Source organism: Drosophila hydei, unplaced genomic scaffold (genome assembly GCF_003285905.1).
Source record: "Drosophila hydei strain 15085-1641.00,03,60 unplaced genomic scaffold, DhydRS2 tig00000271-arrow-arrow-pilon, whole genome shotgun sequence".
NCBI lineage: Eukaryota > Metazoa > Arthropoda > Insecta > Diptera > Drosophilidae > Drosophila > Drosophila hydei.
The window spans coordinates 1430563-1574741 of record NW_022045701.1 but is presented as its reverse complement, the minus strand read 5'-3'; the positions used below and the strand labels follow the sequence as shown (position 1 = coordinate 1574741).

The following is a 144179-nucleotide window of genomic DNA, read 5'->3' as shown; positions in this document are numbered from 1 at the left end:
TGAGTCGATTTTGAGATATCCGTCTGTCTGCCGGTCCAGATGTATGAATGCAGCGATCTAAGATTTTATAAGACCTGGTGTCATTGCAATTTTTATTTCGAATAATCGATAACTTTTGTTATAATTTAATTGTATATTGTATGTTCTTAGTGGTAGAATTTCGCATTTGCCTTTAATTTCATGTATTTTTTATACGCTTTTTAATTTAATACTGGATATCGGTAAAATTTTTGAAAATTAATTAAGTTGAGATAGAAACATAAAACATAAAAACGTAAATGTGCACACGTACATTCAATGGTAATCGATTTGCTTCGAACTACCAGTTAGATTTGGAATAATGCGGAAAACATGTTCTTAGTCGAGAACTGTTAGGTTTTTGTTAGATACAGGCTAAGGCAGACCCCAAAAATAAAGGATTTTATCTCTCTCTATTTTTTTATATAAACTTTATAATCTTTGAATATTAAAATAACGCAAATAGGACTGTGATCAGGGTATCTCCTAGTCGTGCATCCCGACTAGACCTTTCTTGCTTGTGTTTTATTATATCAACCAAATTTTCAACTCCAAAGCTCATTTGGCTTGATATTTTATTATCTTTTATAATATATTATACTTCCATGCTTATTGTTTTTCTTGCCGTTCCATAAATTTTGGAATAAAACATAAACGCACTCAACCACTAGCAGGGAGTACAATAGGAATAAATCAGATTACATGCTTAGATTTTAAAATTAGACATACGAGCGCTGATACTTACACAGTCAGCCCTTGATAAGCTAGATTTAAGATATGAAATACGTATGAGTCAGGATATAATAACTTTAGGTCAGACCAATAAAGATCATTATGCACGAGATCATATCTTTTGTTACGTTATCGTCGTCTTGGCTCCGCCGTGTAATCCCATTGAAGCTCGTCAACTAAGTTTTAACGGTCGAAGGTAAAAAACCTTTTAATTACTTATCTAGTATGCTAAAATCAAGTAAGAAAGCTCTATTAGAGGTGCCCGACTAGGAGATACCCCGAACCCAGTCCTATGTGCATTTTTAAATATTTTCCATAGTTTGCATTGAGTATAAAAAAAAAAACAAACAAATAAAAATCGACATTACGACACCAAGATTCGAACCTCCATAATTAAAATTTAAAAAACATTCTTTCCCTGCCAGACTCGAACCCCGAGATTAGTGCTTACGAGCGTCGGATCTACCATCACTTCGATTCTTCAAATAGAGAAGAATACACACATTTGAATGTATGTGTGCCTATGTATTGAAAAGCGCTTGGCGCTGCTTGACATCTGCTTTTGCAAATTGCCCAACCTTTTCTTTAATATCTTTTGTTGTACTTAATGGATTTTAATGAAATTTTCAGCATACTATCTACATATTCTATTAGCATGGTAGAAATGCAATGTCTTTCACTTATTGGCCCTATTTCCAACTGAACTTAAATTTAAGAATTTGTAATACAACAAAAACCAAAACTGCTAAGAATATACATAAAATTGAATACGAAATTAGAAGGCTCTAGCTCTTAAGACGTACGAGATATAATTTAATAGCTGCATTATGAAAATGTTTTTATATGGGCTATACACGGGCCTACAAAGTCTCTAGCCATTATAGATGGTGAGATCGACGCGTTTATACATATGGACAAGCGGACCGACAGACGGACAGGCCCGGTCGACTCGGCTTATCGTCCTGGTCAGGAATATATACTTTGTGGGGTATGCCACACTTCCTTATGCCTGTTACATACATTTGCACAAAACCATTATATCCTGATTTCCCATTTTCAATGCGATCAGGGTATACAAGTTTAAGCCCACATTAGGATGCCAACGATTAAATCAACATCGTCGCCGTAACGTGCATCAACGCCATCCTATATTTAAATAATAAAATTTTAAGCTTAGTAAAAATATCAACTTTAACATGAACCAACTTCCAACCGAACGTAAAATAAAAGAATTCGAGGAAGTTTGGGAATTTTGAGAACCGTTATTGATTATTTAAAACAAACTTTATATAAGCGTGCTATAGACGTACCTAAAAAAATTTTAAATCTCTAGCTCTTATTGATGCAAGAGACTTGCAAATTCTAACATTAACTCGCGTGGATAGTTCGAGACCAAAAATATATGACGGATATATCTACGCCCATTATTTGCAAACCTCAAAAGGTTATCTAATAATTTTGTAGAGCTAAACACCTAAAAATTTGATTATTGAGTTACTCTTAATCCATTTCGATGCACCAAAAAACATTTAACGTCCATCGGAGGCGTGGTAAAAAGAAAATTTTCTATAATATTTTCATTTTCTCATTTGCGGCCTACGCCCTACAATTTGACAGTTCCTTTAAGATTATACATAAGTTATATGTGCACTCCTAATGGAGGCGCGTCAAATCGGGAAAAATACAATTAGATCCAAATTTTACAACTAAATTACTGTTGATCTCAATCTACATACAGTTTTATAAGTTTTGGAGCTAATAGCGCGTACACCTTAAGTGATTAAAATGCAGTCAGTAGGGCCCGACTGCAACATCCTTGTTAAAGCTATAAAAATATTAATCTTTATAAAATAAAATATGTTTACAAGACTGAACATTACCGCACCCTTCCTAAACGTAATTTCTTATTCCCAAAATGTAATCTTTATTTGTATTCTCAAAAGCCTATTTTTAAAGTTATATTGTAAAGAAGATAAGGTTAATCGAAAAAACGATCTTAAGTAAACGTGTGACAAACTGAAAGCAAAAAATGCTTAACTAAAATTTGCATTGGTTTTTCTATGTATTTTAGATTGGTCACAGGAAGCTGTTTCGAAATCTGAAATTTTACGTCTGATTTATCAAGGCCGCTTTCTACATTGCAACGTAACATTGGGTGCATTAGGACTACCCCTGGGGAAAACGACTGTCATGCACTTAGTTCCGCGTGATAATTTACCTGAGCCTAATTCGCAAGGTGAGAGATAAAACTAATAATAAATAACATAATGTACAATGATTGACAAATTAATTTGAACAGCGATATATGTGGCACGTAGATGAGTTAGCTGCAGCGATCCAAGGTGAAATACTGTCGGTCTGAAAAGTAACGCATTTTATTTAAAAATCTATTAACTTGTTTCTATTGCCATGGTTTCACAGGCTTAGGGTCGAAGTATTTTTCGTATGTACTCGATCGTCTGTGCATAAATATAATACTTTTAGTATTTGAAGATGATATCCAAAATATAACAAAAATTAAAATTACAGAATAGGAGAGATACATTTTAAATTCGATTATTGAGTTACTGTTACTGTTACTGTTACATTAAATATACTCTCCCATTAAAAATATTCCGAATTTTCCACAATTTTAAAGCGTTAGCCCAGATCACAGTTATATTATTATGACTCCTTGTAAAGGGTGTCCAAAAATTATTAAAATTATATTTCTACGCTTACTAACCTCCTCACTTGACTTATCACAATATATTATATATACATCTTATAATCATGGTAAATGGGAAAATCGATTTTTTTTTTTCAACTTTTAACTTTCAACTTTTGGCACTGGCATCGCTTAGACCGTCAATGACCGTTATTATGTTGTCGGTTGTGCGGTAGTTTTCACTAGCTAACCACGCTCAAATGTTCTCAATGAATTGAATTAAGGCGAGTAAATTGTCCTCTCAGCGACCTCAATATTACAGTTCTGAATTTCTTTAACTTTAACGTCACCGCATTCCTTGAGCTTTTCCTAAGATTTTAGGGATTTTTTGTCCAGCCTATCCAGAGTCAAAACTTCAAACCCTTATTTTTTTCCTCTAAGAGAACGCGTTCTTATTCCTGTAACAAATGCTTTCTTAGAGATCATTAGTACATGCAGGAACTTGTCTAATAAAGTATCTTTTCATGCGTTTTTCTTGCGATGTTACTGTTGTTTTATTCTTTTACAAACAAACGGGCAGTTAAAATTACGTATTATGTTAAATAATAGTAATCAATAAATGCCTGTTTTATATAAATAGTTAGGTTATACGATACTAAATTAAATTTGTGAGAAATAATCATACCATTTAAATGATATCTAAACATTCATACTTCTTGTTTTTATACCCTGATCCCATTGAAATGTATGTAACAGGCAGAAGGAGGCTCGGCAAACCCATAAAGTATATATATCAGGACGTCAAGCCAAGAATTGAACCCAATTCGTCCGTCTGACCGTCTGTCCGTATGTGTGAACGCGTCGATCTTAGCAGCTATAAGAGCTAGAGACTTGGAGAAGTTTGCATTTTTACTAATAAAACAGAATATGTATGCTGAAAAATTTTAATAAAATCCATTAAATAAAAAATAAATTATTAAACGAAATGTTTGCCCAAGCCTACGCATTTTGGAATGGAACATCAGGGTATAATAGTTTTGTGCAAATGTATGTAACAGGCAGAAGGAGGCGTGGCAGACACTATTAAGTATATATATTCTTGATCAGAACAAGTCGAGTCGATTGAGCCCTGTCCGTCCGTCTGTCCGTATTTGTGAACACGTCGATCTCAGCATCTGTAAGAGCTAGAAACCTACAATTTCTGTAGGTCCGTTTATAGCACGCGCATATCAAGTTTCAGATATTTTATAACTATTCCCATTTAATTGTTATCGAAATAAAACATGATCGAAATGCAGTTAATAAATGAATATTTATTATTATTTAGTTATTATTTAGTTATGAAGTGGCGGTGTTGGGAGAGTTTATGTGCGTTGCGTAGATTGTGGTGATCGTGATGTCGTACTGCCGATTTTTATTTTTATTTTTTTTTTTTTTTTTAATACTCGATACAAACTACGAAAAATATTAAAACATGCAGATGTGACTGGGATCAGCGTATCTCCTAGTTGGCTTTGTTACTTGTTTTGGCTGGTAATTTTTACAACTTGCTATTACTTATCTTAACAAGTTGTTGAACTCTAAAGGCCTTAAAACTGTTCTATTAAATTCCATTTGCTATTTGACTAAGTACTCCTAAAATCATTTCAACTATTGTTTCGCTTTGGTCACCTTAAATATTTAAATATTTAAAATTATTTTTTTTTGGATCCATGTCTTGTTCATTAAATCCCTTCCGTGTCTAGCTCCGATGAGCAACGTTATTTCTTTGGAGATATTATACAGCAACAAATGGCTTTGATAAGGAAGAACAGTTAGTTTTGCTCCTGAACGGTAGCTCGGTAGATACGAGAGACATCAGTATTTAATACAGCTTGATGTTGCTGATATCATAGATGTCGTTATTTTAGTTCCCTACGTTGTCGTCATTGATGATTGTCATGGGTCGACGAAGCTCCCACCCTAATAGCGTCTATGTTGAATACGGGATTCGGGACTACGTTAGGTTCTTGTTGAACCTTTCTCCATAGCATAAGGCCCATTTTCTTTTGTTGCTATGCTGTCTGTTCGATGAAGTGCGATAACTATTGGCAGATGACGATTTCTTGTCCTGGGCAGGGGTTTTGAAGGGTTGGGTTGTCATTTCTTCGGATGCGTCCCGTCTTACTGATAACTGAGTCTAATCTGTATGAATCTGTATGCTCCCAATCATTTTGTTTCGGTTTGCAGTCGATTCTTGATTCAAATCATAGGCGCGGACTATTATAGTTATCATAATCTGCAACACAGCTTATTGGGATTTATTCTCTGCTCTCGGCTAGCCGGGACGGTTGTGTTAATTTATACAATTATACAAAGCCGCAGTGATATTGAAATGGCACCATTGATTTTATTGTATTAAATAATATGACAAAAATAAATGTCCCAAAGAGACCATCAAAACATTTATAATTATTAAATTACAATTAAAGCTAGAAAACAAATATACAGTTGGGAGCAAAAGTGTTTCCATAGTTGACACTTTGAACTTCGTGAGTCAAATCAAAAAAACCTTTTCCAATAATATGTATTTAATTCTTAACAAATTGCTGTATATAACAAAAACAAAAGTTATTAATATTCAAACGAAGAAAGCTGAAACAAAACGCATGTTTACAATTTTGCACCTTCCGATATTCTTACTTTGGTTTGATTTCTTAATTCTCTTATGCATGCAGTTTTACCCTTATATGTTTTATTTTTGCATTCTACACTTTTATGATCCAGAAATTCACGAATTTCTTATTATTCGAAGTAGATTTGTTTATTTTAGCAAATTAAAACTAAAAAGTACCGCGAAAAAATGAAGAAGCTTTCGTCAGATGTCGAAAATAGTGTTATTAGCCTAACTGAAAGTGGATTTCGACTGGTAGTATTGCAGATCAGTTTAATATTTCTAATTCAGCGGTGTCCAAGGTCCAGAAAAGACGCAGTGGTGCATCCAAAAACACTATTAAGGACCGCAAACGCCTCTTAAAGGAGTCTGACGCCAGACTAATGTCGAAAATGAGAACTGATAAGTTTCTAACACCGAAGAAGCCATTTATGGACATAGGAAAAGACGTGAGTCGGCGGGTGGCTAGAAAAGCACTAGCTAAGGTTGGATATTTGGCAAGTGTGAAAAAAAATAAACCAGCTATATCCGGGAAGAATGTCAAGGGTCGATTGAAATTCGCGCGGGAACACAAGAACTGGACTGTAGATGATTGGAAATGTGCCATCTCGTCGGATGAATCCAAGTTCAACCGTTTTCACTCGGATGGCAAGCAATACTATTGGAACAGGCTCGGGGACAAGCTTCAAAAACACCATGTGATGCAAACCGTTAAGCATGGAGGAGGCAATGTGAAAGTTTGGAGATGCTTTACTTGGTGGCACATTGGACCATTGCAGAAAATTGATGGTATAATGTTAAAAGAAGACTATCTCAATATTTTGAAAACCTATCTACCCATTTTTTTGGACAAGTGTGCGGTATGCAAATCATTTTTTAACAAGATGGGGACCCGAAGCATACTGCCAAAATTGTCCGCGAATGGTTACAAAACCAAGATTTTATGCTGATGGCGTGGCCAGCTAAAAGTCCCGAACTCAATCCGATTGAGAACCTGTGGTCAATCGTGAAGCGACGGCTCTAGCAATATCAATCAATGCCATCCAACCTAGACGATCTTTGGAAGCGTGTAGAACTGGAGTGGAACCTAGTTCCAAAGGAAACCATAGAGAAGTTGGTCGAGAGTATGCCAAACTGAATAAAAAGTGTAATAGCTAATAAGTGTCTGTGGACAAAAAATTGATTTTGAATCCAATTTAATTTTTTCACTGAAGGTGCAAAATTGTACACATGCGTTTTGTTTCAGTTTTCTTTGTTTGAATATTTTACTGATTAACTTTTGTTTTTGTTATATACGGAAATTTGTTAAGAATTAAATACATATTATTGGAAAAAAAGTTTTTTTGATTTGCTTCATTCGTTTGGAAATTATTGACTCACAAAGTTCAAAGTGTCAACTATGGAAACACTTTTGCTCCGTACTGTATGTATTAAAATATAATATTAATGAACGAACTAGTTAAACCTACGTTAACTGATTACATTTTGGCATCAAATCATTGCATATGCAACATAAGACTTAAAAAAAAAAACATGCCACTATAAATGAAAACTTAATTATTAAATATATTTGATTGCACTATGAATCGAAATTATGCATGGTAAATAATTATGAAAGATATAAGAATAAAAAAAATCAATTAATATACAACTTGTACAAAATGTTGCTACTGGTGTTTAATTTTATTAGGTATAACTAATCATCTAAGCTAAGATAAAACAAGTAATAATAATAATAATAATAATAATAAATATATCTTGCAATCGGTGCCAGTAAATATAAGGCTGGAAGATTGGATACTAAAAGACTAAGTTACTCAAAACATACTGCAATCGATATGGCGTTACAAAATAAAGAGTGGGTTGAACGTGTAATTGTGTTCTTGCAGTGATAAATTTAACATTGAAGATATCACATTTAATTTCGATGTGTTGTTGGACCAAAAAATGTAAGAATGTTAAATGTTGTATTGAGTGGAATTTACATTTTGAATACAATGGGTATTCCCAGGTGTAGACAGTTAAGCTTTGCTTGAACCATTTTTCGTAAATAATCCGATGCTCTACATTTTAATATCAATCGTAATAACTAAGTAAATAATTAAAGTTAATAGAGCAAATGTGAAAATCTATATTAATATGTATCCCTTTAAATTATTGCAGATCAAAGGCTGAAGAGTAAAAGTGGATCTGGACGTTGCTGTTCTACTACATGCTGTATTTTGTAACTATATTATCTTTGAACCTAATGTACATAAACAATTTTCAACATTTTCGCAGCAGTCAGCAACAATGACTTGTACTTATTTTTTGAATATTCTGTACCTAATGTGTGAACATATATAAAAAGTTGCTGCAAAAAATGATGTAAAAAAATATAATTGTAATAAAACTAGCTTTAAGGGCCTTTTTATGTATTCATATCAGAATATACGCAAATATACTAAATTATTACTCAGTTCCTCATTACAGTTATTTACAAATTGAAACAATTTTCGAATATATATTTTTTTTAGATGCTTATATATTTATATACATGTATATACAGTAGGGAGAAAAGTGTTTCCATAGTTGATACTTTCAACTTTGTGAGTCGATAATTTCCAAACGAATGAAGCAAATCAAAAAAACTTTTTTTCCAATAATATATATTTAATTCTTAACAAATTGCCGTATATAACAAAAGCAAAAAATAATCAGTAAAATATTCAAACAAAGAAAACTGAAACAAAACGCATGTGTACAATTTTGCACCTTCAGTGAAAAAAATTAAATATGATTCTAAATCAATATTTTATCCACAGACCCTTATTAGCTATTACATTTTTTATTCAGTTTGGCATACTCTCGACCAACTTCTCTATGGTTTGCTTTGGAACTAGGTTCCACTCCAGTTCAACACGCTTCCAAAGATCGTCTAGGTTGGATGGCATTGATTGATATTGCCCGAGCCGTCGCTTCACGATTGACCACAGGTTCTCAATCGGATTGAGTTCGGGACTTTTAGCTGTCCACTCCATCAGCATAAAATCTCGGTTTTTTTATCCATTCGCGGACAATTTTGGCAGTGTGCTTCGGATCCCCATCTTGTTGAAAAATGATTACCTTTACGGGGTATGCACACTTGTCCAAAAAAATGGGTAGATAGGTTTTCAAAATATTGAGATAGTCTTCTTTTAACATTATACCATCAATTTTCTGCAATGGTCCAATGTGCCACCAAGTAAAGCATCTCCAAACTTTCACATTGCCTCCTCCATGCTTAACGGTTTGCATCACATGGTGTTTTTGAAGCTTGTCCCCGAGCCTGTTCCAATAGTATTGCTTGCCATCCGAGTGAAAACGGTTGAACTTGGATTCATCCGACGAGATGGCACATTTCCAATCATCTACAGTCCAGTTCTTGTGTTCCCGCGCGAATTTCAATCGACCCTTGACATTCTTCCCGGATATAGCTGGTTTATTTTTTTTCACACTTGCCAAATATCCAACCTTAGCTAGTGCTTTTCTAGCCACCCGCCGACTCACGTCTTTTCCTATGTCCATAAATGGCTTCTTCGGTGTTAGGAACTTATCAGTTCTCATTTTCGACATTAGTCTGGCGTCAGACTCCTTTAAGAGGCGTTTGCGGTCTTTAATAGTGTTTTTGGATGCACCACTGCGTCTTTTCTGGACCTTGGACACCGCTGAATTAGAAATATTAAACTGATCTGCAATACTACCAGTCGAAATCCACTTTCAGTTAGGCTAATAATACTATTTTCGACATCTGAGGAAAGCTTCTTCATTTTTTCGCGGTACTTTTTAGTTTTAGTTTGCTAAAATTAATAAATTTACTTCGAATAATAAGAAACACGTGAATTTCTGGATCATAAAAGTGTAGAATGCAAAAATAAAACATATAAGGGTAAACTTGCATGTCTATTGCCGATTATGAAGAATATCGGAAGGTGCAAAATTGTACACATGCGTTTTGTTTCAGTTTTCTTTGTTTGAATATTTTACTGATTTACTTTTGTTTTTGTTATATACTGCAATTTGTTAAGAATTAAATACATATTATTGGAAAAAAAGTTTTTTGATTTGCTTCATTCGTTTGGAAATTATCGACTCACAAAGTTGGAAGTGTCAACTATGGAAACACTTTTGCTCCCTACTGTATACATGTATGTATGTATGTAGTCAGCAACTAGATGTTAGGCATTTATGTAGGTCTTGATGCCCTAGTCTTCAAAAACACTTCAACCTGAACTTTAATTTTTACGTCACATATTAGGTAGGATACTTGACAAATTACTATCAAACTGATCTCTGGATAACAAATATCCCGCAAAACGAATGCAACACTGTTAATGGTTGTTGAAACTAGTATATCAGCTTAATATTGATCGTTTGGACAATCGATACTTCATACTGGGTAATGAATTATTTACACTAGACAAAAGTGTTTATGCCTGCTATTACACATTTTTGTATCCCTGCAAATCGTATTTACTGGTATCTGTTGGCATATGCAGCAATCAAGCCAAGCCTATTTAAAAGAGCTACCTAGCATATACATATATATATGTATATTAAAATCTGACAGCATGGCCGAACCAACTTTATCAATAGAGACAATCAAGTACTTACCCATTTCAATAGGGATCAAAGACTGGCTCCGTTTTTCAGTCCAGTGGACCACATTCTCCTCAGCACCTGAATGTAATTACGGATTTTTATGATTGACAACTATAACGTGCTCACTGCCAATGCTGATCGACCAATTCAACAATGCCCAATATCCTGAATCTACAAAGAGGTTAGTGAAATATTTAAGCAAAATTTCTTATGAAATAAGTGATAAGCTGATGTTAGAATGTACAGAAGCTTATACTTCCAAAATAACACATTTAATAAAAACTGCAACTGCAGAAACAGTTTACCGTAACCCTCAAATTTATAAAAAAGAGTTAAGCCTACAATTCACTGACATGTTGAACTTAGGCATTTTTAGAAAATTCAATTCGCATTATTTGGTTATTCAAAAAAGGTCGACGACAGTGGTAAAACCCCATTTCGTATAATTAGTGACTATATTGATGGCTACTTATTGATGAAAAAAGGATTTGATCAAACAGCGATGAATAGAGTAGGCTTTAATTGTTTGGGGAGTTTGGGATTGTGTAAATTTCGTTCAGTTCGTGATTTAGACATGCTGATGTTTTTATTTTTAATACAGCTAAGATTTTTGGTACCTGCTCAAAATTCCCCCAAATTCTTAAAATTAGTGAAGCGAAGCAAAAGCACATGTCAAGCAACAACAAGCGCACGCATTTTTCCTATAAATGTGCACACATACATTAATATGCGTGTATTCTTTTCTATTCGTAGAATCGAAATTGCGATTGAATTGTGCTTGAATTAATAACTTAACTCCTTATGCAAGAAGTGAAGTGGTGGTGTTGGTAAAGGCGGCGTTCGTAAGCAATAATCATTTGTTGGTGGTAGAGGGACATTTTTAGTTTTTAATTTAATGAAGTGGCGGTGTTGGTAGAGTCGATGCGCGTTGCGTAGATAACATTGCTTCGAGTTTCGGTATTGTAATGTCGGTTTTAATTGAAAATATAAAAAAACGCTGATAGGACTGGGATCAGAATATCTCCTAGTCGGGCACCCCGACTAGAGCTTTCTTAATTGTTATCTGTAGTGTTGATTAATTAGTTGACGTATGTTAATTGTGTTATTCATCCGATTTTATTATTATACTCTGTGTTTCGCACCTAGGGTTACGAATTTGAATCATTTGAATTTTAGATTTCTGTATATCTGTATACACTTGCCAGAAAAACTATGCGTACAGGCCTAATGAGCGACTTTGATAGAGAATAAATGTGATAAATAATAGTATATTTATCAATATTATATTTTTTAATGGAAAACACTTTAATAACACACATTTATCAACAATTTTTTTTTATAATATTAAACAGTTTTTTTTTATATTTAAAATAAGAAAAAAACAACGAAAATTCACTTAGAAAAAGTATGCGTACAAACTAACAACCCATTGTTCTTAATTGTCGTGTGAAGCTTTTAGTACCGCTAAACAGCATATTACGGTAAAGAAAGTATGTCAGAAAGGATGTCAATCACGTGTTGGTTTGCAAATTTTGTCCTTAAGTTGATAGATTTCGTCATGGGCAGAAAAACAAAAGAGATTGATCCCGATCTGAGGAAACTCATCGTAAAATTACGCGATGAATGGAAATCTTTCAGAGAAATTGTTGTCTGCCAACATTCTTCTGTCCAAAGAGTAGTCAAAAACTTTAATTTGACTGGCTCAGTTAAGTCAAAGCCACGCTCGGGAAGGCCCTCAAAGCTGACCGAGAGAGAGAAGAGGGACGTGCTGAAGACTGTGCTGCTAAACCCTGGATTAACTGCAGCAAAGATTAATCAGGAAGTTAAACAGAAGTACGAGAAAGAGCTTCACGAAGACAGCATAAGAAAATTTTGAAATAAAAATGAAATAAATGCCCGTGTTGCTCGAAGAAAGCCGCTCATCTCTGAGCCAAATAAAATCAAGCGGCTGGATTTCGCCAGAAAATACTTGGAAGTCAGTCCAGACTATTGGAACCAAGTAATTTTTAGTAATGAGAGCAAATTCTGTATATTGGGAATCAAGGGGAGAAAGCTTGTGTGGCGAAAGAGGGGCACAGCGTTCGATGTCCAAAATCTAGCTCCAACCGTTAAGCACGGCGGAGGTGGCGTAATGGTGTGGGGGCAATGGTGTGGGCAGCAATTGGAGTGGGCAATTTGGTTTTTATTGAGTCCACAATGAACCATATGGATTACCTCCATATATTGAAAACCAATTTGCCCCAAAGCGCCAGACAATTGGGTCTTGGGGAGGACTTTGTCTTCCAACAGGATAATGACCCCAAACACACAGCCCACAATGTAAAGCTCTGGTTGCTCTACAATACTAGACACCAGCTTCATTCGCCTCCCCAGTATCGGGACCTTAATCCCATAGAGCATTTATGGGATTTTTTGGAGCGCAAGATCAGAGAGCGAATAATTATATCAAGAGACATGCTCAAATCTGTTCTGATGGAGGAATGGCTAAAAATTCCGGGTGATTTCACCCGGAAATTGGTGGCATCGATGTCAAAACGGTTGGAAGAGACCAAGAATCGAAAGGGTATACAACCTCATATAAATTTTGCAAATTCTCATTGAAAAAAAGTTATTTTTCTTTTGTTTTTTAGTTTGTACGCATATTTTTCTATGTGAATTTTCGTTGTTTTTTTTCTTATTTTAAATATAAAAAAAACTGTTTAATATTATAAAAAAAAAAATTGTTGATAAATGTGTGTTATTAAAGTGTTTTCCATTAAAAAATATAATATTGATAAATATACTATTATTTATCACATTTATTCTCTATCGAAGTCGCTCATTAGGCCTGTACGCATAGTTTTTCTGGCAAGTGTATATTATTTGTCGGTTATAATTGCCTGTTTTATTTCCTTACATTCATAACGTATAATGTATAATGTAAGATTCGATCCAAGTTCTATCTTTACTACCATTTATCTCACATCACACATTGATGTAATGTGAAATTATAACAAAATGAATATTATGTGTCTGGTCTTGGTTAAAATCAGGTATCAATGGGGCAATAAGCTTTATATAAGTTCTTTGTAATAGGGCGTTTTGTATTACAATGACTATGGCCTTTCCGCAAAAATATTCGTTGATAATATCTGTAACTAACTCCTCCGAAATTCAATGATAATTTATTTTTACGACAAGTCTACTGAATGTTGCTCTGATGTTACAACAAAACTATTTGATTTTTAAAGATGCTTAAAGGGATTTCTGTTATTAAAATACTCTTATTTTCGTTTTCTTTTCAGATTCGGCAAGTTGCTGTGGTGACTGAGTATTTATTTGCATCTTTTTATGAATTAAATTAATACAATGGTTTATTATCACTTTTGATCTTAAATGATCTTAGGTATGGTCTAAAATATGTAGTTGCCCACACTATAGTTAGAAATTCTTTCGTGATAGTTGATTAGTTAATGTCGTGTTCATTAGTCTGTGAAAATACGGTGCCTGCAGCATAATCGCTAGCATCGATCGGTAAGCCAAAGTCTTTATGAAGATCCGGTTTCGTCATAATAGGTTCTGATGTAATTAGTGCTTTGAGTTTAGCGAACGCCTCTTTATAAGCGGTGTTTTCTATATCCAAGACACTTGCTTTCTTTAATATTATCACTTTATTATCAATTACTTTAGTAAAATCCTGAATGAATTTACAGTATCAGCATAGTCTAAGAAAAGTTTTTGATAAAGACGACAAGCCGAGTCCATTGAGCACTGTTCGTCTGTCTGCCTGTCCGTATATGTGAACGCGTCGATCTCAGCATCTATCAGAACTAGAGATTTGATATTTTTTTGGATGTCTATTCATTGCGGATGAATATCAAGTTCGTTTGTAATCGGTAACTCTTCCCGTTTTATTGTTATCAATTAAGAGCTAGCTTCCAAATTTTGTATTTAGTTGTATGTATACTTTGTACAATTTTGATTTTTGTAATAGTTTTGTTATAGTAAAACAGAAAGAACGTGACGAGCAGCGTCAACCATTAGTAATTTCCTATATATGTGCACATTCAAATGTGCGCATTCTTTTCTATTCGAAGAATCAAAAATGCGATTGAATTATGTTTGAATTGTCAGTTGCCACATTAGAAGGGATTCGCAAGAGAGGCGGCGCTCGTTGCGTTGTTAGAAATTCGCATAATTTTAACTGAAGCATTAAATTTGCTTTTGTAAACTTTTCAGAAACCTTTTGAAAGCTCAAAAGATGTTCTTGAAAATAAGTCGAGAAAGTAATTATATCTATTAGATAAGCTAAACGGTGTTCTTAAGGAATGTCTTAAGGAATGTCTAGTGCAGTCGAGTCTTTGAAGTGTTGCTGATTGCTTGACTGCATTGGTAAGTGTGTACTTCTACTGACCGGGTTTACTCTTAAAAAAGCCCTTTTTCTAATGCTCGGGTTTGATGAAAATCTTTGGCCAAATCTGAAGTGACATCCTTCCTGTTATTGGAATTATCCAAATAATTCAAACTGGATTTTCTGGTAAAAATTTGAGGTTTTTTGTTAATTGGAAGCTCTCGAAAGCAGATTAGTATAATTAAATTTGGGTACTTCAAAATCTTTTTTAATTTGGTGTAGAATCCGCTTCTCTTCTTGATTGTGATGAGGGTCACTTGTAGTAGTTATTACGAAATTTTGGTCGATCTCGTAAACTTTTTCTTCAATGAGGATTTCTTCATACGTCATAAGTTGTAATGCTTCTACCGTTTTTGCATAACAATTATTGTCTTGAAAATCGCTTTTCATCATATTTCATCATATTGAACTGAAATGTCAAATACAAAAAATGGTATCGAATAAATTAATTATTTGTCAATTTATGGCCAGACGTTTTTGACCATTAATAGTTTTATGTTAGTCTGTTTGTTATATGTTTAATGGTCTAAGCTGGACATAGTTAAATACTTCCTGTATCGATTAAATTGTGCTCTTTTTCACTACTGTTCATCAGAGGCATTTCCCTGAAAATCCGAACTTTTATTTGAATAATTTTCGATTGTATCCTTCGGGACGTTACATTGTTAACATTTTCTGCTTAAATTGTCAAGTTAGACCAAAACTGATTGTTTTGATCATACTTCTGTTTCTTTAGAAATTGTTTTTTTTTCGGATCATTTTGTTGTGTACTTTGGTTAGTGTAATTAAGTGTTCTGTGGTTAGGTGTCAGAATTTGGAACTGGTTTTTGGGATTTTGAATTAGCAATACAAGGTTTTCGGAATATACCCAGTGTAGTATTATCATCTGTACCTTCTAACACGAGCTTGTCATTTATTTCATAAGAAATTTTGCTTGAATATTCTACAAGCGTATTTGTGGATCCAGGATATTGGCCTTTGTTGATGGTCGTTCAGAATTGGCAGTAGGATGCGCATGTTATAGTTGTCAATCATAAAAGTCCGTAATCCAGTTTGGCTGGTGACGTTTCACTAGCCTTTTTTGGTAAATTCTGTTTTTTTAAAGTAAGTCCGATGTTGGAGACACTTGACCCACTTGACTGAAAAACGGAGCCAGACTTTGATCATCATTGAATTGTGTAAGTCCTTGAATGTCTCTGTTGATAAAGTTGGTTCGGCCGTGCTGACAGATTTTATTGGCTTGATTGCTGTATATGTCAACAGATACCAGCAAATACGATTTGCAGGGATAAAAAAATGTGTGATAGCAAATGTAAAGTTTTGTGTAGTGTAAGTAATACATTACCTCGATTGCTTAAACGATCAATATTAAGCTGAGGTACTAGTTTAAACAACTCTTAACTGTGTTGGGCTTGTTTTGCACCATATTTGTTATCCAGAGATCACTTTGATAGTAATTTGTCAGGTATCCTACTGGATATGTGATGTTAAATGATGTTAAAACCTCGATGCTGGGCACATAAGTGAAATTTATAAGTAAAATACATTAGTGGATATTTGAAAAATTGATATATTCTTCTGCAGCTAAGTACAGTGTATTATATGTCACTGCATCAATACTTGCATTTTATTATTCTTGGTTAAAGGCGTAATTAATGGAAGGTCGTCACTATGTAAAGACGAACAGAAGGATATGGGTAATTCGACCACGCTCATCGTGCTAACCAAGAATATATATGTACAGTCTGCATATATTTAAATAAAACAACTAAAACGCTGTCAGCTCCAAGAATCTCTCATTTTAATTGAAAAATTATATATCAGCATTTTGATAATGGCTGGAAATGCTTATCGAAAGTCATTGCTGTATATATTGTCTCTCGCCGTCGACATGCCTTTTGCTGTAAACTCGATTTACGGCTCAAATAAAATAAAAAACAAATGCTTAATGAAAATTTTCGGGCAAGTGTCACTTTGCTTTTTGGTAGACATGCTCAGTTCATTTGATGCCATTGTAGAGCGGTAATAGATTTGCGTAAGAGCTCAATAATAAAATATTTATTATACAGCACCTAAAACGGAAAGGGTAAAACGGTTCCACGGCACGCTAATAGAAATCGGTAGAGCATTAGTGATGGATCAAAATTTCACGACACAACCGAATCAACCCCTATGGCCACAGCCGTGTACAACAGGTCGGTGCACTTACTCACACACACAAATTGTGAATTGAAATAATCCATTCCACATCGGACAAGTTTAATAAAACTATTAAATATAAGGTAACAAATGCACAACAAGCCAATCCGGAAATATGTAAACCAGATAGGCAGTACAGTGATCATACAAGCATACCTAGGATCGTCCGTGCTTATAAAGGGGAGGGTGGTCCATAAAGTACGTTCACATAGAGTGAAAAGAGGCTTAGACAATGAAAGAGCTAATATAAACGTAAAATCAAGTCAATTCAATTCGTTAACTTATATATATATATAAAGTGTTTATGTTTAGTTTATCTCGTTTGTCGTACAATGTTATCGATTGTCCAGTTAAGTGTGTAAATTGTAAAATTAAGTGTGTGTTACGTATGAATATTTATCAATTGTATAATGTTATAGAGACTGATCGTGCTTCTGCCTTTTTTTCCCGTAATGCTGAAGAAAAACAGACGTAACTAATGTCCAGCGAAAAATAATAAAATCCACAGCACCACCAATTATAATTATAGCACTAAGATCTCAGAAATGGTTACCCAGTATTAGAACGTTCTGCCGGCCATAAAAAAAAACACAAACACAACTTAGAGTCAGCAAAGAAGATATAGATGTTGAAAGCTCAGGAGGTGGAGGTGCCGCCATCAAGCCAAAGCTGTCGCAAATACACCGCTTAAGCGCGGAATTTCAGTCCGCGAAAGACGCCCAGTCAGTCATGCCGCTGCTTACTCGGCTTATCAAAATTCTATAGTTGATCAGGTTAACCATCTACAGTTGGTGAGTGTTCCAATCAAATCGAGCTAAAAGGAGTGAGTTATATATATAAATTAATTCTTTTTGCTGTAGCGTAATGTAATGTACGATGAGGTTACTGAAGAAAGAGGGTTTCTTCTTGTAATGATAGTACAAATGGGGCTTGTAACGATACTTACAGAACGTCATCGATAAAGCCGATAGTATTCATTTAATGGTTCTAGGAACCTCGCTGACACTTCATTCTGCCTTGAATATGTTGTGCTTTTATTATGGCTATGCGTTTGCATGTGCTCAGGTGAGCCTCGTGATTGTCGTCCCAGATGTCATTTACGGGTTCTCGCAGATGTGACACATGCTTGTAATTTGCAAACGGTTTCGCAGCAGTTTGTGGTGAGCTCTGTGTTAGCTTCAACTTTATCATCACATTTTCTCGCTTTCTTTGACATGCGTCTGGTGTTGTTGGGTGCCTTCTTACAAACTAGCTTCACTCTTAGGTGGGATCAAATTTTTAGTTTTAGGTACAAACATTTAAAAGTAATTATAGGCAATCTGTGAGCTGTTCTGTAAAAATAATCTAATAATAAGACAATGGCTTAAACATCGTGATTTTATTCACTCTGATTTGGTGAGCGTAGAAGTGAATGTAAATTTTACAGTTTTGTAAGTAGTATTTAAGTGTTGTTTGAATTGACTTGATTTTACGTTTATATTAGTTCTTTCATTGTCTAAGCCTCTTTTCACTCTCTGTGAACGTACTTTATGGACCACCCTCCCCTTTATAAGCACAGACGATCCTAGGTATGCTTGTATGATCACTGTACTGCCTATCTGGTTTACATATTTCCGGATTGGCTTGTTGTGCATTTGTTACCTTATATTTAATAGTTTTATTAAACTTGTCCGATGTGGAATGGATTATTTCAATTCACAATTTGTGTGTGTGAGTAAGTGCACCGACCTGTTGTACACGGCTGTGGCCATAGGGGTTGATTCGGTTGTGTCGTGAAATTTTGATCCATGACTGACTGGGCGTCTTTCGCGGACTGAAATTCCGCGCTTAAGCGGTGTATTTGCGACAGCTTTGGCTTGATGGCGGCACCTCCACCTCCTGAGCTTTCAACATCTATATCTTCTTTGCTGACTCTAAGTTGTGTTTGTGTTTTTTTTATGGCCGGCAGAACGTTCTAATACTGGGTAACCATTTCTGAGATCTTAGTGCTATAATTATAATTGGTGGTGCTGTGGATTTTATTATTTTTCGCTGGACATTAGTTACGTCTGTTTTTCTTCAGCATTACGGGAAAAAAAGGGCAGAAGCACGATCAGTCTCTATAACATTATACAATTGATAAATATTCATACGTAACACACACTTAATTTTACAATTTACACACTTAACTGGACAATCGATAACATTGTACGACAAACGAGATAAACTAAACATAAACACTTTATATATATATATAAGTTAACGAATAACACCATAAGTAGCATAGCAACTGAGTAGCTTCATGTAACAATGCTGATGCGTCAAATCGCGGGTTCGATGCTCAGCACTGACGACAGTAAGCAGCGGTAATCTGTCATTTCTTATGCCGAAGTGCTATACCGTTTAGGACGCTGATGCGCCAAATCGCGTGTCAATGCTCTGCGCTGACGACAATAAGCAGTATTAATTTGACATGTCTTATGCCGAAGAGCAGAGCCGTTTAGAATGCCGTATCGGCGTGCCGATTGCAGCTTGATGCATGATGCATTCGACTTTAGGGTAGAATAACGCTATGCCTTTGTCTTTAAGTTAGTTCGTTTTACAATAAGGTGAAGACAAGAAGTCTCTAAGTTGCACTCAATAAAGTGAAGACAAGAAGTCTCTAAATTGTACTCCAGCAACAGCCGCAACACTCATTAATTTATCTCAACATTGATGAGCCATAAGGCCAGTAATCAACAAAGCGGACGAAGTCAAGTCCTCCATTATAATCATCCTAAATGGATCAGGAATCCTTAACCAGGAGGGCCATCGCGGCATCACCGTCCTCACCATACCTCGACTGGATTGAGAACACATCATCAGGAGTCAACGCTGGACTAAATAAAAGGCAGTTAAAACAAAAACATGTAATTTGACAAGCAAACTCAAGTGCGAAAAGTAAAGAAAAAGTGAAAACAGTGAAAAAAAGTGAAAAGTGAAAGTGTGTGTACACACAGTTTTTTTTTTTTTTTTTTTTTTTTTAATATTAAGTGGAGAACCTGTACAATCAAATTTAGTACATTAACAACACATGTATATATATATATATATATGGAATTAGAGCCAAACCACAGTCACATTATGAGGAATTAAAAGTCGATAGTTTACTGCATTCCCATCGTTTTGGCAAAGCCTTGCCGTTTAAGTCGTCTTAGGGGTCTGGCAGGGAGCTTTGAGGTGCGGCCCAAAGATGAGACGCTTGTCCAGTGTGATTCCAAGATATTTCGCCTGTACTGGTTGCTGTAGAGTTTTTCCCGCCAGCTGGATTGGGGGGTATGCATTGTCGAGTCTTTTTAAGGTGAAGCAAGGGCTTAATGTTTTTAGCGGGTTGACTTTTAGATTCCACCGCTTGCACCAATCAGCGAGAGTAGCAAGATACCTCTGTAGTTCAGAACTTCCTTCAATAAGACTTTTAGAGATATAGATGATTGCAACATCATCAGCACGGTCTTCTAGATAAGACCTTTTAAGGCCATAGTTCGGGGCAGGTAGAAGGTTTTTTATTTTGCACAGCAATCCATCGTACCACACCTTGTCAAACGCTTGCTGCATGTCAATGAAGATAGCGTTGGAGTATTCTGAGTCATCAAAAGCCTGCAGGATGTGTTTCACCAATCTGTGAACGTGTTCCACTGTGCCGTGTCCCTCCCGAAATCCAAATTGGTGATCCGGTCAGATATTAGATTGTCATTATGACATTAATGCGATTGGCAATGGTCCGCTCCCATAGCTTGACAGAGAGGGGAGTAGGCTTTTAGGCCGATATGACTCTGGGTCCTCTTCCGGCTTGCCCGACTTATGAATCATCAAGATCGCATTTCCATTGCCTTGGGAACACTTGGAGCCTGATGGGCAAAGCTTTCAGCGTAGCATTGCAAATCTGGCCTATTCCAGGAGCTTTATTTTTCGGCAATAGTTGGATCGCTTCAGTTATTTCTTCGATCCTTATACGCTGAATAGGCAGGGACATCTGCAATGGGGTCTGCAAATTGAAATGTGTCTCCATGGTCTGCTCCATCGTTGCATAATTATACGGAGTAAAGCCTGTTCCAATTCGCATTTAGCAAGTTCGCCACTAGGGCATCGGACAGGTACCTGTCTAAATGGTTGTCGTTCTGATAAGCTCTTTGGCTTCTCTCGTTAATACAATGCCATAATTAGTGGGACGAGTTGCAGGATTAAGCAGCGTTGTAGCAGCAGCAGCTCTATATATGTTCTCCGAAAGAAGATCAACCGCTTCTCGATGTTTTCACCAGAGCTCAGACACGAATTTAATTGAATTGAGTCATCTAACGGTTGCCTGAAAGCCGTGATGTCAGTACGGTTGGTTATTAGCCTTGGGCTTGGCCTTATATGAGAACCATCGATGTGCAGCTCAGCGATAAGGGCTAAATGATCAGAATCTAAGTCCCAGTTTTCGTAGATATTTGTTAGATGATCCTGTATCCCATGGTATAATGCAAAATCAATGCCAGAGGGTATGTGACAGGATATATATGGGTCTCTAGTTTGAGCTCCTGTTGCAAGAATATTAGCGCCTCTGGCTGTGATAGCTTCTGCTAGTTCTCTTCCCCTGGGTGAATTATAAGTATCTCCCCACAGCCAACGTCGCGCATTCCAGTCACCACCAATAAGATACCTTTGGCCGCAAGAAGCGAGTATGTCGCTGAATTGCCTTTCTTCTATTTTGTTCCTTGGTGGACAGTATATGGCGCAAAATTCAATGTCTTCCAATCCTGTGGCAACTTTGGTTTGTGCGGGAAGTGGCGGAGAGAACTTCCGACGAATTTAGCCGTTTTTCAGTGTATTTCTTGTTTTGTTGTTGTTGTTCACGTTGTTGCGTCTGAAGCCAGAGAGAAATTGTTGCAGCTGCTGCACTTGCAGCTCTTGTTGTCATTTCAAAAATTGTGGTTGTTGTTGTTCCAATAGAGATTGGACGTTAACTAGGTGCTGCTGCTGTGAATTGTGTACATATGACAATTTCAGAACTATTTCGCATCCTTTCTACTCTCACCATTTGGCTGTAAAGGGTTTTTTTATATTGTATACTTCGTTAATTTTATTGCATGGTTTTATATTTATAAAGAATATATTTAGTTTTTATCCCTGTTTGTTCTTGATCTTGGGTTGTGTACTTGCGGAGCATCAAAACCATATTTTTTACAATTGGCAACTATTTATACCCTAATCCCATTGAAAATGGGAAATCAGGCTATAATGGTTTTGTGCAAATGTATGGCAGGCAGAAGGAGGCGTGGCAGACCCCATAAAGTATATATATTTTTGATCAGGACGACAAGACGAGTCGATTGAGCTCTGTCCGTCTGTCTGTCTGTTCTTCTGTCCGTCCGTCCGTCTATCCGTCTGTCCGTACGTGTGAGCGCGTGGATCTCAGCATCTATAAGAGCTAGAGAATTGAATTTTTTATTGTAGGTCCGTGTATAGCACGCGCATATCGAGTTTGTTTCAAATATTCGATAACTATTCGCATTTAATTGTTATCGAATAAAAACATGATTGAAATGCAGTTAATAAATTATATGTCGGACGTCTTAAGAGCTAGAGCCTCCAAATTTTGTATTTAGTCTTATGTATATTTTATGCAATTTTGATTTTTGTTGGATTTTGGATACTGGCTCCAAATTTCCCCAAATTCTTAAAATTTAAGTTTAGTTGGAACTAGGGCCATTATGTGAAATCGTTTGTATCTCAACCAAGCCAATAGGATATGTAGATCATATGCTGAAAATTTCATTAAAATCCATTAAGTAAAACAGAAGTTATTAAACAAAACGTTTGGCCAATTTGCAAAAGCACATGTCAGCAGCGCCACGCGCACGTATTTTTCCTATGAGTGTTCACACATACATTCAAATGCGTGTATTCCTTTCTATTCCAAGAATTGAAATTGCGATTGAATTGTGCTGAATTTTTAGCTGCTACTTATGTTCAAATTTGCAACTGCTCGCGTAAGCAGTGCAATGGCTGCGTTGGTAGAGGCAGCGACAGTATGCAGCTAGGTCCGGGGTTCGATACCGGTGGAGATGAAAGATTTTTTATTGTTTTATTTTTTTTTTAATTATGAAGTGGCTGTGTTGGTAGAGTTGGTGCACATTGCGCAAATAATCCGGGTTCGAAACCTGGTCTCGCAATGTCGATTTTTATTTGTTTTCTTTTTTTTTGAATACTCGATACAAACGACGGAAAATATTAAAAAACTTAAAGAGGACTGGGATCAGGGTATCTCCTAGTGGGGCACCCCGACTAGTGCTTTCTTACTTGTTTTTGTTCAAAGTGCTATGGTGAAGCCCCCTTACTACAATTCTGTAAGGTTTTTCTTCCTTCAGCTGATAAGTATGGAACTCAATTCCTATTGTATCAAAATGACTTACAATAGCTCTGTAAGTGTCGCTGTCTTTTGGAAATATTCTTGCCGTAACTCCTTGGTTGACTTTGACTGCCACGTTGTCAATACTAGTGACTTCACTAATGACCTCAAATAGATCATTAAGATCAGTGATACTCACAACAATTTGCGGTGGCTTTGGTGAGCGGATAGGCTGTTTGTTATTGCTAGGTTCCTCATGTTGATGGTTGTTGACTGCATCAGTTGCATCAGAAGTGTTGCTATGATCAGCAATAGAAACAGACGTTGGGCGTGCTCTTGTACTTTTGGAATTTACATCATCTTCGCTTTCGGAAGTTACCTCCATGTCCGTGTCTAGTAAAGCAAATCTGTTGGTGGATTTTGCCATGTTAGCTGAAGCGGAGTGTGAGACCATATCTCTGTTTGCTCTTTTACAACTATTATGGGGAGAAAGTGGTTTCTTCCTCTTAGTTTTCAGTATTTTTTGGGCCTCCGCTAGTTTTGTAGCAGCTCCAGTGAGCTTTGGAGCGTCAATTTTTGAGGAGGCAGTTGGGAAGCGGGCTGCATGACTAGCCATGCTTCCGCTAGGGATCGCGCTGCAGATTGCAGCAGTTGAAGTGGTTGTTGTTGTCGTGCTGAGGTTCTGAGCGTCAGCACGTGATAGGCGTTGGTTATTATTAAACTCAGTCCTTAGCTCCAAGGGAGTTTTACCAGCTATTTGGTACATAATCATAATCAATCGGCTTGTTTCTAAGCTGCGTGTTAGAAGAAAGATCTTTATCCATTTTGATTGATAATATAATGATAAGTACAGCCCATCTTGAACGGCAGCGCTCGGAGAGAGGGAAGATGTTTAGCCTAAACGGGCCACGAGTGCAGTCTTGTCTCAGTACACTTGGTTTTTTTTTGTCTGGCTGCCGACACTGCACAAGGCAGCGTCGGAAAAGTTTATGACTTGTGCTATTTTCAGCACATGAAGTAGCAATAGTAGTAGATCAAAGAGTTCTGTATAAAGCGCGACACAACCTATCTCGCAGAGCTTATCTTAGCGACACCACACACACACAGTGAAAATATTACTTCAGACATTTGTCAAGCTAAAAAATCGCATCTTGCTTACTTTTACCAAATAAAAATAGTATTGCATACCCCCACCAAATTAAAAGTGTTACATACTATTACCAAACTAAAAATATTATTGCCTTTACAAAATAAAAAATATTAAAAAATATTATTTCAGCAAAATAAAAATATTACGACACATTTTTACCAAAATAAAAATATAGTAATACACCATTTAAGTAAACAGATATTAACATTGCATTCCACCCTGTTCCCTACAATCAAGGTGCCGATCAGTCGTGCTTGCTTAAAAGTATCCTCGTATATGGGTTGACGTCAGCTGATCAGTTGGAACGCTTATAGAGGGAGTAAAATCGAAATCGAACTGAGGATAGTATAGAGGAAGAGCAGGTTGGCTGGAGTTTAGAACAAAAAGTAAGCAACACCATGTACCCCTCTGAAATACAAGCCATCATCGACAATGATGTCAGACAGGCATTGGCACAGCAGCAAGCCCAGATACAGTCCCAGATAAACTTGCTAACCGAGCGAGTAGTGAGTATACAGGTGCAAGTACCACCGACAGTCATGTACCAAAAAGTGTCTGTTACCTCAGGTGTCAGATGCGATGTACCACTTGACATAATGAAATCAGTGCCAGAGTTTTCTGGTGCACAAGATGTACGAACACGAAAGCGCCTATCTGCTCAATACTGAAGATAGGGCCGACGCCTTGCACACATTTATTTCGGCTGGTGGCACAGCCCAGAAACTTGCCTTTCGCAATAGCTTTGATTACAGAGGCGGAACTAGCATCCAAAGAACCATGTTTACAAAATCGTTTGCTAAAGTCGTTGAAAACCAGCTGAAAACAGCAAAAACCGACACTATAGTAACCCTATTGGGAACAATAGGGAAGACCACGGCTAGGAGAGGAACCCCCAATATTGTTCAGAAAGATACTGAAGAAAAAAGAGCAGCGTATTGATTCAGGAAGCTGAACGAAAATACTATACCTGACCGTTACCCAATGCCTAGTATTAACGTGATTCAAGCGAAACTGGGAAACGGTAAGTTTTTCGCTACCCTTGATCTAAAGTCTGGGTACCACCAAATATATCTTGCGGAATATGACCGCGAAAAGACGTGATTCTCCGTTTACGGCGGCAAATATAAATTCTGCTGTGTACCCTTTCGTCTTTAGAATGCTGGTAGCATCTTCCAAAGAGCAATCGATGATGTTCTTTGGGAACATATTGAGAAAATATGCTACGTCTACGTAGATGATAGTCTTCTCAAAAAATGAATCAGACCCTGTCAACCACATTGACACAGTACTTAAGTGCTTGATGGAAGCCAATATAAATACCCCAAAACTAAAAACACCTACAGTGTCAGATCCTTTCTGGGTCTGACAAGCTACTACATAGTCTTCATAAAGGACTTTGCAGGTAAAGCTCGACCAATAACAGATATTCTGCAAGGAGAGAACGACTCAGTGAGTAAGCATAGATCTAAAAAGACTGCGGTCGATATCAATGAAACCCAGTGCAATGCAAATGTACGCTTACGCTACCTCTTTGTGTCTAAAGACGTAATTCTCATGTATCCCGACATAAAGACCTGTTGACCTGACCACCGACCGGGTAAAGAAAACTTTGTTGCTGATGCCCTATCCAGACAAAATCTCAATGCCCTACAAAACAAGCCTCAATCAAATGCCGCTATTGTTCGTAGTGAACTTACACCCTTGAATTGCTGCAGAAATCAAATTATTCTGGAAGAAGCACATTTCCCATTAGAATGCAATATGTTTTTGTTCCGGGACAAAACCAGCCACCTGGTCAACTTCACTGATAAGAACAGCGTATTCAAGATTAAAGATGTCGTAAATCCGGAAGGCGTAAATGCTATCCATTGCGACCTCCCCACATTGGCAAGTTTCCAGCACGGGTTAGTTTCCCATTTTACTGCAACTCAGTTTCCGTTCGGCAAAAACTTTGTGCAGGACATAACCGATAAGAGTGAACAACTAGAAATCGTCCCTACTGCGCACAATAGGTCGCACAGATGAGCTCAAGAAAATGTCAAACAAGTTCTTTGCGGCTACTATTTTCCGAACATGAGCAACCTGGCCCACGAAAGCTTAGTAACTAAGTAGCTTCACCTAACAATGCTGATGCGCCAAATCGTGGGTTCGCACTGACGACAGTATGCAGCGGTAATCTGACATTTCTTATGCCGAAGTGCTACGCTCTGCGCTGACGACAATAAGCAGTATTAATCTGACAAGTCTTATGTCGAACAGCAGAACCGTTTAGAATGCCGAATCGGCGTGCCGATTGCAGCTTGATGCGTGATGCATTCAACTTTAGGGTAGAATAACGCTTTGCCTTTTTCTTTAAATTAGTTCGGTTTATAATAAGGTGAAGACAAGAAGTCTCTAAGTTGTACTCAATAAAGTGAAGTGAAATTGTACTCCGGCACCAGCCGCAACACTCATTAATTTATCTCAATATTGATGAGCCATAAGGCCAGTGATCAACAAAGCGGACGAAGTCAAGTCCTTCATCATAATCATCATAATTGGATCAGGAATCCGTAACCAGGACGGCCATCGCGGCACCACCGTTCTCACCATACCTCGACTGGATTGGGATCACATCATCAGGAGTCACCGCTGGACTATCACGGACAGTAGACCTAAATAATTTATATATGTCGAAGAATTAGTAGTTTAAATATGCTGGCGCCGTGTCGGCGCGTGCTAGTAATATGTGTGAGGGTCGCACTGCGTAAAATCATAATTGCAACATTATGCTGATATTGCATCATCCTGTTTGTGCGTTGTTATTCGTTGTCTGTGTCGTGTAGTTTGGTAAAGTCCCGTTTTAGATGGGCAACAGCTACAGAAGCTGTCGGCCAGTGTGGTTCGATACAAGGCACAAGGAATGAGAGACTGATAAAGTTCAGTTGTGTTTGGGGTCTGAGTGCAATCGAAACTCGCTGTGCTAAAGCAATGCCAAACGATAATAATATTAATGACGCTGCAACATCAGAAGTGGGATACGGCTCTCTACCTAATATGTCAAATGATCCATGGCGAGTGTTAATGGAAATGCGAAAGAAAAATTTAATTGAACTTGTAAAAGCATTGAAATCAGTGCCATCTGAAACAACAATATTAAGACAGTAGTGTTTCCGAAATTTAACGCAGATCTTGTCGACGCCGACGCGTCCATGTGGTGCGCTACTGTGCATATAATTTTGGCTGAATATAAAATACGAGGCAGTGCGTTGGTGATGGCTCTGTGTGCAGCGTTGGAAGGCAGTGCGTCGCAGTGGCTCTAGCAAATATGTTATCCCGAAATAAATTGGGCTGAGTTCAAGGAACTTTTCGTTTAGCGCTTTACCAGTGTAGAAACACCAGGAGCTATGTTTTTGACAATGTTATTAGCCCGTCCGACGGAGAGTGACTCTCCAATTCTGCTAGTCGCATGGATGTGATGGAAATTGCTGTTTCTGTGACACTTTCTCAGTTGGCTCATATTGATACCAGATTGCAACGTCTAACCTTTATTTCAAACGTGCGCACCAGGAGTGAGTTACAGACCGAGCTTAAAGCTTTCACACGCCAGCTTTCAATGACAACATTTGACTCTGGAGTGGAATATTCTTTAATTAAACAAAAGATAAGTGCAAAGTTAGTTGGTAAAACAATTATCAATGTAGTACTATTGAAGCGTATTGGCAATGACAACATTTGTAGTACATTGCAAATACTTAGCAATGTAAAAATTAACAATTCTTTGGTTGAAATGATATTCCATGTGTTGAGTGATGAATATATGAAGAACAAAATTAGGATTGGTAGAAAAATGTTATCGCAGGGTTTTCATGGCATTATGTCACCCGGAAAATTTGAAATTGTGAAATCAAAATTTGAAAACTATTGTTCAAATTGCGATACATTTTCTAAAGCGAATACTGATCTTGTCAGTGAAGAATGTGAAGGGAATTCCTTCTTCTACAGTAAGTACAAGTGAAATGAAAATTAAATTAGCAGACTCCAGAAAAACTGTTCAAAGAAGGCCATACAGACTCGGTCCAAATGAAAGGGAGTTGGTGCGCGATCTTAAAGAGCTGTTAGAGTGCAATGTCATAAAGGCAAGTTGCTCACCCTATGCAAGCCCTATGAGGGCAAGGTGGACCAAAAGGATGGTTCTCATCGTTTGTACGTCGATTACCGTGAATTGAGTTCTAATACAGTTTCAGTAAGATATCCTCTACGCCTTATAGTAGCTCAGACTTCTTTTTCAGAAATCTCCCATCTGCGGATGCGATTGATACCTGTAAAATGTCTGAGAAACGAGTCTGGACAGGGCTCAATCGACTCGGCTTGTCGTCTTAATCAAGTAGATCCTATGGGGTCTGCCACGGTTATAACAAGTAAGAAAGCTCTAGTCGGGCTGCCCGACTAGGAGATACCCTGATCCCAGTACTTTCTGCGTTTATTAATATTTTCCGTAGTTTGCATCGAATATTAAAAAAAAAAAAACAAAAAAGCGAAATTATGAGACCAGGATTTGAACCCTGTATTTTTACGGAACGCGCACGAACTCTACCAACAGCGCCACTTCATAATTAAAAAAATACATAAAACAATAAAAAATGTCTCATCGCCGCGAATTTCGAAAACACGCATTAACCGCTTACGTGAGCATTACACGCACTTGAATTCATGCGTGCACACGCATAGGAAAAATGCGGGTGCGTTGCGCTGCTGACGTGTGCTTTTGCGAATTGGCCAAACGTTTTCTTTAATAACTTCTGTTTTACTTAATTTATTTTAATGAAACTTTCAGCATATAATCTACATATTCTATTGGCTTGGTAGAGATGCGAATGCCGTCACATAATGGCCCTAGTTCCAACTAAACTTAAATTTTAAGAATTTGGGGAAATTTGAAGCCGGTATCCAAAATCCAACAAAATTAAAAATTGCATAAAATATACATAAGCCGAAATTTGGAGGCTCTAGTTCTAAGACGTCCGAGATATAATTAATTAACTGCATTTCAATCATGTTTTTATTCGATAACAATTAAATGCGAATAGGTATCCCCTAATCGAATAGGTATTCGAAACAAACTTGACATTCGCGTGCTATACACGGACCTACAAAACAAAATTTCAATTCTCTAGCTCTTACAGATGCTGAGATCGCTCCGTTCACACATACGGACAGACGGACGGACTGACAGGCACACAAAGGCTCAATCGACTCATCTTATCGTCCTGATCAAGAATATATATACTTTTTAGGGTCTGCCACGCCTGCTTCTGCCTGTTACATACATTTGCACAAAACCCTTATACTTTGATTTCCTATTTTCAATGGGATCAGCGTATAAAAAAGGTCAAGGGTTATCTTAAAATGGATATGTGTATATAAGTTATTTAAGTCTACTGTCCGTGATGGTCCAATCCAGTCGTGGTATGGTGGGGTCGTTGGTCCCGCGATGACCCTCCTGGTTAGGGATTCGGATGACATTAGGATAATTATGATGGAGGACTTGACTTCGTCCACTTTGTTAATCACTGGCCTTGTGGCTCATCAATGTTGAGATAAATTAATGAGTGTTGCGGCTGTTACCGGAGTACAATTTAGAGACTTCTTGTCTTCACTTTATTGAGTGCAACTTAGAGACTTCTTGTCTTCACCTTATTGTAAATCGAACTAATTTAAAGACAAAGGTAAAGCGCAATTCCACTCTAAAATCGAATGCATCACGCATTAAGCTGCAATCGGCACGGCGATTCGGCATTCTAAATGGTGCAGCACTTCGGCATAAGGCATGTCAGATTACCGCTGCTTATTGTCGTCAGCATTGACCCGCAATTTGGCGCATCAGCATCCTAAGCGGTATAGCACTTCGGCATACGAAATGTCAGATTACCGCATTTGGCGCATTAGCATTGTTTTTGTGAAGCTACTTAGTTACTATGCTACTTATGGTGTTATTCATGAATTGCTTTTCCACGTTCCTTCGTTCGTTGATGGTCGCAAACCGTTTGTATGTTTTTAAGTGGCTTCTATTTGTGAGTATCTCTGGACCGACGTCTGTGCGGATGATAACGCCGTCATCGATGGGTATTATTTCCTTCCGGTGACTAGGCTAAGTGTGGCATTGGGCCGCGTAGCGTAAACTCGCACAGGTCTCGCGTCGTGACCGTTCACCAGAGCTATTGTCCGTGGTCTGGATACATTCGGACTTAGATTGGTCTGATGGTGGGAGTGTCTCGTTTGACGAGAGAACTCAAGTCTGCATGATTGCGGATTGTGGGATTTACTATATTAGATTTTACCAAGGTTATCGTAAGGATCAAATTTTAGATTTTAATGCTAAGCATTCTGTTCCTTGCTAAAAGTGCTTCGTATATGTGTGGGATGCCAGCCATCCGTTAACATATTTTTCTGTTTCTGAGTTTCAGAGTTTATAGCTATTTGCCTGGAATTTGACTCAATTAGCTGGGCCTCTGTTACTTTAATTTTCAGGACTCCAGAGATATCTGGAATGCCAGCCACTACTTCCAATGCTATTCCTAGGAAAACTTCTGCTCGCCATTCTATGGTGTACCTTAATGATGATCTTAACTTTTAACTAGATAAAAATGTAAGCCTATTTTAGGTTGTCCTTATGGACCACCCTCCCCTTAATTAAGATAGACGTTCTGCTTGTGTTGTCTGCCTAGTACAAACAGGGGTTAACTTATTTCCTAAATTTTTTGTATTTTTGAGGAATACTTTTTCCCCTACTTCGAATATGCGGTTTTGTCTGGTTGCGTTACATCGTCACAAGGTGTCTTGTTGGGCTTTAGCTAGTCTAGCACTAATACCTGAACGGCGCTCGTCGGACCCTGTGTGGACAATTTCAATTGGTTTTTCGCGGACGACCGAATGGACGATTTTATTTTATTTTACCGTTGCTATCAGGACTAGCTCAACCGTGTCTTCGATTTTTTTGTCTATCTTTAGACACCTATCGATTTCGGCTAAAGGTACCGTGAAAACGTTTCACTTGGCCATTTGACGAACCGTCAATGTCATATTGGTTTTTTAACATGGATGTGATGGTCTCCGAGTTTTAATGTTAGGAAACAAATTTAAAATTTGCATCAAGGTGCCTTGTAATCGAAAATTGTTGTGGATATTACCGGTTGCACCAAGGCGAACTTGGACAACTTGTATACGCAAGTTAGGAACTGTTTCTTGTCGGTTGCGAAGATGTTTATGTCATCTCGGGTGCAAACTCTGCAGCTTGTGACCACTTCTCGGGCTAGGTTGCTAATGTTCGGAATATAGTAGTCGCGAAGGACTTGTTTGACATTTACCTGAGATGCTCTGTGCGCCCTATTGTGCTCAGTAGTGACGATTTCTAGTTGTTCACTCTTATCGGTTATGTCCCGCACAAAGTTCTTGCAGAACCGAAACTGGGTTGCAGGAAAGTGGGAAACTAATCCGTGCTGGAAACTTGGAAACAAAGTGGGGAGGTCGCAATGGATAGCATTTACGACTTCCGGATTTACGACGTTTCTAAGCACCTTGAATACGCTGTTCTTATCAGTGAAGTTGACCAGGTGGCTGGTTTTATCCCGGAACAAAAACAAATTGCATTTTAATGGGAAACGCGCTTCTTCCAGAACGATTTGTTTTCTTCAGCAATTCAAGGGTTTGTATTTAGCCTCGACCGTGTAAGTTCACTACGAACAGTAGCGGCATTTGATTGAGGATCGTTTTGTAGGGCATTGAAATTTTGTCTGGATAGGGCATCAGCAACAAAGTTCTCTTTACCCGGTCGGTGGCCAGGTCAAAAAGTTTCTTCAAATTGGGATACATGAGAATTACGTCTTTAGACACAAAGAGGTAGCGTAAGCGTACATTTGCATTGCACTGGGTTTCATTGATATCGACCGCAGTCTTTTTAGATCTATGCTTACTCACTGAGTCGTTCTCTCCTTGCAGAATATCTGTTATTGGTCGAGCTTTACCTGCAAAGTCCTTTATGAAGACTCTGTAGTAGCTTGCCAGACCCAGAAAGGATCTGACACTGTAGGTGTTTTTAGGTTTGGGGTATTCTTGAATGGCCCTGACTTTTTTGGTTTGGACTTGCTTACTTACAATGAAACCCAGATATTCTACGCTTTCCTTAAATAAGCTAGTTTTCTCCTAGCTTACTCTTATAATGGCTTCCATCAAGCACTTAAGTACTGTGTCAATGTGGTTGACATGGTCTGATTCATTTTTTGAGAAAACTATGACGCCATCTAGGTAGACGTAGCATATTTTCTCAATATGTTCCTTGAGAACATCATCGATTGCCCGTTGGAAGATGCTACCAGCATTCTAAAGACAAAAGGGTACACGGCAGAATTTATATTTGCCGCCGCAAACGGAGAATCGCGGTCATGTTCCGCAAGATATATTTGGTGGTACCCAGACTTTAGGTCAAGGGTAGTGAGAAACTTAGCGTTTCCTAGGTTCGCTGGAATTATGTTATTACTAGGCATTGGGTAACGGTCAGGTATAGTATTTTCGTTCAGTTTCCTGAAGTCAATGACCAATCTCTTTTTTGTGTTACCATAGGCATCTATGCCTTTTTTGTCGACAATCCACGTTGGGCTGTTGTAAGGTGACCTTGATGGTCTAAAGATGCCGTCTTTCAACAATTGCTTGACTTCGCTGCTTATCACGTCCGTAACGCCCATTAGATTAGAGTAAGATCTGGCATATACATGGTCGTTGTCTACCGTGCGAGTCGTAGCGGAGACAGAGGTTTGAAAAGGGGGGCTTATTCTGCTGTTGAGAAGGATTTTTTCCTTTTAAGGATGATGTTTCTGTATTCATTTTTAATGGAGTCAGGAACCACGATGTCGTTTACATCGGTAAAATTTACGTCGGGGCATCTCTGGTATTGAATTTTTTCAGATATGCCATGATATTCTCGATAGTTCTTTGCTAGGGTCCATCTTACTCCGGCTTGTGTTAACAAGTCGAATCCTATAATGGCATCAAACGAGCGGTGAGTGCAGAGGGAAGAATGGGGAAGGGAGCTTGAAAATGTTCATTAGGCATTTTTGGTTGATTTTAGTGGATCTGTGGATCGAATTGGCTTTTAGCTCCTTTACGGGCTTTACATAATTGCTTGCCGCGCCTGTGTAAATAAGCATTTGTAATGTACTCCCAGCCAACCGACGTTCGATGAACGTGTACCAGGAACACTCCCTAAAAAATGAACAGAGTCGTATTGGGCGTATTCGTCCTCGCTGTGGGTTTCTTCAACTGCGGGCTTTGCTACATTTTCGTACGCTGCATTCTATGCGGTACAGCAGTTCGGCATAAGACATATCAGCATTCTAAGCGGTATAGCACTTCGGCATAAGAAATGTCAGATTACTGCTGCTTACTGCCGTCAGTGCAGAGCATTGAACCCACGATTTGGCGCATCAGCATTGTTTTCGGGAAGCTACGTAGTTTTTATGCTTCTTATGGTGTTATTCGTTAACTTATATAAAAATAGCGACAATGACGGGACATCTGGTGACCATCTGGTCCAGCTGATAAGCCTTATGCTTACTATCTTATGTTATTTAAGGTGAGTTCTGTAGAGCGTTTTTTCTTCGAAGACATGAACTCGAACATACACCCGGCCGTTGAACAATTGTTCAACTATCAGATATATCAATCCGGAAAGCGTCTTGCCTAATTGCTGGGGCTGACATGTCGATTTGTGTCCTGGTTAGCTTGAATGGTTTTGCCTTTGGGTTGCTAGAATGATCGGCTTGTGGTGTATCATCTAATGCGTGCTTATATTGTGGCTCATCGATAGCTTATAGTGGTGCCAATTTATGCATAGGACGCTTGAATGTGCCCTGCGCTGTTTTGACATCGACTACTCGTATATTGTTGTAGGTACCGGTGTACTCTCAATTTTGAATTCTCCCGATTAGCCATTCTTCCTTATCCTTATCTTCCTTGATGAGTACCATCATTTGCAGTTGATCTCGTCCATTTTGTTTGTTGTTGGAGCTCGTGAAGATATTCCTGTGACCATCGAGTTTTAGATGTTGAAGTAGATCCACCTTTGTCCGAGAGACCTACCGTCTGTTTTTTCGGCAACATGAACATCTTCTGTTAGTGGTTCTCTAATCAGGAAGTGATTATTTTTATGTAATTCTCGTAAAAGAGATTTTACCAGTGTATCGTTGTATGGTAACAAAATTGTATGTTTTTCATCACAGGATAACACCCACTTCTCGATACTGCCACCCACTCGAATAATTCCATCATTGTCCAGCAGTTCCAAGTATTTCGAGATCCCTTAATTCCTCAGGAAAATCAACCACGTTCCAACTATCCATGTCTAAGTGTATTACACTTCTTATTTGGATGTCGTAGTCGAATCATATATGCTCTAATGCGCTGTAGTCATCGAAATGAATCGTTGATGTCAATGGAATATATAACTTCTAAAATTTCACCGACTGGAGCTGCTACCATCCTTGAGTTTCCTTTTCGTCTCATAGTGTCGTCATCGCTGGGCAACTTAATGAATGGTTCTGGCCACTTTGATGGTGCTCCATGGAGGAATAACGGTCCATATAGCCAAAGGCTAGTTGCATCCAGATTCCTTGCTAATGTTCCACGTGGTATTATATCTGCAACATTGTTTTGTGAAGAATGGCGTCATGCCATTGAGTTGCTGTAGTTAGTTCCTGGATTTTTATCCATAAATACGCTGGATTGCAACTGCTCTTCATGTGTAGATCCTTTCTGACTCGAGAAGTTAGTTCCGCTCCTAATACAGCTGTACAGAGTTCCAACCGTGGCAGTGATTGTCTTGCTAATTGTGCTTGCTTGGATTTTGCACATAATAAACGGACGGTTGCTGTGTTGTCCTTATATGTCGCTCGGATGTAGACTGCTGCTCCATACGACTTTTCCGAGGCGCCAACAAAGGTGTGTATTTCTTTGCGATTGGGATTTTTCCATCGAATATGTGTCGAGGAATTTTGATTTTATTAAGACTTTAAAGATCGTCACGATATATATTCCAATCCCTTTGTAGGCTTTGGGGATAGCTCCTCATCCCAGTCAAGGTTGGATTCCCACAGTTGTTGCATAAATATTTTTGCTCTTACCACCACTGGGGCCAAATATGTTAGGCAATTCTGAGCATCCTTCTCTTTTGGTGATTTTAGTTGATTCTGCCGCTTTAGCTCTTCCATGGAGGCTGTCAGTCTTAGGACCCCATGTTAGACCCAATCTCTTGATGCTGTTGTCTTCTGTGTCATCCAGTTTTACTAGCGGTACTTTGTCTTCCTTAGAGATTCCTTGGATCAGTTTATCATGGTTGCTGCTGGTAGAAGTATTTTATTGATTTTGTATCGGAGCTAATGGCTTCTGTTAATGAATCTGCTCTTGTTAGACAGTCATCGCAATAGAAATAATTTTTTACTGTCCTTGCTCATAACGGAAATTGCAACTTTTTTACATTTGCCAAGTGCTCCAAGCATTTGGTCGCTAAAAACGGGGCCGTATGAGACAGTTTTGAGTCTGTAGTATTTCAGTTCTTCCTGGGGTGAGTTTCTCCAAACTATCATTTTATGAAATTGGTCTGCCGGATTTATCCATATCTGACGATACATCTTTTTCATGTCAGCGGTAAAGACATATTTATGAGTTCTAAAATGCAGAAGGATTGACAATAATTCACTTTGTACCGTTGGACCATCATTTAGGGCCTTGCCGGTCCGGTGCTGCTGTCCGGTTTTAACACACAGTGATGTGGAATGAAATAGTGAGAACTCGGGATCTTATGCGGTGGTACTTCATGAACTCTACGTAATTAAATTGTTGATCTGAATTACGACAAAGTGTCCAATTTCCAAACGGGTTCCAATAAATCGCCTGTGTAATCAATTGTAGTTGCTACAGAGTACGTAGCAATTGTCGGAGCTGCAGTACGCAGTTTTCCACCTACTATCCGGCCCAATTTGGAATTTTGTATCATTAGGAATTTTGGGCTCCTTTCAATTTGCTCTGTTAGAATGTGCTCGAAATAATGTTCTGCTCCAAGTAGTAGGTCAACCTTTTCAGGTTTCTCAAATGTTGGGTCCGCCAGTGGTAGGTTGCTTGGTACCCACGATACGTAATTTAATTTGTGGGTTGGTTGATCCGCCACAAAATGTGCTAATACGAATGCCTTTACTCGTGTCGTTTAAGTTCCGTTCTTGGATTTGATGAGGACATTTACCCTGGATTTTGGTGAGTTCGGGTTTCTTCCCATACCTTCTAATCGCATGGTTGAATTATCACTGCTTGTGATGTCTTTATCCTAAATCCAGAGTGCTCTGAAATCTCGAAATCGGCCGTTGTTTCACTATTCTTCAACTCGAGCAGTAGCGAATAGCACATAATTTTTTTTTGTACAATTTGCCGTGGCGCTTATTTTCTCTTCTTGTGTCTTCTCGAAATGCAACAATTTGCTATATTGTTGCATTTCATTGCAGTTACCATATTTCACCATATGATTGGGCCGCAGTCAATAAGGACAAGTTTTGAATTTGTGCCCATTTTAAAGGTGCGTGTGCAGATTTAGACGCAAAGCTTTCACATCGACCAATTCAATGATCTGACGAATTACAGAATTGAAAATTCTTATCTTTTTCGGATGAGGCAGATGCACATATTTTTTGCCTTTCTTTATGTATACATTGTTTTCCTCCAATGGTTTCCAGTGCAAGGAATCTTTGTTCCAAGAAGGATAAAAAAAAGCCAATTTTCCGCATTCTTTTTGTCTCCTTGTTGGATTGTACATATAGTATATGAGTCATCCTATCTAATTTCCTCGCTGGTAGCACTAGCAAACGTGGAGCCCGATTGTTTGTATCTACTTCAATTCTTCTTAGTGCAGCAAACGTTTCTTGACCGTTGTCGTGGAAGTTCTTGATGCATCGTTTCTGACTGACGGCTGATCCAACAGCTTGTGTAATATCGTTGTCGTCAGTACTCGCTTATTGTCGAAACGCTCCTTCAGCATAATCTAGGCGGTTTCGTAGTTGGATTCTGTCAAATACAAATGTCTGACCAGTCTTTCCGCGTTTGTTTGTTTTTAAGTAACACATTTTTTGTACTGGTGGCAAAGTTGTTTCATGGATCATTTTCTTGAATAGATCATGAAACTGCTGCCATTTTAAATAGCATCCATCAAATTTTATGTATGGATACCTTTGGCAACTGCACTTGGGGTTGTTTAGTTGAAGCAGTAGTTGATGGGATTCCATCAATTGACGTTCGTTGGATTTGGAATCTGGTTGATTCTGCATTGAAATAGTTTTCCATGTTGTACCCAAGCGTGATTGGATCTTCGAACACTCGGAAGATCTTAAAATGAATTTGATTAATTTTTTCCCAATATTCCTTTGACAGAGGCCTAAAGCGTGCATGTGATTCCAGTGTAACCTTGTGTAGAATTCTTTTTAATAATGGAAGTATTTTGGATAAGACATCCATTCCTGAGTATTCATTTTGTAGCTTCTAATAAGAAGATGGATCTCCTCACCAATTGCGGCCTGATTATTAATTAATCCTTCCATGTTTATTTATTTCATTATTTATTCTCCTCCTTTATTCTGTTGAATCGTGCGTAGTATGATGATTACTGCATGTTCCAACTCTCCATGTCTAAGTGTATTACACTTCTTATTTGGATGTCGTAGTCGAATCATATATGCTATAATGCGCTGTAGTCTTCGAAATGAATCGTTGATGCTAATGGAGTATATAACATCAACAACTTCACCGACTGGTACTGCTACCATTCTTGAGTTTCCTTTTCGTCTCGCAGTGTCGTCATGGTTTGGTTCTGGCCACTTTGATGGTGCTCCATGGAGGAATAACGGCCCATATAGCCAAAGGCTAGTTGCATCCAGATTCCTTGCTAATGTTCCACGTGGTATTATATCTGCAATATTGTTTTGTGAAGAGACATGACGCCATTGAGTTGCTGTAGTTAGTTCCTGGATTTTTATCCATAAATACGCTGGATTGCAACTGCTCTTCATGTGTAGATCCTTTCTGACTCGAGAAGTTAGTTCCGCTCCTAATACAGCTGCACAGAGTTCCAACCGTGGCAGTGATTGTCTTGCTAATTGTGCTTGCTTGGATTTTGCACATAATAAACGGACGGTTGCTGTGTTGTCCTTATATGTCGCTCGGATGTAGACTGCTGCTCCATACGACTTTTCCGAGGCTCCAACAAAGGTGTGTATTTCTTTGCGATTGGCATTTTTCAATCGAATATGTGTCGAGGAGTTTTGATTTTATTAAGACTTTAAAGGTTGTCACGATATATTTTCCAATCCTTTTGTAGACTTGGGGATCATCCCAGTCAATGTTGGATTCCCACAGTTGTTGCATAAATATTTGTGCTCTTACCACCACTGGGGCAAATAGGCCTAGTGAGCCAAATATTTTAGCCAATTCTGAGCATACTACTCTTTTGGTGATTTTAGTTGCTTCTGCCGCTTTAACTCGTCCATGGAGGCTGTCAGTCTTAGGACTCCATGTTAGACCCAATCTCTTGATGCTGTTGTCTTCCGTGTCATCCAGTTTTACTAGCGATATTTTGTCTTAGAGATTCTTTGGATCAGTTTATTATTTTATTGATTTTGTCTTGGAGTTTTATGGCTTCTTTTAATGAATCTGCTCCTGTCATCGACATAGAAATAATTTTTTTTGTCTTTGCTCCTAATGGAAATTGCAACTTTTTTACATTTGCCAAGTGCTCCAAGCACAACAAAACGGGGCAGATGTTGCGCTGATGTGAGTCTGTAGTACTTCAGTTCTTCCTGGGGTGAGTTCCTCCAAACTATCATTTGATGAATTCTGCCGGATGGATGATTATCCTTATTTGACAATACATCTTTTCAATGTCAGCAATAAAGACATATTTATGAGTCATAAAGCATTGTGACCACTTCTCAGGCTAGGTTGCTATTGTTCGGAAAATCGTTGTCGCGAAGGACTTGTTTGAGATTTACTTGAGTTGCTCTGTGCGCCCTATTGTGCTCAGTAGTGACAATTTCTAGTTGTTCACTCTTATCGGTTATGTCCTGCACAAAGTTCTTGCAGAACCGAAACTAGGTTGCAGGAAAGTGGGAAACTAACTAACTAATGGGAAACGTGCTTCTTCCAGAACGATTTGTTTTCTTCAGCAATTCAAGGGTTTGTATTTAGCCTCGACCGTGTAAGTTCACTACGAACAGTAGCGGCATTTGATTGAGGATCGTTTTGTAGGGCATTGAAATTTTGTCTGGATAGGGCATCAGCAACAAAGTTCTCTTTACCCGGTCGGTGGCCAGGTCAAAAAGTTTCTTGAAATTGGGATACATGAGAATTACGTCTTTAGACACAAAGAGGTAGCGTAAGCGTACATTTGCATTGCACTGGGTTTCATTGATATCGACCGCAGTCTTTTTAGATCTATGCTTACTCACTGAGTCGTTCTCTCCTTGCAGAATATCTGTTATTGGTCGAGCTTTACCTGCAAAGTCCTTTATGAAGACTCTGTAGTAGCTTGCCAGACCCAGAAAGGATCTGACACTGTAGGTGTTTTTAGGTTTGGGGTATTCTTGAATGGCCCTGACTTTTTTGGTTTGGACTTGCTTACTTACAATGAAACCCAGATATTCTACGCTTTCCTTAAATAAGCTAGTTTTCTCCTAGCTTACTCTTATAATGGCTTCCATCAAGCACTTAAGTACTGTGTCAATGTGCTTGACATGGTCTGATTCATTTTTTGAGAAAACTGTGACGCCATCTAGGTAGACGTAGCATATTTTCTCAATATGTTCCCTGAGAACATCATCGATTGCCCGTTGGAAGATGCTACCAGCATTCTAAAGACGAAAGGGTACACGGCAGAATTTATATTTGCCGCCGCAAACGGAGAATCGCGGTCATGTTCCGAAAGATATATTTGGTGGTACCAAGACTTTAGGTCAAGGGTAGTGAAAAACTTAGCGTTTCCCAGGTTCGCTGGAATTATGTTATTACTAGTCATTGGGTAACGGTCAGGTATAGTATTTTCGTTCAGTTTCCTGAAGTCAATGACCAATCTCTTTTTTGTGTTACCATAGGCATCTATGCCTTTTTTGTCGACAATCCACGTTGGGCTGTTGTAAGGTGACCTTGATGGTCTGAAGATGCCGTCTTTCAACAATTGCTTGACTTCGCTGCTTATCACGTCCGTAACGCCCATTAGATTAGAGTAAGATCTGGCATATACATGGTCGTTGTCTACCGTGCGAGTCGTAGCGGAGACAGAGGTTTGAAAAGGGGGGCTTATTCTGCTGTTGAGAAGGATTTTTTCCTTTTAAGGATGATGTTTCTGTATTCATTTTTAATGGAGTCAGGAACCACGATGTCGTTTACATCGGTAAAATTTACGTCGGGGCATCTCTGGTATTGAATTTTTTCAGATATGCCATGATATTCTCGATAGTTCTTTGCTAGGGTCCATCTTACTCCGGCTTGTGTTAACAAGTCGAATCCTATAATGGCATCAAACGAGCGGTGAGTGCAGAGGGAAGAATGGGGAAGGGAGCTTGAAAATGTTCATTAGGCATTTTTGGTTGATTTTAGTGGATCTGTGGATCGAATTGGCTTTTAGCTCCTTTACGGGCTTTACATAATTGCTTGCCGCGCCTGTGTAAATAAGCATTTGTAATGTACTCCCAGCCAACCGACGTTCGATGAACGTGTACCAGGAACACTCCCTAAAAAATGAACAGAGTCGTATTGGGCGTATTCGTCCTCGCTGTGGGTTTCTTCAACTGCGGGCTTTGCTACATTTTCGTACGCTGCATTCTATGCGGTACAGCAGTTCGGCATAAGACATATAAGCATTCTAAGCGGTATAGCACTTCGGCATAAGAAATGTCAGATTACTGCTGCTTACTGCCGTCAGTGCAGAGCATTGAACCCACGATTTGGCGCATCAGCATTGTTTTCGGGAATCTACTTAGTTTTTATGCTTCTTATGGTGTTATTCGTTAACTTATATAAAAATAGCGACAATGACGGGACATCTGGTGACCATCTGGTCCAGCTGATAAGCCTTATGCTTACTATCTTATGTTATTTAAGGTGAGTTCTGTAGAGCGTTTTTTCTTCGAAGACATGAACTCGAACATACACCCGGCCGTTGAACAATTGTTCAACTATCAGATATATCAATCCGGAAAGCGTCTTGCCTAATTGCTGGGGCTGACATGTCGATTTGTGTCCTGGTTAGCTTGAATGGTTTTGCCTTTGGGTTGCTAGAATGATCGGCTTGTGGTGTATCATCTAATGCGTGCTTATATTGTGGCTCATCGATAGCTTATAGTGGTGCCAATTTATGCATAGGACGCTTGAATGTGCCCTGCGCTGTTTTGACATCGACTACTCGTATATTGTTGTAGGTACCGGTGTACTCTCAATTTTGAATTCTCCCGATTAGCCATTCTTCCTTATCCTTATCTTCCTTGATGAGTACCATCATTTGCAGTTGATCTCGTCCATTTTGTTTGTTGTTGGAGCTCGTGAAGATATTCCTGTGACCATCGAGTTTTAGATGTTGAAGTAGATTCACCTTTGTCCGAGAGACCTACCGTCTGTTTTTTCGGCAACATGAACATCTTCTGTTAGTGGTTCTCTAATCAGGAAGTGATTATTTTTATGTAATTCTCGTAAAAGAGATTTTACCAGTGTATCGTTGTATGGTAACAAAATTGTATGTTTTTCATCACAGGATAACACCCACTTCTCGATACTGCCACCCACTCGAATAATTCCATCATTGTCCAGCAGTTCCAAGTATTTCGAGATCCCTTAATTCCTCAGGAAAATCAACCACGTTCCAACTATCTATTTGGATGTCGTAGTCGAATCATATATGCTATAATGCGCTGTAGTCATCGAAATGAATCGTTGATGTCAATGGAATATATAACGTCTAAAATTTCACCGACTGGAGCTGATACCATCCTTGAGTTTCCTTTTCGTCTCATAGTGTCGTCATCGCTGGGCAACTTAATGAATGGTTCTGGCCACTTTGATGGTGCTCCATGGAGGAATAACGGCCCATATAGCCAAAGGCTAGTTGCATCCAGATTCCTTGCTAATGTTCCACGTGGTATTATATCTGCAACATTGTTTTGTGAAGAATGGCGTCATGCCATTGAGTTGCTGTCCATAAATACGCTGGATTGCAACTGCTCTTCATGTGTAGATCCTTTCTGACTCGAGAAGTTAGTTCCGCTCCTAATACAGCTGCACAGAGTTCCAACCGTGGCAGTGATTGCCTTGCTAATTGTGCTTGCTTGGATTTTGCACATAATAAACGGACGGTTGCTGTGTTGTCCTTATATGTCGCTCGGATGTAGACTGCTGCTCCATACGACTTTTCCGAGGCGCCAACAAAGGTATGTATTTCTTTGCGATTGGGATTTTTCAATCGAATATGTGTCGAGGAATTTTGATTTTATTAAGACTTTAAAGGTTGTCACGATATATATTCCAATCCCTTTGTAGGCTTTGGGGATAGCTCCTCATCCCAGTCAAGGTTGGATTCCCACAGTTGTTGCATAAATATTTTTGCTCTTACCACCACTGGGGCCAAATATGTTAGGCAATTCTGAGCATCCTTCTCTTTTGGTGATTTTAGTTGATTCTGCCGCTTTAGCTCTTCCATGGAGGCTGTCAGTCTTAGGACCCCATGTTAGACCCAATCTCTTGATGCTGTTGTCTTCTGTGTCATCCAGTTTTACTAGCGGTACTTTGTCTTCCTTAGAGATTCCTTGGATCAGTTTATCATGGTTGCTGCTGGTAGAAGTATTTTATTGATTTTGTATCGGAGCTTAATGGCTTCTGTTAATGAATCTGCTCTTGTTAGACAGTCATCGCAATAGAAATAATTTTTTACTGTCCTTGCTCATAACGGAAATTGCAACTTTTTTACATTTGCCAAGTGCTCCAAGCATTTGGTCGCTAAAAACGGGGCCGTATGAGACAGTTTTGAGTCTGTAGTATTTCAGTTCTTCCTGGGGTGAGTTTCTCCAAACTATCATTTTATGAAATTGGTCTGCCGGATTTATCCATATCTGACGATACATCTTTTTCATGTCAGCGGTAAAGACATATTTATGAGTTCTAAAATGCAGAAGGATTGACAATAATTCACTTTGTACCGTTGGACCATCATTTAGGGCCTTGCCGGTCCGGTGCTGCTGTCCGGTTTTAACACACAGTGATGTGGAATGAAATAGTGAGAACTCGGGATCTTATGCGGTGGTACTTCATGAACTCTACGTAATTAAATTGTTGATCTGAATTACGACAAAGTGTCCAATTTCCAAACGGGTTCCAATAAATCGCCTGTGTAATCAATTGTAGTTGCTACAGAGTACGTAGCAATTGTCGGAGCTGCAGTACGCAGTTTTCCACCTACTATCCGGCCCAATTTGGAATTTTGTATCATTAGGAATTTTGGGCTCCTTTCAATTTGCTCTGTTAGAATGTGCTCGAAATAATGTTCTGCTCCAAGTAGTAGGTCAACCTTTTCAGGTTTCTCAAATGTTGGGTCCGCCAGTGGTAGGTTGCTTGGTACCCACGATACGTAATTTAATTTGTGGGTTGGTTGATCCGCCACAAAATGTGCTAATACGAATGCCTTTACTCGTGTCGTTTAAGTTCCGTTCTTGGATTTGATGAGGACATTTACCCTGGATTTTGGTGAGTTCGGGTTTCTTCCCATACCTTCTAATCGCATGGTTGAATTATCACTGCTTGTGATGTCTTTATCCTAAATCCAGAGTGCTCTGAAATCTCGAAATCGGCCGTTGTTTCACTATTCTTCAACTCGAGCAGTAGCGAATAGCACATAATTGTTTTTTTTGTACAATTTGCCGTGGCGTTTATTTTCTCTTCTTGTGTCTTCTCGAAATGCAACAATTTGCAATATTGTTGCATTTCATTGCAGTTACCATATTTCACCATATGATTGGGCCGCAGTCAATATAAGGACAAGTTTTGAATTTGTGCCCATTTTAAAGGTGCGTGTGCAGATTTAGACGCAAAGCTTTCACATCGACCAATTCAATGATCTGACGAATTACAGAATTGAAAATTCTTATCTTTTTCGGATGAGGCAGATGCACATATTTTTTGCCTTTTTTTATGTATACATTGTTTTCCTCCAATGGTTTCCAGTGCAAGGAATCTTTGTTCCAAGAAGGATAAAAAAAAGCCAATTTTCCGCATTCTTTTTGTCTCCTTGTTGGATTGTACATATAGTATATGAGTCATCCTATCTAACTTCCTCGCTGGTAGCACTAGCAAACGTGGAGCCCGATTGTTTGTATCTACTTCAATACTTCTTAGTGCAGCAAACGTTTCTTGACCGTTGTCGTGGAAGTTCTTGATGCATCGTTTCTGACTGACGGCTGATCCAACAGTTTGTGTAATATCATTGTCGTCAGTACTCGCTTATTGTCGAAACGCTCCTTCAGCATAATCTAGGCGGTTTCGTAGTTGGATTCTGTCAAATACAAATGTCTGACCAGTCTTTCCGCGTTTGTGGCAAAGTTGTTTCATGGATCATTTTCTTGAATAGATCATGAAACTGCTGCCATTTTAAATAGCATCCATCAAATTTTATGTATGGATACCTTTGGCAACTGCACTTGGGGTTGTTTAGTTGAAGCAGTAGTTGATGGGATTCCATCAATTGACGTTCGTTGGATTTGGAATCTGGTTGATTCTGCATTGAAATAGTTTTCCATGTTGTACCCAAGCGTGATTGGATCTTCGAACACTCGGAAGATCTTAAAATTAATTAATTTTTTCCCAATATTCCTTTGACAGAGGCCTAAAGCGTGCATGTGATTCCAGTGTAACCTTGTGTAGAATTCTTTTTAATGCTGCTAGAGCAGCTTGTTGTCTTTGGAGAGGTAACAATTCCAAGCGTGCTATCTCCATAGGGTCAAGTTCGCTCAAATTTACGAAAAATTCCTCTTGATATTTTGCAACAATATCTTTGATTTTTGGGAAATAGTTTTCCTTTGAATACGAATTCTCAACGGGACTCTCAGCCATTTTTCATTGCCTTGCTCGAAGGCAGTCCAGAGCTGATTCAAGTGCGCAACCTTATTATGGAAGTATTTTGGATAAGACATCCATTCCTGAGTATTCATTTTGTAGCTTCTAATAAGAAGATGGATCTCCTCACCAATTGCGGCCTGATTATTAATTAATCCTTCCATGTTTATTTATTTCATTATTTATTCTCCTCCTTTATTCTGTTGAATCGTGCGTAGTATGATGATTACTGCATGTTCCAACTCTCCATGTCTAAGTGTATTACACTTCTTATTTGGATGTCGTAGTCGAATCATATATGCTATAATGCGCTGTAGTCTTCGAAATGAATCGTTGATGCTAATGGAGTATATAACATCAACAACTTCACCGACTGGTACTGCTACCATTCTTGAGTTTCCTTTTCGTCTCGCAGTGTCGTCATGGTTTGGTTCTGGCCACTTTGATGGTGCTCCATGGAGGAATAACGGCCCATATAGCCAAAGGCTAGTTGCATCCAGATTCCTTGCTAATGTTCCACGTGGTATTATATCTGCAATATTGTTTTGTGAAGAGACATGACGCCATTGAGTTGCTGTAGTTAGTTCCTGGATTTTTATCCATAAATACGCTGGATTGCAACTGCTCTTCATGTGTAGATCCTTTCTGACTCGAGAAGTTAGTTCCGCTCCTAATACAGCTGCACAGAGTTCCAACCGTGGCAGTGATTGTCTTGCTAATTGTGCTTGCTTGGATTTTGCACATAATAAACGGACGGTTTCTGTGTTGTCCTTATATGTCGCTCGGATGTAGACTGCTGCTCCATACGACTTTTCCGAGGCTCCAACAAAGGTGTGTATTTCTTTGCGATTGGGATTTTTCAATCGAATATGTATCGAGGAGTTTTGATTTTATTAAGACTTTAAAGGTCGTCACGATATATTTTCCAATCCCTTTGTAGACTTGGGGATCATCCCAGTCAATGTTGGATTCCCACAGTTGTTGCATAAATATTTTTGCTCTTACCACCACTGGGGCAAATAGGCCTAGTGAGCCAAATATTTTAGCCAATTCTGAGCATACTACTCTTTTTGTGATTTTAGTTGCTTCTGCCGCTTTAACTCGTCCATGGAGGCTGTCAGTCTTAGGACTCCATGTTAGACCCAATCTCTTGATGCTGTTGTCTTCCGTGTCATCCAGTTTTACTAGCGATATTTTGTCTTAGAGATTCTTTGGATCAGTTTATTATTTTATTGATTTTGTCTTGGAGTTTTATGGCTTCTTTTAATGAATCTGCTCCTGTCATCGACATAGAAATAATTTTTTTTGTCTTTGCTCCTAATGGAAATTGCAACTTTTTTACATTTGCCAAGTGCTCCAAGCACAACAAAACGGGGCAGATGTTGCGCTGATGTGAGTCTGTAGTACTTCAGTTCTTCCTGGGGTGAGTTCCTCCAAACTATCATTTGATGAATTCTGCCGGATGGATGATTATCCTTAATACATCTGACATACATCTTTTCAATGTCAGCAATAAAGACATATTTATGAGTCATAAAGCGTAGAATGATTGACAATAATTCACTTTGTATAGTTGGACCATCATTTAGGGCCTTGCCGGATGATGTTTTGGCAGGGGCGTCGAACGCAACTCGTAATTTTGTTGTCCGGCTGTCCGATTTTAACACACAGTGATATGGAATGAAATAGTGAGAGCTCGGGGTCTTCTGCGGTGTTACTTTCTTCATGTGGCCGAGTCTTTCACATACCTTCATGAACTCTACGTAACTGCCTTGTAAATCTTTTTTTTAACGAAAGAAAACGTCTTGTAGCCAGCTCACGAGACTTTCCCACCCCTGAAATATCTTCAGAATATGCCAGCTTTACAATAAATTTTCCATCAACTGCCTTTTGTATATTTTGTAATTCCTGATCCCATTGAAAATGGGAAATCAGGGTATAATGCGCTTGTGCAAATGTATGTAACAAGCAGGAGGAGGCTTGGCAGACCCCATAAAGTATATATATTCTTGATCAGGACGACAAGCCGAGTCGATTGAGCCCTGTCCGTCTGTCTGTCCGTCCGTCTGTCCGTATGTGTGAACGCGTGGATCTCAGCAAATATAAGAGATAGAGACATACATTCAAATGCGTGTATTCTTTTCTATTCCAAGAATCGAAATTGCGATTGAATACTGTTTAAATTATCAGCTGCTACTCAACTTCAAATTTGCAACTCTTCTTGCAAGAGTATAGTGGCTGCGTTGATAGGGGCGGCGTACTCTAGCGGTCAGTCTCCGGTTCAATTCTCTCGGCGACGAGACTTTTTTTATTTTTTTTTTATTTTAAATTATTAAGTGGCGGTGTTGGTAGAGTTGGTGCACGTTGCGCAAACAGTCCGGGTTCGAAGCCTGGTCGTGCAATGTCGTTTTTTGTTTGTTTTCTTTTTTTTTTAATACTCGATACGAACTACGGAAAATATTAAGCTCAGAGGACTGGGATCACGGTATCTCCTAGTCGGGCACCCCGACTAGAGCTTTCTTACTTGTTCCTATGCGTGTGAACACATACATTCAAATGCGTGCATTCTTTTCTATTCGAAGAATCGACGTTGCGATTGAATACTGCTTCAATTATCAGATGCGGTGCTACGCTCTGCGCTGACGACAATAAGCAGTATTAATCTGACAAGTCTTATGTCGAACAGCAGAACCGTTTAGAATGCCGAATCGGCGTGCCGATTGCAGCTTGATGCGTGATGCATTCGACTTTAGGGTAGAATAACGCTATGCTTTTGTCTTTAAATTAGTTCGATTTACAATAAGGTGAAGACAAGAAGTCTCTATGTTGCACTCAATAAAGTGAAGTAAAGCATTAGTAGTTTCAATATGCTAGCGCCGTGTCGACGCGTGCTAGTAATATGTGTGAGGGTCGCACTGCGTAAAATCATAATTGCAACATTATGCTGATATTGCATCATCCTGTTTGTGCGTTGTTATTCGTTGTCTGTGTCGTGTAGTTTGGTAAAGTCCCGTTTTAGCTGGGCAACAGCTACAGAAGCTGTCGGCCAGTGTGGTTCGATAGAAGGCACAAGGAATGAGAGACTGATAAAGTTCAGTTGTGTTTGGGGTCTGAGTGCAATCGAAACTCGCTGTGCTAAAGCAATGCCAAACGATAATAATATTAATGACGCTGCAACATCAGAAGTGGGATACGGCTCTCTACCTAATATGTCAAATGATCTATGGCGAGTGTTAATGGAAATGCGAAAGAAAAATTTAATTGAACTTGTAAAAGCATTGAAATCAGTGCCATCTGAAACAACAATATTAAGACAGTAGTGTTTCCGAAATTTAACGCAGATCTTGTCGACGCCGACGCGTCCATGTGGTGCGCTACTGTGCATATAATTTTGGCTGAATATAAAATACGAGGCAGTGCGTTGGTGATGGCTTTGTGTGCAGCGTTGGAAAGCAGTGCGTCGCAGTGGCTCTAGCAAATATGTTATCCCGAAATAAATTGGGCTGAGTTCAAGGAACTTTTCGTTTAGCGCTTTACCAGTGTAGAAACACCAGGAGCTATGTTTTTGACAATGTTATTAGCCCGTCCGACGGAGAGTGACTTTCCAATTACTCTCCAATCTAGTCGCACGGATGTGATGGAAATTGCTGTTTCTGTGACACTTTCTCAGTTGGCTCATATTGATACCAGATTGCAACGTCTAACCTTTATTTCAAACGTGCGCACCAGGAGTGAGTTACAGACCGAGCTTAAAGCTTTCACACGCCAGCTTTCAATGACAACATTTGACTCTGGAGTGGAATGTTCTTTAATTAAACAAAAGATAAGTGCAAAGTTCGTTGGTAAAACAATTATCAATGTAGTACTATTGAAGCGTATTGGCAATGACAATATTTGTAGTACATTGCAAATACTTAGCAATGTAAAAATTAACAATCCTTTGGTTGAAATGATATTCTATGTGTTGAGTGATGAATATTTGAAGAACGAAATTAGGTTTGGTCGAAAAATATTATCGCAGGGTTTTCATGGCATTATGTCACGCGGAAAATTTGAAATTGTGAAATCAAAATTTGAAAACTATTGTTCAAATAGCGATACATTTTCTAAAGCGAATACTGATCTTGTCAGTGAAGATAAAGATAAATTAAACAATTGATTGGAAAACTACTCAGAGTTTTTCACAAGAGGAATTCCTTCTTCTACAGTAAGTACGGGTGAAATGAAAATTAAATTAGCAGACTCCAGAAAACTGTTCAAAGAAAGCTTTGGCTAGTCTAGTACTAATACCTGAATGGCGCTCGTCCGACCCTGTGTGGACAATTTCAATTGGTTTTTCGCGGGAGTTATCGTCCCGAGCGTATGGGCATTCTATCGTGGCCGAGGTTATGTGTTACAATCATTGGTGTAAATAAAACGCTTTAATTTTAATTGTGTTCGTGGTTTTATGTTTAATTTTTTTTTTATTGCTCGATTGATGTGCTCGCTGATGACGACTCTTCATTTTTCCGGTTAATTGCGCGTTGATTTTTTGGCACCTTTTGCCACGCAAGATTATATTTTTGCCAACGTCTCCTAAAGACCTAATTTTGTTGCTTAAAAGCAGCCGATTTGCAGTCACTTATGGGTTATTCTAATTTTAGAACAGGTGACCGCTGCTTACTGAGTGTTGGTTTGTGTGTGCTGTTTTTATATACACTGATCCCATTGAAAATGGGTATAATATCTTTGTGCAAATGTATGCAACAGGCAGAAGGAGGCGTGTCAGACCCATAAGGTATATATATTCTTGATAGGAAGACAAACCGAGTCCATTCAGCCCTGTCCGTCCGTCTTTCCGTATGTGTGAACGCGTGGATCTCAGCATCTACAAGAGCTAGAGACTTGAAATTTTTTTGTATTATTTTTTTAATTATTATCGAATAAATTATTAATAAATTATATCTCGGACGTCTTAAGAGCTAGAGCCAATATTTTATGCAATTTTGGTTTTTGTTGGATTTTGGATACCTAGCTCCAAATTTCCCCAAATTCTTAAAATTTAAGTTTAGTTGGAACTAGGGCCATTATGTGAAAGCGTTTGTATCTTAACCAAGCCTGTAGGATATGTTACTCATATGCTGAAAATATCATTAAAATCCATTAAGTAGAACAGAAGTTATTAAACAAAACGTTTGGTCAATTTGCAAAAGCACATGTCAGCAGCGCCACGCGCACGCATTTTTCCTTTACATGTGCACACATACATTCAAATGTGTGCATTCTTTTCTATTCGAAGAATCGAAATTGCGATTGAATTGTGCTGAATTATTAGCTGCTACTTAACTTCAAATTTGCAACTCTTTTCGCAAGCAGTGAAGTAGCTGCGCGGATAGAGGCGGCGCTCGTTAGCGTGTAATCTCGGTTTCATTCCTGTTTTTTTTTTTTTAATTATGAATTGGCAGTGTTGGTAGAGTTGGTGCACATTGCGCATATAATCCGGGTTCGAAACCTGATCTCGCAATGTCGATTTTTATTTTTTTTCTTTTTTTTTTTTGAATACTCGATACAAACTACGGAAAATTTAAAAAAAAATCAGAGGAATGGGATCAGGGTATCTCCTAGTCGGGCACCCCGACTAGAGCTTTCTTACTTGTTCCTATGCGTGTGAACACATACATTCAAATGCGTGCATTCTTTTCTATTCGAAGAATCGACGTTGCGATTGAATACTGCTTCAATTATCAGATGCGGTGCTACGCTCTGCGCTGACGACAATAAGCAGTATTAATCTGACAAGTCTTATGTCGAACAGCAGAACCGTTTAGAATGCCGAATCGGCGTGCCGATTGCAGCTTGATGCGTGATGCATTCGACTTTAGGGTAGAATAACGCTATGCTTTTGTCTTTAAATTAGTTCGATTTACAATAAGGTGAAGACAAGAAGTCTCTATGTTGCACTCAATAAAGTGAAGTAAAGCATTAGTAGTTTCAATATGCTGGCGCCGTGTCGGCGCGTGCTAGTAATATGTGTGAGGGTCGCACTGCGTAAAATCATAATTGCAACATTATGCTGATATTGCATCATCCTGTTTGTGCGTTGTTATTCGTTGTCTGTGTCGTGTAGTTTGGTAAAGTCCCGTTTTAGCTGGGCAACAGCTACAGAAGCTGTCGGCCAGTGTGGTTCGATAGAAGGCACAAGGAATGAGAAACTGATAAAGTTCAGTTGTGTTTGGGGTCTGAGTGCAATCGAAACTCGCTGTGCTAAAGCAATGCCAAACGATAATAATATTAATGACGCTGCAACATCAGAAGTGGGGTACGGCTCTCTACCTAATATGTCAAATGATCTATGGCGAGTGTTAATGGAAATGCGAAAGAAAAATTTAATTGAACTTGTAAAAGCATTGAAATCAGTGCCATCTGAAACAACAATATTAAGCCAGTAGTGTTTCCGAAATTTAACGCAGATCTTGTCGACGCCGACGCGTCCATGTGGTGCGCTACTGTGCATATAATTTTGGCTGAATATAAAATACGAGGCAGTGCGTTGGTGATGGCTTTGTGTGCAGCGTTGGAAAGCAGTGCGTCGCAGTGGCTCTAGCAAATATGTTATCCCGAAATAAATTGGGCTGAGTTCAAGGAACTTTTCGTTTAGCGCTTTACCAGTGTAGAAACACCAGGAGCTATGTTTTTGACAATGTTATTAGCCCGTCCGACGGAGAGTGACTCTCCAATTACTCTCCAATCTAGTCGCACGGATGTGATGGAAATTGCTGTTTCTGTGACACTTTCTCAGTTGGCTCATATTGATACCAGATTGCAACGTCTAACCTTTATTTCAAACGTGCGCACCAGGAGTGAGTTACAGACCGAGCTTAAAGCTTTCACACGCCAGCTTTCAATGACAACATTTGACTCTGGAGTGGAATGTTCTTTAATTAAACAAAAGATAAGTGCAAAGTTCGTTGGTAAAACAATTATCAATGTAGTACTATTGAAGCGTATTGGCAATGACAACATTTGTAGTACATTGCAAATACTTAGCAATGTAAAAATTAACAATCCTTTGGTTGAAATGATATTCTATGTGTTGAGTGATGAATATTTGAAGAACGAAATTAGGTTTGGTCGAAAAATATTATCGCAGGGTTTTCATGGCATTATGTCACGCGGAAAATTTGAAATTGTGAAATCAAAATTTGAAAACTATTGTTCAAATAGCGATACATTTTCTAAAGCGAATACTGATCTTGTCAGTGAAGATAAAGATAAATTAAACAATTGATTGGAAAACTACTCAGAGTTTTTCACAAGGGGAGTTCCTTCTTCTACAGTAAGTACGGGTGAAATGAAAATTAAATTAGCAGACTCCAGAAAACTGTTCAAAGAACAAGAAAACTTTGGCTAGTCTAGTACTAATACCTGAATGGCGCTCGTCCGACCCTGTGTGGACAATTTCAATTGGTTTTTCGCGGGAGTTATCGTCCCGAGCGTATGGGCATTCTATCGTGGCCGAGGTTATGTGTTACAATCGTTAATGTAAATAAAACGCTTTAATTTTAATTGTGTTCGTGGTTTTATGTTTAATTTTTTTTGTTGCTCGATTGATGTGCTCGCTTCAATGTCCAGCATGAGAGTGCTCCGTTCTCTCGCAGTCGTAGGTTTTTGCTTCTTTTCGCGCCGAACTTCACTCGGCGCCAGACGCTGAAACTAGACTTTTCCAAGCTACAGCGCTAGATAGGCTGATGCAAAATTTGTCCCTTGAGAAAATGTACGAAAACGCACCAACTCAATGTAGCTGCGCACATATATTTTTCGGCGTGCGCCGCGGCGGCGCCGGGGTTCAGCTACTTATGGTCCGTTATGTTGAATGTGTCCGAGTTGCCACTCATGGCCGCAGTTAGCTTTTGTTGCGAAGAGGCTTAGGTGAGAACAACGTAGTATTGTCCGCTGTTAACTCCAAACTAACTGTTTTATCAATAATCTTAATTTCTAGAGTAGAGTAAATTGTATATGTGTAATTGACTGTATTGGGATTGCCCCGTTCCCAATTCGTATTTTCATGATGTTTCTAAATTCGTTAATGTTTGTGTCATAGTTGGTCTGGTTAACAACGTGTTCCAATGCTGGGAGTCTAAGAACTATCCATGTAGTGTTGTGCGTCTGTGAATCAGTTTTTAGTGTTAGTTAGTCGTTTAATGGTTTTGCGAATTTTGGATTTATGTATTTTTTGGTTTCTGGCTGTTATAAGGGTCGGGCCGCTATCTTCTTTAACTTTGTGTTTTGTAAATCTAGCCGTTAATTTATTGCGTCTATTTTCTCGCCTGAAGACAACGTCGTTTTCTTCTAAAGTGGGTGGGTTAGGTATATTGTTGTAGGTTTTTTCCACACGTTTGATTTTAGCTTGATGCATTTTCTTTTGTATTCGTTTTGTAATTCGTTGAGTTCAGTTAGGTAATCATGTTCGTTATTTATCTTAATTGTTTGATTAAATATGTGGGTTCGTCCTGTAAATAGTTCAAAGGGTGTATTTGTACTAGAGTTTCCGGCGTTATTGTATGTGATTAGGCATTCTGTCAAGATTTCATCATGTTCTATTTTTGATTTTGTCTGTTTAAATTTGTCATCGATGAGTCTATAGATTTTTGTCAGAGTCGAGTGGACTCTTTCGATGGGCGAGTTGCTTGAGGATTGTTGAAAGGAGGTCGTATGTAGGGTGATATTGTATTGTCCGCAAAAATCACTGAACAGTTTCCCTGAAAATTTTGTGCCTTGGTCGTACACAAGTTTTTGTGGTATGCCGAAAAGGCTGAAAAAGGTTTTCAGGTTCTTAACAATGTTGACTGTATTTCTGCTTAGGAGGGGGTAGGCTTGTGTGAATTTAGAAAATTTATCTATTATAGTTAGATTACAATTGTTATTTATTGTGTAGACGTCTAGGTGAACTATCTTTAAAGGCCTGTTAGGTGTTTCGGTTAGTAGTTGGGAAACTGGTTGAGGTTGCCTGTCATACTTTAGAGTTAAACAAGTGTCGCAGTTTTCTATGAGGTTTGTTATTTTTGCTTTCATTTGTGGGAAATAGTACTGTCGTTTGAGGTGTGCATACGTCTCGTCGATGCCCCTATGATTATTGTCAATGTGATATTTTTCAATAGTTTTAGTTTGGTCTTCTGTGCATGTGATGTCTTCGAGTAGGGATTCACAACGTACAATTTTGTATAGTTTACTGTCGGAGAAATATTTATTGAAGGATTTTTTAATGAGTTGAAAAATGTCATCTGTTGTGAGTACTGCAACTACTTTACGTGGTTTTAAAATTAGTTTCAGTATTTTGGTTACTTCTGTCAAGTTGTATGTTTGTCGGGTAATTGTCTGTCTTAGCTTGTTTTTGAAAGTTGCCATTGAAGTGATATTAGGATGTTGTCCAGTCTTTATAATGCATTGAGTACTGAAATCGTTAATGTCGTTCTTTGTAGGTATACTACTGTCGAGCTGGTCTTGGCTATTGTCTTTCTGATTTAGGTGTACTCCTATTCTGCTGAGGGCGTCGGCAACGACATTTTGTGACCCTTTTTTGTATATAACGTCATAGTCGAATTCGTTAAGGCGAAGCTTCCAACGAACCAACTTTGAGCTAGGATCTTTAAAGTACATAAGCCACGTTAGTGGTCTATGATTTGTTACGATCGGAAACTTTTTGCCAAAAAGGTATGGCCGGAAATACCTGGTTGCCCATACAATCGCTAGCATTTCTTTTTCAACCGTTGAGTAGTTTACTTCAACTTCCGTCAGAATTCTGCTGGCGAAGCATATTGGTCTGTCATCGTTTAAGGGTCCCTGTGAGAAAATGGCGCCTAGAGCAAAATTACTTGCATCTGTCGTTAGAGTGAAGGGGTTTTTCGTAGTCGGGATTTTTAAGTATGGGGTCGTTGCAAAGGAGGGGTTTTGAGAGCTCGAATGCGTCTAAGAAATCTTGGTCTATAACAATGGGTTTTTTCCTTTTTAATTGGGCTGTTAGTGGTTTGGATATTTTCGCGAAGTCCTTAATGAATTTACGATAGAAAACCGAGCAAACCTAGGAAAGACTTAATGTCTTTGCGATTTTTGGATAATGGGAAACTTTTTACAGCCTCAATTTTTGTAGGGTTTGGCTTTATCCCATCCTGTGTAACAATGTGTCCAAGGAAATCGAGTTCTTTTTTTAGGAAGTGGCATTTTGAAGATTTAATTTTTGGGTTGGCCTTCCTAAGTTTGGAGAAAATTGTTGAAATATCATTTATGTGTTGTTGTAGTGATTTTGAAAAAATAATAATATCATCTAAATACACTAGACATATGTTTCATATAGAGTCGCTCAAAACGTTATCCATCACCCTTTGGAATGATGCTGGAGCGTTTTTTAATCCGAAAGGCATACGGATGGACTTGAAATGTCCACTGTCTACAGAAAACGCAATTTTAGGGATGTCTGCGGGACTCAACTGGATTTGGTGGAATCCGCTGGCCAAGTCTAGTGTTGTGAAATAAGATGCCTTACCAACATTATCTAAAATTTCACTAATGTTTGGCATTGTGTATCTATCAGAAATTGTTTTTTCGTTAAGCTTTCTGAAATTAATAACGAGTCGCCATTTCTGTTGTATCCCTTTCTCTGTTTTCTTTGGAACAACCCATACGGGTGCGTATGATCAAGAAGTTCAGAAATTTGTTTCTTTATTTCTTGTTTATGAATAAATGGCTGACGATAAGACTTAACGTGGATTGGAATATTATCTGTAGTTGGGATCGAGTGTGTTATTTCGCTACTGAAGGTTAGTTGGGTGTCTTCTTTATAAAATATGTCTGAAAAGTGTGCATACGTCTCGTCGATGCCCCTATGATTATTGTCAATGTGATATTTTTCAATAGTTTTAGTTTGGTCTTCTGTGCATGTGATGTCTTCGAGTAGGGATTCACAACGTACAATTTTGTATAGTTTACTGTCGGAGAAATATTTATTGAAGGATTTTTTAATGAGTTGAAAAATGTCATCTGTTGTGAGTACTGCAACTACTTTACGTGGTTTTAAAATTAGTTTCAGTATTTTGGTTACTTCTGTCAAGTTGTATGTTTGTCGGGTAATTGTCTGTCTTAGCTTGTTTTTGAAAGTTGCCATTGAAGTGATATTAGGATGTTGTCCAGTCTTTATAATGCATTGAGTACTGAAATCGTTAATGTCGTTCTTTGTAGGTATACTACTGTCGAGCTGGTCTTGGCTATTGTCTTTCTGATTTAGGTGTACTCCTATTCTGCTGAGGGCGTCGGCAACGACATTTTGTGACCCTTTTTTGTATATAACGTCATAGTCGAATTCGTTAAGGCGAAGCTTCCAACGAACCAACTTTGAGCTAGGATCTTTAAAGTACATAAGCCACGTTAGTGGTCTATGATTTGTTACGATCGGAAACTTTTTGCCAAAAAGGTATGGCCGGAAATACCTGGTTGCCCATACAATCGCTAGCATTTCTTTTTCAACCGTTGAGTAGTTTACTTCAACTTCCGTCAGAATTTTGCTGGCGAAGCATATTGGTCTGTCATCGTTTAAGGGTCCCTGTGAGAAAATGGCGCCTAGAGCAAAGTTACTTGCATCTGTCGTTAGAGTGAAGGGGTTTTTCGTAGTCGGGATTTTTAAGTATGGGGTCGTTGCAAAGGAGGGGTTTTGAGAGCTCGAATGCGTCTAAGAAATCTTGGTCTATAACAATGGGTTTTTTCCCTTTTAATTGGGCTGTTAGTGGTTTGGATATTTTCGCGAAGTCCTTAATGAATTTACGATAGAAAACCGAGCAAACCTAGGAAAGACTTTGCGATTTTTGGATAATGGGAAACTTTTTACAGCCTCAATTTTTGTAGGGTTTGGCTTTATCCCATCCTGTGTAACAATGTGTCCAAGGAACTCGAGTTCTTTTTTTAGGAAGTGGCATTTTGAAGATTTAATTTTTGGGTTGGCCTTCCTAAGTTTGGAGAAAATTGTTGAAATATCATTTATGTGTTGTTGTAGTGATTTTGAAAAAATAATAATATCATCTAAATACACTAGACATATGTTTCATATAGAGTCGCTCAAAACGTTATCCATCACCCTTTGGAATGATGCTGGAGCGTTTTTTAATCCGAAAGGCATACGGATGGACTTGAAATGTCCACTATCTACAGAAAACGCAATTTTAGGGATGTCTGCGGGACTCAACTGGATTTGGTGGAATCCGCTGGCCAAGTCTAGTGTTGTGAAATAAGATGCCTTACCAACATTATCTAAAATTTCACTAATGTTTGGCATTGTGTATCTATCAGAAATTGTTTTTTCGTTAAGCTTTCTGAAATTAATAACGAGTCGCCATTTCTTTTGTATCCCTTTCTCTGTTTTCTTTGGAACAACCCATACGGGTGCGTATGATCAAGAAGTTCAGAAATTTGTTTCTTTATTTCTTGTTTATGAATAAATGGCTGACGATAAGACTTAACGTGGATTGGAATATTATCTGTAGTTGGGATCGAGTGTGTTATTTCGCTACTGAAGGTTAGTTGGGTGTCTTCTATATAAAATATGTCTGAAAAGTCTGAACAAATTTGGATGAGCTGTGATTTCTCCTCTTTATTTAGGTTTTCCGTACTCCGAATGTTGGGTTTAGACTGTGTAAGGCCTTCGAGGGTTGGTGCATTCACAAGGTTGTGGAGTTGGATGAACTCATTGTTATTGAAAGGTTGTGTGGGTAAGGGGTCTTTGATGCAAACAACTTGATCGTCGGTTGATTCGTTGACCAGTTCGAGGTCTGCAACACCTTTGGTAGCAGTGTATAATCCACCAGAAATGGTAAGGTGTTTTCCTAGTGTTGTATTTGGTAAAAAGAAGTCGCCGTCTGGCGTTTGGACTGGCAGAGGTAATAATGTCTTGCTAGAGCTACAAATTTCGTGGACGTGAATGGTAGTGTCGACTTTCGTGAGGATGGGTAAAGTCACAAGAGGGGTTACAAGCTGTCGTGTTTGTAAGTCAATTTTTGCACTTAGTTTTGTTAGTATGTCCATACCTAGAAGGCCGTTAAAGAAGGTGTGGAATTTGAAAATTAATAGTTGTATTGTCTAGCGTTATTAGATTTGCTTCAATAATAGAGTTTGTTGATCCAGTTTCTAACAGGAATTTCAATGGTGTAATTTTAAACGAAGTTATTATTATGTATGGTAGACATGCTTCGTATTTAGGTAGAGTCAAATGTTTTTCGGGGGCGGAGAGGCGGTTGTAAGAAAATTTGTGGAATCGTTGATGTTGCATGAATTAGGGTCTTGCGTTTCTATATTGTTTAAATGTCTCTTATTATAATTATTTGATCGTCGGTTGTCTGTGTTATAAGGGATATGGTTGTTATTGTTTTGTCTATTGTGACTTGATTTTTGATTGTAGTGGCTGTAATTGTTAGACCTCTGGTTGTTATAATTATAGTTTCTGCGTCCGTCAGTGTATCTCGGTTTTGAGTATGTAAGTTTGATTTGACATATTTCGTATGACCGTTCTAAAGTACTGGGGTCTCTAGCCCTGATAACCGATTGGAGAGGATCGCGTAGTCCCATAACGAATGCATTAAGAGCAACGTCGTTGTTCAGGCGTTTCTTTATAGCTTGACCCTCTGAGCTTTCGGTACTGTTTCTGAGCAAAGAGTAAAGTTGCTCCCTGATTTTGGATATGCCGAAGAAAAGTTTCCCCAAAGATAGGCCATCTTGGAGAGTCTGCATTTCCATAAGTAAGGTAGCTTCGGATTTTTTGTTGCCATACAGCCTATACAAATTTTCATTGATGTTATCCCACACTAGGCTGGTGTTAACTAGTGTCAATCCCTCATCAGCGCTTCCCATTATTCTTTTACGAATAGCTCGGAGCACAAGTTGTTCGTAAGGTGTTTGATCCGTGCCCCTGACTAACATAATAATTTCTTCGACGTTTGTAATAAATTTGGCCAATATTGTTGGTGTTCCGTCAAATGTTAGTAGTTCTTTTACAAAGGCTAAAATGTAAGTCGGTGAGTATTGTGGAGATGTTTGTGGTACCACTAACAGTTTGGGTTAGCGGGACCGAAGATCTACCCGAGTCCATTTTTGTTTGTGAGGTTTGAATCGTTTCCTGGTGGGTTATCTCAATTATTTCTTCTTCTTGTTGGGCTATTAGCGGAAGATTTTGGCTGCTAGGTCCTGACCTAGTTCTTCCCTAAGTATTTGGAAGAATCTTTGGAAATAGTTTTTTTGACATTTTGTTTATTTGTGTGGTGATCGGGTTATAGCCTCGGACCCAGTGTGTCGTCTGTAATCTGTGTGAAAATTATGAAAATAGTTTATATTTCTGTATATATGTATAGGATTGTTTGTAACGACAGACTATGAAATTGTGCATTTTTTTTTATGTTTTTTTTTATGTAGCTTATGCATGAGTGTTTTTTTTTTTTTTTTTTTGTTTTTGTTTTTTGTTTCGTTGTTGTTTTAAATGTATATACACTTGTGTGTATATTGATACTCGTGTGATTCCAAACAACTGTAAATTCCATCGTGAGAATTAGTGAAATACAGTAGTTTTGGCCATCGTATATGCGTAGCTGTGCACAGTTTACGCGGTTTCAACGATAGAATCCTCCTCACTGCCGCTTCACTTGCATTTGCCCAATGACACCTTAGGTTGTACGCATGTTACGTGGGTGTGACGTGGCGCTTGGCCTTACTATGTTTCGGCAGCGGCTTCAGCGTGAGAGTCCGCGCAAACACAACACACGTCAATATCACTTTTAACCACATGGAGATCACACGATTTATATTGTTGACTTGTATTGCGCTTGTGTGTATATTTGTAGTTTGTGTTTCTGAGCAACTGTAACTTCCATCGAGAGAATTAGTGAAATAGAGTTGTCAAAGTTGTCGTGTATATGTATATGCACATATTTGACGTGGTGTGATGCCTGATCGTACACGATAGCGGCTTCAGCGATAGAATCCGAAAGGCATAACGCACAGCCTCGTCATATGTACTTGTATATCGACACGCTAACTTTAGGTAAGATAATGGTGGCGTGGTATTTGTCCTGTATTTCGGCAGCGACTTCAATTAATGTGATTCACTACGTAATATTCGACACCGTTATCTTTAACCATTTGGAAACCACAAAATTAATATGTTTCATGTGTGTGTATATTGTTTTGTTTATATTCAATATGTATTCATATGTAATATACATTATTGGATTTTGTTTAATTTTTTTCTTTTTTGTTTTTTTTTTCCCATTTTCATGTTTGCCGCTACATACCCTTACAGTATTAGTAGTAATGTTGCTACCTGCGCCAGTTATCGTCCCGAGCGTATGGGCGATGCTATCGTGGCCGAGTTTATGTGTTACAACCGTTGGTGTAAATAAAACGCTTTAATTTTAATTGTGTTCGTGGATTTATGTTTATTTTTTTGTTGCTCGATTGATGTGCTGAGAGTGCTCCGTTCACTCGCAGTCGTAGGTTTTTGCTTCTTTTCGCGCCGAGCTTCACTCGGCGCCAGTCGCTGAAACGGGACTTTTCCAAGCTACAGCGCTAGATAGGCTGATGAAAAATTTGTCCCTTCTTGAGAAAATGTACGAAAGCGCACCAACTCAATGTAGCTGCGCACATATATTTTTCAGCGTGCACCGCCGCGGCGCCAGCGTCTTCAGCTACTTATGGTCCGTTATGTTGAATGTGTCCGAGTTGGCACTCATGGCTGCAGTTAGCTTTTGTTGCAAAGGGGTTTAGGTGGGAACAGCATAGTATTGTCCGCTGTTAACTCGGGCGACCGAATGGACGATTTTATTGTATTCTACCGTTGCTATCAGGACTAGCTCAACCGTGTCTTCGATTTTTTTGTCTATCTTTAGACACCTATCGATTTCGGCTAAGATACCGTGAAAACGTTTCACTTGGCCATTTGACGAACCGTGAAGAGGAGGGGCGTTTACAATGTCAATGTCATATTGGCTTTTTAACATGGATGTGGTCTCCGAGTTTTAATGTTAGGAAACAAATTTAAAATTTGCATCAAGGGGCCTTGTAAATCGACAATTGTTCTGGATATTACCGGTTGCACCAAGGCGAACTTGGACAACTTGTATACGCAAGTTAAGAACTGTTTCTTGTCGGTTGCGAAGATGTTTATGTCATCTCGGGTGCAAACTCTGCAGTTTGTGACCACTTCTCGGGCTAGGTTGCTAATGTTCGGAATATAGTAGTCGCGAAGGACTTGTTTGACATTTACCTGAGATGCTCTGTGCGCCCTATTGTGCTCAGTAGTGACGATTTCTAGTTGTTCACTCTTATCGGTTATGTCCCGCACAAAGTTCTTGCAGAACCGAAACTGGGTTGCAGGAAAGTGGGAAACTAACCCGTGCTGGAAACTTGGAAACAAAATGGGGAGGTCGCAATGGATAGCATTTACGACTTCCGGATTTACGACGTTTCTAAGCACCTTGAATACGCTGTTCTTATCAGTGAAGTTGACCAGGTGGCTGGTTTTATCCCGGAACAAAAACAAATTGCATTTTAATGGGAAACGCGCTTCTTCCAGAACGATTTGTTTTCTTCAGCAATTCAAGGGTTTGTATTTAGCCTCGACCGTGTAAGTTCACTACGAACAGTAGCGGCATTTGATTGAGGATCGTTTTGTAGGGCATTGAAATTTTGTCTGGATAGGGCATCAGCAACAAAGTTCTCTTTACCCGGTCGGTGGCCAGGTCAAAAAGTTTCTTGAAATTGGGATACATGAGAATTACGTCTTTAGACACAAAGAGGTAGCGTAAGCGTACATTTGCATTGCACTGGGTTTCATTGATATCACCCGCAGTCTTTTTAGATCTATGCTTACTCACTGAGTCGTTCTCTCCTTGCAGAATATCTGTTATTGGTCGAGCTTTACCTGCAAAGTACTTTATGAAGACTCTGTAGTAGCTTGCCAGACCCAGAAAGGATCTGACACTGTAGGTGTTTTTAGGTTTGGGGTATTCTTGAATGCCCCCGACTTTTTTGGTGTCGGTCTTTGTCCCTTGCTTACTTACAATGAAACCCAGATATTCTACGCTTTCCTTAAATAAGCTAGTATTAGTCTGATTCATTTTTTGAGAAGACTATGACGTCATCTAGGTAGACATAGCATATTTTCTCAATATGTTCCCTAAGAACATCATCGATTGCACTTTGGAAGATGCTACCAGCATTCTAAAGACGAAAGGGTACACGGCAGAATTTATATTTGCCGCCGCAAACGGAGAATCGCGGTCATGTTCCGCAAGATATATTTGGTGGTACCCAGACTTTAGGTCAAGGGTAGTGAGAAACTTAGCGTTTCCCAGGTTCGCTGGAATTATGTTATTACTAGGCATTGGGTAACGGCCAGGTATAGTATTTTCGTTCAGCTTCCTGAAGTCAATGACCAATCTCTTTTTTGTGTTACCATAGGCATCTGTGCCTTTTTTGTCGACAATCCACGTTGGGCTGTTGTAAGGTGACCTTGATGGTCTGAAGATGCCGTCTTTCAACAATTGCTTGACTTCGCTGTTTATCAAGTCCGTAACGCCTATTAGATTAGAGTAAGATCTGGCATATGCATGTTCGTTGTCTACCGTGCGAATCGTAGCGGAGACAGAGGTTTCACAAGGGAGGGCTTATTCTGCTGTTGGGAAGGCCTTTTTCTTTTTAAGGATCATGTTTCTGTATTCATTTTTAATGGAGTCTGGAACCACGATGACGTTTATATCGGTAAAATTTACGTCGGTGCATCTCTGGTATTGAATTTTTTCAGATATGCCATGATATTCTAGAGAGTTCTTTAATAGGGTCAACCTTACTCCATTATGCCCTGATATTCTAGAGAGTTCTTTGCTAGGCTCAACCTTACTCCGGCTTATGTTAACAAGTAGAATCCTATAATGGCATCAAACGAGCGGTGAGTGTAGCGGGAAGAATGGGGAAGGGAGCTTGAAAATGTTCATTAGGCATTTTTGGTTAATTTTAGTTGATCTGTGGATCGAATTGGCTTTTAGCTCCTTTACGGGCTTTACATAATTGCTTGCCGCGCCTGTGTAAATAAGCATTTGTAATGTACTCCCAGCCAACCGACGTTCGATGAACGTGTACCAGGAACACTCCCTAAAAAATGAACAGAGTCGTATTGGGCGTATTCGTCCTCGCTGTGGGTTTCTTCAACTGCGGGCTTTGCTACATTTTCGTACGCTGCATTCTATGCGGTACAGCAGTTCGGCATAAGACATATCAGCATTCTAAGCGGTATAGCACTTCGGCAAAAGAAATGTCAGATTACTGCTGCTTACTGCCGTCAGTGCAGAGCAGTGAACCTACGATTTTGCGCATTGTTTTCGGGAAGCTACTTAGTTATTATGCTACTTATGGTGTTATGCGTTAACTTATATAAAACATCTGGTGACCATCTGTTTTTTCGGCAACATGAGCATGTGCTGTTAGTGGTTCTCTAATCAGGAAGTGCCCAGGCGTTAGTGCAGATAAGTCATTTGGTTCGGCTGACACTGGAGTTATGGGGCGAGAATTGAGTATTGCCTTATCTCGATTACTATAGTTTCTTGTTCATTTTACGTTAATGCAGCAGTCGATACATTTTTTAATAGTAAATGCTTTGCTGATTTTACTGCTGCTTCCCAGAGTCCGCCTAAATGTAGTGCACGAGGTGGAATAAACTCGAATTTTACATTTCTCTTTTGACATTCAGTTAATATACCGGCTTTGGCCTTGTCGTTGTAAATAGTATCTTCCAACTGTCAATTTGTTGTTGGCGCCCACAAAATTTGTGGCATTGTCGCAATATAAGGTTTGACAATTACAGATCAGATCACTTACTGTCTCCATATGGACGGCCTTTATCGCAAAACAGCAAAATATTGCGATGTAAGCTTTGTCTGGTCCTTTACCGTGAACTTTGTGATGAATCGAAAATGAAGCACAGTAATCAACTCCAGCATTTTGAAATGGTCTTGTGGGGTTGACGCGTTGCTCTGGTAGATTGCCCATTAATTCCTGGAACACCCTTGGACTAGCTCGAGTACATCGGAAGCAATTTTAATATTGCCTTGACTTGGCAAGTAGTGCTTGTGGTCCACAATGCATATTATCTTTATGTAATTCTCGTAAAAGAGATTTTACCAGTGTATCGTTGTATGGTAACAAAATTCGATGTTTTTCATCACAGGATAACACCCACTTCTCGATCCTGCCACCCACTCGAATAATTTCATCATTGTCCAGCAGTTCCAAGTTTTTCGAGATCCCTTAATTCCTCAGGAAAATCAACAACGTTCTAACTATTCATGTCTAAGTGTATTACACTTCTTATTTGGATGTCGTAGTCGAATTATATATGCTATAATGCGCTGTAGTCTTCGAAATGAATCATTGATGCTAATGGAATATATAACATCAACAATTTCACCGACTGGAGCTGATACCATTCTTGAGTTTCTTTTTCGTCTCACAGTGTCGTCATGGTTTGGTTCTGGCCACTTTGATGGTGCTCCATGGAGGAATAACGGTCCATATAGCCAAAGGCTAGTTGCATCCAGATTCCTTGCTAATGTTCCACGTGGTATTATATCTGCAACATTGTTTTGTGAAGAGGCATGACGCCATTAAGTTGCTGTAGTTAGTTCCTGGATTTTTATCCATAAATACGCTGGATTGCAACTGCTCTTCATGTGTAGATCCTTTCTGACTCGAGAAGTTAGTTCCGCTCCTAATACAGCTGCACAGAGTTCCAACCGTGGCAGTGATTGTCTTGCTAATTGTGCTTGCTTGGATTTTGCACATAATAAACGGACGGTTGCTGTGTTGTCCTTATATGTCGCTCGGATGTAGACTGCTGCTCCATACGACTTTTCCGAGGCTCCAACAAAGGTGTGTATTTCTTTGCGATTGGCATTTTTCAATCGAATATGTGTCGAGGAATTTTGATTTTATTAAGACTTTGAAGGTCGTCACGATATATTTTCCAATCCCTTTGTCAGTCAAGGTTGGATTCCCACAGTTGTTGTATAAATATTTTGGCTCTTACCACCAGTAGAGCAAATAGGCCTAGTGAGCCAAATATTTTAACCAATTCTGAGCATACTACTCTTTTGGTGATTTCAGTTGCTCCTGCCGCTTTAACTCGTCCATGGAGGCTGTCAGTCTTAAGACTCCATGTTAGACCCAATCTCTTGATGCTGTTGTCTTCCGTGTCATCCAGTTTTACTAGCGGTATTTTGTCTTCCTTAGAGATTCCTTGGATCAGTTTATCATGGTTAGCGCACCATTTACGAAGCCTTAATCCTGCTGGTAGAAGTATTTTATTGATTTTGTATCTGAGTTTAATGGCTTCTGTTAATGAATCTGCTCCTGTTGGACAGTCATCGTATTAGAAATAATTTTTTACTGTCTTTGCTCATAACGGAAATTGCAACTTTTTTACATTTGCCAAGTGCTCCAAGCATTTGGTCGCTAAAAACGGGGCGGTATGTGACAGTTTTGAGTCTGTAGTATTTCAGTTCTTCCTGGGGTGAGTTTCTCCAAACTATCATTTTATGAAATTGGTCTGCCGGATTTATCCATATCTGACGATACATCTTTTTCATGTCAGCGGTAAAGACATATTTATGAGTTTTAAAATGCAGAAGGATTGACAACAATTCACTTTGTACCGCTGGACCATCATTTAGGGCCTTGCCGGTCCGGTGCTGCTGTCCGGTTTTAACACACAGTGTTGTGGAATGAAATAGTGAGAACTCGGGATCTTCATGAACTCTACGTAATTAAATTGTTGATCTGAATTACGACAAAGTGTCCAATTTCCAAACGGGTTCCAAGAAATCGCCTGTGTAATCAATTGTAGTTGCTACAGAGTACGTAGCAAGTGTCGGAGCTGCAGTACGCAGTTTTCCACCTACTATCCGGCCCAATTTGGAATTTTGTATCATTAGGAATTTTGGGCTCCTTTCAATTTGCTCTGTTAGAATGTGCTCGAAATAATGTTCTGCTCCAAGTAGTAGGTCAACCTTTTCAGGTTTCTCAAATGTTGGGTCCGCCAGTGGTAGGTTGCTTGGTACCCACGATACGTAATTTAATTTGTGGGTTGGTTGATCCGCCACAAAATGTGCTAATACGAATGCCTTTACTCGTGTCGTTTAAGTTCCGTTCTTGGATTTGATGAGGCCATTTACCCTGGATTTTGGTGAGTTCGGGTTTCTTCCCATGCCTTCTATTCGCATGGTTGAATTATCACTGCTTGTGATGTCTTTATCCTAAATCCAGAGTGCTCTGAAATCTCGAAATCGGCCGTTGTTTCACTATTCTTCAACTCGAGCAGTAGCGAATAGCACATAATTGTTTTTTTTGTACAATTTGCCGTGGCGTTTATTTTCTCTTCTTGTGTCTTCTCGAAATGCAACAATTTGCAATATTGTTGCATTTCATTGCAGTTACGAAGGAAGCATAATTTCACCATATGATTGGGCCGCAGTCAATATAAGGACAAGTTTTGAATTTGTGCCCATTTTAAAGGTGCGTGTGCAGATTTAGACGCAGAGCTTTCACATCGACCAATTCAATGATCTGACGAATTACAGAATTGAAAATTCTTATCTTTTTCGGATGAGGCAGATGCACATATTTTTTGCCTTTTTTTATGTATACATTGTTTTCCTCCAATGGCTTCCAGTGCAAGGAATCTTTGTTCCAAGAAGGATAAAAAAAAGCCAATTTTCCGCATTCTTTTTGTCTCCTTGTTGGATTGTACATATAGTATATGAGTCATCCTATCTAACTTCCTCGCTGGTAGCACTAGCAAACGTGGAGCCCGATTGTTTGTATCTACTTCAATACTTCTTAGTGCAGCAAACGTTTCTTGACCGTTGTCGTGGAAGTTCTTGATGCATCGTTTCTGACTGACGGCTGATCCAACAGCTTGTGTAATATCGTTGTCGTCAGTACTCGCTTATTGTCGAAACGCTCCTTCAGCATAATCTAGGCGGTTTCGTAGTTGGATTCTGTCAAATACAAATGTCTGACCAGTCTTTCCGCGTTTGTTTGTTTTAAAGTACCACATTTTTTGTACTGGTGGCAAAGTTGTTTCATGGATCATTTTCTTGAATAGATCATGAAACTGCTGCCATTTTAAATAGCATCCATCAAATTTTATGTATGGATACCTTTGGCAACTGCACTTGGGGTTGTTTAGTTGAAGCAGTAGTTGATGGGATTCCATCAATTGACGTTCGTTGGATTTGGAATCTGGTTGATTCTGCATTGAAATAGTTTTCCATGTTGTACCCAAGCGTGATTGGATCTTCGAACACTCGGAAGATCTCAAAATGAATTTGATTAAATTTTTCTCAATATTCCTTTGCCAGAGGCCTAAAGCGTGCCTGTGATTCCTGTGTAATCTGGTCAAGCATTCTTTTTAATGCTGCCAGTAGCTTGTTGTCTTTGGAGAGGTAACAATTCCAAGCGTGCTATCTCCATAGGGTCAAGTTCGCTCAAATTTACGAAAAATTCCTCTTGATATTTTGCAACAATATCTTTGATTTTTGGGAAATAGTTTTCCTTTGAATACGAATTCTCAACGGGACTCTCAGCCATTTTTCATTGCCTTGCTCGAAGGCAGTCCAGAGCTGATTCAAGTGCGCAACCTTATTATGGAAGTATTTTGGATAAGACATCCATTCCTGAGTATTCATTTTGTAGCTTCTAATAAGAAGATGGATCTCCTCACCAATTGCGGCCTGATTATTAATTAATCCTTCCATGTTTATTTATTTCATTATTTATTCTCCTCCTTTAATCTGTTGAATCGTGCGTAGTATGATGATTACTGCACGTTCCAACTCTCCATGTCTAAGTGTATTACACTTCTTATTTGGATGTCGCAGTCGAATCATATATGCTATAATGCGCTGTAGTCTTCGAAATGAATCGTTGATGCTAATGGAGTATATAACATCAACAATTTCACCGACTGGAGCTGATACCATTCTTGAGTTTCCATTTCGTCTCGCAGTGTCGTCATGGTTTGGTTCTGGCCACTTTGATGGTGCTCCATGGAGGAATAACGGCCCATATAGCCAAAGGCTAGTTGCATCCAGATTCCTTGCTAATGTTCCACGTGGTATTATATCTGCAATATTGTTTTGTGAAGAGACATGACGCCATTGAGTTGCTGTAGTTAGTTCCTGGATTTTTATCCATAAATACGCTGGATTGCAACTGCTCTTCATGTGTAGATCCTTTCTGACTCGAGAAGTTAGTTCCGCTCCTAATACAGCTGCACAGAGTTCCAACCGTGGCAGTGATTGTCTTGCTAATTGTGCTTGCTTGGATTTTGCACATAATAAACGGACGGTTGCTGTGTTGTCCTTATATGTCGCTCCATACGACTTCTCCGAGGCTCCAACAAAGGTGTGTATTTCTTTGCGATTGGCATTTTTCCATCGAATATGTGTCGAGGAATTTTGATTTTATTAAGACTTTGAAGGTCGTCACAATATATTTTCCAATCCCTTTGTAGGCTTGGGGATCATCCCAGTCAAGGTTGGATTCCCACAGTTGTTGTATAAATATTTTGGCTCATACTACCACTGGGGCAAATAGGCCTAGTGAGCCAAATATTTTAACCAATTCTGAGCATACTACTCTTTTGGTGATTTTAGTTGCTTCTGCCGCTTTAACTCGTCCATGGAGGCTGTCAGTCTTAGGACTCCATGTTAGACCCAATCTCTTGATGCTGTTGTCTTCCGTGTCATCCAGTTTTACTAGCGGTATTTTGTCTTCCTTAGAGATTCCTTGGATCAGTTTATCATGGTTAGCGCACCATTTACGAAGCCTTAATCCTGCTGGTAGAAGTATTTTATTGATTTTGTGTCGGAGTTTAATGGTTTCTGTTAATGAATCTGCTCCTGTTGGACAGTCATCGTAATAGAAATAATTTTTTACTGTCTTTGCTCATAACGGAAATTTCAACTTTTTTACATTTGCCAAGTGCTCCAAGCATTAGGTCGCTAAAAACGGGGCAGTATGTGACAGCTTTGAGTCTGTTGTACTTCAGCTCTTCCATCTTTTTCACGTCAGCGGTAAAGACATATTTATGAGTCCTAAATTGCAGAAGGATTGACAATAATTCACTTTGTACCGTTGGACCATCATTTAGGGCCTTGCCGGGTGATGTTTTGGCAGAGGCGTCGAAAAAAACTCGTAGCCCTGTTGTTTTAACACACAGTGATGTGGAATGAAATAGTGAGAACTCGGGATCTTATGCGGTGGTACTTCATGAACTCTACGTAACTACCTTGTAGATCTGTATCAGGACAGAGCCTTTTCGCTAATGAAAAAAGCGCTTTGTAGCCACCTCATGAGACTCTCCCAGTGCTGAAATATCTTCAGAATATGGCAGTTTTACAATGAATTTTCCATCAATTCCTTTTTGTATTTTTTTTTTTTGAAAACAGTTTCACAGTATGCCTCTGCTGGAGTCCGTTAATGTTGTACTGATTCCAGAGTGTCCAATTTCCAAACGGGTTCCAATAAATGGCCTATGTAATCATTGTAGTTGATACAGAGCACGTAGCAATTTTCGGAGCTGCAGTACGCAGTTTTCCACCTACTATCCAGCTCAATTTGGATTTTTGTATCATTAGGAATTTTGGGCTCCTTTTAATTTGCTCTGTTATAATGAGCTCAAAATGATGCTCTGCTCCAAGTAGTAGGTCAAGCTTTCCAGGTTTTTGAAATTTTGTGTCCGCCAGTGGTAGGTTGCTTGGTACCCACGATACGTCATTTAATTTGTGGGTTGGTTGATCCGCCACAAAATGTGCTAATACGAATGTCTCTACTCGTGTCGTATAAGTTCCATTTTTGTATTTGATGAGGATATTTACCCTGGATTTTGGTGGGTTCGGATTTCCTCCGATACTTATTCGCATGGTTGAATTTTTCACTGATAGTGACGTCTTTACGGCTCTTTCCGAAATCACGTTGATTTGAGATCCTAAATCCAGAGTGCTCTGAAATCTCGAAATCGGCCGTTGTTTCACTGTAATTCAACTCGAGCAGTAGCAAATAACACATAATTGTTTTTTTGTACAATTTGCCGTGGTGTTTATTTTATCATCTGGTGTCTTCTCGAAATGCAACAATTTGCAATATTGTTGCATTTCATTGCAGTTACCATATTTCACCATATGATTGGGCCGCAGTCAATATAAGGACAAGTTTTGAATTTGTGCCCATTTTAAAGGTGCGTGTGCAGAATTAGACGCAAAGCTTTCACATCGACCAATTCAATGATCTGACAAATTACAGAATTGAAAATTCTTATCTTTTTCGGATGAGGCAGATGCACATATTTTTTGCCTTTCCTTATGTATACCTTGTTCTCCTCCAATTGCTTCCAGTGCAAGGAATCTTTGTTCCAAGAAGGTTAAAAATTCCTTAATTGGCTGCATTCTTTTTACCTCCTTCTTCGATTGTTCTTATAGTATATGAGTCATCCTGTCTAACTTTCTCCCTAGTAGCACTAGCAAAAGTGGATCCCAATTGTTTGTATCTACTTCAATACTTCTTAGTGCAGCCAGCGTTTTTTGAACGTTGTGGTGGAAGTTCTTTATAGATGATGCATCGTTTGTGACTGACGGCTGATACAACAGATTGTGCAATATCGTTGTCGTCAGTACTCGCTCATTGTCGAAACGCTCCTTCAGCATAGTCCAGGCTGTTTCGTAGTTGAACTCTGTCAAATCCAATTGTCTGACCAGTCTTTCCGCATCTACAGAGAGGTTCGTTTTGAGGTACCACATTTTATGTACTGGTGGCAATGTGGTTTCATGCATCATTTTCTTGAATAGATCATGAAACTGCAGCCATTTTAAACAGGATCCATCAAATTTTGGTATGGATACCTTTAGCAACTGCACTTGGGGTTGTCTAGTTGAAGCAGTAATTGATGGGCTTTTATCAATTGACGTTCGTTCGATTTGGCATCTGGTTGCCTCTGCATTGAAATAGTTTTCCATGTTGTACCCAAGCGTGATTGGATCTTCGAACACTCGGAAGATCTCAAAATGAATTTGATTAAATTTTTCCCAATATTCCTTTGCCAGAGGCCTAAAGCGTGCCTGTGATTCCTGTGTAATCTGGTCAAGCATTCTTTTTAATGCTGCCAGTAGCTTGTTGTCTTTGGAGAGGTAACAATTCCAAGCGTGCTATCTCCATAGGGTCAAGTTTGCTCAAATTTACGAAAAATTCCTCTTGATATTTTGCAACAATATCTTTGATTTTTGAGAAATAGTTTTCCTTTGAATACGAATTCGCAACGGGATTCTCAGCCAATTGAATCCGTATTTTTTCATTGTCTTGCTTGAAGGCAGTCCATAGCTGATTTAAGTGCGCAGCCTTATTATGGAAGTATTTTGGATATGACTTCCAGTCCTGAGTATCCATTTTGTAGTTTCTAATAAGAACATGGATCTCCTCCCCAATCGCGGTCTGATTATTAATTAATCTGTCCATTATTATTTATTTCAGTATTTATTCTCCTTTTTAATGACAATTGTCGATAATATGATTCTGATGAAGACTACGACTTGCTGCTAAATGACAAGTTTGATTGGTTGAGTTACCCGTTGATCTAGTCGTTGATCACCTGTTGATCAAAAATAGCATTCGCCAAATTAATCAACTATTTTCCTTGATAAGATTGGCCGCCAAGTTGACCAAGTGCTTGTGATTGTATTAAAGAAATGTTCGTTATATTTATGTCGGGGCCACCAAATGTTTGTGTGTTTTATTTATTCCTTGGTACATTGCCAAGACTAGGTATTTGATTATGTTTTTATTGTAAGCCTCTACTACAGAACCAGTGACTACGAGCGTCGCAGCTAGTACTTGAACCAGTTGGACAACGGAGAGGAATAGAATTTGGTGAAGGGCGTGACACGGTGCACTATTTTCAAGTGCTATGTTCGTACTGGCTTATTTCGTATGGTCTGGTATGGTTTGTTATGGTCTGGTATGGTCTTATATACAATTTTCATAGGTTCTAAGGATCAATAATAATTTATTACATTAATTTACATGCATCCTAAATAAACATCAAAAAGATCAAGGGTTCTCGTAAAACATCTGTGTGTAAATATCGACAATGATGGAACATCTGGTGACCATCTGGTCCAGCTGACCATCTGGTCCAGCAGGCCTTATCTATCTATCTTATGTTATTTAGGGTGATTTCTGTCGAACGTTTTTTCTTGGAAGATATGAACTCGAACAGTAAGTCGAGTGCCAAAGGTAAGTCCTTTGGAATTGTTTATTGGAAAGGTTGTTCGTCTGTTGGGGTTGCTTCCACCATGTGACATGGCACAAGAGGTTGATTTGGCAGAATCAAGAGCTCTAGCGGTGCAAAATATATCAGCAGCTGCAGAATATACCAAAGCGCACTTTGATAAAACGAAGGCTAAGGTTGTTGGACTCAAAGTAGGAGATTTTGTGTTGTTAAAGAATAGGGAAAGGCATCAAACGAAGTTAAGTTCAAAGTTTAGAGGACCTATACAAATAGCTGAGTTGTTAGACGGAGATAGATATATCCTTAGATCATTGACAAATAATATTAAGTACAAGTATGCTCACGAAGATAGAAAAAAATTGCCAGAGAAGTACATATATACCAGTTGAACTAGAAAGTAGCGAAGACGCTTTAAATTAAATTATTGATAAATAAAATATTGAAAGAGACATTAAAGATATGATTGAAAAAGAAACTTTTGAAGGAGACAGTATTGAAATAATTGAAACTGTTGAAAGAGACAGTATGTGTTCAGGCATGAACATACTGTAGTATATTTAATAACGTATTCATAATACCCGAAGCAATATAGAGTATTCTACATATAGATGCGTCATATGCCTAACATATGATAGTGTATACTAAATACGCATATAGTGACATTTGTCCCTACGCATAAACATAGGGAGAGCGCAAAGATAAACAAATGTAAAATGATCAGCCACTTATGGTCAGACCACAGCAGCGCGGGAGATGCCGCGTACGCACTTTGCCTAAGGTCTATGCCACTTGCCTAATGTTTATGCCATATGCATATAAGTATATACAACCTATATATATGAAGCTACATAGCGGAGAGCTTAGTATGTCTCCCGCTTGGAGCTCCACTCATTACATAATGTACTTAGGTTAACAGACGAAATACGCATGATCCAGGGTATAAGAACTCCTGCTCAGACGAATAAAGATTATTACAGAACTGAACACCACCACAGTTATATGTATTCACATTTTTTGGTCCTTCGAGCCGGATCCACAAGGCTACGTTTGTGATGTGTACACACATTATTTGGTCCTTCGAGTAAAATCTACAAGGCTACGTTTGTGACAAAGTGTGAAAGTGAAGTGAAAAATTGTTTAAATATCTTTTTGGCTTATTAATTCAACCAGGCGATCAAAACAAAAACACCTCCAACGGGTCAAGCCAAAGGGTAAATTAAGTTCAAATTTTCACAAGAAAAAAAAAACACAATCAAAATGCTGTCGGCAAAAACTCTGGAGTTGCTCAAAAAGCAATCAGAGATCTATGACAAGATCCGGCAGAGCATCACGAACAAGGATGCGTTACCAGCAATTGATAGATTGGTAGCAGAGTTTACTGCCAATCATCTAATACTGGTCAAAATCGGTGTCATCGACCATCAATATTTTAAGGAAAAAATATATGATGGCACAATGGAAAACATCAGGAACTACGAGGAGTCTCTGATGAAAGTCGAAGTTGCCGACCACACCATAGACACCGACGAAACAGCATCCATACAACCAAAGACATCCAAGGCACAACACAGGCAGCAGGAAATAATATTTTTCCAAAGAAGCTCGAGCCCAATGGATGTGCTGGTTGACCTTGTGGACAAGCGAGCTCTAAAAGTAAGGCAACACATGCAAGAAATGTATGCCAATCTAGAGCTCAGCAGCCAGGAAGAAATCCTTGACTATAAAGACAAGACAACGAGCCACGAGAGATGCCGTTTTTGCCAATTGACGGGACATGAAATAACCAGGTGTCAGGAATTTAGAGCTGAGCGGGTTAAAAAACGCAAGGAGTTTGTATTCAAAAACTCGCTTTGCTACAAATGTCTAGGCAGCCACAGCGTTAAAGATTGCAAAAAAGAATTGGACTTGCAATCAATGCACTAGAGCGCACAACTATTTGCTTCACGAAGATGCAAATAATAAAGAGACCGTCAGCAGCAACTGATACGTTGCTGGCGACAGCGCTCATCCAGATTAAAAATAAGTCTGGAAAATACGAGCAGCTGAGAGCCCTTATAGATGGGGGCTCGCAAAAAACCCTAATATCTGAAGAAGTTGCACAACAGTTAAAACTGCGCCGAACTAAACGGAACGTGGAAGTTCAAGGAATTTCGCAAAATATAGAAATCCTTAAAAATAGTGTTTGCTTAACAATCAAACCCCGGTTTAAAAGCAAATTCATCACCACAACGCAGGCACTTGTTATGCCAAAACTTCAGAGAGCTCTTCCGACCAAGAAAATTGACATGGATGTCAATAAGGATTGGAATGGCTGCGCGCTAGCAGACCCACATTTGAACGAGCCCAGTCGAATTGACGTTGTCATTGGCGTTGATTTACTTCCCTTAATAATGTTGGGAAAAGTAAAGAAAATCAACAAAACTCTGGGACAAAAGACCAAACTTGGATGGATTGTTTCTGGCAATATATCTGGATTATCAACCAACAAGGTAATCAGCGCATCAACAACGATGTGCCTGGACGTCTCAGAGAACTCAGGGAAGCATCGAAAAATTGGGTTGCTATACAGACGGAGACGCAGGCAGAAGAGAAACGGATTAAGAAGAGAAACCAGAGGCAGCAACTGCTAGCTGTCATATTTGGCCCCCCGCAGAATGTTCAGGCATGAACATACTGTAGTATATTTAATAACGTATTCATAATACCCGAAGCAATATAGAGTATTTTACATATAGATGCGTCATATGCCTAACATATGATAGTGTATACTAAATACGCATATAGTGACATTTGTCCCTACGCATAAACATAGGGCGAGCGCAAAGATAAACAAATGTAATTTGATCGCGTACGCACTTTGCCTAAGGTCTATGCCGCTTGCCTAATGTTTATGCCATATGCATATAAGTATATACAAGCTATATATATGAAGCTACATAGCGGAGAACATAGTATGTCTCCCGCTTGGAGCTCCACTCATTACATAATGTACTTAGGCTAAGAGATGAAATACGCATGAGCCAGGGTATAAGAACTCTTGCTCAGACGAATAAAGATTATTACAGAACTGAACACCACCACAGTTATATGTATTCACAATATATTACAGTTCTGAAAGTAAATAAGGATACTCAAAAAAAAAAAAAAAAAGAAAAAGAACGAAATACTATTTCTCAACACACACCTTAGTATCTTAACGATTAAACAATAATGTAACACACTTTGTTGATATTCCTAAATTCTCGAAACTAATTCTGCCTAGGAAACACAGATATTCGCTTCGAAACAGCGTTAGCCTCACAAGCTTCCCATTCATACAGGAAGAAGTAACATTGTTAAATAAAGACGTGAATAATATGGACCCCAGACCTTCTATTGATGAACCCAAATTAAACTCCGATATATCCAATATAAAAAAGCAATTATTTCCCTATTGAGGTCTCAAAACGTAATTGGATAAGTTGCACAAGCTAAAGAGACTATTTATAGCAACATATGTCTCAGGGTGTTCCTCCGCGAACTTAGAGAACCACTGAATCCCCTTATTAGACTGAAAGATCCCAAAACTATCGAAGAAGCATTTAACCTATACAGAACCGAAAACGTATCTTCAACCCGAGTCAAACGAAACTACGACAAACGCTTCCGAAACAACAGGGACGCACCACCACGATACGGAAGGTATAACTCAAGTGCATACACACCCAAAGGAGCTCAATTTAAAGTAACAACCGTAATACTAATTATAATCAAAATCGTAATTACTCCGGAAAAAACTCTCTCTCACAGGACACAGACAAACAGACAGACAGCGAACAAAGGGACACCCGAAGTAATCTATTTAATAAGGACAACCAACGAGGAGACCTTAATAATTCCAACATCGAAGATGGACAACATTTTCGCACAAAAGCCTCAACCTCCTACGGTAGAAGAACCAAAAACTATATCAACAGCTCTCAGCAGTTTTAGAATTCGCAGGAAGATTACAACCCCTTTATTTTCTGAATTCAAACAAAACAGTTTATGCGATTTACTGCTATTTAAATTCCATTAATTTTTCGAAGGCGTTCTAAATGCACATAGTGCAAAAATAAATCTAAATGATCTTCTACTCGAAACACCAAGAGTGTCATTAAAAATTTTCAACGGTGCCAATAATTCATCCGAAATTTATCACGTGTCAGCAGAATCGAAAAACATCATTTCAATACCAGTTGCAATTCAAAACGGCGACTTTTACTGCCAACAAATAAATATCAAAGATAGTGTTATCATATCAGATGGAATATATAAATCAGAGGACAACATGGGAAAAGTAGATATAATAAATAGCTCATCTGAGGACCTGTTGTTCTGCCAAGAACAACCCTTAAGAGTAGAGTCATACCAAGAAGACAATAATATCCAAATCCCTAGCCTGAACAGTGGCACATCCCCTCTCATTACTCATTGTATCGATCTAACATGTATTAGAACAGAATATATGAACAAAGAGGAAAAAAAATAAGATCCTCCAACTGTGTTACGGCTTTTCCGACCTGTTTTATAAGGAAAACGATAACCTCACCATTTCAAATAAAATTAGGCATACCATACCCACAACGGATAATATATCTATCTACACAAAATCCTATAGATACCCCACCATACACAAATTAGAAGTAGAAAAACAAATAGCAACTCTTATTAAACAAAACATCATTGAAATAGCTACTCACCTCGACCATCGACTTAGCCAACGGTTTCCACCAAATCGAAATGGAACCCGGTGATATGGCAAAAACAGCATTTACTGTGGAAAACGGGCATTATGAGTTTGTCCGTATGCCATTCGGGCTGAAAAACGCCCCCGCCACATTCCAACGAGTCATGGACAACGTCCTAAGCGACCTCGTGGGTCTCATTTGTTTGGTCTACCTAGACGATATAATTATCTTTGCGCCATTCCTGCAACAACACTTGAACGACATTTCAAGCGTCTTTGTAAAATTAAGAGCAGCTAACCTAAAGATTTAGATTACCAAATCGGAACTTCTTTGGAAGGAAATCGACCATCCCGAGGCTGGCCATAGCTTCACCCCTCTCAAGCAACATCGCACCCATCAACAATTCTGCATGTGTAGCAATGAGCGGGAGTAACGTCACTGACTGATTGGATCGGAAAACAAACTGCACAGTGGCAAACGGCTGACCGACTTCAATAAACATCCGGGAGAAAACTAACTCAGCAATTTTTAGGCAGCAGACAGAACTAAGCTAAGAACTTGTAAAATTGAATAAAACACTTAAATTTCGAATCTCAAACCAACCAGTTGTAAATTTATTCGTGGTCCAACTTTAACATTCCTTAAAGAAAACTTAATTATCTCGCCGAGGGACACCATCTCCTCCCGTCACGAAGCTCCACCACTCGGACCACAACTATAACTCGCGCAATTGCTGACCCATGCTTAGATTGACAATAAAGTGTTAAACTGTACGTGTGACAGGCACTCGTTAAGAACTCCCCCTTTTGAATCATGGGCGTCCTCGTCCATCTTAAAGCTTTCGAACACCTTCTGGATTTCCTTCGAAGTTCGCACTTTTCATGCCCTGGGTAATACCGCAACCTCTATCCTTTCGCGCAGCCCTCGGATGGTATTGAGGTTTTGATGGTTCATTCTGTGCAGGAGTAGTAAGCTTAGGATCGGCTCATGACCAATGATGTTGAGTAAAGGAAAAGCCGCAATACCCGGAATCTTACTTAGGGCTTCCCGTTGATTGACGTATTCAATGCCGTTGATCATAGCCTTACGCTCGAAGGTTCTCAAGCCGTTCATTAATACTTCTAGACCCTCATCTGTTTTGACTTTTATAAGGCTCTCATTTGCCACTACGATACCGTCATCTAAGACTGTGACTGGGTGCAAGTGGATCGGCTGAGAGCGACAGGTTGCCGACCCTTCAGAGTGTAGACCGCTTGCGCAAGTGTCGTGATGGGACAATTAGCAGATTGATGCATAGGTGGTTGCATCACAGTTGGTGACTGTCAGAATTTGGTTGTTGCATTCACCTACTATGTCATTTTGTAGCTGAAGAATTTCATGTCCTTGTGACTCCAGCAAGATGTTAATCTTTTTGCAGACAGGGTTAATCTTTGGATAATTAATTATTATATAAACAATAGTTTTTGATTGGAAGATCTTAATAGATGAGGCCTCCAATAGGCTAACTATGGGTATCTCAGTGGGATGTTCAGACAATACGTCTTTTAAATCGTTATGATCCAATATGGTGGGATTGTGAGCAGCAGATTCTGAATTTCAGTAATCAACATTATATTCCTCGCTAATAGCGTTTCGAAAAGATGTTGAGTGTCTACAAAGTCATTTCTTTTTGATTTTAATATTTTGTTCACGGTATCCGTAAGCAAGTCTATTTGCTCCTGTGTTTTCGTATTTTTTACTACCTGCCTATTATTTGACTCGATCAGTTTTGATTCCGTCATTCTTATCATATCAAAATCTGCGGCATCAGGTATGCCCGCAACAACCTTAAGTGCCGTGCTCAAAAAATCTAAGCTTCTGGCAATTCTATGGTGTACCCTTACATCAGACAACAGATTTCTGGTGTGGTATAATGGTTTTGTGCAAATGCATGTAACAGGGAGAAAGAGGAGTGGCAGATGCCATAAAGTACATATATTCTTGATCAGGACGGCAAGCCGAGTCGATTGAGTCCTGTCCGTCTATCTGTCCGTCCGTCTGTCCATATGTGTGAACGCGTGGATCTCAGCATATATAAGAGCTAAAAACTTAAATTTTTTTTGTAGGTCCGTGTATAGTACGCGCATATCAAGTTTGTTTCATATATTCGATAACTATTCCCATTTAATTGTTATTAGAGTTTATTTTGAAATAGGACAACTATGTGAAACCGTTTGCATCTCAACCAAGCCAATAGATGATCTACATATATAAGCTGATGAAATTAAATTAAAATCTATTAAGTAAAACAGAAGTTATTAAACAAAACGGTTGGCTAATTTACAAAAGCACATGTCAGCAGCCCCACGCGCACGCATTTTTCCTTTACATGTGCACACATACATTCAAATGCGTGTATTCTTTTCTATTCGAAGAATCGAAATTGCGATTGAATTGTGCTGAATTATTAGCAGCTACTTAACTTCAAATTTGCAACTCTTTTCGCAAGCAGTGAAGTTGCTGCGTTGGTAGAGGCGGCGCTCGTTAGCGTGTAATCTCGGGTTCATTCCTGTATTATTTTTTTTTAAATTATGAATTGGCGGTGTTGGTAAAGTTGGTGCACGATGAGCAAACAATCCGGGTTCGAATCATGGTCTCGTAATGTCGTTTCTTTTATTTGTTTTTTTTTTTTTTTTTTTGAATACTCGATACAAACTGCGGAAAATATTAAAAAACTCAAAGAGGACTGGGATCAGGGTATCTCCTAGTCGGGCACCCCGACTAGAGCTTTCTTACTTGGTTTGTTTGTTTTCGAATTACGAATATCACTATTCTGCGCGGGTGCGACCGTACTCTTTGAGTGCCTGAAGCAAATATATTTTTAAATTAATAATATGGGACTTGCGAAAGGTGAACCAGTTAGTCTAAATATGTTGCATTTTAGCAGTTCGGCATTTTTCTCACACTAAATCTCGTTCAATTGAACTTAATCTATATTGCCTTTTGTGAACTGTTTTCGTTGGATCTGCTAGTCCAATTTTCATTTCAATAACATTGACTTTACTAGAGGGGATACCTTTCATAAACGAATTTCAGTATTATAATATAATATAAATAAATGTAGTTATATTTTATCTTGTCCATCTAGTTCATTATCAACATTGGATGACTCATAACTTGTACAAAAATTAAAAATTTTCTTCGCTCTTGATATTTTAAATTTCTTTGAAAAAACGACAGTGATGAAACGACAATATCAAAACCCTGATGTATATTCTCTCGACCAATAACAACATCGTTTTGCTTATTACATTAAACAAAATCTCAATACAATTATCATTAATTTTTACATAACTTAATATTTTAACTGTACTACATATGCCATTGCAGCCTATGTGCTTTTAGCATAACAATATTTTTAAATCTTTTACCAGAAAATTGTACACGTAGCCAGCAACTCAAGAGCCTCGGACACCGCAATTTCCTAGCTTTCAATCTGATGCCATTTTTCCGTTAGTTCTTTAACCATGCGACTTGCATGGACTTCAATACACTGGCCGTCCGTTGGTCAATTTGACAACATATTTAGAAACATGGCAGCTGAAGTTTGTATTGTATCAAAGCGTTCAATGAAAAGTTCTTTAAGCTCGAGCTAGGTAATATCATTGTGTCATATTTGAGAAAGCCACTGTGAAGATCTTCCTTTTAATGCTGAACTTAGAGCGATGACAAACGCACTTCCTTTTAATGCGTTTTCTTACAAAATAATTTCCACAGTATTACACCATGCAGCGTTGGCACCTGCAGTGTCAGGATTGAATTTGAAGCGATCGGCTTTGTCCAGCATCAGACGATTTTTGCTAGTATTCGATCAAATTATTTATTTGGTAATTCCATGATGGTAGAGGGCCAGATCCCACTTCTGATATCAGAACACTAATATTATCTTGCGACATATTTATATAGAAGTTGTCGCCGAGTGTTGTTTGGTATATATATATATATATATATATATATATATATATATATATATATATATATATATATATGTATATATATATATATATATATATCAACTCAAATTATAACTGACTCTCTCTCTCTCTTTATTTTTCTACCTTGCACCAAACTACACTCGGCGATAACTTCTTTGTCGCCGCGCTTTAACGGTTCTTTGTCTAGCTACAAAAATGCTATGCTAACGCCATCGTTGCTGATATAAATACTTAAGCATGCGATGACGCGACATACATATAAGTTAACGAGTGTCAATCGCACGTTACAGCTTGACACTTTATTGTTAACCTAAGCAAGGGTCAGCAATTGCGCGTCCTGATCGCAACGGTCAGCGTCGGTAACATTTTACCTTGCGTGTGTTGCAAGAGCAGCGTTATTGTTTGCGCTAAGTCGGCATGATGATTGTTGTTGTATTCTCTTTAATGAAATAGCTTCTAGCCGCTTTGGGTTCTAGACTTAAGTTTAGTCTCGTACGAAACACTTATTATTACCAATAAAGCTACTTGCATTCCGGTAACTGGCCGTTATACTGATCATTTTATTATTGATATAATATTATAGAGCCACAAGATGTGTGAAAGTGAAAGGGGCGAAGTCAAGCCTCCACCATAATCTTCATAATCATCACAATCCAGACCACGGACCGAGACATCAAACCTAATATAATTGGTGCCCAACTAAGAAGAATTTCCACGCCCAACTAAGAAGAATTTTTACACCGTACACAGAGCATAGGGAAAAATTCATGTAAGCGGATTGTTCTAATAATTAGCTTTTAGGCAATTTACTTATTTACGGTTATGTAATATTATTGTTAACAAATTTGTTTATTGTCTAGTATAAGATTAAAAAATTAGCTGCACTTTAACGCTATGATAGCTAGATAAGACGACACATACGCGGATAGAACACCTCTACGGTTCCTAAGACAGGACCTAGAGACAGTTAAGTTAAGTTAATATAATGACTCGCTAATGGAGTTCTAAGATAGCCTTCAGCGAAAGCTCACACTGGTCACCAACAAGGTCGTAGCATCGTACGACGTAGACGTAGGTGCCTCATGGAGCGAGGAGGTTGCAGAAGATACGTTGCACAGAAAAACCAAAGCCATGCCAAACCGCCCATTGACCTTGACCCTTCAGTGTCAAAGGTTAGGCAGCAGACAGGTTAAAATAAAAATCAGTTCAGTAACGAGCGGGTCCAAAACGAACAAGGCAAAAAAAGGCAGAATTCATCTGAAAGGGTTTCAGGTCAGAGGCGCCAGCGAGTGAATAATACTGTGCAAAGAGAGCCCACCCAAGAGGGTGAATACGATAAGTTAGCTCACGAACAGAGGTCAGAGATTGACGACGAATGTGAGTCTTCCGCCTACCGTTCATCGAATGACGGTTGGCTGGGAGAAGACTAAAGTTTCTTATCGACATCCATAAAGGATGTAATGCCGGTAAAATTCCATTCACCATCAGTTCCATTCATGATTCTGACAAAATCAGCCAGAAATATTGTTTGAACATTTTTGGTAAACCATTGTTGTGATCCTTTGTTTTACGTATCGCATTAGAAATGCGCAAAGCTTTTCTTTTTGTGCTATTGATTAAGTATTAAAACACATAAAGCTTCTGCTCTGGTATGAACAGCGTGGTTTATTCAAGGTCGTACCATAGTGGTTATGCGGATGCGCTCTGGATGGTATCTGCAGGCTCTGCGCTGGATTCGGCTAACTGGCAGTCGGAAAGGAAAGAAGCAAGGGAAACTACTACTACATGCGCTGTAAACATAGGGAGAAAGGTAATGCAGAGAAATACTGTGAGTACACATAAGTGTGGTGGTGTTCAGTTATGTAATGATCTTTATTCGTCTGAGCAAGAGTTCTTATACCCTGGCTCATGCGTATTTCATCTCTTAGCCTAAGTACATTATGTAATGAGTTCTGAGGTTGAGTGCAGCTCCCAGCTTCATATATATAGCTTGTATATACTTATATGCATATGGCATAAACATTGGGCAAGCGGCATAGACCTTAGGCAAAGTGCGTACGCGGCATCTCCCACACTGCTGGTCAGACCACACTTAAGTGGCTGATCATATTCCATTTGTTTATCTTTGCGCTCTATGCGTAGGAACAAATGTCACTATATGCGTATTTATTATACACTATCATATGTTAGGCATATGACTCATTTATATGTAGAACACTCTACATTGCTTCGGGTATTATTAATATGTTATTAAATATACTACAGTATGTTCATGCCTGAACAAATATACCTTCAAGCTTAGTGTCAGATAACAAGTCAGCTTGACAAGCCAGTGTCGGCTCTAGATTTTAAGGTGACCTACTTTCTCCACCCTGACCACGATCGTTTATAACGTTTTGTTTTGTTTTTAGCTATTCATTTTCACAAAATGGATTCTATAGCATTCTTATATGGTTACATCGTATGCTCTTAACAATCTCTACTGACAATTTATAATTACAAAGAGTTTATTCACATATATTCCATAAGTTAAGCGTAGCTTGTATATGAGGATGATGTATGATGTATGAGGATATGAAATAATATAATAATAAGAAGCTGATAATTCAAGCAGGATTCAATCGCAATTTCGATTCTTCGAATAGAAAAGAATACTCGCATTTGAATGTATGTGTACACACGCAAAGGAAAAATGCGTGCGCGTGGCGCTGCTGACATGTGCTTTTGCAAATTGGCCAAAGGTTTAGCTTAATAAATTCTGTTTTACTTAATGGATTTCAAGGAAATTTTCAGCATATGATCTTCATATTCTATTGGCTTGGTAGAGATGCAAGCACCTTCACATAATGGCCCCATTTTGAACTGAATTTTGGGAAATTTGGATTTTATTAACTGCATTTCAATCATGTTTTTATTCGATAACAATTAAATACGAATAGTTGTCGAATATTCGAAACAAACTCGATATGCGCGTGCTATGCACAAACCTACAAAAAAAATTTCTCTCTAGCTCTTATGGATGCTGAGATCGACGCGTTCACACATACGTACAGACAGAGTCGGGCAGGACTCAATCCACTCGGCTTGTCGTCCTGATAAAGAATATACTTTATATATACTTTAAATATTCTTTATACTTTATATATACTTTATGGGGTCTGTCACGCCTCCTTTGGCCTGCACAAAACCATTGTACCCTGATTTCCCATATTCAATGGGATCAGGGTATAATAATGAATATGAAAGAAGAACTTTGGTCTTTCAATATTACCAGTGTTGTCATTTAAATTATATAACAATAAATAAAATTTTTATAAAAGTATTATAATATTATGCAGTAACAAGTAATAATTTTTGTAAGACTAGCATTTGAAATTGAAGCGAGAATGTCGCTCTCTTTGTGGTCGCATCAAAACTCAAAGCCGTTGGACATTGTTGCAATAATTGTGTATATCAGAAGAAGAAAACTCCAAGGTAGATGACGACGATTAAGCTCTGTGGTGAATTATATCGATTAAGAAATTGAAAATGACAGTGTTGAACGGCTTGTACTTGTACCCCATTACAAGTATGACAGTATCGCAAGAAAAGACAAAATTGGTTAAGGACAGCGAGGAATACGTGGACTTTATTGACGCGAAGCAAAATTGGTTCCGAAAAAGTAAACGCTATATTTAACTTCAGGTCATTCTTTGCCATAGTAAGTCATTACAGAAGATTCGTAAATGACATCGCAAAATAACTAGACTCCTAACAAATATTCTTAAAGGTCAAATCCCTGCTCTACCGGATTTGTTAACACACGTCAAAAAAAAAAAAAAAATGTGCTAAGAGTGTTTGCAAACAATGAAAGCAATTAAACGATTTTATTTAAAATGCCAGCAATAAAGCTATATACACTTACTAAAACAAAAAGCTACTCTCAAATCAGATTATAATTTAATAAATTAAAATTTTATTAAAGAAAAGTGTGCATCTTTTGACACTGGTCAGAAACTGGTATATGTGTTAATTAGCAACGACGTGAATTGGTAAGGAAAAGGTGTTTAAGTAAACTCTATAGGAAATACTCTTGTAAATCGAATGTATGTTTTGCAATGGAGCCATAATGCAAAACATGAGAAACTAACTTAGATTCTACATAATAAGACTGTTTTGAGAAATTGATGAGATGAGATGAGATGAGGCAACAATATACACAAACCTCGAAAACACATAAAGACAGAAAATATGGATATGTTTTATTTTGAAGAAAGATAATGGCATTGAGCGAAGTCCAAAATGTAATACTCACAATTACACTTGCCAATATTATTAGCATATTAACATATTAATGGTAAGAGGGTACCGTTTTTTTGTGACACTAACATACTTTTTCAGTTCAAGAAAAGATGCGAGGATATTCAGAAAGTCTTCGATAGTTTCAAATGGCGGAATGAGCGTGGCAATAAAAACAGACAAGACTGTTCATCGATAGCTACGAAATTACCGAGAATTCTCATAATCTTTAATGTAGTAGTAGAAATAACGTTAAATTCATTGTATTCCATAAATTTTGTATTTATTAAATCCTTGAAATTGCGTTTGGTCCATTGTTAGTAAAGGCAATTAAATGTATGGGTTTGTCGCAGATATGTACATTTTCTTGGTATGATCATACTACACCAAATGTTAATCTTCATTAGACATTTTCAGTAAGTGACGCCATTGGCGTTAATTTATGTATTTTTTTCGGCGGTATAGCTAGAACGCTGAAAATGTCATCAAAGTGTCACGCTCATTGGTACTATGTAATAAAAACAAATTTTTTTACTTTTAATCTTGGCTTGCCATCACGATGATATAATAGAATAGGGTTAGAAATATAACAGAATTTTTGCAAAAAACAATAATGTTACATTCAAATTTCCACTCCCCTAAAGGGTGTGGATATCGTTTTTGGTAAGTCTGTATATCAAATATTCTTCATAAACATTTTCACCCATATTTTTCTTATATTTCACACGTTTCAGTGCAAAAATTATTTTGTTTATTTTTTGTTTTAATATTTGTTATATTATCACATCCTGACTCAGCTAGACTACACTTATATTGAGGTTCGGACATCATAACACCTTCCATATCTAAAAAGCGGGTGTGCATTTCAGCAGCAATAAAGCGCTTAGTTGCTGCTAAATCCAAACGATGTGCAGATTAGTAATAGGTAATATTTTTATTTTAATTTGGTATCATTGAGCTATAATGAATTTTATTTAATTAATTATTTAAAGTTTATAATTATAATTTACGTTTTACACAAATATACTAGGCAAAGTCGAGTTGTTGTATATGTCGGAGCGTACTGTATGTACGCACTGTATTTGATTGTTCCTGCGTGTTGCACGTACGCGCTGTGTGTGTATTGCTTTGTATGAGAATTCTGGTTATTACCTGAATTCCTGTGTGTGTATTGCTTTGTATGAGAATTCTGGTTATTACCAGAATTCCTGTGTGTGTATTGCTTTGTATGAGAATTCTGGTTATTACCAGAATTCCTAATTTCATCATACTAAAAAATATTGCATCAGCCGCTAATTGCGCCCTGATTGGTCCTTTGCATTTTGTCGCTTTAAGAAGTTCCGTTATAGCGCGACGACAGCGCTACAACGCTGTCGTCGAGTGTGGTTCGGTGCGAGGCAGAGAAACGAAAAGGCGGGGAGTTCAACTTTGAATCGAGAAGCCTGCGCATCGAAACTCGCTGCGCTATTAGAGCCATGGAAAATACTAACGACGCTCCAACATCAGAAGTGGGATCAGCACCACCTCCTGCATTCTCAGAGGATCAGTGGCGCATAATTTTACAAATGCAGAACCAGAATCTGCTGGAGCTTGCAAGAACCATGCAAGAGTCAACACGGGAGCAACAGCAGACTCGTGGCGTCACTTTGCCAAAATTTTTCTCTGACACTGCAGGTGCAGATGCCTCAAAGTGGTCCATCACAGCTGACATTATATTAACGGAACAGCCCCTAGAAGGAAGCAGACTCATCATGGCACTAAGCGAAGCTATGGTGGGCAGTGCCACACAGTGGCTAACTCAAACTGCATATCCCGGCATTAAGTGGATTGAATTTAAGGAATTATTCCTCCGCCGCTACGAAAATAGTGAAACGTCGTCGGCAATGTTTCTAAATCTACTAAACAGTCGCCCAACTAACGGCGAATGTCTTGCGGTTTATGCTAGCCGTTTGGTGACCACTTTAACTTCCAATTGGAAAAACAAAAACATCGAAGAAATTGCTGTTTCAATTGTGCTCGCGCATTTAGCCAATGTGGATAACCGCTTGGAACGGATTGTGTTCACGTCAAAAGTTCAAACTAGAAGTGACTTGCAATCCGAACTAGGCGCATTCTCCTTTAAAAAAACATCGTAATGCTGACCGTGATGACGACTCCGGACCTGGACCTGACGCCAAGAAGAGGAGAATATTGACAATAGTGTGCCATTTCTGTGGCAAACCAGGACATAAAATTGCTGAGTGCAGACCCAAAATGCGACAAAAGGGGGACGCGACATCTCAGCGAGACAAGCCAACTGTTACTTGCTTCAAGTGCGGCCAGCCTGGACACTTCGCAAATCAATGTCCGAAAAAGGAATCAACAAGTACACAGGGAGCATTCCAACGGAAAACTGTGAACCAGTGCTTTGTACCAGAGCCAACTGGAGTGATGATGCAGCTCGGTGAGACTTACCCAATTTCTTTTGATTCTGGCGCAGAGTGTTCACTCATTAAAGAGAAAATATGTAGTAAGCTAGCTGGTAAGCGTTTTAACAGCATTATCATGCTAAAAGGTATAGGCGATGCTGGCATATATAGCACCTTACAAATATTAAGCCAAGTCACCATAAATGAGAACGCACTTCAAATATTGTTCCATGTCGTGCAAGATAATCATTTGAAAAGCGACATTGTTATTGGCCGCGAAATTCTTAAACAAGGATTTAATGTCACTATATCACAAAACAAGTTTAACGTAGTAAAAGCCAAAGCCGTAAATATTTGCTCAATAGATAGGGAACCAGTTGACCTTACAAATCTCGATACCGAATTGCGCGAGGCTGATAAAGACAAACTAATAAAAATGCTTGAGAATTACTCCACTGCACTTGTAAAAGGGGCACCATCTACACGAGTCACGACAGGGGAAATGAAAATTCGCTTGATTGATCCAACCAAAACTGTACAACGCCGGCCCTATAGACTTAGCCCTGAAGAAAGAGACATTGTCCGAGAAAAATTAAGTGAGTTACTTAAATGCAACATCATTCGACCCAGCTGCTCCCCTTTTGCCAGTCCTATGCTGCTTGTCAAGAAGAAAAATGGTACAGACCGACTTTGTGTCGACTACAGAGAGTTAAACTCTAACACAATCGCAGACAGGTACCCTTTGCCGCTCATTAGCGACCAGATCGCTAGGCTGCGTGGCGCAAATTACTTCACGTGTCTTGATATGGCGAGTGGTTTCCACCAAATTCCTATCCACCCTGATTCCATAGAATACACTGCATTTGTGACCCCGGACGGTCAATATGAGTTCCTGACCATGCCGTTCGGACTCAAAAATGCGCCATCCGTTTTCCAACGGGCAGTCATGCGTGCCTTGGGTGACTTGGCCTATTCATACGTGATTGTTTACATGGATGATATCATGATCGTGTCACCCACAGTCGAATTAGGATTGGAAAGGTTGAAAATAGTACTAGACATTCTCACAGATGCTGGATTCATTTTTAATGTTAACAAATGTAGTTTCTTAAAAACAGTCGTTCAATATCTGGGATATGAGGTAAGAGCAGGGGAAATTCGACCAAACTCGCGAAAGATTGTTGCGTTAACATCGTTGCCACCGCCACAGACGGTTTTTGGTGTACGGCAGTTTATTGGTCTTGCATCCTATTTTCGCAAATTCGTACCCGGATTCTCTCAAGTCATAAAGCCGTTGTATTCCCTAACATCAGGAAGGGAAAGTTTTGCGTGGACTACTGAGTTGGAAAGCATTCGCAAGAAAATTGTGACTATTCTTACAAACGAACCAGTTCTGGTAATATTCGACCCGCAATACCCTATAGAACTACACACCGACGCTAGCTCAATCGGATTTGGTGCCAAGCTTTTACATCGAATTAACAATAAGCTTCACGTTGTAGAATATTTTAGTAAAACAACTTCGCCAGCCGAGTCTAGGTACCACTCGTATGAGCTTGAAACTCTGGCAGTATTTGCATCCGTTAAACATTTCCGTCACTACTTGCTTGGCAGAGAATTTGTGGTTTATACAGATTGTAACTCGTTAAAGGCATCGCGAACCAAAATAGACTTAACTCCTAGAGTTCATCGCTGGTGGTCTTATTTACAATCTTTCAAGTTTGACATACAGTACAGAGAAGGAAAACGTATGGCACATGTCGACTTCTTATCTAGAAACCCAGTCACTCAGAAACAATTAATTTTGGAAAAAATTCCCGAGAAGCGAATAAACATAGCAGAAATCTCAAATAATTGGTTGTTTGCCGAACAGCAATTGGACCCGGATATTGCTGCCCTTGTCAGTAAACTGAATTCAAATGACCTACTAGACGAAGTAACTAAAACATATAATTTGAGAAAAGGGATGTTGTTTCGTAAAATCCAAAAAAATGGTAAGACACGATGCTTGCCAGTTGTGCCCCGAAATTTCAGATGGTCAGTAGTTAACCAGGTACATGAGTCAATCATGCACCTTGGTTGGCAAAAAACACTTGACAAAGTTTACCAATTTTACTGGTTTGAGAAAATGAACAAATATGTCCGTAAATTTGTTGACAATTGTATAACCTGCAGGACAGCAAAGTCACATTCCGGCAAAGTTCAAGCAGAATTACATCCTATACCAAAGGTTAGCATCCCTTGGCACACCGTCCATATGGACATTACTGGCAAATTAAGTGGTAAAAGTGATTTAAAGGAATATATCATTGTTCAAATTGACAGCTTCACAAAATTCGTACACCTGTACCACACTCTCAAAATAGATACGGAGAGTTGTATCAGGGCCATAAAGTCTTCAACTTCCTTGTTTGGTGCACCAACACGCATTATAGCTGATCAGGGTAGATGTTTTTCTAGCGGGCAGTTTGCAGAATTTTGCTGTTCAAAAACCATAAAACTTCATTTAATCGCGACTGGGGCAAGTCGTGCTAATGGACAAGTTGAGCGCGTTATGAGCACGCTCAAGAACCTATTAACTGCAGTCGAATTAAGCCAAAGGCCCTGGCAAGATGCTCTCGGCGAGGTGCAGCTAGCTTTAAACTGCACAACAAATCGGGCAACTGAGGCTAGTCCCTTAGAAATGTTAATAGGGAAAGAAGGTCGACCTCTTGGATTAGTTCCTCCATTGGACACAGAATTGGAAGTAGACTTAGACTCCACACGGGCTCGAGCAAGTAGCAGTATGAAATCTTTAGCCTTTTACAACAAAAATCGATTTGATAAGTCCAAGGCCGCCGTTGTAAGACACAGTGTCGGTGACTATGTCCTTCTCAAGAACGAGGAGAGACACCAGACAAAACTAGACCCAAAATTCAAGGGTCCATTTTTGGTAGTTAAAGTCCTAGACGGTGACAGATACATGTTAAAGTCGTTATCGAGTAAACGATTATATAAATACTGTCACGAGGACACAAGAAAATTTCCAGAGGGAAATGTGCCCCATGAGCTGGACATTGAGGATGAAGATCCAGGCTCGTCAAATGGTCTGATAGAAGCAGAGGGTGAACCGTCCAAGTGAGACGATGGTGAGCCGTCCAAGTGAGACGAAGGTTATCCGTCCAAGTGAGACGATGGTGAGCCGTCCAAGTGAGACGAAGGTTATCCGTCCAAGTGAGACGATGGTGAGCCGTCCAAGTGAGACGAAGGTTATCCGTCCAAGTGAGACGATGATTGTTTCTTTTTGAATGAAATTTGGAAATTTAGTTAAAGAAAATGTAAAATCGACAATTTGGCAAAATATTATGTAATAAAACAAGCATCATGTTTTATTTTTGTAACTTGCATAGGTGAAGTTATTGAATTGAATTGAAAGAAATATGTTTTCAAATGTTTTAATTAAGAATAAATGTTAAGAGTTTGTATGAAGAAATGTTGAACTGAATATTTTATCAGTTGGATATCCGTCTAAGAGAGACGATTGTTAATGGTTATCCATTTAAGAGAAACGATGATTATTGGTTGGATATCCGTCTAAAAGAGACGATGAATTAAGTTTGAAATCTATTACAAAGACATTTTTAAAGTTAATGTTTGGCATATTACACGAGGACGTGTCAAGGTCAGGATGGCCGTGTCGGAGCGTACTGTATGTACGCACTGTATTTGATTGTTCCTGCGTGTTGCACGTACGCGCTGTGTGTGTATTGCTTTGTATGAGAATTCTGGTTATTACCAGAATTCCTGTGTGTGTATTGCTTCGTATGAGAATTCTGGTTATTACCAGAATTCCTAATTTCATCATACTAAAAAATATTGCATCAGCCGCTAATTGCTCCCTGATTGGTCCTTTGCATTTTGTCGCTTTAAGAAGTTCCGTTATAGCGCGACGACAGCGCTACAACGCTGTCGTCGAGTGTGGTTCGGTGCGAGGCAGAGAAACGAAAAGGCGGGGAGTTCAACTTTGAATCGAGAAGCCTGCGCATCGAAACTCGCTGCGCTATTAGAGCCATGGAAAATACTAACGACGCTCCAACATATATATTTTTCACACGAACATCGATGTTTATGCAATCTAAAGTTACTGGACATTGAAGAATGGCTTCTCCATAATATCTTAATATATACATATTTTAGTTATAATATATTGTGTGACTAGTAAATGAAATTTTTTTTAAATAAAAACCAATGGTGCAATGGTACCTGATGATATTAAATAAAAATTGCACATTCCTGTTCAAACTATTTTAGAGTGTTTAATGCTCCTGACTACGAATATACATTCTTGAACCGTACTTTTTATCTTTACGTAACTCATGAAGATGATATATATTTCATGCTCGTTACTTGCATATAAAAATTAAACGTGTGCGTTAACCACAGACCACAACCAGTCACAGTCGCGGCAGTTGTAAGCATCGAGAATTTATCTCTCTCGGCACTTCATTAAAATTGGCAACATAATGACCACAGTTGTACAGCTAGAACGCTGAAAATGTGTTAATTAAGGTGAAATTGTTATTTCTTAATTAATAATTAATTTCTCTGTCCGTACGTCTGTAAGTCTGTCCGTCCGTCTGTCTGAGCTTATGTGTGAACGCGTCGATCTCAGCATCTATAAGAGCTAGAGACTTGAAATTTTTTGTAGGTTCGTGTATAGTACGCTCATACCAAGTCTGTTTCAAATATTCGATAACTATTCCCATTTAATTGTTATCGAATAAAAACATGAACGAATTGCAGTTAATACATTATATTTCGTACGTCTGAAGAGCTAGAGATTTAGTTTTATGTATATTTTGTGAAATTTTTATTTTTGATGGATTTTGGATACTGGGTCAAAATTTCCACAAATTCTTAAAATTTAAGTTTAGTTGGAACTAGGGCCATTACATGAAGGCGTTTGCATCTCTAAAAAGCCAATAGGCTATGTAGATCATATGCTGAAAATTTCATTAAAATACATTAAGTAAAACAGAAGTTATTAAACAAAACGTTCGGCCATTTTTATATGCACATGTCAGCAGCGCCACGCGCACGCATTTTTCCTATGCGTGTGCACACATACATTCAAATGCGTGTATTTTTTTATGTTCCAAGAATCGAAATTGCGATTGAATACTGCTTAAATTATCAGCTGCCGCTCAACTTCAAATTTGCAACTCTTCTTGCACGAGGTGTAGTGGCTGCGTTGTTTTATTTTTCTACCCTGATCCCATTAAAAATGGGAAATCAGGGTATAATGGTTTTGTGCAAATGTATGTAACAGGCAGAAGGAGGCGTGGCAGACCCCATATAGTATATATATTCTTGATCAGGACGACAAGCCGAGTCGATTGAGCCCTGTCCGTCTGTCCGTCCGTCTGTCCGTCTGTCCGTATGTGTGAACGCGTGGATCTCAGCATCTATAAGAGCTAGAGACTTGAAATTTTTTTGTAGGTCCGTGTATAGCACGCGCATATCGAGTTTGTTTCAAATATTCGATAACTATTCGCATTTAATTGTTATTGAATAAAAACATGATTGAAATGCAGTTAAAAAATTATGTCTCGAACGTCTTAAGAGCTAGAGCCTCCAAATTTTGTATTTAGTTTTATGTATAAATTTAGACAATTTTGATTTTTGTTGTATTTTGGATGCCGGCTCCAAATTCCCCCAAATTCTTAAGTTTAGTTGGAACTAGGGCCATTGTGTGAAGGCGTTTGCATCTCAACTAAGCCAATAGAATATATAGATCATATGGTGAAAATTTCATTAAAATCCATTAAGTAAAACAGAAGTTATTAAACAAAACGTTTGCCCAATTTGCAAAAGCACATGTCAGCAGCGCGACGCGCACGCATTTTTCCTATGCGTCTGCACACATACATTCAAATGCGTGTATTCTTTTCTATTCCAAGAGTTGAAATTGCGCTTGAATTATGCTGAATTATTAGCTGCTACTTATGTTCAAATTTGCAACAGCTCGCGTAAGAAGGGCAGTGGCTGCGTTGGTAGAGGCGCAGGTCGTATGCAGCTTGGTCCGGGTTCGAGACCAGTGGAGATGAAACATTTTTTATTTTTTTATTTTTTTTTTTAATTATGAAGTGGCGGTGTTGGTAGAGTTGGTGCACGTTGCGCAAATAATCCAGGTTCGAAACCTGGTCTTTCAATGTCGACTTTTATTTGTTTTCTTTTTATTTTTATTACTCGATACAAACTACGGAAAATATTTAAAAACTCAAAGAGGACTGGGATCAGGCTATCTCCTAGTCGGGCACCCCGACTAGAGCTTTCATACTTGTTTTTTATTGCGACTGCGACGACAAAATCTTGACTGCGGCAAATTGCTCTCAAACAGCGACAGCGATGTTCTGTAAAAGGTCAGAAGACGTCACTTGCATACAGGGGGATTTTTAAACCCTGATCCCATTGAAAATGGGAAATCAGGGTATAATGATTTTGTGCAAATGTATGTAACAGGCAGAAGGAGGCATGGCAGACCCCATTAAGTATATATATTCATGATCATGATCATATGTGTGAACGCGTGGATGTCAGCATCTATAAGAGCTAGAGACTTGAAATTTTTTGTTGTAGGTCCGTGTATAGCACGCGCACATCGAGTTTGTTTCAAATATTCGAGAACTATTCGCATTTAATTGTTATTGAATAAAAACATGATTGAAATGCAGTTAATAAATTATATCTCGGACGTCTTAAGAACTAGAGCTTCCAAATTTTGTATTTAGTTTTATGTATATTTTATGCAATTTTGGTTTTTATTGGATTTTGAATACTTGCTCCAAATTTCCCCAAATTCTTAAAATTTAAGTTTAGTTGGAACTATCCAATAGGATATCCAATAGGATATGTAGATCATATGCTGAAAATTTCATTAAAATCCATTAAGTAAAAGAGAAGTTATTAAACAAAACGTTTGGCCAATTTGCAAAAGCACGTGGCGCTGCCGACGCGCACGCATTTATCCTATGCGTGTGCAAATTATGTAATGGTGTCGATATGATAAACTTTGTTATGAAGATTATGTTGGGGAGTTCACTTCCTCCCTTGACCTGCTGGCCTTTGGGTACAGTGGTCTTATAAAAAGATAAATGCAATTGTCTTAACGGCTTGTGCCGGAGCAAATACGATTTATTCCAATGAGTGTCAACGTAAAACTAAAACTTAAACTCAATATCAAAGCTAAAGCTAGAAGCAAAAACGGCCAGAGTCATAGCCGGCAGTGCCGACTCAGCATAAGACTCAGCACAAAAGCTCAACATAACTGATAACACTTCAACTTGCGGTTTGCGCAAGAATCATGTTTACCGTTCCTATTAAGCAGCGGGGGCATTGCACTGATTTGTCAGCGGAATGCGAGTGCGAGGGTAGCTTAATATTAAAGGGCCTAGCGTGCGGGGGTTACTTGTTAACTATTCCCCCACCAAGTTCGTGAGTGTCCTCGGTCACGTTGTATTTGCTGATGGCTTTTTGTAGCTCCTTCGATGATTGTTTTCGCTTAAAAATATGATAGATGATGATAAAACAATTGCATGCGATGCTCAAGATGATGCCAATGGTTAGCCAGCTTGCATATGTACCGGTGGACTCCACTTCTTCCTTAAAGTTCTGGATGGTTTGTAAGTTCTTGTTATTCATCCTGTGGAGTTTGTGGCATGCTTAATATTGAGTCATGGCTGATGATATTTAGAAGAGGTGACCCAGCAGTGCCTGGCGTCTTATGCACCATCTCGCGCCGGTTGACATATTTAGTGCCATTGACGTCTGCTGAGAGCCGGAAAATGACGAGATGTGTCCCATTTGTTGCAATTTCTGAGCCGTCGTCTGTAATGACTTTCGCTGAGCTCTCGTTGATAATAATGATGCCTTCATCCACTTCTGTGATGGGCTTCAAATGGCTTGGCTGTGTGCGGCAAAACGCTGCGCTACCGGCGTGGAGTGCACGGGCGCAAGCATCTCGTGTGGCTAGTTTGCAGATCGCAGCGTAGGTGGTTGTGACGCATTCGTTGACTGCTAATACGTCGTCGTTGCATTCGGCAATGGTATCCTCTTCTAGTTGTATTGCGACGTGTTGATGTTAGACAGGGAATATTGTGATCTTCTTGGATTTTTTTTAAGAAGTGATCTGATAGTTTCCGAGTTAAGGAAAGCTTCGTTGTCACAATATATTGTTTTAACTTCTGGGAAAAAATTTATCAGTTGGATAATGGGTATTTTTATGTCCACTATTATGCGGGATGACAGTGGTTGTACAACGGCAAATTTTGAAAATTTGTCGACACAGGTAAGGAAAAGTTTCTTGTCTGTGGAGTATATGTCTATATGTAGCATTTTGCCTGCATATGACGGTATTGGGGTCACCCCCATTTCCTGTTTTTGTGGGTGCCTGTCATACTTTATTTTGGTGCATGCTTTGCAGTTTATGACGGCCTCATTTTCCATTTTAGACATATTCGGAAAGTAATATTCACGGAGAATTTGTTTTACACTTTCTTGTGCTGCCCTGTGGGCTCTGTTGTGTTCGACTGCGATTATTTCTAACTGGTCATTTTTGTTAGTAGTGTCTTCCACCATGTTCTTACAGTGCCAGAATTTTGTAGCAGGGTAATTTAATACCAAGTCGTGTTGAACACAGGCTAAAGTCAGCAAATCACAATGTATTGTCTTTACGGCGTCTGCGACAATGAGTGGTCTCAGTGTTTTGAAGACTATTCTTATCTGTGAAGTGAATAATGTGACGGATCTTTCCATTCGAACCGTGCTTCTTCTAAAACAATTTGGTTTTTGAAGCAGTTAAGTGGTTTTTCGGTTGTTTCGGTCGTTTAGGTCAGTGAAAGTTCGCTATGAACAGTAGCAGCGTCAGATTGGAGTTCATTTTCTAAGACATTCACGTTTTGCCTTGATAGGGCATCCGCAACTAAATTTTCCTTCCCTGGTTTATAGAGCACTTTCGCATTGTGTTCGTCAATAAAGGATTTCCACCTTTCAATATTGGCGTTAGTATTTCTGTCCGAGACAGAGAAAGTAAGGGGTTGGTGATCAGTGAAGATGTTAATCTCCCTTGTGCCATATAGATAGTTTTGTAACTTGCTCTCTCAAAAGCTCTCTTTCGTTAGTGGCATAGTGCCTCGCTTTGTTTTAAAGCTCGTGAAATCATGGTGATCGGTCTACCTTGGGATAGAACCGCGCCTGATAAACCCTCTATAGGAACTAGCGAGGCCGAGAAATGACCAGAGACTAAACAAATTTTTTGGCTCGGGGTACTCTTGTATAGTTTTGACCTTCTCGGAGTCAGTCTTGGCACCGCCTCTAGCAACTATAAATCCTAAAAATTCTACGCTCTCTTTGAAGAATTTCGTTTTTTCCTGAGCTACTTCACACAGGCATTTTAATACCGTGTCGATATGGCGAACATGATCGGCTTCCTTTTCGGAAAATATTATTACATCGTCTATATATAAATAACATATTTTCCCTATTTGTTCCCTTAAAACATCGTCAATGGCTCTTTGAAACATGCTTCCTGCATTTTTTAAGCCGAAGGTCCACCATTTATTGAAAATGAGGTTTTTTCGCGGTCTTGCTCCGCTAAGTAGATCTGGTGGTACCCTGACCTTAAGTCTAGGGTCGTGAAAAATTTTGCCTTACCTAGATTCGCTAGAATCATCGGAATACTCGGCATGGGATATCTGTCGGCAATAGTTCGCTCGTTTAGCTTTCAAAAGTCGATCACCAGTCTCTTTTTCTTGTTCCCATTGGCGTCTGCCCCTTTTTTGTCAACAACCCATACAGGGCTGTTATACGGGGATCTTGATGGTTGTATGATGCCATCTTTGAGTAGTTGCTTGATTTCATCGTTTGCAAAGTCAGCAACTCCCATAGAGTATGTGTACAGTTTGGAATATGTTGGTTCGTTATCTATGGTACGGATGGTAGCCACAATTGAGATATTAAATGGCAGCGCCTCGTTAGAGGTTGAGAATGCCTTTGTTCTTTTTAATATCATATCCTTGAACTCCTTTTTAATGGAGAGGGGTACGATTATGTGATTGACGTTTGTAAAGTTTACATTGTCACAAGTGTGGTATTGAAGTGTCTCAGTTTTATTTTTATAACTGATCGTATTATTTTGCAAATTTATCGCCGCCTCTGCCTGCGTTAGCAGATTGAAGCCTATGATGGCGTCAAATGAGCTAACAGGAAAAAAAGGGGACACCTGCCCGAAAATTTTCATAAGGCATTTGTCTTTGATTTTACTGGAGCCGTGCACTGAGCTCACTGTGAAAGAGGTTTCGACGGGCGTTACATTTTACGGGCCTTTACGGGCCTTATGTAATTTTTCGCCGCCCCGGTATCTATTAACATTTTCAATACTCTCCCAGCCAGCTGTCGTTTGATATATGGCAGCTGAGAGCGTTCCCTAAAAAATTTAATGAGTCACTGTTATCTATTGATTCATTATCATCGTCTATATCAGCTACAATGGCTGTTGCTGCTTTGTTATAATTTTGCTCCTGTTCGTTAGTGGCTTCTTGAACGACATTATTCAAGCGTTGACGCCTTTGGCCTGTGGCCCGATCAGAAGTATTAGATCTTTTTGAGGTCTGCTCGTTATTTGTTTGGGGTCTTGCATAAGCAGTCTATGTCTGCATATAGAGGGATCAACCTCCATTGGCTCCGGGGCCTGACCTTGACTATCTTTTTTATTCTTGTCCTGCCTATCGTTGTTGGAGTTTAAAAACATGTGGGCTTTTTTCGTGGCCCCGTTCATCCCTGTTATTGTTATTTTGTCTGGTTTTTATTAGTTTCACTTGTTTGAGCCCTTTCTTCTGAAGCCTTGGCATAAGAGGCCGAGAAAATACTTCGTTCAATGCTTGCCTCCGCCTCCCTGGCCAAAGCCAAGGCGGATGGCAAGTCCCTGGGTTGTGCTAGGAACACAACAGATCGCAACGATTTTTTAAGACCTGATATGAATGCATGTAGTGCGTCGGATCTAACCTCTTCATTGATTATGGTAGCTTGGTTTGCCTCGTTGGTCATAACCACTTTGTTGGTTACAAGAGTCAGTTTTCGTTCGACCTCGTCGTAGTATTAGGCTTAAGTTACCCTGCCTACATATCTAACGACTGTCTCAGTATACGAAGCGATGTCTTGTCTGCGTCAGTGCAGTCTAGCCGCGCTACGATTGCATCAAAATTTAGCACTGTGTTATGGGATACTAAGAGTGCTCTAGCCGGACCTCTAATTTTATTTCTAATTATAGTCACGGCTTTGTAATAAGTGCTACTGCCGTTAAACGGCTTGAAGAGTTCATATGCGTCTACAGCTGATTGCCTCCAACATATGCAACAACATATTCGTCGGTGCTGCCGTCAAATTCGGGGATTGATTTGATAATATCTAACGGAATGTCGCATCTTATTTCTGGGTTGATAGTGATTCTTTGGTATACCTCAACCTGAGGTGCCTCGACTCTTAATCTGTTGACTTGTTCCCTTACTTCATTTAACTGAGTATGAAACCTCGCCTCTTGCTGTGCCAATGATTGCCTAACAGCGCTTTGTATCAAAGCCTGCACCTGATTCGGGTCCATTATATTTTTACTTTGCACTCGACTATTATCAGTGTCTAAATCCCACTCTGTTTCACCTTCACTTTCGCACTCGGTTTTTATATTCTTAACAGCATCAAACCAGCTCATATGCACTATTATATTAAACTGGCACTTGTTTTTGTGAAAATGTAAGTGATAGCTTATTTATCTCGCATAGACATAAAGCACAGAAACGGAATATGATTTTGTAAATATTGAGTTACTTTTTATTTAAACTTTCAATAGCATCTGCCGCAGTCAGCAGTTCTCTTTGTTTGTGTGTTTTATGAACAATTTCGTGAACTTACATGTTATGGGTCACAAATTTCTAAATTGATTGTGTATGAGGGCGTAAGTCCTATATGTTGTTGGGCGCCAATTATGTAATGGTGTCGATATGATAAACTTTGGTTATGAAAATTATGTTGGGGAGTTGACTTCCTCCCTTGACCTGCTGGCCTTTGGGTACAGTGGTCTTATAAAATGATAAATGCAATTGTCTTTACGGCTTGTGCCGGAGCAAATACGATTTATTCCAATGAGTGTCAACGTAAAACTAAAACTTAAACTCAATATCAAAGCTAAAGCTAGAAGCAAAAACGGCCAGAGTCATAGCCGGCAGTGCCGACTCAGCATAAGACTCAGCACAAAAGCTCAACATAACTGATAACACTTCAACTTGCGGTTTGCGCAAGAATCATGTTTACCGTTCCTATTCAGCAGCGGGGGCATTGCACTGATTTGTCAGCGGAATGCGAGTGCGAGGGTAGCTTAATATTAAAGGGCCTAGCGTGCGGTAACACATTTTCAGTAAGTGACGTCATTTATTTGTTTTTTTTATCGGCGAAAATTTAGTTTTTCTTATGTGGTTCTGGACTAGATGCCACTTTACACTGCATCGAGCCTTTATCTATCTCGGCACTTCATTTAAATTGGCAACTTAATGACCACAGTTGTACAGCTAGAACGCTGAAAATGTGTTAATTAAGGTGAAATTGTTATTTTTTAAGGCAAATTAAGAAGGCTTCATTTGTTAATCAAAGGTCAGCACTGTCACGCACGTTGGTACTTAATAGAAAAAAATATTTTATACCTTTATACCTTGTACCCTTACAATAGACAACAGATTTCTGGTGTGGTATAATGGTTTTTTGCAAATGCATGTAACAGGGAGAAGGAGGCGAAGCAGATGCCATAAAGTACATATATTCTTGATCAGGGCGACAAGCCGAGTCGATTGAGCCCTGTCCGTCTGTCCGTATGTGTGAACGCGTGGATCTCAGCATCTATAAGAGCTAGAGACTTGAAATTTTTTGTAGGTCCGCGTATAGTACGCGCATATCAAGTTTGTTTCATATATTCGATAACTATTCCCATTTAATTGTTATTAGAGTTTATTTTGAAATAGGACACTTATGTGAAACCGTTTGCATCTTAACCAAGCCAATAGATGATCTACATATATAAGCTGAAAATTAAATTAAAATCTGTTAAGTAAAACAGAAGTTATTAAACAAAACGTTTGGCTAATTTACAAAAGCACATGTCAGCAGTGCCACTCGCACGCATTTTTCCTATGCGTGTGCACCCATACATTCAAATGCGTGTATTCTTGTCTATTCAAGAAATCGAAGTTGCGATTGAATACTGTTTGAATTATGAGCTACTACTCAACTTCAAATTTGCAATTTTTCTTGCAAGCGGTGCAGTGGATGCGTTAATAGAGGCGGCGGTGTTGCTTCCGGAGTTGATAGCGGCTTTTTGGTAAATAGTTCAAGAGACACAATTGGTTGCACTATTGCAAACTTAGAAAATATGTCGATACGTGTTAAAAACTGCTTTGTGCCAGTTGAAAAATGTGCAATATTTCGCCGGGACACGACGGAAGTGGGGTTTCACTAAATGCTTGGTTTCTTGGATGTCTGTTGTTGTATTTGGCCTTAGGTACAGGTTTTACAATTTGAAACTATCTCTTTGTTGAATTTGATCATTTTTGGGAAGTAATACTCTAGAATTTGTTTAACGTTATCTTGTGCAGCTCTGTTTTGTCTGTGACATCCATAACTCTCTGTTTGCAGTACCAAAACTTCGTTGATGGAAAGGTTTTCACCAGCTCATGTTGGATAGATGCAAGCACGGGCAGGTCGCAAAAGAGCGCATTAATCATGTTTGGGTTAACGACCACCCTTACTTCTCCCATAACTTCTTTTTATACCCTGATTCCATTGAAAATGGGAAATCAGGGTATAATGGTTTTGTGCAAATGTATGTTACAGGCAGAAGGAGGCGTGGCAGACCCCATAAAGTATATATATTCTTTATCAGGACGACAAGCCGAGTCGATTGAGCCCTGTCCGTCTGTCTGTCCGTCCGTCTGTCCGTATGTGTGAACGCGTGGATCTCGGCATCTATAAGATCTAGAGACTTGAAATTTTTTTGCAGGTCCGTGTATAGCACGCGCAAGTCAAGTTTGTTTCAAATATTCGATATCAATTCGCATTTAATTGTTATCGAATAAAAACATTTTTGAAATGCAGTAAATAAATTATATCTCGAAAATTATATCCCTCTTAAGAGCTAGAGCCTCCAAATTTTGTATTTAGTTTTACGTATATTTTATGAAATTTTAATGTTTGTTGGATTTTGGATACCGTCTCCAAATTCCCCCAAATTCTTAAGTTTAGTTGGAACTAGGGCCATTTTGTGAAGGCGTTTGCATCTCAACCAAGCCAATAGGATATGTAGAGCATATGCTGAAAATATCATTAAAATCCATTAAGTAAAACAGAAGTTATTAAACAAAGCGTTTGGCCATTTTTAAAAGCACATGTCAGCAGTGCCACGCGCACGCATTTTTCCTATGCGTGCACACATACATTCAAATGCGTGTATTTTTTTATATTCCAAGAATCGAAATTGCGATTGAATACTGCTTAAATTATCAGCTGCCGCTCAACTTCAAATTTGCAACTCTTCTTGCACGAGGTGTAGTGGCTGCGTTGTTTTATTTTTCTACCCTGATCCCATTAAAAATGGGAAATCAGGGTATAATGGTTTTGTGCAAATGTATGTAACAGGCAGAAGGAGGCGTGGCAGACCCCATATAGTATATATATTCTTGATCAGGACGACAAGCCGAGTCGATTGAGCCCTGTCCGTCTGTCCGTCCGTCTGTCCGTCTGTCCGTATGTGTGAACGCGTGGATCTCAGCATCTATAAGAGCTAGAGACTTGAAATTTTTTTGTAGGTCCGTGTATAGCACGCACATACCAAGTCTATTTCAAATATTCGATAACTATTCCCATTTAATTGTTATCGAATAAAAACATGAACGAATTGCAGTTAATACATTATATTTCGTACGTCTGAAGAGCTAGAGTTTTTAGTTTTATGTATATTTTGTGAAATTTTTGTGTTTGATGGATTTTGGATACTGGGCCAAAATTTCCCCAAATTCTTAAAATTTAAGTTTAGTCGGAACTAGGTTCATTCCATGAAGGCGTTTGTATCTCTACCAAATAAAATATGGAGATCATATGCTGAAAATTTCATTAAAATCCATTAAGTAAAACAGAAGTTATTAAACAAAACGTTTGCCCAATTTGCAAAAGCACATGTCAGCAGCGCGACGCGCACGCATTTTTCCTATGCGTCTGCACACATACATTCAAATGCGTGTATTCTTTTCTATTCCAAGAATTGAAATTGCGATTGAATTGTGCTGAATTATTAGATGCTACTTATGTTCAAATTTGCAACTGTTCGAAACCTGATCTCGCAACGTCGATTTTTATTTGTTTTCTTTTTTTTTTTTGAATACTCGATAAAAAAAATATGTACAACAATGGTTAACCAAGTAGCCTTAGATAGGGAATATGTGAAGCAGGTTTCCTCTGCAGTCCCTGAATTTGATGGTAAAAAACTGTAATTTAATAGGTTCTTAACTGCTCTATGCATAATAGAAAGAACAAAAGGTAACCAAGAGGATATAGCTATCGAGGTTATTAAATCAAAGATAACCAGCACAAGGTACAAGGTACAAGATGAAACCACTATATCCGGAATTAATAACAAGCTTAAAGGTAACGTAAAAGGACGTACCAAAAGCAAAATTATTAAACATTAAACAGAAAGCCAAAACTGCTTCGCAATATACAGTTGAAAGCAATTAGAAGTTGCCTATATTGACCATGGTTTTGACCCAGACAGAAAAATTTTCAACAATAGAATCTATTACAGCGATGACTAAAAATTACGAGCAAGAGAAACTGAAAGTAATACCGGAAGCAGGTAACTTCGTTACTTTCAATGATGTAATGTATTATTCCAGATAAGCCGCAACAATAGAGGAGTTGGTTACCGATACCAAAGAAGTAGAGGCAATGGCCGCTGTATCTATACTTCCAATAACTCCAACAATTACAATAATAACAGAAATAACAATAGAGGTGAACGAGATTACAACCGAGGTAGGAATAATTCCAACCGAGGCAATAACCAAAATCAAAACAACTACAATTATAAAAACAACAATGTCCGAGTTGCCCAAAGTAATTCGGGAAACGGACAAGTTCCTTCAGATGCTCAGATCAATTAAATACTAAAATATATACAATAAATCTTAGTCTCAGCATATTTATAAAAATTAATAATGAAAACACAGGTAAAACATTTACTTTGTTAATTGATACAGCTGCAGCCATATCCATATTAAAAGAAAACATCGATGTATTTCAAAATGTCAATGCAAATATATCTACACAAATGACAGGAATTGGCAAAGGTTTAGTCTTTTCAAAAGGTTTAACATTCGTAGAACTATCTACACGAAAACATATAGTTCCTCACGACTTCCATTAAGTCGATAAAGATTTTCCAATACCAAGCAATGGCATTATTGGCATTGATTTTATAAAAAAATACAATTACCAATTAGATTTCACACAAACAAGTGACTAATAATTTGGCCAAATAATCTAAATTACCCAATGCACTTACCAATAACTCACACTTGTGATAATAATGCCACAATACTTCCAGCTCGCGCTAAAGTCGTCCGAAAAATCGAAATAAATTCAATAGAGCATAATGTTCTAATTCCAAATCAAGAAATTGAGGATTGAATTTTCATTGGAAATACCATTTCCAACCAAAACAATACTTTTGTCCGAATATTGAATGCAACAAATTCAATTAAAAAAGTAAACCTTAACAAAATAAAAATCAAAACACTACACGACTACGAGATAGTCCAAGAAATTAGTGACAAAAGACAGAAAAATGTCATAAAAAAACTAACTAAAAACTTACCACCATTATTCAAACCAATACTAAAGGAATTATGCACCAAGTACACTGACATATTCGTATTAGAAACCGAATCTATAACAACAAATAACTTTTATAAACAAGAGAGAGACTTAAAGACAAAGAACCAGAAGAAAATTATATAGTACCACATGCTCATAAAAAAGAAGTTAACAAACAAGTCGAGAAGCTCATTCTAGACAAAGTAGTGGAAACTTCCGTATCTGAATATAATAGCCCAATATTATTGGTACCTAAGAAAGGTCTACCAGGCTCTGATACAAAAAGATGGCGATTAGTAGTAGACTATCGTCAGATTAATAAAAAACTTCTATCCGGTATATTTCCACTTCCCAGAATCGATGACATTCTCGATCAATTAGGTAGAGCAAAATATTTGTTTGGACTTAATGTTTGGATTTCAACAGATAGAACTAGTAGAGCAATTTTCTTTCTCAAAAAGCAATGGCTCATATCGTTTTACACGATTAAATTACGGTTTAAAAATAGCGCCCAATTCTTTCCAAAGAATAATGACAATAGGACTAGATTCTTCAAAAGCATTATTGTACATTGATGACTTAATAGTGATCGGTTGTTCTAAAAATCATATGATTAAACTTAACACACGTTTTTCATTTATGCAGAAAACAAAACCTTAAATTATACCCAGAAAAATATAATTTCTTCATGCACGAAGTGACATTCCTAGGTCACAAGTGCACTGATAATCGTATTTTACCAGATGTCAAAAAGTATGATGTTATTGAAAAATATCCTGTCCCTACGCACGCTGACAGTGCTAGAAGATTCGTAGCTTTTTGCAATTATTACCGACGCTTTATTAAAAACTTCGCCAAATATTCACGGCACATAACTAGACTGCAGAATACCTAACAAGTAAGACAACTCGGGCACCCCGACTAGGAGATACCATGATTCTAGTCCTATCTGCGTTTTTTAATATTGTATCGAGTATTAAATAAATAAAAACTGACAATAACACACCAAGATTCGAACTGACAATTTTTATGCAACGCGCATCAACTCTACCAACACCGCCACTTCATGATTAAAAAAATTAATAAAACAATAAAACATGTCTTATCGCCGCGAGACTTGAACCCAGGGATACATATTTAGTATACATATATATATATATATAATTAAGATTAATTTTCGCATTTCCTTTGTCTTTTGATATTAGAACTATGAAGAACTATTCTATTAAGACAATATTTAAGACTATTAAGACTATATTTTCTAAATTTGTGTTTGTTTTTGTGTCTTATAGTTTTTTATATATCCCTCGTTTCTAGTCTCTACAAAGTTTTCTCTTGTTTTATTTTTTGATGTAATGTATTCTTTCATATGTTTTAAAATATTTTCGTATATTTGGTTTTTGTTACAATTTCCATACTCTACGATTATTGATTTTTCCCTTATTCTAAAATGAAAGTTGTTGATCTACTATCGATCAGGGCAGTAATAACCTATAGTAATTTAGATCAGTGATAGTGATCTTTGCAGGCAGTTGAGTGAAAATTTGCATTGCAAGAGCAATTTTAATCTGAGTAACAACTAACAACATCAGAACGATTAACGTTGGGTAGCTATAAATGATCGACTTCCATTTTTGAAACCTGACATTGCGAACTTACATAGTTTCAAAGTAATTTTGAGTTTTGTGTTCTTGTTCTATTATTTCCTGAGTTTGGATTTGTTTTCTGAAAATGGCTATTTTACTTTATGCTCTGATCTTGATCAGACATATTACAATATTGATAGCCTTCGTTTTCGTTTGTATTACATTTTTCGATAGCTTGGATTTGTTTGGGTTGTACATTTTGCATTCTTATTAACCCTTCGGTTTCTAACAAGTCAAAAGCTTCTCTCATGTTTTTTATATTTCTATTAATTAACATCGATATTTTTTAAGAATGTTCTCAACATTGATTCTTCTACATTCTTAGGGCTAAATTCAATTGGCTTCTCGGAATCGTATTCATATTTTTCGTTAATTTTGCACATGATATTGCTCAAAGACTTAAAATACCCTACTATATCATTCCTATTGGTATAGTTGGTTATACGACTCCTTAATACCGAAATTCTTAATGAGAGCTTTTCTGATGTCGTCCCATAACGGATTTGTGTTCTCGATGGTTCTTATTACGCGAAGAGCCCGCTCCTTAGATTTTGTTCAAGATAACACGTTGAAATACGTAATATCTTGCAGGAGAGCCGTCTGGCAAAAATGATATTATCATTTCCACTTCACGGTAAGAGCCCTGGAGTTGTCACCTATATACTCGCTAATGTGGTGGGCATCCTTGAGAATATCCCCATAGACAAGGTGAAGTCGTTGTGAGGCTGGGCGATATGCAGGCGCGAGCGAACCCAGAAAATGATCGATTCGTTGTTGTACACAATTTTGTTAATATATCGTCGTTGAAAACACTCAATTTAAACTGCACTTAAGTATGTTTTTGGAAATTGTAGGTCACTCCTCGCGTCGCGCTGCTGACATGTACTTTTGCAAATTGGCCAAACGTTTTGTTTAATAACTTCTGTTTTACTTAATTCATTTTAATGACATTTTCAACATATGATCTACATATTCTATTGGCTTAGTTGAGATGCAATTACCTTTACATAAGAATTTGGGGAAATTTGGAGTCGGTATCCAAAATCCACCAAATATCAAAATTGCATAAAATATACTCTTAAGACGTCCGAGATATACTTTATTAACTGCATTTCAGTCATGATTTTATTCGATAACAATTAAATGTGAATAGCTATCGAATATTTGAAAAAAACTTGACACCCAAAAAAAAAAATTTCAAGTCTCTAGCTCTTGTAGATGCTGAGATCGACGCGTTAACACATAAGGACAGACGGACAGGGCTCAATCGACTCGGCTTGTCGTCCTGATCAAGAATATATGTACTTAATGGCATCTGCCACGCCTCCTTCTGCCTTTTACATACTTTGCACAGCAAAGATTTCACGGAATAGATTTGATCCAAATAAAATTTAAAAAAAAAAGATTTTTTTCTTTACGATTTAACAAAATTTTTCTTACTACACGAAAATTAAGAAAATTAAAACTTTAAAATTTATAACTAAAAGCTATTAAAGTTAATTAAAACCCAAAAAAAAATTGTATGTATAATTTTATAATAATTAGTCACGTAATTGAAATAACTTATTAATATTACGTAATTTTTTTGAAAAGGGAGGTGTAGTATGTTTAATAATACCTGACGCAATGTAGAGTATTCTACATATTAATGCATCCTATGATATCATATGATAGTGCATATAGTGACACTTTGTCGCTATGCATAAACAAGGCGAGCGCAAATATAAATAACTGAAATACGATCAACCACTTATATGTGGACTGTCCTGCAGAGTGGGAAATGCCGCGTCTGCACTTTGCCTAAGCCTTATGCCGCTTGCCTAATGTATATGCCATATGCATATAAGTTAATTAATTTATCCCTTTAATACTTATGTAGATTAGCACATACGATGTAGCGGTGTTATTACTTTTGTATCTGTTGAGGGTGGACACGTGGTGTTGCGCGTAAGGTGAAGTCTTGAATAATTCCGTGGCCGACGTGCTTTATTTCCAAAAGTCCTCTAAAAACATATACATATAAGTTAACACAAACACATCTGATCAATCTTCTAGTCCAGTGCTTTCAACGTTATGCGCTACATAGCACAGGAAACGAACGAGACGGGCGGCATAAGACATCTTGCACATACCGCAAGGCCAGCATGTTTGATCCTCTAGAACACTCTGGGCATTTATATTTTTGGTTTTTACCTAAGTCTTGATAATACACTGTGCTTATGCAGTCGCAAATCGTTGTCATTGTCACGCAGGTGCCTTTGCCGGTTTTATAAATAAATAACTGTTATATACTAGTAACGGTTTTTTGTGATTTGCGTGCCAACAAGAACAAGAACAACAACAAGAACAGCAATAGCAAGAGGAGCAACGGGAACCGCATTCGAACGGCATTAAACGATTATTTAAGTTCAGTTTAAGAATACAACTCGTGAATTGATTTCAATAAATAAAATAAACAGTGGTAGTTAAATAGAAAAACGAAAAAATACTATTAGTTAAACACAAAGTAAAAACGAACATTAATGTTATAAAGCTCACATTAAGAAAATCCAGAAGTAAAAGTTTTCAATAATAAATTGAAACGAAGTGCAGGTCCATTTTCTAAAGCCATTGATTTGTGGAGTGGGCTGATTCCAGACAAAAATAATAGTATAGAAAAAATGGATGCATCTCAGTTACTGGAAGTCATAACTGCCATTACAGGTGCGTTAGCGGCACAAAAGACAGATTTAGAAAACAAAATATTAGATGTCACAAGAAAATTTGACAGTCTGAGGGTACAAGTTCCTACAGTAGAAGTCCACAAAGGGGTAGACATATTGCCAGGTATTAAATGTGACGAAACCTTGGTCGTTATGAACTCCCTACCATACTTCGAGAGGAAACAAGAGAAATATGTTGCATGGCGGAAAGCCGCAAATGAAGAATATAACATTTTTAAACCATATAACAGAAGCTCCAAATACTACCAAACGGTAGCATAATTAGAAATAAAATTAAAGGGCCAGCAGACAATGTATTGGCATCGTTTAATACTGTGCTAAACTTTGATGCGATCATTGACAGACTCGATTTCACGTACGCAGACAAGCGACCTATATATATATCTGCTAGAACGTGAAATGTCAATGCTCAAGCAAGGAAACTTATCTCTACAAGAATATTATGAACAATTTGAGAAAAAGTTAGCCTTACTAACAAATAAAACCGCTATGACACACAAGATTTCCATAGCCAAAGCCATGAATGATAAATATAGAACAGACGCACTATGTGTGTTCATATCAGGAGGTAAGACGTCATTCAGTGATGTCTTGCTTGTAGCTCGTGCTAAAGACTTGCCGTTAGCTCTAGCGCTAGCTTATGAGGCTAATCATGAGCGTTATTCCTTTGTAGCTATGCAGCAGCCATGCAAGAAGCATGGAGGAAAAAACGGTTAGGACTGAAAGAAGGCCTCAAAATAAAGACAAAAAAGCAAATCATTAGGAAAATTCATATGCAGGAAAAAGTCCCTATTATACGAAGTCCAATGATCATGGGAAAATGAGTTTTCGCAATCAGGAACAAAGTGAGCCAATGGACGTTGATCCATCTTCTTCAATGTATAGACAGCCTACAGCATTCGGACAACAACAAGGTACGAATGCTAACTCTAATCAGGCACAGGCACAGGCGTATAAGCGCGCAAATGATGGCACAAGCTGACACACGGGTCCAAAGCATCAGCGAGTTAATAACTGGCTTCAAGAAAATTCAGATATAACAGAGGTAGCTTATGAAAGAGTGGCAAACTAAGATGTTTTCTGTGATGTGCGACGTTAACTTGGGAAACTGCTGAAACCATTGGTTTTCTTCTAAGTACGCCGTAGTTGTTCATGTACTGCGTTTTGTTCACGATGATTTTATTGTCAAAATTCACCAGATATGTTCCAGAGATAGAACTCGCTGAACTTGCGTAGACTGTTATAGTCATAGTTGCGTCGTTAATATTAAGGGCACCGTCGTCTATCACCATTACTTACTCCTGATGTCCGGGTCGAGTATTGCATTAGGCCAGTGTACCAGCCACTAGTTGTTGAGCTCAGCTTGATGAATTTAGCTTCTTGCAAAACATAGTGCCCACCGTCGCCTCGCATTCTCCAACAGCAAAGATGTCGGCACCACAGTCTGCAACGATGTTGGTGTCTTCGAAGTCTAATATTCTTTTTTTCTTTTTTTTTTTTACATACTAACTTAGGTATGGCGTATTTATTTAAGAAATACAAAATATCGTTACATTGGAAAGCCTGAATAGTAGCTACTTCTAATACGTTAGTTATGCTAATATTTGTAAATTGCATAAATGCCATCTCTTGAACATCGATATTATGTAGATTTGCAGGACTGATCAAGTTTACTTTCGAAATGGTTATAGACAGAATTAAATTTGGAAGTCTGAAATGCTCATTCTGTTTATAGCCAGGATAGTTTCATATAAATGGTCAATGTCGGTTTGGTCCGTCTTACTTATTGAATTAAGCAATATTGTAACAGATTAATGCTAGGGATTATTCTATGGTTTATTTTAAGCGTTCTAATTAGCGTCTCTATGTGTCCGAGGTCCGTGATCAGCATGTCTTTAATATATTGTTGTTTGAATAAGTCTATCATCTCTCTGGTTTCGTTCACGTAAGTCTCGTACGATGTCACATTTGTCGTATGTCCGAGGTATCCGTATTCGTTCCAAATAGTAACGTCTCCGTCAGTGTGTAGTTTGTGAGTTTAACGGTTGCGTTCGAAAAGGTCATTGGAAGTGTCACTAATATTAATACTATCCTGAAATGAAAAACTAATTCTAATTTTTGGTAGCTTACTCTCAAAGATTGTACTTATGGACCACCCTCCCTTTAATAAGAACTGTCGATCTAAGGTCTGCCTCTACTATGCCTTCAACGCATAGTGGTGTCAGCTTATTACCTAAGCGCTTAATTTATTTTACCCATACCTTATCTAAAACTTCATACTCTTGGTGTCGTAATGTCGGTTTTTATTTGGTATTTGTTTTTTTTTTTAATACTCGATACAAACAGAAAAATATTAAAAAAACGCAGATGAGACGGGTATCAGGGTATCTCCGAGTCGCCTTTTACTTGTTACTTGTTAGATCTGGAGTCATCAAATATTGCATTTAGTTTGTATAAGTTTGATTTTTGATGTATTTTGGAAACCGACTCTAAGTTCTTTAAATTGAATTATAATTTATATATAAATGAGAAATATGTTTAAAGAATATGTAGATAAAATGCGCGTTCTTTTCTATTCGAAGAATAGTAATTTTTTAATTTTCAACTGATACTTTGTAGTATGTTTAATAACATATTAATAATACCCGAAGCAATGTAAAGTATTCTACATATAAATGCGTTATACGATCAACATATGATAGTGTATATTACATGTGCACATAGTGACACTTTGTCCCTATGCATAAACATACGTAAGGCGAGCGCAAAGATAGACAACTGAAATATGATCAGCCACTTATGTGTGGACTGACCAGCAGCGTGGGAAATGCCGCGTCTGCACTTTGCCTAAGTTTTATGCCGCTTGCCTAATGTATATGCCATATGCATTTACTTATATACAAGCATACTACGCTTTCCCGTTTTGTAGCTGAACTCAGCGGCAGAGCTCTCTATACATATGTAATGTATTTAGGCTAAGACCACTTTTGATTTTTAATAAAGAAGCATTATTCTACTGACTAAAAACCAGAGCAGAAGCTTTAAGTAACACTTTATTAATTTGTCACAAAAAGGACATAACATTAATTTGTCCCAAAAAAGACATAACACTTTACTCAATTTATATGCATATTTTGATGTTTAAGGATTTAGAGGGCATATTAATGAACATTTAATGAGCGTGCGGAACTTATGGAATAGATGTGAATAAACTCTTTGTAATTATAAATGTAAGTAGGGATTGTTAAGAACATACGATGTAGCCATATAAGAATGCTATAGAACCAATTTTGTGAAAATGAATGGCTAAAAACAAAACAAAACGTTATAAACGATCATGGTCAGGGTGGAAAAAGTAGGTCACCTTAAAATCTAGAGCCGTCACTCGCTTCTCATCCGACACTAAGCTTGAAGGTATTTCTCTGCATTACCTTTCTCCCTATGTTAACAGCGCATGTAGTAGTAGTTCCCCTTGCTTCTTTCCTTTCCGACAGCCAGTTAGCCGAATCCAGCGCAGAGCCTGCAGATACCATCCAGAGCGCATCCGCATAACCACTATGGTACGACCTTGAATAAACCACGCTGTTCATACCAGAGCAGAAGCTTTATGTGTTTAAATGCTTAATCAATTGCACAAAAAGTAAAGCTTTGCGCATTTCGAATGCTATACGTAAAACAAAGGATCACAACAATGGTTTACCAAAAATGTTCAAACAACATTTCTGGCTGATTTTGTCAGAATCATGAATGGAACTGATGGTGAATGGGATTTTACCGGCATTACATCCTTTATGGATGTCGATAAGAAACTTTAGTCTTCTCCCAGCCAACCGTCATTCGATGAACGGTAGGCGGAAGACTCACATTCGTCGTCAATCTCTGCACTCTGTTCGTGAGCTAACTTATCGTATTCACCCTCTTGGGTGAGCTCTCTTTGCACAGTATTATTCACCCGCTGGCGCCTCTGACCTGAAACCCTTTCAGATGAATTCTGCCTTTTTTTGCCTTGTTCGCTTTGGACCCGCTCGTTACTGAACTGATTTTTATTGTAACCATGTAACATTGTAATCAAGGTCCATGGGCGACTTGGCATGGCTTTGGTTCTTCTGTGCAACGTATCTTTTGCAACCGCCTCGGCACCTACGTCTACGTCGTACGATGCTACGAGCTTTCGCTGAAGGCTATCTTAGAACTCCATTAGCGAGTCATTATTTTGCTTAACTGTCTCTAGGTCCTGTCTTAGGAACCGTAGAGGTATTCTATCCGCGTATGTGTCGTCTTTTCTAGCTATCATAGCGTTAAAGTGCAGCTAATTTTTTTAATCTTATACTAGACAATAAACAAATTTGTTAACAATAATATTACGTAACCGGATGGCTTGGGCTCCAATGAGATCAATCCATATAATACATACACTTGCCGTTACAATGACTAAATTGATCTGTCTCTTTTTTTAAATACGTAAAATGCCTAAAAGCCAATTATTAGAACATTCCGCTTACATGAATTTTTCCCTATGCTATGTGTAGGGTGTAGAAATCCTGCAGTATTGGGCGTGGAAATTCTTCTTAGTTGGGCACCAATTATATTAGGTTTGTTGTCTCGGTCCAGCGGCGTGAGCTCGTGGTCTGGATTGTGATGATTATGAAGATTATGGTGGAGGCTTGACTTCGCCTATTTCACTTTCACACACCTCAATGTGGCTCAATAATATTATATCAATAATAAAATGCTCAGTATAACGGCCAGTTGCCGGAATGCAAGTAGCTATATTGGTAATAATAAGTGTTTCGTACGAGACTAAACTTAAGTCTAGAACCCAAAGCGGCTAGAAGCTATTTCATTAAAGAGAATACAACAACAATCATCATGCCGACTTAGCGCAAACAATAACGCTACTCTTGCAACACACGCAAGGTAAAATGTTACCGATGCTGACCGTTGCGATCAGGACGTTGACCAGCCACATTCAGTTGTGTCAGCACTATACGCACAATTGCTGACCCTTGCTTAGGTTTTCAATAAAGTGTCAAGCTGTAATGTGCGATTGGCAGTCGTTAACTTATATGTATGTCGCGTCATCGCATGCTTAAGTATTTATATCAGCAACGATGGCGTTGCTGTGTTGAAGTTTCGCAATAATACGAAATATTGCTATATCTTTTATGATGTTCTTTTAGTAGCATTTTTGTAGCTAGACAAAGAACCGTTAAAGCGCGGCGACAAAGAAGTTGTCGCCGAGTGTAGTTCGGTGCAAGGTAGAGAAATAAAAGAGAGAGAGTCAGTTATAATTTGAGTTGATATATATATATATATATATGTCGCAAGAATATAGTATTGTTCTGATATCAGAAGTGGGATCTGACCCTCTACCATCATGGAGTTACCAAATAAATAATTTGATTGAATACAAGCAACATCGTCTGATGCTGGACAAAGCCGATCGCTTCAAATTCAATCCTGACACTGCAGGTGCCAACGCTGCATCGCGGTGTAATACTGTGGAAATTATTTCGTAAGAAAACGCATTAAAAGGAAGTGCGTTTGTCAACGCTCTAAGTTCAGCATTAGAAGGAAGATCTTCACAGTGGCTTTCTCAAATATGACACAATGATATTACCTAGCTCGAGCTTAGAGAACTTTTCATTGAACGCTTTGATACAATACAAACTTCAGCTGCCATGTTTCTAAATATGTTGTCAAATTGACCAACGGACGGCCAGTGTATTGAAGTCCATGCAAGTCGCATGGTTAAAGAACTGACGGAAAAATGGCATCAGATTGAAAACTAGGAAATTGCGGTGTCCGAGGCTCTTGAGTTGCTGGCTACGTGTAAAATTTTCTGGTAAAAGATTTAAAAATATTGTTATGCTAAAAGCACATAGGCTGCAATGGCATATGTAGTACAGTTAAAATATTAAGTAATGTAAAAATTAATGATAATTGTATTGAGATTTTGTTTAATGTAATAAGCAAAACGATGTTGTTATTGGTCGAGAGAATATACATCAGGGTTTTGATATTGTCGTTTCATCACTGTCGTTTTTTCAAAGAAATTTAAAATATCAAGAGCGAAGAAAATTTTTAATTTTTGTAAAAGTGATGAGTCATCCAATGTTGTTATGAACTAGATGGAGTAGATAAAATATAACTACATTTATTTATATTATATTATAATACTGAAATTCGTTTATGAAAGGTATCCCCTCTAATAAAATCAATGTTGGTGAAATGAAAATTGGACTAGCAGATCCAACAAAAACAGTTCACAAAAGGCAATATAGATTAAGTCCAATTGAACGAGATTTAGTGTGAGAAAAATGCCGAACTGCTAAAGTGCAACATATTTAGACTAACTGGATCACCTTTCACAAGTCCCATATTATTAATTAAAAAAAATATTTGCTTCAGGCACTCAAAGAGTACTGTCGCACATGCGCAGAATAGTGATATTCGTAATTCGAAAACAAACAAACAAAATAAAACAAGTAAGAAAGCTCTAGTCGGGGTGCCCGCCTAGGAAGTACCTTGATCCCAGTCCTCTTTGAGTTTTTTAATATTTTCCGTCGTTTGCATCGAGTATTCAAAAAAAAAAAAAAAAAAAAAAACAAATAAAAGAAGCGACATTACGAGACCATGATTCGAACCCGGATTGTTTGCTCATCGTGCACCAACTCTACCAACACCGCCACTTCATAATTAAAAAAAAAATAAAACAGGAATGAACCCGAGATTACACGCCGCCTCTACCAGCGCATCTACTCCACTGCATGCGAAAAGAGTTGCAAATTTGAAGTTAAGTAGCAGCTAATAATTCTTCACAATTCAATTGCAATTTCGATTCTTCGAATAGAAAAGAATAAGTGTACACACGCAATGGAAAAATGAATGCGCGTGGCGCTGCTGACATGTGCTTTTGCAAATTGGCCAAACGTTTTGTTTAATAACTTCTGTTCTACTTAATGGATTTTAATATTTTCACCATATATTCACCAACATATCCTTGGCTTGGTTGAGATACAAATGCCTTCACATAATGGCCCTAGTTCCAACTAAACTTAAATTTTAAGAATTTGTGGAAATTTGGAGATAGGTATCCAAAATCCAACAAAAACCAAAATTGCATAAAATGTTGGCTCTAGCTCTTAAGACGTCCGAGATATAATTTATTAACTGCATTTCAATCATGTTTTTATTCGATAACAATTAAAAAAATAATACAAAAAAAATTTCAAGTCTCTAGCTCTTATAGATGCTGAGATCCACGCGTTCACACATACGGACAGACGGATGGACAGACAGATGGACAGGGCTCAATCGACTCGGTTTGTCGTCCTGATCAAGAATATATATACCTTATGGGGTCTGCCACGCCTCCTTCTGCCTGTAACATACATTTGCACAAAACCATTATACCCATTTTCAAGCAGTAAGCAGCGGTCACCTGTTTTAAAATTAGAATAACTGATAAGTGACTGCAAATCGACTGCTTTAAAGCAACAAAATTAGGTCTTTAGGAGGCGTTGGCAAAAATATAATCTACCTTCCACATCTCGACAGGCTAAGCTCTTAATAAGGAAGATGAAGAGACTAGTAAAACAACAAATGCAATAACAACTGATGAAGTGGAAATGGATAGAGCGAATAATACATGTAATGTAATCATTCTGAGCGTCTTGTTCTGGTATCGCTGTATAATTTTGATATTAGATATTAGGTTGGATGCAACTTGTTATCCGTGTTCGTAGCAATGATTGCAGTATCGTCAGCGTATGTTGCTATCTCAACAGCGCTTATTCTAGGTATTTATTGGCGGTGCTACATTTGTATAATTCAGAACCTCTTGGATTTACCAGTCCTGACCGCCACCATGGATGCTTTGCCAGCAATAAAGCATCTACCAAGTTGTTGAAACAGTGAATTGAAATTGTCTTCTGAGCATGCATATCTTGGTGTTAGATATACTGCAGCAATAGATATAGTGGAGTGCATACATTGTACTTGAATTGCTGCAGTGGTGTCAATGGGGTTTGAGCAATTTAAAAAAATCCATGTGTGTCACTGGCATTGGGAAAAATTGGAGGTGGTTTTTCATTATTCGCTCTATCTATTTCCACTTCATCAGTTGTTATTGCATTTGTTGTTTTATTAGTCTCTTCATCTTCCTTATTAAGAGCTTAGCCTGTCGAGATGAAGAAGGTAGAGACTTTTTCTTCTCACAAATGACGACTCTTCATTTTTCCGGTTAATTGCGCGTGGATTTGTTGGCACCTTTTGCCACGCAAGATTATGTTTTTGCCAACGTCTCCTAAAGACCTAATTTTGTTGCTTAAAAGCAGCCGATTTGCAGTCACTTATCAGTTATTCTAATTTTAGAACAGGTGACCGCTGCTTACTGCTTGTTGGTTTGCGTGTGCTGTTTTTTTATACCCTGATCCCATTGAAAATGGGTATAATGGTTTTGTGCAAATGTATGTAGGGCAGAAGGAGGCGTGTCAGACCCCATAAGGTATATATATTCTTGATCAGGACGACAAATCGAGTCGATTGAGCCCTGTCCGCCTGTATGTCCGTCCGTCTGTCTGTATGTGTGAACGCGTGGATTTCAGCATCTATAAGAGCTAGAGACTTGAAATTTTTTTTGCATTATTTTTTTAATTGTTATCGATTAAAAACATGATTGAAATGCAGCTAATAAATTATATCTCAGACGTCTTAAGAGCTAGAGCTAAATTTTGTATTTAGATTTATGTATATTTTATGCAATTTTGGTTTTTGTTGGATTTTGGATACCTAGCTCCAAATTTCCCCAAATTCTTAAAATTTAAGTTCAGTTGGAACTAGGGCCATTATGTGAAGGCGTTTGTATCTCAACCAAACCTATAGGATATGTTAATCATATGCTGAAAATATCATTAAAATCCATTAAGTAGCTGCGCTGGTAAAGGCGGCGTGTAATCTCGGGTTCATTCCTGTTTTATTTTTTTTTTATTAATTATGAAGTGGCGGTGTTGGTAGAGTTGGTGCACGATGAGCAAACAATCCGGGTTCGAATCATGGTCTCGTAATGTCGCTTCTTTTATTTGTTTTTTTTTTTTTTTTTTTGAATACTCGATGCAAACGACGGAAAATATTAAAAAACTCAAAGAGGACTGGGATCACCCTTCCTAGGCGGGCACCCCGACTAGAGCTTTCTTACTTGTTTTATTTTGTTTGTTTGTTTTCGAATTACGAATATCACTATTCTGCGCGTGTGCGACAGTACTCTTTGAGTGCCTGAAGCAAATATTTTTTTTAATTAATAATATGGGACTTGTGAAAGGTGATCCAGTTAGTCTAAATATGTTGCACTTTAGCAGTTCGGCATTTTTCTCACACTAAATCTCGTTCAATTGGACTTAATCTATATTGCCTTTTGTGAACTGTTTTTGTTGGATCTGCTAGTCCAATTTTCATTTCACCAACATTGATTTTATTAGAGGGGATACCTTTCATAAACGAATTTCAGTATTATAATATAATATAAATAAATGTAGTTATATTTTATCTACTCCATCTAGTTCATAACAACATTGGATGACTCATCACTTTTACAAAAATTAAAAATTTTCTTCGCTCTTGATATTTTAAATTTCTTTGAAAAAACGACAGTGATGAAACGACAATATCAAAACCCTGATGTATATTCTCTCGACCAATAACAACATCGTTTTGCTTATTACATTAAACAAAATCTCAATACAATTATCATTAATTTTTACATTACTTAATATTTTAACTGTACTACATATGCCATTGCAGCCTATGTGCTTTTAGCATAACAATATTTTTAAATCTTTTACCAGAAAATTTTACACGTAGCCAGCAACTCAAGAGCCTCGGACACCGCAATTTCCTAGTTTTCAATCTGATGCCATTTTTCCGTCAGTTCTTTAACCATGCGACTTGCATGGACTTCAATACACTGGCCGTCCGTTGGTCAATTTGACAACATATTTAGAAACATGGCAGCTGAAATTTGTATTGTATCAAAGCGTTCAATGAAAAGTTCTCTAAGCTCGAGCTAGGTAATATCATTGTGTCATATTTGAGAAGGCCACTGTGAAGATCTTCCTTCTAATGCTGAACTTAGAGCGTTGACAAACGCACTTCCTTTTAATGCGTTTTCTTACGAAATAATTTCCACAGTATTACACCGCGATGCAGCGTTGGCACCTGCAGTGTCAGGATTGAATTTGAAGCGATCGGCTTTGTCCAGCATCAGACGATGTTGCTTGTATTCAATCAAATTATTTATTTGGTAACTCCATGATGGTAGAGGGTCAGATCCCACTTCTGATATCAGAACAATACTATATTCTGGCGACATATATATATATATATCAACTCAAATTATAACTGACTCTCTCTCTTTTATTTCTCTACCTTGCACCGAACTACACTCGGCGACAACTTCTTTGTCGCCGCGCTTTAACGGTTCTTTGTCTAGCTACAAAAATGCTACTAAAAGAACATCATAAAAGATATAGCAATATTTCGTATTATTGCGAAACTTCAACACAGCAACGCCATCGTTGCTGATATAAATACTTAAGCATGCGATGACGCGACATACATATAAGTTAACGACTGCCAATCGCACATTACAGCTTGACACTTTATTGAAAACCTAAGCAAGGGTCAGCAATTGACACAATTGAATGTGGCTGGTCAACGTCCTGATCACAACGGTCAGCATCGGTAACATTTTACCTTGCGTGTGTTGCAAGAGTAGCGTTATTGTTTGCGCTAAGTCGGCATGATGATTGTTGTTGTATTCTCTTTAATGAAATAGCTTCTAGCCGCTTTGGGTTCTAGACTTAAGTTTAGTCTCGTACGAAACACTTATTATTACCAATATAGCTACTTGCATTCCGGCAACTGGCCGTTATACTGAGCATTTTATTATTGATATAATATTATTGAGCCACATTGAGGTGTGTGAAAGTGAAATAGGCGAAGTCAAGCCTCCACCATAATCTTCATAATCATCACAATCCAGACCACGAGCTCACGCCGCTGGACCGAGACAACAAACCTAATATAATTGGTGCCCAACTAAGAAGAATTTCCACGCCCAATACTGCAGGATTTCTACACCCTACACATAGCATAGGGAAAAATTCATGTAAGCGGAATGTTCTAATAATTGGCTTTTAGGCATTTTACGTATTTAAAAAAAGAGACAGATCAATTTAGTCATTGTAACGGCAAGTGTATGTATTATATGGATTGATCTCATTGGAGCCCAAGCCATCCGGTTACGTAATATTATTGTTAACAAATTTGTTTATTGTCTAGTATAAGATTAAAAAAATTAGCTGCACTTTAACGCTATGATAGCTAGAAAAGACGACACATACGCGGATAGAATACCTCTACGGTTCCTAAGACAGGACCTAGAGACAGTTAAGCAAAATAATGACTCGCTAATGGAGTTCTAAGATAGCCTTCAGCGAAAGCTCGTAGCATCGTACGACGTAGACGTAGGTGCCGAGGCGGTTGCAAAAGATACGTTGCACAGAAGAACCAAAGCCATGCCAAGTCGCCCATGGACCTTGATTACAATGTTACATGGTTACAATAAAAATCAGTTCAGTAACGAGCGGGTCCAAAGCGAACAAGGCAAAAAAAGGCAGAATTCATCTGAAAGGGTTTCAGGTCAGAGGCGCCAGCGGGTGAATAATACTGTGCAAAGAGAGCTCACCCAAGAGGGTGAATACGATAAGTTAGCTCACGAACAGAGTGCAGAGATTGACGACGAATGTGAGTCTTCCGCCTACCGTTCATCGAATGACGGTTGGCTGGGAGAAGACTAAAGTTTCTTATCGACATCCATAAAGGATGTAATGCCGGTAAAATCCCATTCACCATCAGTTCCATTCATGATTCTGACAAAATCAGCCAGAAATGTTGTTTGAACATTTTTGGTAAACCATTGTTGTGATCCTTTGTTTTACGTATCGCATTCGAAATGCGCAAAGCTTTACTTTTTGTGCAATTGATTAAGCATTTAAACACATAAAGCTTCTGCTCTGGTATGAACAGCGTGGCTTATTCAAGGTCGTACCATAGTGGTTATGCGGATGCGCTCTGGATGGTATCTGCAGGCTCTGCGCTGGATTCGGCTAACTGGCTGTCGGAAAGGAAAGAAGCAAGGGGAACTACTACTACATGCGCTGTTAACATAGGGAGAAAGGTAATGCAGAGAAATACCTTCAAGCTTAGTGTCGGATGACAAGTAAGCGATGGCTTGACAAGCGAGTGACAGCTCTAGATTTTAAGGTGACCTACTTTTTCCACCCTGACCATGATCGTTTATAACGTTTTGTTTTGTTTAACAACCCCTACTGACAATTTACAATTACAAAGAGTTTATTCACATCTATTCCATAAGTTCCGCACGCTCATTAAAGGTTCATTAATATGCCCTCTAAATCCTTAAACATCAAAATATGCATATAAATTGAGTAAAGTGTTATGTCTTTTTTGGGACCAATTAATATTATGTCCCTTTTGTGACAAATTAAGAAAGTGTTACTTAAAGCTTCTGCTCTGGTTTGTAGTCAGTAGAATAATGCTTCTTTTTAAAGACATTATGTGGGAATACAAATAACTGTGGTGGTGTTTAGTTGTGTAATGATCTTTATTCGTCTGAGCACAAGTTCTTATACCCTGGCACATGCGTATTTCATCTTTTAGCCTAAGTACATTATGTAATGAGTTCTGCGGTTGAGTGGAGCTCCAAGCAGAGGACATACTATGCTCTCCCGCTATGTAGCTTCATATATATAGCTTGTATATACTTATATGCATATGGCATAAACATTAGGCAAGTGGCATAGACCTTAGGCAAAGTGCGTACGCGGCATCTCCCGCGCTACTGTGGTCTGATCATAAGTGGCTGATCATATTACATTTGTTTATCTTTGCGCTCGCCCTATGTTTATGAGTAGGGACAAATGTCACTATATGCGTATTTAGTATACACTATCAAATGTTAGGCATATGACGCATTTATATGTAGAATACTCTACATTGCTTCAGGTATTATTGATATGTTATTAAATATACTACAGTATGTTCATGCCTGATCATTCTGCGGGGGGCCAAATGTGACAGCTAGAAATTGCTGCCTCTGGTTTCTCTTCTTAATCCGTGGCCTGCGTCTCCGTCTGTATAGCAACCCAATTTTTCGATGCTTCCCAGAGTTCTCTGGGACATCCAGGCACATCGTTGTTGATGCGCTGATTACCTTGTTGGTTGATAATTCAGATATATTGACAGAGACAATCCATCCAATTCCAATCCTTATTGACATCCATGTCAATTTTCTTGGTCGGAAGAGCTCTCTGAAGTTTTGGCATAACAAGTGCCTGCGTTGTGGTGATGAATTTGCTTTTAAACCGGGGTTTGATTGATAAGCAAACACTATTCTTAAGAATTTCTACATTTTGCGAAATTCCTTGAACTTTGCAGCTTCTTCAGATATTAGGGTTTTTTGCGAGCCTCCATCTATAAGGGCCCTTAGCTGCTCGTATTTTCCAGACTTATTTTTAATCTGGATGAGCGCTGTCGACAGCAACGTATCTTGTCCTTTATTTTCATTTAGACAGTTGCTGCTGACGGTCTCATTTTTATTTGCTTCCTCGTGAAGCAAATAGTTGTGCGCTCTAGTGCATTGATTGCAAGTCCAATTCTTTTTGCAGTCTTTAACGCTGTGGCTGCCTAGACATTTGTAGCAAAGCGAGTTTTTGAATACAAACTCCTTGCATTACGGCTCAGCTCGTAATTTCTGACACCTAGTTATTTCATGTCCAGTCAATTGGCAAAAACGGCATCTTTTGTGGCTCATTGTCTTTGCTTCCCTTGACGTATGGGCGGCGCTTTTTTGCACTGAGTCTATTGAGTTATACAGTTGCTCAATAAACTCTATTACATCGTCCAAGGACTGAATTTCTCTGGTCTTTTTTACGTGTTGCTCGTAAAGTTGAAGGACTTCCGTAGAGAATCGTTGCAACAGAATTTGAGCGAATAGAACGTCAGCTTCATTACCAAATTGACCCTTTTCTTTGATAATGAAAATGCATTCTATTGCTGTGTCCAAGAACTTGCGGATACTGCCTTCATCATTGTTCTTCAGCAGTTCCATGTCCACTAGCTGGTTGACGGCGTTAGCAAATATTTTGCGCGTATTTTCGTAGCGCTTGCTTATTACTTCCCAAGCCGAGTTGTAGTTAGCAGACGAGCCAATTAATAAATGGCCTACGACCATTTTGGCTTCTCCCTTAAGGCATGACTTCAGGTAATTCAGCTTTCTTGTGTCGCTGATATCTCTCCTGTTGTGAATCACCTCAGAGAATAACTCGAAGAACGTCGGCCACTCTTTGGGACTTCCATTGAAGTGAGGAAGATCCACTTTCGGTAGCTCTGGAACGTCTTCTTGTGTATTTTGCAAGCCAGCTACTCTTCTGCTTAGTTTTTTTGTGAGTATGCTGACATTGCATTCCAGCTCATCTATCTCATCGATGTCGAAGGCAAATTTTTCGTATTTTGCCTCTAAATCCGTGAGCGTTGACTGGACTTTGTTCCACAGGAAAATCAACTTGTCTTTATAGTCAAGGATTTCTTCCTGGCTGCTGAGCTCTAGATTGGCATACACTTCTTGCATGTGTTGCCTTACTTTTAGAGCTCGCTTGTCCACAAGGTCAACCAGCACATCCATTGGGCTCGAGCTTCTTTGGGAAAATATTATTTCCTGCTGCCTGTGTTGTGCCTTAGATGTCTTTGGTTGTATGGATGCTGTTTCATCGGTGTCTATGGCGTGGTCGGCAACTTCGACTTTCATCAGAGACTCCTCGTAGTTCCTGATGTTTTCCATTGTGCCATCATATATTTTCTCCTTAAAATATTGATGGTCGATGACACCGATTTTGACCAGTATGAGATGATTGGCAGTAAACTCTGCTGCCAATCTATCAATGGCTGGTAACGCATCCTTGTTCGTGATGCTCTGCCGGATCTTGTCATAGATCTCTGATTGCTTTTTGAGCAACTCCAGAGTTTTTGCCGACAGCATTTTGATTGTGTTTTTCTTTTCGTGTGAAAATTTGATCTTAATTTACCCTTTGGCTTGACCCGTTGGAGGTGTTTTTGTTTTGATCGCCTGGTTGATCGTGCTGTGTCTCTACTCACAGCTTGAATTGGTAAGCCAAAAAAGTATTTAAACAATTTTTCACTTCACTTTCACACTAGTCACAAACGAAGCCTTGTGGAGTTTACTCGAAGGACCAAAATGTGTGTACACATCACAAACGTAGCCTTGTGGATCTGGCTCGAAGGTCCAAAAAATGTGTGTACACATCATAAACGAAGCCTTGTGGATCCGGCTCGAAGGTCCAAAAATGTGAATACAAATAACTGTGGTGGTGTTCAGTTATGTAATGATCTATATTCGTCTGAGCAATAGTTCTTATACCTTGGCTCATGCGTATTTCATCTCTTAGCCTAAGTACATTATGTAATGGGTTCTGCGGTTGAGTGGAGCTCCAAGCAGAGGACATGCTATGCTCTCCCGCTATGTAGCTTCATATATATAGCTTGCATATACTTATATGCATATGGCATAAACATTAGGCAAGTGGCATAGCCCTTAGGCAAAGTGCGTACGCGGCATCTCCCACGCTGCTGGTCAGACCACACTTAAGTGGCTGATCATATTCCCATTGTTTATCTTTGCGCTCACTCTATGTTTATGCGTAGGGACAAATGTCACTATATGCGTATTTAGTATACACTATCATATGTTAGGCATATGACGCATTTATATGTAAAATACTCTACATTGCTTCGGGTATTATTGATATGTTATTAAATATACTACAGTATGTTCATGCCTGAGCATTATGTATAGAGAGTTCTGCCGCTGAGTGCAGCTACAAAACGGGAAAGCGTAGTATGCTTGTTTATAAGTATATGCATATGGCATATACATTAGGCAAGCGGCATAAAACTGAGGCAAAGTGCAGACGCGGCATTTCCCACGCTGCTGGTCAGTCCACACATAAGTTGCTGATCATATTTCAGTTGTCTACCTTTGCGCTCGCCTTACGTATGCTTATGCATAGGGACAAAGTGTCACTATGTGCACATGTAGTACACACTATCATATGTTGATCATATAACGCATTTATATGTAGAATACTTTACATTGCTTCGGGTATTATTAATATGTTGTTAAACATACTACAAAGTTTCATATAAATATACGCTGATACCCGTCTTATCTGCGTTTTTTTTAATATTTTTCAGTTTGTATCGAGTATATTTATATATATATATATATATATATATCTATATATATATATATATATCTATATATATATATATATATATATATATATATATATATATATATATATATATAGATATATATATATATATATGTATAATATATGGATTGTTTTTAATTTTATCACCGGGCTGCACAGCATTTCGAAAACTAAATTTTTGGCATGCGACGATAGTATTTTCATCAAACGTCGGGATAGTTTCTGTTTAATTACTTATTAAAAGATTTTTGTGACTGACGACAGTAGGCTAATAGGCCTATATGCGGAAAGTAAATCCCCCAACTTATTCCGTTTTGAAATGTGAGCGTTTTAGAAACTTTACTCTTTTCGGAGGGAGTGCGTCTATCTCAATATACTTCTTTGTTTATCATTTAAATATTTGATCCCATTGAAAATGGGATATCAAGGTATAATGGTTTTGTTAAAATATACGTCACAGGCAAAAGGAGACGTGGCAGACCCCATAAACTATATATTTTCTTGATCAAGACGACAAGAAGAGAGGATTAAGCCCTGATCATCTGTCAGTCCGTGTAAACGCGTCGATCTCAGCGTCTATAAGAGCTAGAGTTTTTGTTGTAGGTCGGTATATCTATATAGCACGCACATATCAAGTTTGTTTCAAATAATCGATAATCCTAACCATAACCCGCTTATATGTTATTAATTAAACACATGATCGCAATGCAGTGATTAAATCATTTTTCGTACGGCTTAAGAACTAGATCTTCCAAATTGTTATACCCTGATCCCATTGAAAATGGGAAATCAGGGTATAATGGTTTTGTGCAAATGTATGTAACAGGCAGGAGGCGTGGCAGACCCCATAAAGTATATATATTCTTGATCAGGACGACAAGCCGAGTCGATTAAGCCCTGTCTGTCTGTCTGTCCGTCCGTCAGTCCGTCTGTCCTTATGTGTGAACGCGTGGATCTCAGCATCTATAAGAGCTAGAGAATTGAATTTTTTATTGTAGGTCCGTGTATAACACGCGCAGTTTGTTTCAAAAATTCGATAACTATTTGCATTTAATTGTTACCGAATAAAAACATAATTGAAATGCAGTTAATCAATTATATCTCGGACGTCTTAAGAGCTAGAGACTCCAAATTTTGTATTTAGTCTTATGTATATTTTATGCAATTTTGATTTTTGTTGGATTTTGGATACCGGATCCCAATTCCCCCAAATTCTTAGAATTTAAGTTTAGTTGGAACTAGGGCCATTATGTCAAGGCGTTTGCATCTCAACTAAGCCAATAGGATATGTACATCATATGCTGAAAATTTCATTAAAATCCATTAAGTAAAACAGAAGTTATTAAACAAAACGTTTGGCCAATTTACAAAAGCACATCAAGTGTCTAGCTCTTGTAGATGCTGAGATCCACGCGTTCACACATACGGACAGACGGACGAACAGACAGACGGACAGTGCTCACTCGACTCGGCTTGTCGTCCTGATCAAGAATATACTTTATATATACTTTAAATATTCTTTATACTTTATATATACTTTATGGGGTCTGTCTCCTTTTGCCTGCACAAAACCATTGTACCCTGATTTCCCATATTCAATGGGATCAGGGTATAATAATGAATATGAAATATTCTTTAAATAATTGGAATCGCCGATTCAGAAGGTTCTGTGTAACTCCTGGTCGAGTCGTCTCGACTTGAGCACTCATGTCACTTATTGAAGAACTGTGGTCTTTCAATATTACCAGTGTTGTCATTTAAATTATATAACAATAAATAAAATTTTTGTTAAAGTATTTTAATATTATGTAGTAACAAGTAATAATTATTGTAAGACTAGCATTTGGAATTGAAGCGAGAATGTCGCTCTCTTTGTGGTCGCATCAAAACTCAAAGCCGTTGGACATTGTTGCAATAATTGTGTATATCAGAAGAAGAAAACCCCAAGGTAAATGACGACGATTAAGCTCTGTGGTGAATTATATCGATTAAAAAATTGAAAATGACAGCCTTGAACGGCTTGTACTTGTACCCCATTACAAGTATGACAGTATCGCAAGAAAAGACAAAATTGGTTAAGGACAGCGAGGAATACGTGGACTTTATTGACGCGAAGCAAAATTGGTTCCGAAAAAGTAAAAGCTATATTTAACTTCAGGTCATTCTTTGCCATAGTAAGTCATTACAGAAGATTCGTAAATGACATCGCAAAATAACTAGACTCCTAACAAATATTCTTAAAGGTCAAATCCCTGCTCTACCGGATTTGTTAACACACGTCAAAAAAAAAAATGTGCTAAGAGTGTTTGCAAACAATGAAAGCAATTAAACGATTTTATTTAAAATGCCAGCAATAAAGCTATATACACTTACTAAAACAAAAAGCTACTCTCAAATCAGATTATAATTTAAAAAATTAAAATTTTATTAAAGAAAAGTGTGCATCTTTTGACACTGGTCAGAAACTGGTATATGTGTTAATTAGCAACGACGTGAATTTGTAAGGAAAAGGTGTTTAAGTAAACTCTATAGGAAATACTCTTGTAAATCGAATGTATGTTTTGCAATGGAGCCATAATTCAAAACATGAGAAACTAACTTAGATTCTACATAATAAGACTGTTTTGAGAAATATATGAGATGAGATGAGATGAGGAAGCAATATACACAAACCTCAAAAACACATAAAGACAGAAAATATGGATATGTTTTATTTTGAAGAAATATAATGGCATTGAGCGATGTCCAAAATGTAATACTCACAATTACTCTTGCCAATATTATTAGCATATTATTAGCATATTAACATATTAATGGTAAGAGGGTACCGTTTTTTTGTGACACTAACATACTTTTTCAGTTCAAGAAAAGATGCGAGGATATTCAGAAAGTCTTCGATAGTTTCAAATGGCGGAATGAGCGTGGCAATAAAAACAGACAAGACTGTTCATCGATAGCTACGAAATTACCGAGAATTCTCATAATCTTTAATGTAGTAGTAGAAATAACGTTAAATTCATTCCTTGAAATTGCGTTTGGTCCATTGTTAGTAAAGGCAATTAAATGTATGGGTTTGTCGCAGATATGTACATTTTCTTGGTATGATCATACTACACCAAATGTTAATCTTCGTTAGACATTTTCAGTAAGTGACGTCATTGGCGTTAATTTATGTTTTTTTTCGGCGGTATAGCTAGAACGCTGAAAATGTCATCAAAGTGTCACGCTCATTGGTACTATGTAATAAAAACAAATTTTTTTTACCTTTAATCTTGGCTTGCCATCACGATGATATAATAGAATAGGGTTAGAAATATAACTGAATTTTTGCAAAAAACAATAATGTTACATTTAAATTTCCACTCCCCTTAAGGGTGTGGACATCGTTTTTGGTAAGTCTGTATATCAAATATTCTTCATAAACATTTTCACCCATATTTTTCTTATATTTCACACGTTTCAGTGCAAAAATTATTTTGTTTATTTTTTGTTTTAATATTTGTTATATTATCACATCCTGACTCAGCTAGACTACACTTATATTGAGGTTCGGACATCATAACACCTTCCATATCTAAAAAGCGGGTGTGCATTTCAGCAGCAATAAAGCGCTTAGTTGCTGCTAAATCCAAACGATGTGCAGATTAGTAATAGGTAATATTTTTATTTTAATTTGGTATCATTGAGCTATAATGAATTTTATTTAATTAATTATTTAAAGTTTATAATTATAATTTACGTGTTACACAAATATACTAGGCAAAGACGAGTTGTTGCATATATTTTTCACACGAACATCGATGTTTATGCAATCTAAAGTTACTGGACATTGAAGAATGGCTTCTTCATAATATCTTAATATATACATATTTTAGTTATAATATATTGTGTGACTAGTAAATGAAATTTTTTTTAAATAAAAACCAATGGTGCAATGGTACCTGATGATATTAAATAAAAATTGCACATTCCTGTTCAAACTGTTTTAGAGTGTTTAATGCTCCTGACTACGAATATACATTCTTGAACCATACTTTTTATCTTTACGTAACTCATGAAGATGATATATATTTCATGCTCGTTACTTGCATATAAAAATTAAACGTGTGCGTTAACCACAGACCACAACCAGTCACAGTCGCGGCAGTTGTAAGCATCGAGCATTTATCTCTCTCGGCACCTCATTAAAATTGGCAACATAATGACCACAGTTGTACAGCTAGAACGCTGAAAATGTGTTAATTAAGGTGAAATTGTTATTTCTTAATTAATAATTAATTTCTCTGTCCGTACGTCTGTAAGTCTGTCCGTCCGTCTGTCTGAGCTTATGTGTGAACGCGTCGATCTCAGCATCTATAAGAGCTAGAGACTTGAAATTTTTTGTAGGTTCGTGTATAGTACGCTCATACCAAGTCTGTTTCAAATATTCGATAACTATTCCCATTTAATTGTTATCGAATAAAAACATGAACGAATTGCAGTTAATACATTATATTTCGTACGTCTGAAGAGCTAGAGATTTAGTTTTATGTATATTTTGTGAAATTTTTATTTTTGATGGATTTTGGATACTGGGTCAAAATTTCCCCAAATTCTTAAAATTTAAGTTTAGTTGGAACTAGGGCCATTACATGAAAGCGTTTGCATCTCTAAAAAGCCAATAGGCTATGTAGATCATATGCTGAAAATTTCATTAAAATACATTAAGTAAAACAGAAGTTTTTAAACAAAACGTTTGGCCAATTTACAAAAGCACATCAAATGTCTAGCTCTTGTAGATGCTGAGATCCACGCGTTCACACATACGGACAGACGGACGAACAGACAGACGGACAGTGCTCACTCGACTCGGCTTGTCATCCTGATCAAGAATATATATACTTTATGGGGTCTGCCACGCCTCCTTCTGCCTGTTACATACATTTGTACAAAACCATTACACCCTGACTTCCCATTTTCAATGGGATCAGGATATAAAAAGCTAGAGATTTGGAATTTCAAATGCATTCTTGTATATCTTTCTTTTGGATAAATAATTTCGCTTCCTTATTATCGATCAATATCGATAATCTGGCTTCGTTTTGTAAGCGTAGCTGGTATACCGTGAGGATAAGAGATTTACAGTGTAGGTTCCTGTAGTGAATAAAAAGATTATGTATATTTGGGTTTGGGTACTTTCCCTCTTCCCCTTCACAAAAAACATACTTCAAATATAATAAACTTGTGCTTTGGCAAATACAAGCATGTATGGATAACTTTGCCCTGAAAATTTAATTAAGAATATCCATCTAACACAAAAGTTATTTAACTATTAAGTTCCCATAGTAAAGCCTACACTGCGGTCTGCAGTCGCATCGCTATCACTGAAACCGCATAATCTGCGCATAAAGCAGAGCGCGTTGTCAAACATGCATACAAGAAAGTTAGAAAGCTCTAGTCGGGATGCCCGACTAGGGAATACCCTGCTCCCAGTCCTGTCTGAGTTTTTTAATATTTTCCGCAGTTTGTATCGAATATTCAAAAAAAAAAATAAACAAATAAGAATAGTACGACACCAGGATTCGAATCCACTGCTTTTACGCAACGCGCACCAACTTTACCAACACCGCCCTTCATAATTAAAGAAAAAAAACAATAATAAATGTCCAGTCCCGAACCAAGGGACTAACCGCTTATAAGCGCCGCCTCCACCAATGCAGCCACTGCACCACTTGCAAAAAGAGTTGCAAATTTATAGTTAATAAGCAGCTGATAATTCAAGCAGGATTCAATCGCAATTTCGATTCTTCAAATAGAAAAGAATACTCGCATTTGAATGTATGTGTACACACGCAAAGGAAAAATGCGTGCGCGTGGCGCTGCTGACATGTGCTTTTGCAAATTGGCCAAACGTTTAGCTTAATAAATTCTGTTTTACTTAATGATAAATTCTGTTTTACTTCACATAATGGCCCCATTTTGAGCTGAATTTTGGGAAATTTGGAGCAAGTATCCAAAATTCAACCAAAATCATAATTGCATAAAATATACATAAAACTAAATACAAATTTGGAGGCTCTATCTCTTAAGATGTAAGAGATATAATTTATTAACTGCATTTCAATCATGTTTTTATTCGATAACAATTAAATACGAATAGTTGTCGAATATTCGAAACAAACTCGATATGCGCGTGCTATGCACAAACCTACAAAAAAAATTTCTCTCTAGCTCTTATGGATGCTGAGATCGACGCGTTCACACATACGTACAGACAGAGTCGGGCAGGACTCAATCGACTCGGCTTTTCGTCCTGATAAAGAATATACTTTATATATACTTTAAATATTCTTTATACTTTATATATACTTTATGGGGTCTGTCACGCCTCCTTTGGCCTGCACAAAACCATTGTACCCTGATTTCCCATATTCAATGGGATCAGGGTATAATAATGAATATGAAATAATCTTTAAATAATTGGAATCGCCGATTCAGAAGGTTCTGTGTAACTCCTGGTCGAGTCGTCTCGACTTGAGCACTCATGTCACTTATTGAAGAACTGTGGTCTTTCAATATTACCAGTGTTGTCATTTAAATTAAATAACAATAAATAAAATTTTTGTTAAAGTATTTTAATATTATGTAGTAACAAATAATAATTATTGTAAGACTAGCATTTGGAATTGAAGCGAGAATGTCGCTCTCTTTGTGGTCGCATCAAAACTCAAAGCCGTTGGACATTGTTGCAATAATTGTGTATATCAGAAGAAGAAGAAATTGAAAATGACAGTGTTGAACGGCTTGTACTTGTACCCCATTACAAGTATGACAGTATCGCAAGAAAAGACAAAATTGGTTAAGGACAGCGAGGAATACGTGGACTTTATTGACGCGAAGCAAAATTGGTTCCGAAAAAGTAAAAGCTATATTTAACTTCAGGTCATTCTTTGCCATAGTAAGTCATTACAGAAGATTCGTAAATGACATCGCAAAATAACTAGACTCCTAACAAATATTCTTAAAGGTCAAATCCCTGCTCTACCGGATTTGTTAACACACGTCAAAAAAAAAAATGTGCTAAGAGTGTTTGCAAACAATGAAAGCAATTAAACGATTTTATTTAAAATGCCAGCAATAAAGCTATATACACTTACTAAAACAAAAAGCTACTCTCAAATCAGATTATAATTTAAAAAATTAAAATTTTATTAAAGAAAAGTGTGCATCTTTTGACACTGGTCAGAAACTGGTATATGTGTTAATTAGCAACGACGTGAATTTGTAAGGAAAAGGTGTTTAAGTAAACTCTATAGGAAATACTCTTGTAAATCGAATGTATGTTTTGCAATGGAGCCATAATTCAAAACATGAGAAACTAACTTAGATTCTACATAATAAGACTGTTTTGAGAAATATATGAGATGAGATGAGATGAGGAAGCAATATACACAAACCTCAAAAACACATAAAGACAGAAAATATGGATATGTTTTATTTTGAAGAAATATAATGGCATTGAGCGAAGTCCAAAATGTAATACTCACAATTACTCTTGCCAATATTATTAGCATATTAGCATATTAGCATATTAACATATTAATGGTAAGAGGGTACCGTTTTTTTGTGACACTAACATACTTTTTCAGTTCAAGAAAAGATGCGAGGATATTCAGAAAGTCTTCGATAGTTTCAAATGGCGGAATGAGCGTGGCAATAAAAACAGACAAGACTGTTCATCGATAGCTACGAAATTACCGAGAATTCTCATAATCTTTAATGTAGTAGTAGAAATAACGTTAAATTCATTCCTTGAAATTGCGTTTGGTCCATTGTTAGTAAAGGCAATTAAATGTATGGGTTTGTCGCAGATATGTACATTTTCTTGGTATGATCATACTACACCAAATGTTAATCTTCGTTAGACATTTTCAGTAAGTGACGTCATTGGCGTTAATTTATGTTTTTTTTTCGGCGGTATAGCTAGAACGCTGAAAATGTCATCAAAGTGTCACGCTCATTGGTACTATGTAATAAAAACAAATTTTTTTACTTTTAATCTTGGCTTGCCATCACGATGATATAATAGAATAGGGTTAGAAATATAACAGAATTTTTGCAAAAAACAATAATGTTACATTCAAATTTCCACTCCCCTAAAGGGTGTGGACATCGGTTTTGGTAAGTCTGTATATCAAATATTCTTCATAAACATTTTCACCCATATTTTTCTTATATTTCACACGTTTCAGTGCAAAAATTATTTTGTTTATTTTTTGTTTTAATATTTGTTATATTATCACAGCCTGACTCAGCTAGACTACACTTATATTGAGGTTCGGACATCATAACACCTTCCATATCTAAAAAGCGGGTGTGCATTTCAGCAGCAATAAAGCGCTTAGTTGCTGCTAAATCCAAACGATGTGCAGATTAGTAATAGGTAATATTTTTATTTTAATTTGGTATCATTGAGCTATAATGAATTTTATTTAATTAATTATTTAAAGTTTATAATTATAATTTACGTGTTACACAAATATACTAGGCAAAGACGAGTTGTTGCATATATTTTTCACACGAACATCGATGTTTATGCAATCTAATGTTACTGGACATTGAAGAATGGCTTCTTCATAATATCTTAATATATACATATTTTAGTTATAATATATTGTGTGACTAGTAAATGAAATTTTTTTTAAATAAAAACCAATGGTGCAATGGTACCTGATGATATTAAATAAAAATTGCACATTCCTGTTCAAACTGTTTTAGAGTGTTTAATGCTCCTGACTACGAATATACATTCTTGAACCATACTTTTTATCTTTACGTAACTCATGAAGATGATATATATTTCATGCTCGTTACTTGCATATAAAAATTAAACGTGTGCGTTAACCACAGACCACAACCAGTCACAGTCGCGGCAGTTGTAAGCATCGAGCATTTATCTCTCTCGTCACTTCATTAAAATTGGCAACATAATGACCACAGTTGTACAGCTAGAACGCTGAAAATGTGTTAATTAAGGTGAAATTGTTATTTCTTAATTAATAATTAATTTCTCTGTCCGTACGTCTGTAAGTCTGTCCGTCCGTCTGTCTGAGCTTATGTGGGAACGCGTCGATCTCAGCATCTATAAGAGCTAGAGACTTGAAATTTTTTGTAGGTTCGTGTATAGTACGCTCATACCAAGTCTGTTTCAAATATTCGATAACTATTCCCATTTAATTGTTATCGAATAAAAACATGATCGAATTGCAGTTAATACATTATATTTCGTACGTCTGAAGAGCTAGAGATTTAGTTTTATGTATATTTTGTGAAATTTTTATTTTTGATGGATTTTGGATACTGGGTCAAAATTTCCCCAAATTCTTAAAATTTAAGTTTAGTTGAAACTAGGGCCATTACATGAAGGCGTTTGCATCTCTAAAAAGCCAATAGGCTATGTAGATCATATGCTGAAAATTTCATTAAAATACATTAAGTAAAACAGAAGTTATTAAACAAAACGTTTGGCCAATTTACAAAAGCACATCAAGTGTCTAGCTCTTGTAGATGCTGAGGTCCACGCGTTCACACATACGGACAGACGGACAGTGCTCACTCGACTCGGCTTGTCATCCTGATCAAGAATATATATACTTTATGGGGTCTGCCACGCCTCCTTCTGCCTGTTACATACATTTGTACAAAACCATTACACCCTGACTTCCCATTTTCAATGGGATCAGGGTATAAAAAGCTAGAGATTTGGAATTTCAAATGCATTCTTGTATATCTTTCTTTTGGATAAATAATTTCGCTTCCTTATTATCGATCAATATCGATAATCTGGCTTCGTTTTGTAAGCGTAGCTGGTATACCGTGAGGATAAGAGATTTACAGTGTAGGTTCCTGTAGTGAATAAAAAGATTATGTATATTTGGGTTTGGGTACTTTCCCTCTTCCCCTTCACAAAAAACATACTTCAAATATAATAAACTTGTGCTTTGGCAAATACAAGCATGTATGGATAACTTTGCCCTGAAAATTTAATTAAGAAAATCCATCTAACACAAAAGTTATTCAACTATTAAGTTCCCATAGTAAAGCCTACACTGCGGTCTGCAGTCGCATCGCTATCACTGAAACCGCATAATCTGCGCATAAAGCAGAGCGCGTTGTCAAACATGCATACAAGAAAGTTAGAAAGCTCTAGTCGGGATGCCCGACTAGGGAATACCCTGCTCCCAGTCCTGTCTGAGTTTTTTAATATTTTCCGCAGTTTGTATCGAATATTCAAAAAAAAAATAAACAAATAAGAATAGTACGACACCAGGATTCGAATCCACTGCTTTTACGCAACGCGCACCAACTTTACCAACACCGCCCTTCATAATTAAAGAAAAAAAACAATAATAAATGTCCAGTCCCGAACCAAGGGACTAACCGCTTATAAGCGCCGCCTCCACCAATGCAGCCACTGCACCACTTGCAAAAAGAGTTGCAAATTTATAGTTAATAAGCAGCTGATAATTCAAGCAGGATTCAATCGCAATTTCGATTCTTCGAATAGAAAAGAATACTCGCATTTGAATGTATGTGTACACACGCAAAGGAAAAATGCGTGCGCGTGGCGCTGCTGACATGTGCTTTTGCAAATTGGCCAAACGTTTAGCTTAATAAATTCTGTTTTACTTAATGATAAATTCTGTTTTACTTCACATAATGGCCCCATTTTGAGCTGAATTTTGGGAAATTTGGAGCAAGTATCCAAAATTCAACCAAAATCATAATTGCATAAAATATACATAAAACTAAATACAAATTTGGAGGCTCTATCTCTTAAGATGTAAGAGATATAATTTATTAACTGCATTTCAATCATGTTTTTATTCGATAACAATTAAATACGAATAGTTGTCGAATATTCGAAACAAACTCGATATGCGCGTGCTATGCACAAACCTACAAAAAAAATTTCTCTCTAGCTCTTATGGATGCTGAGATCGACGCGTTCACACATACGTACAGACAGAGTCGGGCAGGACTCAATCGACTCGGCTTTTCGTCCTGATAAAGAATATACTTTATATATACTTTAAATATTCTTTATACTTTATATATACTTTATGGGGTCTGTCACGCCTCCTTTGGCCTGCACAAAACCATTGTACCCTGATTTCCCATATTCAATGGGATCAGGGTATAATAATGAATATGAAATAATCTTTAAATAATTGGAATCGCCGATTCAGAAGGTTCTGTGTAACTCCTGGTCGAGTCGTCTCGACTTGAGCACTCATGTCACTTATTGAAGAACTGTGGTCTTTCAATATTACCAGTGTTGTCATTTAAATTATATAACAATAAATAAAATTTTTGTTAAAGTATTTTAATATTATGTAGTAACAAATAATAATTATTGTAAGACTAGCATTTGGAATTGAAGCGAGAATGTCGCTCTCTTTGTGGTCGCATCAAAACTCAAAGCCGTTGGACATTGTTGCAATAATTGTGTATATCAGAAGAAGAAGAAATTGAAAATGACAGTGTTGAACGGCTTGTACTTGTACCCCATTACAAGTATGACAGTATCGCAAGAAAAGACAAAATTGGTTAAGGACAGCGAGGAATACGTGGACTTTATTGACGCGAAGCAAAATTGGTTCCGAAAAAGTAAAAGCTATATTTAACTTCAGGTCATTCTTTGCCATAGTAAGTCATTACAGAAGATTCGTAAATGACATCGCAAAATAACTAGACTCCTAACAAATATTCATAAAGGTCAAATCCCTGCTCTACCGGATTTGTTAACACACGTCAAAAAAAAAAATGTGCTAAGAGTGTTTGCAAACAATGAAAGCAATTAAACGATTTTATTTAAAATGCCAGCAATAAAGCTATATACACTTACTAAAACAAAAAGCTACTCTCAAATCAAATTATAATTTAAAAAATTAAAATTTTATTAAAGAAAAGTGTGCATCTTTTGACACTGGTCAGAAACTGGTATATGTGTTAATTAGCAACGACGTGAATTTGTAAGGAAAAGGTGTTTAAGTAAACTCTATAGGAAATACTCTTGTAAATCGAATGTATGTTTTGCAATGGAGCCATAATTCAAAACATGAGAAACTAACTTAGATTCTACATAATAAGACTGTTTTGAGAAATATATGAGATGAGATGAGATGAGGAAGCAATATACACAAACCTCAAAAACACATAAAGACAGAAAATATGGATATGTTTTATTTTGAAGAAATATAATGGCATTGAGCGATGTCCAAAATGTAATACTCACAATTACTCTTGCCAATATTATTAGCATATTATTAGCATATTAACATATTAATGGTAAGAGGGTACCGTTTTTTTTGTGACACTAACATACTTTTTCAGTTCAAGAAAAGATGCGAGGATATTCAGAAAGTCTTCGATAGTTTCAAATGGCGGAATGAGCGTGGCAATAAAAACAGACAAGACTGTTCATCGATAGCTACGAAATTACCGAGAATTCTCATAATCTTTAATGTAGTAGTAGAAATAACGTTAAATTCATTCCTTGAAATTGCGTTTGGTCCATTGTTAGTAAAGGCAATTAAATGTATGGGTTTGTCGCAGATATGTACATTTTCTTGGTATGATCATACTACACCAAATGTTAATCTTCGTTAGACATTTTCAGTAAGTGACGTCATTGGCGTTAATTTATGTTTTTTTTTCGGCGGTATAGCTAGAACGCTGAAAATGTCATCAAAGTGTCACGCTCATTGGTACTATGTAATAAAAACAAATTTTTTTACTTTTAATCTTGGCTTGCCATCACGATGATATAATAGAATAGGGTTAGAAATATAACAGAATTTTTGCAAAAAACAATAATGTTACATTCAAATTTCCACTCCCCTAAAGGGTGTGGACATCGGTTTTGGTAAGTCTGTATATCAAATATTCTTCATAAACATTTTCACCCATATTTTTCTTATATTTCACACGTTTCAGTGCAAAAATTATTTTGTTTATTTTTTGTTTTAATATTTGTTATATTATCACAGCCTGACTCAGCTAGACTACACTTATATTGAGGTTCGGACATCATAACACCTTCCATATCTAAAAAGCGGGTGTGCATTTCAGCAGCAATAAAGCGCTTAGTTGCTGCTAAATCCAAACGATGTGCAGATTAGTAATAGGTAATATTTTTATTTTAATTTGGTATCATTGAGCTATAATGAATTTTATTTAATTAATTATTTAAAGTTTATAATTATAATTTACGTGTTACACAAATATACTAGGCAAAGACGAGTTGTTGCATATATTTTTCACACGAACATCGATGTTTATGCAATCTAATGTTACTGGACATTGAAGAATGGCTTCTTCATAATATCTTAATATATACATATTTTAGTTATAATATATTGTGTGACTAGTAAATGAAATTTTTTTTAAATAAAAACCAATGGTGCAATGGTACCTGATGATATTAAATAAAAATTGCACATTCCTGTTCAAACTGTTTTAGAGTGTTTAATGCTCCTGACTACGAATATACATTCTTGAACCATACTTTTTATCTTTACGTAACTCATGAAGATGATATATATTTCATGCTCGTTACTTGCATATAAAAATTAAACGTGTGCGTTAACCACAGACCACAACCAGTCACAGTCGCGGCAGTTGTAAGCATCGAGCATTTATCTCTCTCGGCACTTCATTAAAATTGGCAACATAATGACCACAGTTGTACAGCTAGAACGCTGAAAATGTGTTAATTAAGGTGAAATTGTTATTTCTTAATTAATAATTAATTTCTCTGTCCGTACGTCTGTAAGTCTGTCCGTCCGTCTGTCTGAGCTTATGTGTGAACGCGTCGATCTCAGCATCTATAAGAGCTAGAGACTTGAAATTTTTTGTAGGTTCGTGTATAGTACGCTCATACCAAGTCTGTTTCAAATATTCGATAACTATTCCCATTTAATTGTTATCGAATAAAAACATGAACGAATTGCAGTTAATACATTATATTTCGTACGTCTGAAGAGCTAGAGATTTAGTTTTATGTATATTTTGTGAAATTTTTATTTTTGATGGATTTTGGATACTGGGTCAAAATTTCCCCAAATTCTTAAAATTTAAGTTTAGTTGGAACTAGGGCCATTACATGAAGGCGTTTGCATCTCTAAAAAGCCAATAGGCTATGTAGATCATATGCTGAAAATTTCATTAAAATACATTAAGTAAAACAGAAGTTATTAAACAAAACGTTTGGCCAATTTACAAAAGCACATCAAGTGTCTAGCTCTTGTAGATGCTGAGATCCACGCGTTCACACATACGGACAGACGGACGAACAGACAGACGGACAGTGCTCACTCGACTCGGCTTGTCATCCTGATCAAGAATATATATACTTTATGGGGTCTGCCACGCCTCCTTCTGCCTGTTACATACATTTGTACAAAACCATTACACCCTGACTTCCCATTTTCAATGGGATCAGGGTATAAAAAGCTAGAGATTTGGAATTTCAAATGCATTCTTGTATATCTTTCTTTTGGATAAATAATTTCGCTTCCTTATTATCGATCAATATCGATAATCTGGCTTCGTTTTGTAAGCGTAGCTGGTATACCGTGAGGATAAGAGATTTACAGTGTAGGTTCCTGTAGTGAATAAAAAGATTATGTATATTTGGGTTTGGGTACTTTCCCTCTTCCCCTTCACAAAAAACATACTTCAAATATAATAAACTTGTGCTTTGGCAAATACAAGCATGTATGGATAACTTTGCCCTGAAAATTTAATTAAGAAAATCCATCTAACACAAAAGTTATTCAACTATTAAGTTCCCATAGTAAAGCCTGCACTGCGGTCTGCAGTCGCATCGCTATCACTGAAACCGCATAATCTGCGCATAAAGCAGAGCGCGTTGTCAAACATGCTTACAAGAAAGTTAGAAAGCTCTAGTCGGGATGCCCGACTAGGAAATACCCTGCTCCCAGTCCTGTCTGAGTTTTTTAATATTTTCCGCAGTTTGTATCGAATATTCAAAAAAAAAAAAAAACAAATAAGAATAGTACGACACCAGGATTCGAATCCACTGCTTTTACGCAACGCGCACCAACTTTACCAACACCGCCCTTCATAATTAAAGAAAAAAAACAATAATAAATGTCCAGTCCCGAACCAAGGGACTAACCGCTTATAAGCGCCGCCTCCACCAATGCAGCCACTGCACCACTTGCAAAAAGAGTTGCAAATTTATAGTTAATAAGCAGCTGATAATTCAAGCAGGATTCAATCGCAATTTCGATTCTTCGAATAGAAAAGAATACTCGCATTTGAATGTATGTGTACACACGCAAAGGAAAAATGCGTGCGCGTGGCGCTGCTGACATGTGCTTTTGCAAATTGGCCAAACGTTTAGCTTAATAAATTCTGTTTTACTTAATGGATTTCAAGGAAATTTTCAGCATATGATCTTCATATTCTATTGGCTTGGTAGAGATGCAAGCACCTTCACATAATGGCCCCATTTTGAGCTGAATTTTGGGAAATTTGGAGCAAGTATCCAAAATTCAACCAAAATCATAATTGCATAAAATATACATAAAACTAAATACAAATTTGGAGGCTCTATCTCTTAAGATGTAAGAGATATAATTTATTAACTGCATTTCAATCATGTTTTTATTCGATAACAATTAAATACGAATAGTTGTCGAATATTCGAAACAAACTCGATATGCGCGTGCTATGCACAAACCTACAAAAAAAATTTCTCTCTAGCTCTTATGGATGCTGAGATCGACGCGTTCACACATACGTACAGACAGAGTCGGGCAGGACTCAATCGACTCGGCTTGTCGTCCTGATAAAGAATATACTTTATATATACTTTAAATATTCTTTATACTTTATATATACTTTATGGGGTCTGTCACGCCTCCTTTGGCCTGCACAAAACCATTGTACCCTGATTTCCCATATTCAATGGGATCAGGGTATAATAATGAATATGAAATAATCTTTAAATAATTGGAATCGCCGATTCAGAAGGTTCTGTGTAACTCCTGGTCGAGTCGTCTCGACTTGAGCACTCATGTCACTTATTGAAGAACTGTGGTCTTTCAATATTACCAGTGTTGTCATTTAAATTATATAACAATAAATAAAATTTTTGTTAAAGTATTTTAATATTATGTAGTAACAAGTAATAATTATTGTAAGACTAGCATTTGGAATTGAAGCGAGAATGTCGCTCTCTTTGTGGTCGCATCAAAACTCAAAGCCGTTGGACATTGTTGCAATAATTGTGTATATCAGAAGAAGAAGAAATTGAAAATGACAGTGTTGAACGGCTTGTACTTGTACCCCATTACAAGTATGACAGTATCGCAAGAAAAGACAAAATTGGTTAAGGACAGCGAGGAATACGTGGACTTTATTGACGCGAAGCAAAATTGGTTCCGAAAAAGTAAAAGCTATATTTAACTTCAGGTCATTCTTTGCCATAGTAAGTCATTACAGAAGATTCGTAAATGACATCGCAAAATAACTAGACTCCTAACAAATATTCTTAAAGGTCAAATCCCTGCTCTACCGGATTTGTTAACACACGTCAAAAAAAAAATGTGCTAAGAGTGTTTGCAAACAATGAAAGCAATTAAACGATTTTATTTAAAATGCCAGCAATAAAGCTATATACACTTACTAAAACAAAAAGCTACTCTCAAATCAAATTATAATTTAAAAAATTAAAATTTTATTAAAGAAAAGTGTGCATCTTTTGACACTGGTCAGAAACTGGTATATGTGTTAATTAGCAACGACGTGAATTTGTAAGGAAAAGGTGTTTAAGTAAACTCTATAGGAAATACTCTTGTAAATCGAATGTATGTTTTGCAATGGAGCCATAATGCAAAACATGAGAAACTAACTTAGATTCTACATAATAAGACTGTTTTGAGAAATTGATGAGATGAGATGAGATGAGGCAACAATATACACAAACCTCGAAAACACATAAAGACAGAAAATATGGATATGTTTTATTTTGAAGAAATATAATGGCATTGAGCGAAGTCCAAAATGTAATACTCACAATTACACTTGCCAATATTATTAGCATATTAACATATTAATGGTAAGAGGGTACCGTTTTTTTGTGACACTAACACAACATCGTCTTTTGCGGTTGTAGCATACTTTTTCAGTTCAAGAAAAGACGAGATGCGAGGATATTCAGAAAGTCTTCGATAGTTTCAAATGGTGGAATGAGCGTGCCAATTCTTGAATAACAGACAAGACTGTTCATCGATAGCTACGAAATTACCGAGAATTCTCATAATCTTTAATGTAGTAGTAGAAATAACGTTAAATTCATTGTATTCCATAAATTTTGTATTTATTAAATCCTTGAAATTGCGTTTGGTCCATTGTTAGTAAAGGCAATTAAATGTATGGGTTTGTCGCAGATATGTACATTTTCTTGGTATGATCATACTACACCAAATGTTAATCTTCGTTAGACATTTTCAGTAAGTGACGTCATTGGCGTTAATTTATGTTTTTTTTTTTCGGCGGTATAGCTAGAACGCTGAAAATGTCATCAAAGTGTCACGCTCATTGGTACTATGTAATAAAAACAAATTTTTTTTACTTTTAATCTTGGCTTGCCATCACGATGATATAATAGAATATGGTTAGAAATATAACAGAATTTTTGCAAAAAACAATAATGTTACATTCAAATTTCCACTCCCCTAAAGGGTGTGGACATCGTTTTTGGTAAGTCTGTATATCAAATATTCTTCATAAACATTTTCACCCATATTTTTCTTATATTTCACACGTTTCAGTGCAAAAATTATTTTGTTTATTTTTTG

The 144179-nt window shown here is 37.9% G+C and overlaps 1 protein-coding gene across 4 annotated transcripts in view; it reads left to right on the top strand.

Annotated features, from left to right (window-relative positions):
* LOC111597182 overlaps positions 1–8404 on the top strand; it is a 20861-nt gene extending 12457 nt beyond the window's left edge. For 3 of the 4 annotated variants that reach the window (XM_023311745.2, XM_023311747.2, XM_023311744.2), the window contains exons 4-5: positions 2822–2986; positions 4154–4248. In XM_023311745.2, coding sequence (XP_023167513.2) covers positions 2822–2986; positions 4154–4233 — 245 coding nt within the window. In that variant the 3' untranslated portion in view covers positions 4234–4248. Of the gene's footprint in view, positions 1–2821; positions 2987–4153; positions 4249–8213 lie in introns of those variants that run through there. The other variant, XM_023311748.2, reaches the window with a different exon arrangement.
* Positions 8405–144179: the final 135775 nt, after the last annotated feature.